The 144,179-nt window shown below is 44.3% G+C and overlaps 1 protein-coding gene across 2 annotated transcripts; it reads left to right on the top strand.

The window, feature by feature from the left end:
• Positions 1-25,436: 25,436 nt before the first annotated feature.
• On the top strand, positions 25,437-135,134 carry MBOAT1 (membrane bound O-acyltransferase domain containing 1). Of its 2 annotated transcripts, XM_032341211.1 has the most exons (13): positions 25,440-25,727; positions 84,645-84,790; positions 85,780-85,857; positions 91,244-91,339; positions 106,242-106,297; positions 108,324-108,378; positions 109,815-109,998; positions 112,502-112,694; positions 118,024-118,127; positions 120,478-120,542; positions 122,773-122,905; positions 124,844-124,995; positions 133,914-135,134. In XM_032341211.1, exons 1-13 carry the CDS (start codon positions 25,632-25,634, stop codon positions 134,038-134,040), a joined length of 1,485 nt encoding a protein of 494 aa, XP_032197102.1. In that variant the 5' UTR covers positions 25,440-25,631; the 3' UTR covers positions 134,041-135,134. The 2 variants fall into 2 exon arrangements, with proteins under 2 accessions (XP_032197103.1, XP_032197102.1); XM_032341212.1 differs by lacking the exons at positions 122,773-122,905; positions 133,914-135,134 and having other exon boundaries at positions 25,437-25,727; positions 124,844-124,932.
• The last annotated feature ends 9,045 nt before the right edge of the window (positions 135,135-144,179 follow it).

The raw sequence follows: 144,179 nt of genomic DNA, 5'->3' as shown, positions 1-144,179 counted from the left end.
AAAAATGACTTCTCTGGAAAGTGTATATATATATATATACATATATATATGTATATATATATGTGTGTGTATATATATATATATATTTAAATTTAAAAGGTAAAATTTATATATATTTTTATATATACATATAAATTTTACCTTTTAAATTTTTAATTTACTTTAATTTACATTTTCATGAAAGTGCATTTAAATGATATATACTTTGATTACAAATTCACTTCATTTTTTTCGTCTTTCCAATCATTCCATCACTAGAACACAAACGATGTGAAAATCTTGATTAGTACAACATACTGATAGGAAGGAAAAAGAAGTTTTCTGAAATAAATAATTTATAGATTCTATGTTTTCATTTTTTTACTCATCCAAGTTTGCCAACCCCTCAGCAAAAATATCCAAGCTTATAAGATAGTTATTAAGCTCTGTTGCCTTTGATAATATTGCTTTCAATATTATGAAATCCAAACCTTTACACACAGGTTTTCTTTTTTTTTTTCTTTTATTATGATGGTGTATTTGGGGGTGTCTTGGGTGACTCAGTGGGTTAAGCCTCTGCCTTTGGCTCAGGTCATGATCTCAGGGTCCTGGGATCGAGTCCCACATCGGGCTCTCTACTCAGCGGGGAGCCTCCTTCCCCCTCTCTCTCTGCCTGTTTCTCTGCCTACCTCTCTCTCTGTCAAAGAAATAAATTAAATATTTTTTAAAAATTACGATGGTGTATTTGTCAAATGAGAAGAATGGGACATTTTATTTCACTGTAAGTGTGATTTATAATCTTAATTATTTAGACATATGGCGTGTGGGTCTCCATTTGCACTGTTGCTCCAGGTTCTGCAAATGGTGGGCATGATCTGGGGCTTTATAACAAACAACTCCAAATACTCTTTTGAGTGCTGCCATCTTTTTTTTTTTTTTTTTTTTAAAGATTTTATTTATTTATTTGTCAGAGAGAGAGCGAGCAGGAGCGAGCACAGGCAGACAGAGTGGAAGGCAGAGTCAGAGGGAGAAGCAGGCTCCCTGCGGAGCAAGGAGCCTGATGCTGGACTCGATCCCAGGACGCTGGGATCATGACCTGAGCCGAAGGCAGCTGCTTAACCAACTGAGCCACCCAGGCGTCCCTTGAGTGCTGCCATCTTAATGATAATACTTCCAAAGGTGACCCCCAAGGACAACGTTCACTTAGAGATACATATCTATTTAAAAATTACTTATTCTTCTTTATCGTAGTACTTCCCTATCACTGGTCGCAGATTTCGGCATGAACTATATACAAATATATATATATATATATATATACATATATATATATATATCCCTAAAAGGTAATGCATAAATTGGACTCCTTGAGTGCTTTACAGATCTCTCTATTTGAAAGACTGCTTGAGATCAATTTTGTATTTTAGAGCAAAGACTCCTGAGCAAAGCAAGTTATCATCTTTTAAATTTACCTATTCTTTGAAATCTATGCTTGGTTGAAACAGTGGTTCAACCCTAACACACATTAGAATCATCTGGAAAGGGTTTAAAAAATCTTGACATCCTGTCCTACCCCAGGAGATTTGTATCTGATTGGTCTGGAATGGGGCCCAGGTCATCAGTATTTTATTAGTGTATTTTTATTTATTTCTTGATTCAAAGTTTTACTTTGAAATAATTGCAAATTTGCCAAAAATTGCAAAAAAAAAAAAAAAAAAAAAAAAGGTACATGGAGGTCCCATGCAGCCTTTGCCCTGTTTCTGCCCATGATAAGCTTGTATAACCGTAGAACATTGTCACTTCCAAGAAAACGACACTCTGCTGAGTTTATTCAGGTTTATTTATTTATTTATTTCAAGATTTTATTCATGAGAGACAGAGAGAGAGGGAGGCAGAGGGAGAAGCAAGTTCCCCACGGCGCAGGGAGCCCAATGCCGGACTCCATCTCAGGACCCTGGGATCATGACCTGAGCTGAAGGCAGACGCTTCACTGACTGAGCCCCCAGGTGCCCCACGTTTATTCAGATTTTTATCAGTTTTACCCATGCTTGCAGGTGTGTGTGTCTAGGCAGTTTCATGACGTGTAGATTATTGTGACTACCACCACACTCAGCGGTGCCCTCCCCACGAGCCTCACCCATGCCCTCTCCGCTCCCCCAACACCTGGCAACCAGCAATCCTTCTCCCTTTCTGTAATTTGGTATTTCGAGACTGTGATATAAGTAGGATCGTGCGGTCTGCAGTATGTAACATTTTGAAATTGGCTTTTTTCACTTAGCCTAATTCCCTTGAGATTCATAGAAATCGTTGCATGTAACAACACTTTCTTCCCCAGTAGATCATGTATGGACGTACCACAGCTTATTTAACCAACCATCCACCGGGGTTGTATTTGGGTTGTTTCCATTTTGCAGCTGTTATGAATAAAGCTGCTGGGAACATTCATGTAATGGGTTTCTGTGTGAACCTTAATTTTCATTTCTATGGCACAAGTGACCAAATGTGGAATTGCTGGGTCATAGGACAAGTGTGTGTCTAATTTTAGAAGAAGCTGTCAAACTATTTTCCAGAGTGGCTATACCTTCCCACCCGCAAATTATGAATAGCCCAGTTTCTCCCCATGCTTGCCAGCATTTGGTGGTGTCACTAATTTTTTTTTTATATTAACCATTCTGATAGGTGTGTAGTGATAATTCCTGGTTTTAATTTGCAATTCCCTAATCGCTGATGATATCGAACATATTTTCATGTGCTTATTCACCGTCTGTATATCCTCTTGGGCGAAATGTCCCTTTGTGACTTTTGCCCATTTTTAAATTGGATTGTTAAATTTAAATTTTAAATTGACCATGAGTTTTTGAGAATTCTTTATGTTTTCTAGGTTTTCTTTATATTTTCTAGGTATTTTCTTCTGTTGGATATACGGTTTGCAGATATTCTCTCTGTGTGTAGCTTGTCTTTTTGTTCTCCTGAGTGTCTTTCGCAGAGGAAAAGTTTTTAATTTTAATGAGACCCAATTTTTCAATTATTCTTTTATGGATCCTGCTTTTGGCATCAAGTCTAGGAACTCTTCACCAAGACCTGGGTCCTAAAGACATTCTTTCTCTCTCTCTTTTTTTTTTTTCTAAAAGATATACAGTTTCATATTTTATATTTACATCTGTGACCCATCTTGAGTCCGTTTCTATATAAGGTATGAGATTAATCTGGGATTTATTTCTTGTCCATGCATGTCCCATTGTTATAGCACCATGTCTTGGAAAGACTATCCTTTCTCAAATGAATTTTTCTTCCATCTTTGTCAAGAATCAGTTGGGCGTATTTATGTGGGTCTCTTTTCTAGGTCCTTTTTTCTGTTCCCTTGGTCTGTGTATCTATCTCTCTGTCATTACCCCTGTCTTGATTACTGTAGCTATATAAACTTTAATATCATGTGGAAGTGATTCCTTCCACTTTATTCTTTTTCAAAATTGCCTTAGTGATTCAAGGTTCTTTGCCTTTTTTTTTTTTAAGATTTTATTTATTTATTTGACAGAAATCACAAGTAGGCAGAGAGGCAGGCAGAGAGAGAGGGGGAAGCAGGCTCCCCGCAGAGCAGAGAGCCCGATGCGGGGCTCCATCCCAGGACCCTGGGATCATGACCTGAGCCGAAGGCAGAGGCTTAAACCACTGAGCCACCCAGGCGCCCCAAGGTTCTTTGACTTTCCATATAAATTTTATCATAAGCGTGTCTGTGTCTTGCTGGGGATCATCTCAGGAAATTTTGATTTAATTGGCCTTCAACAGAGCCTGACCTCAGTAATTTATAAAATCCAACTCCTCCCTCCTCCCCCCACCAGAAAATTCTGATGTACAGCCAAGGTCATGAACTTTGGTTTAAAGCTAGACACAGCTAAACAAGAATTATTTGGGGGGAATGTGGGATCCAAGTGTTGGCTTGACATTTTGAATAAGTGAGATCTTCTAAGAAAAGTGGATCATGAAATGAAATTTAAAGAAGCGAAAGGATGAGAAATGACAGTCTCTTTTTTTTTTTTTTTTTTTAAAGATTTTATTTATTTATTTGACAGAGAGAGATCACAAGTAGATGGAGAGGCAGGCAGGGAGAGAGAGAGGAGGAAGCAGGCTCCCTGCTGAGCAGAGAGCCCGATGCGGGACTCGATCCCAGGACCCTGAGATCATGACCTGAGCCGAAGGCAGCGGCTTAACCCACTGAGCCACCCAGGTGCCCCGAGAAATGACAGTCTCTTAATGGCTGGGGAGTCTCTCTTGAATCCTCTTCCAAGAGGTGGAAGCCTACGTTTGAAACAGTAGTTCAACTTAGCTATTTTTAAAAAAAATATTTATTTATTTTAGAGAGCACGAGAGAGCGAGCAGTGGGGAGATAGAATTTCAGCAGACTCCATGCTGAGCACAGAGCCCAGCGTGGGGCTTGATCTCACCACCCTGAGATCCTGACCTGAGCAGAAACCAAGCGTCAGATGCTTAGCTGACTGACTCACCCAGAGGGGTGGGGGCGGGCTGCTCAACTAGTCCAGAAGCTCCAGAGAATAGAAAGAATCGCTCTCCAGCCACAGGCTTCTCACTGGGCTGGAACACACGAAAGACTTAGGTGCTGTCTTGGCCGCACCTTCAGAGGCAACATTCTCTAGACAGGTGTGGCTCGAGTTAAGAATCTAAAAGCATTTCCTCCTCCAAGAACATAGTGATAAGAAATGTTGAAAGTTTAAAGGATTTTAAAAGGTGGGTTAGCTCAACCAGGTATTTTGAACCTGGGCCACATTCAGAAGCTTATCTGAAATGAAATTACCAGATCTGGTAATGTATTTGTTGCTGTTTTCTTTCCTTTTTTTTTTTTTTAACCTAAAGAGTGCATGGGTGTGTGTGAGTGAGGGGAGGGGTATTGTAGAGGGAGAGGGAGAGAAGCAGCCTGCGGGCTGAGCACAGAGTAGGATGGGGGGCTCGCTCTCACGACCCCAAGACCATGACCTGAGCCGAAATCAAGAGTCAGATGCTTGGCTGAGCCACCGAGATGCCCCACTTCTCTTTCTTCCTTTCTTTCCTTTTTTTTTTTTAACTGAAAAACTTTTTAGCTATATCCAGTGAGCATCAATGTTATTATTTTCCTCACAATTTCCCTGTAATTTAGAGCGGTCGTTAGGGACTAAGTGAATATATGCTCCCTTTAAATGCTATTCATAGTCTATCTAACCCCTGCGATTAATACGTACATAGCTATAGAAATGACACTTATTATTTTTCTTTTTTTTTAAAGATTTTATTTATTTATTTGACAGAGATCACAAGTAGGCAGAGAGGCAGAGAGAGAGGGGGAAGCAGGCTCCCTGCTGAGCAGAGAGCCCGATGCGGGGCTCGATCCCAGGACCCTGGGATCATGACCCGAGCTGAAGGCAGAGGCTTAACCCACTGAGCCACCCAGGTGCTCCAAAATGACAGACTTATCAAAAGAACACCATTTCTGAGCAAATTAGTCCTTTTCCTATCTCCGACAGCGTACCAGGTAGCTGGCATCACCAAAGTATGGGTCTGGAAACAGATAGTTTGGGGAAGCCAGATGTTTGTTTACAACTACGTTTATTTTTCTTGAGGCTGCTTTCTGCGGTGGTCACAGAACTGGGAAGGGGAGGTCTTTTTCTTGACATTTCTTCCCCTTGCTCAGTTCATTACCTTCCCCGCGGGTGGTCTCTCGCACAGGGAAGAAAACTGCCACCTGCCAGCACTGTCCCACCCCTGGAGAACCTTGCTCATTCCCAGTGTCCAACACCAGCCATTCTGAAGGTCTGATGCAAAGACCCCCAAGTCTGCGTTTTGTTTTGTTTTGAAAGAAATGTGATCATTGACAAGGTCTCTGGTGGTGTAGGCCAAAATGTCTGGAAAGCAAAATGTCTTTGAAGTTTTATTTAGAAGTCCTCCTAAGTCACACCACCCTAAGTCACCACACGTTTGCATTTGCTTCTGTTGACTGTGCCTTGTTCCCAAATCTTTCATTAGAGCGACCCACTGCAACAGTGTGTCGCGGGCGTCCTGTGGCTTTGGGCATCTCCGCCGTGTGTTGCAATACGGCCTCTTCGATGGTTGGTGCTCGCTTTCAAGGATGGTGCGGGGAGGCTCTCCCAGCTGTTGGTTCTTTCCAGGGGCCTCTCCCGCGGAACGTTCTCTGTTCTGTCGGCAGCCATAGCAGTTCTCCTCTGGGACTTCTGACTTCGCTGAGAAGGTGACTGACCGCTTCGGGTCCCACGGATGTTCCCCTTTCCTGGTCTTGCCATTCTCCCAATGAATGAGACAGAAGCATTCTGGGGTCCTGCTTCTTGTCGGAAATTGCATGAGGAACCTTCTAGGTTCTGGACAGCCCATGAGGCGTCTTTACTAAGAAATGGTTCTTCCCCTGACCTACCTGTTGCTGCCTCTCTGCTCCTGCCTTAGTCTCTCTCGTCAACCCCCTGCCCTCCTGCCCCTCACTCCTCACTGCCTCCCTTGTCCCACTGTCCCCTTGCCCCTTCCTCAGACAAGCCCCTTCTTCCCCTGCCTTTGGGACAGTCACTGCCCAGGTCCCAGTCAGTTCCATGCCCTCCTCATTTGCATGCAAGGAATTTAGAAAGTGCTTCTGTGAGCAGACCCGTGACAGAACTAAGAATCCGAGGTTTTGCAAGGTGACTGCTGTTTGGGGCTTTGTCCCCCAGAGACCCAAACTGGCTGTTGTACTTGGTGTGAATCAGTCTTACTCCAAGTTCACTGGAAGCTGCTGCCGGGTGGGAACCGTGTCTTCTGTTTTTCTCCCACATTGGCCATCAGCTTCATTGAGAACTGAGAAGGATGGGGACCCCTGGCTGGCTTAGTCGGTGGAGCTCGTGACTCTGGATCTCGAGGTGGTGAGTTCAAGCTCCACATTGTGGGTAGGGTTTACTTAAAAAGAATTGAGGGAGATATCAGAGAGGCAGCAGGAAAACAGATGAGAAAAGAAAGAGCGTGGGATCCGGAGTCTGTGTGGGTAGAATAATGGCCTCCCCAAAGACGGGCCACATCCTAATCCCCAAAGCCTGTGAATTAAGGTTGCAGGTGGAATGAAGCATGTTCATCAGCTGACCCGAGAGTCTATTATCCAGGTGGGCTCAAGAGACTCATGGGGCTCCTTTGAAATACAGAGTCAGAAGAATCCGTGACAAAGTGTTGTGATATGAAAAAGACTTGAGCAGTTATGGCCGGCTTTGAAGACAGTGGGCGCCCACAGACCGTGGCCGATGCGGGCAGCTTCTAGAAGATGGAAGACGCAAGAGGATTTTAAAAAAGTAAAAAAAAAAAAAAAAAAAAGATAAAATAAAAAATGTTTTAAAATTAAATAAATAATTAAAAAATTTTGAAGATAAAAAATTTTAAAAATAAATTTAAAAATTTTAAAAATAAAAAAATAAAAAAATAAAAGGCAAGAGGATAGATTTTTCTAGAGACTCCAGAGAGGAATGCTGCCCCGCTGACACTCTTTTCAGCCTGGTGAAACTCATTTTGCACTTTGGAACACCAGAATTGTAAGATAGAAAGTTTCTACTTTTGCTCCTCCCCTGGTCCTGCTCGCTCTCTTTCTCGCTCGCTCTCTCCTTCTCTTTCTCAAAAAAAAATAAATAAAATCTTTGAAAAACAAATCTGATGTTTAAAGCTGCAAAGCTTAGGGTAATCTGTTACTGCCACAATAGAAAACTATAATAGAGTCTGGCAGTTTCCTCTCTGCTGCCTTTAAGCTTTGTATGAATTTTGGCAGGCTACGTGACCTTCTCATCTTCAGAGCAGGTAGAATGACACACGCTTTGAAGGGCTTCTATCAGGATTCTGGGAGATAACAATATGTGTACCTCTGGCAAAATACCCACACGTAGCTGATGCTTGGTGAATGTTAATTCTCTTTCCTGCAGAAATGATCATTTCTAACTTGAACTAGGGATTTCTTTTTTAAAAATATTTATTTATTTGAGAGAGAAAGAGCATGCAGCGTGAGCAGGGGTGAGGGGCAGAGGGAGAGGGAGAAGGCAAGAAGCAGACTCCCCACTGAGCACGAAGCCAGATACGGGGCTCGAATTCAAGACCCTGAGATCATGACACGAGCCAAAATCAAGAGCTGGAGGCTGAACCAACTGAGCCACCCATGTGCCCTCTAAGGGTTTCTGATAGATCCTTCATTCATAGTGAGTCAGCCTTTTCTTGAATACCCTGAGTGACAGGGAGCTCACTCTGCTATTTTTGTTTTCCACGTGATTGTTGTTGCACTGTTCTCCCCAGGTTCTACATACTAGTTTTATTCTGTCTTTGGAGTTAATGGGAACAAATAGCCATGTGGGCCCTGCTAGACTCTGAAGTGCTTTGTGTAAGTCAGAAAAGAGACTACCTCTTTTCAAGGCCCTTTACTTTCCTCTGTTGGAAAATTATTACAATGTATCGATTTTGTAGCCCTGGAAGCTTTGTTGCCACCTGTCAGAAAAATGTTGCACTAGACATACAGATCCCTGGTGTGTCTGAAGGGAATGGTGCCCCTTAAATGCAGCACTGCATGCTGGGTATCACTGTACATCCCATCGTGGGACCCTTGAGTGACCACTGACTTATACAACGATGCTTTCCATTTAGAGACGCTTCCACAAAAGTGATCTAATTTGCTCTTCACAGTACTCTATGAGGTAGGCAAATAGGATCTTCTTAATTTATTAAGTGGGGAAACAGATTCAAATATTTCACAAATGCCAAAGATCACAGAACAAGGGTTGGGAAACCTTTCTGACCTCCAACTTTCCTCCAATTCCTATTCCTTCAGTTTCATATCGTTTGTGAATGTCCCCATGATTTTGACAAGTGACTGATAAAAATGTTCATAAGGTCAGGCCTGTTGGATGAAGAAGGGGAATCTATTGAGAGATTTTTGGTGCTAGCGGCTTTGTCTGATATAATCCCATTCTCTTGAGAAAAAAAAAATCGTTATAACCATTTTACAGATAAGGACATAGATTGCTTGGCCAGTCACTCAAAGTCCTGAAACCAACCAATAGTGGGTATAGAGGTGGTCTTTGCCTCCAGTTCTGTCTGCATGCAAACGCCTGGGTTTTCCTTCTCTCCCCCATGCTGTATCTCACATGGCAGGCCTCAAATCATTCAGGATTTTGGACTTCCTGTTATTTCTTATAGGTCAATGTCATATGTCGTTTGTGCTTGGTTACTTCCTTCCTTCCCTGAATATCTTTTTTAAAAATCTGAGTTAAACAGAGCCTGCAATTGAAACTCTTTTTTTAACCCCCCCCACGTCCAACCTCTACCCCTTTTGGTGATCATTTGCAATTATGAAATCAGAGTTGCTGACTTGAATACATCCCCAGAGCCTTTTTCCATTTAGAGGAGAACTTGCTGATTAATTGATAGTCGGCACTCAATGAAGATTTTTAGAATTTAATTTAGGGATTGCCAGGGACCCAGCATACTTGATAAACCTTATAGCCACAGGAATTTTAATGTCGTCATTGCTTTCATCGGAGACTACATTTTAAAGTTTCCTTTTCCTCCATTCACTTAACATGTGTATCACGAAATGACGGAAGTTAAGAGGGGCACGGAGCTTTAATGATTACTTCACAACCTTCACTCCTCCATTTTACAATTAGTAAATTAACTCAAAGGGGTTGAGGAAACCAAGCCAGGGCAGCTAGCTGGTGAGGACATCAACATTAGAATGAGAAAAATGGGTTCAATTTAATAGACATAAATATATCTGAAATTTAGAGCTCAAGTGGGCATTTTTTTTTTAAAGATTTTATTTATTTATTTGACAGAGAGAAATCACAAGCAGATGGAGAGGCAGGCAGAGAGAGAGAGGGAGGAGGAAGCAGGCTCCCAGCTGAGCAGAGAGCCCGACGCGGGACTCGATCCCAGGACCCTGAGATCATGACCTGAGCTGAAGGCAGCGGCTCAACCCACTGAGCCACCCAGGCGCCCCTCAAGTGGGCATTTTTAAAAAAGATTTTATTTATTTATTTGTGGGTGAGAGCCAGCATGCACGAGGTGGGGAAGTCAGAGGGAGAAGCAGACTCTCCGCTGAGCGGGGACCCTGATGCGGGACTCCATGCTGGGACTCTAGCATGACCTGAGCAGAAGGCAGTCGCCTAACCACCTGAGCCACCCAGATGCCCCAGGCATTTGTTTTTATTAAAAGTCTGATATCCAAGAGCTCCTGGGTGGCTCAGTCATTCAGTGTCTGCCTTTGGCTCAGGTCATGATCCCAGGATCCTGAGATCGAGCCCAGCATCAGGCTCCCTGCTTGGCAGAAAGCCTGCTTCTGCCTCTCCCATGCCCCCTGCTTGTGTTCCCTCTCTCTCTCTTTCTCTCTCAAATAAATAAATAGAATCCTAAATCAAAAAAAGTCTGATATCCATTGCCTCTTCTTTTGATAAGAGAATACTATTTTTTTTTTTCTTGGAAAGTTACTCTTTCCCAACGTTCTTCCTTTACTTCACCTTCAACTTTCAGTCTGAAGGAGGATGGAGTGAATTCGATCCCAGCTCCGGGATGGGCACGTGGTACAGGCCTGGCCAATCAGAGTGGTGCATTCCTTGACCAAGTGCCCCATCCTGAGGTGGGCCAGTGAGACTCAGTCCTGGGATTCCTGTCCTGTTAAGAGGACAGACACTCTGCCTACTGAGAGGGTAAGACTTTTGGCCTGAATTGCAGGCAGCCATCTTCCCATCTTAAGGGGAGCATTGCGTAAGAATGGGGCCATTCTAGAGAAATACAAAGCCTAGATATGGCAGAAGACAGGTCCTGAAAACATTGAGACCTGAGATCTGGAGGTCTTTGAAGTGTGAATACTCTTAGATTTTTCAGTTATCTGACTAGTTAGTTATGTGACACAGTGAATCTCTGTCCTGTTTTTTGTTTGTTTGTTTCAGTTGGGCAAGAAGACTTGAAATGGGATGTCTGTCACTTGCAACAGAAAGAAACAATGAAAACTTGATCAAAAAGTCAGTTCATAAAGGATTGAGAGACAGGGCCTAGCAGCTATTTGTGTGGAAAAGGATCCTGGTAGAAATTCTGAACTCATATTCAGTTGAAATCTGATTTCCTGAAATAGGTAACATTAGGTCTCTGTTCTATGCTGAGGAACCAAATGAAATAATGTAAATTTACATTTATGGCAGAGATATAATTAACTTCCAGAAAAAGCTGATGATCGTTTCCATCTACACTGCACTGGTCATTTCTCATCTGGAAGGTTATTTTCAGTTTTCTGAAATGGTTTTCACAGAGATGGGGACAAAGAATCATGTCTCAGGAGAGGGGGGGCTAGGATAGGATGAGATCTTAAAATCGCACCATAATTGAAGGAATGGATGTTTAGACAAAAGGGGCACCTGGGTGGCTCTATCAGTTAAGCATCCAAACTCGTGATTTTGGCCCAGGTCATGATCTCAGGGTTGTGAGGTAGAGCCCCAGGTCAGGCTCTGTGCTAAGGGTGGAGCCTGCTTAAGGTTCTCTCTCTTCCTCTGCCGCTCCCCATCTGTCTACCTTTAAAAAAAAAAAAAGAAGTTTAGAGGCACCTGGGTATTAGTCAGTTAAGTGACCAACACGTGGTTTCAGTGCAGGTCGTGATCTCGGGGTCTTGAGATTGAGCCCTGCTCCATTGGGCTCTCGTCTTAGCTTGGAGTCGGCTTGGAACTCTCCCTCTCCTTGTGCCCCTCCCCCCTGCTCGCACGCACAAGCTCTCTCTCTCCCCCTCAAATAAATAAATAAGTCGTTTTCAAAAAGGGAAGTTTAGACAAGAAAGTGAAGACTGGGGGGGGGGGGCGGAATAAAGAGAGATCTTTACACAGATTTTTAACTGCTATCAATTAGAAGAAAATTTATTTTATCATTTTCTTTTCTTTGGCAGAACTAGAAATAGTGGTTAAGAGTTTCAGAAAGGCAGGGGCACCTGGGTGGCTCAGTGGGTTAAGACTCTGCCTTTGGCTCAGGTCATGATCTCAGGGTCCTGGGATCGAGCCCCGCATTGGGCTCTCTGCTCAGCAGGGAGCCTGCTTCCCCATCTCTCTCTGCCTGCCCCTCTGCCTACTTGTGATCTCTGTCTGTCAAATAAATAAATATAATCTTTATTTTAAAAAAGAGTTTCAGAAAGGTAGATTTTAACTCAATATGAGCAAAATTTTTAGACAATATGCTCTTTCTCCCATGTCTATCCATGGGTTACAAATGAGCCCCATACGTTGGTTATTTACTTAGAAAAACCCACTGACATGAAAGTGTTTTCACTGATTAAACAGAGTTTCTCCCCCTCCTCCAGTTAATAACTGAGAGCAGACTGTGTTTGTCTGGACATCCTTATATCTGTATGGTCTGAGACAATGCTGGAGAAGAGTGTTATATATTCAACGAATGTGCGAATGAAAGTGTTGTTGATTTTTTAAAGTTATTTCAAAAACAATGTTCTACTTTTTTTGTCATTGTTGTTAAGATTTTATTTATTTATTTGACACAGAGAGAGAAATCACAAGTAGGCAGAGAGGCAGGCAGAGAGAGAGAGGGAAGCAGGCTCCCTGCGGAGCAGAGAACCTGCCTACTTGTCTGAAGACTTTGTAAATTTATATAATTGACTGAGATTAGCAACATATTAATTTATACTTTTAAGCTACAGTGCTAAGCACATAGCAGGACTTGATCTCTGTCATCCAAGGAGGAATTAAAAGTGGCCTCATTTAGTTTCCATATACTTTATATAAACCACCCCTATGGCCTGTCATACTGTATCATATTGGTGGGTTAGCTTCCCCCCAAAAAGCACTTCTTGGGAAAGGACTCTATCTTAACCAAACTCCAAATGAAAGTACTGGGAGGTTCTAACACACTCAAAAGGATGACAATGAGAAATGGAAATAGAACAATGAGAAAGGAAGAAATAAACTGTAATGTTTAAAAGAAGATGCTATGATTTTCTACATAGAAAACTCAAAAGAGGGCACCTGGGTGGCCCAGTGGGTTAAACCTCTGCCTTTGGCTCAGGTCATGATCTCAGGGTCCTGGAATCGAGCCCCGCATTGGGCTTTCTGCTTGGCAGGGAGCCTGCTTCCTCTTCTCTCTCTCTGCCTGCCTCTCTGCCTACTTGTGACCTCTCTCTGTCAAATAAATAACAAAAAAAAAAAAAAAAAAAGAAAGAAAGAAAGAAAGAAGGAAAACTCAAAAGAAGGTCTATGCAAATACAATAACCATAAAAATTCAAAAGGTTGCCATAGGTAAGATGATAAATCAATTTCAAGAGTACATTGCAGGGGCGCCTGGGTGGCTCAGTGGGTTAAGCCTCTACCTTTGGCTCAGGTCATGGTCTCAGGGTCCTGGGGTCGAGTCCCGCATCGGGCTCTCTGCTGCTCAGTGGGGAGCCTGCTTCCCTTCCTCTCTCTGTCTGACTCTCTGCCTGCTTGTGATCTCTGTCTGTCAAATAAATAAATAAAATCTTAAAAAAAAAAAAAGAGTACATTGCAGCAAACAGGACATGTAAGGTAAAAAAAGAAGAAATTTACAAGTGCAACAGAAAACATATAGAGTTGTTGAATCAACTGTTGTACCCCTGAGGCTAATGTAATATTGCGGATCAACTGTACTCATTAAAAAAAAATAAAATTATAAAACTAAAAAAATAAAATTCAAATAATTGTTCCCTTTGTGCAGCTGTGATGCACTGAGAAGGGGCATCCACTTAAGACACTGACTTTCAAATGTTTTATGCACTTTTTAAAAAAAGAATTTTGGAAAAAACATACATTTGCTCCTATGTTTTAAAGTGAACATCAAAAATATTCCATTCCATTCGAAGTTGAAAAAGTAGAAAAAAATGTAATTTCCAACGTGTTGTAAACATTGACATTTTAAAGTAAAACTGTTATATTTTGCCCTTAAAAGTATTTAATAGACTATAAAACAGTAATAATTTTATACTGTCACCAATCAACCCAACCACTGAAAGCACACACGGACAAGCTCTTAATATGAAAAAATATGTAAATCTTCCTCTTTTCTCTTTGAATCATATTTCTACTCCACTTCCTGCACAAATCTTTGTCCTGATAAATATGTATGCTTGAAAGTCCTCTGCTGATTACCCTTTCAAATTTTCCAAAACAAGATGCATGTAAATGTAATTCTTGACATTCATCTAATTTCCTGACATCATTGAGCTATAACCGAAAAAAAAAAATCCCTTGAGTGTCTGGGTGGCTCAGTGGGTTGAGCGCCTGCCTTCAGCTCAGGTCATGATCCCAGGGTCCTGGGATCGAGTCCCACATCAGGCTCCCAGCTCAGCGGGGAGTCTGCTTCTCCCTCTGCCTGCGGATCCCCCTACTTAAGTTCTCTCTCTCAAATAGATAAATAAAATCTTTAAAAAATAAAGAAATTCTTCTAGATGAAGTTATCTTTTATAAGTATTACTAAATACTTGATCAAACTCAAATATAAATATTGATAAATAATTTAATATAAAAAGTAAAATTTACTAGAAATACATCTCTTTATAAGTGTCATTATCTTATTTCTATGCTTTTAATGAAGAGAAATATTTGTACTAGTAAGAACTGGTAGTACTAGCAGTTAGTTTATTTAAAAAAATTTTTTAATAGAAAATAGAGGTGCCTGGCTGGCTCAGTTGGTGGAACATGTGACTCTTGATCTCAGGATTGTGAGTTCGAGCCCTCTGCTGGGTACAGAGATTGCTTAAAAAAAAAAAAAAGAGATAGGAAATTATAAGCATTTTATAAGGTGAAATAAGAGGGGGAATCTCAGTAATTACAAAAAAATTCATAAATAATTGTTAAAATAGGTTTTAATTATCCCATTGAGTGCCACATATGAAAATGGAATGAAATTACATAGAAGTTTTATCTTTGGGTGTTACCCGAAGTTACCCTGAAAATGTTGGCAGTCCCAGAAAACATCTCCGTTACATTGACAAGAACCAGAATCATTCTGCTTCTTTAGCTGATCAAGATGTTTTTATTTCCAGCAAATGACACACCCTACGAGAGAGTATTGAGACTAGCTGAAAATAAATGCTTATTTTTAAAATTCGGGGCAGGGGTGGGGGGAGCCAAGTTTTGAGTGTTGGATAGTTCTTGTCCGTGCTCTCTTTGTTTTGGGGCCCCCGGGATGTTTCCCCCGTTCTTGGAAAAGGCAGGAAGGAGGGTAAGAGGAGGAGAATGTCCTCGCCGCCGCCCGTCCAACGTTGTCACCGTCGATCTGATTTCAGAACAACTCCACAGGGACCGAAATATTCGATTCTAAATCCCGTGCTTTACTTTTTTTTTTTTTTAATTTTAAGGATTTTATTTATTTAGTTGACAGACAGAGATGACAAATAGGCAGAGAGGCAGAGAGAGAGGGAGAAGCAGGCTCCCTGCTGAGCAGAGAGCCCGATGCGGGACTCGATCCCAGGACCCTGAGATCATGACCTGAGCTGAAGGCAGCGGCTTAACCCACTGAGCCACCCAGGTGCCCCTCCGTGCTTTACTCTTCACAGAAACATATATATTATGGGAAACAAAGAAGGCTCTGTGGGTTTACTGTACCCTTCGTGCTTCAGGAGACCTGGCCATCTGGAGATGGTGGACCGCTGTGAGAATTGCAAGGATGCTCTGGTCGAGTGGAAGGATCACGTGAACTCAAGAGTTCTTAGGTGAATTGGCTTTAGGCCGAGTACGTATGGAATTTGGGCGTCTAGCAGAAGACTTCCTGGTGCTTATGTATTCTAGAAAGTCCTTATGTTCCCCGGGGGTGGGAGGGGGAGTCTGTATTTGAGGAGCAATATTGTTGGTGTTCTTGATGTTCTATTTCTTAAAATGGGTGGAGGGAACATGCCTACCTGTTTTATTATTTTTATTTACATTACCATTACTATTTACCATTGTTATTTAAATTAAATATATAATAACACTTATACATATGATATATCTTCCAAAAAATATAGTTTAGAAAAATCTATGTTGGGAGGGCGCCTGGGTGGCTCCGTGGGTTAAGCCTCTGCCTTCAGCTCAGGTCATGATCCCAGGGTCCTGGGATTGAGTCCCTCATTGGGCTCCTTGCTCCGCAGGGAGGCTGCTTCTCTCTCTGCTTCTGCCTGCCACTCTGCCGGCTTGTGCTCTCTGACACTCTCTCTCTCTCTCTCTCTCTCGCTCTCGCTCTCTGACAAATAAATAAATAAATAAAATCTTTTAAAAAAATTTATGATGGTTGCAGGAAGTTTTATTTCTCTCTTTGATTCTGTTTCTCTCTCTCTCTCTCTCTCTCTCACACACACACACACACACACACACAGAAACACACAAACACACATACACACACGGCGGGGAAACTGCAGCCCAGGAAGATTGGGTTCATAGCGAGAGAGGGAAGCTGAAGGACTCCATGAAAATCTGCTTTTTGCTCCTTTTCCTGCTTCTATTCTTGCTAGACCCTGTACCTCACCCCACTTTACACAAGCCTCAGAATGCATATAGTGTCTGTCTGTCTATAGGGACAAAGAATTAATGAGTTCTTTGAAATCGATAACATCTAAGGAAGGACCAGGTGAGAGTGGCCGGATAAAGCCATCATACGCCTATTCTAGACCAAGTGCGCTGGACACCTGGATACCCGGGCGTTTGTCTTTGTTCTAACCGGTTTCTGGATGCCTTAGGGGACACGTACACCAGACTACTGTCCTCAGTAAAAACTTCCAGACCCCGAACAAAGATGAGGCTCCCTCCTTTCCTTTCTGAGTCTCCCAGACACTCTACCTGCATTCTCTTTATACCTTCAGTAAACTTTTTTTGCCTCCTGCTGCCTCGGATTTGATTTCCATCTTGGTTGAAGTCAAGGATCCTCTGGTTGGTCCTACGGGGGCCCCCTCTGGGTTCTCGGACCTGGCCTGCCTGCGTCTATAGGTGTGTGTTCTGTGAAAGGGATCTGTATGTAAAATGACCTCCAAAGGCCAAAGAAGCTGGAACACTGAAGGGAAAGTTTGATAAGTCTAACTTGATGAGAAATGGTTTATTAGGGGAACTAAGGGACAGAAGTGTGTCTTGCACTGCTGCAGCGGGACTAGATCTTTGCAATCCCACCTCTGGCTAAGACCTGCTTTTATAGTCCTAGAGGCTGGGAACCACTTAGGAGGAGAATGTTTGAGAATAGGTGTGTGTCATTGTCATATCTCCAAGGCAGATCAAGGACGTTATGCCACCAGGGAGTCCTTAAGGATGTCGTTAAACAAAAGGAAAGAATGTGCAGTTGGGGGGGGCTGTGCTCACCAAGGTTTTAGGTTACAGAAAGGCCATCGTAGTAGATTTGTCCAAGATTGTGTTAATCTGGTTCACGCAGTGTGACCAGTGGGAAAATGTAAATATTTCATAGCTGGCAGGAGAATTCATCTCACGGAGAGAACTGTCTTTATGTAGGAAAATAATAAACCCTTTAATGGGATAGATTTTAAAGAACTTGGTAAGCAAATTGATAGTTCAATAGTTTTACATTAAAAATAAAGGAATTTGAATAAACCGTTGCATATATGGTTAAATGATATTCCATATGGGTGTCAAGAGCACTCAGTGGGGAAATGACCATCTCTTCAATGAGTGGTGTTGGGAAAACTGGACATTCACATGCAAAAAAATGAAGGTGGACCCTTATCTTCCATCATATCTAAAAATTAATTCAAAACAAACTGTAGACCCAAATGTAAGACCCAAATCTAAAAACTCCTAAAAGGAAACAGGGGGAAATTTAATGACATTAAACTTGGCAACAGGTGTGCCTGGGTGGCTCAGTCAGGTTAATTGTCTGCCTTCAGCTCATGTCATGATCTCGGGGTCCTCAGATCGAACCCTGCATCAGACTCCTTGCTCAGGGGGGAGCCTGCTTCTCCTCTCCCACCGCTGCTCCCCCCTGCTTGTGCTCTCTTGTTCACTCTGTCTGTCACTCAAATAAATAAATACAAACAAACAAACTTGGCAATGTTTTCTTGAATATAATACCAAAAGCATAACCAACGAAGTAGAGAGAGGTAAGTGGAACTACATCAAGCTTAAAAGCTTTTGTGCATCAAAGGACACACTCAACAGAGTGAAAAAACAACCTGTGGGATGGAAGAAAATAATTGCAAATCAAGTATCTGATAAGGAAGGGATTAATACCCAGAATATATGAAGAACACCCACAATTCCCCAACAACAACAAAAATCAAACAACCTGACTTAAAAATGGTCAGGCGACCTGAATAACCATTTCTCTAAAGAAGACATTCAGATAGTGAATAACTACCTGAAAAGATGCTCAACTTCACTCATTATCAGGGAAATGAAAATCAAAATTACAGTGAGAGGTACCACATTATACTCATCAGGATGACTACTGTTTAAAAGAAATTACAGAAAATAGTAAGTGTCGGCAAGAATGTGTAGAAATTGGAAGTCTCATACACCGTTGGGGGGAATGTAAAATGAAACAGGTACTATGGAACACAAAATTAAACAAAATTAAAAAAAAATAAAAAAATTAATTATCAAACAATTATCAAACAGTTCAGCAATTCCACTTCTGGGTATATATACAAAAGAATTGAAAGCAGGGTCTCAAAGAGTATTTGCATACCCATTTTCATAGTAGCGCAATTCACAATAGCAAAAAGGTAGAAATAAATGTCTATTGATGGATGGAAAGCTAAAATGTATATAAGAGAATATCGTTCAGCCTTTAAAAGGAAGGAGATCTGCTCACAAGCTATTATATGCATGAACCTTGAGGACATTATGCGGTATGAACTAAGCCAGTAACAAGAAGACACACACTGTGTGATTGCATTTACATGGGATATCTATACCTGTCGAATTCACAGAAACAGAATGTAGAATGCGGGTTACCAGGGGCTAGAGAGAGAGAGGAAAAAGGGAGTGATTATTATTATTTTTTAAAAGATTTTATTTATTTGACAGACAGAGATCACAAGTAGGCAGAGAGACAGGCAGAGAGAGAGGAAGGGAAGCAGGCTCCCTGCTGAGCAGAGAGCCCGATGTGGGCCTTGATCCCAGGACCCTGGGATCATGACCTGAGCCAAAGGCAGAGGCTATAACCCACTGAGCCACCCAGGCACCCAAGGGAGTGATTATTTAAAGGGTATAGACACCGCTGCGATCAAATTCCTGCAGTGGCCTCCACTGCAATCAAAGGAACAGGAAGCTCTAAGGTCCCCATAGCATGTCCCCCAGAGCCTTTCTGGCCTGCTTTCTTTCTACCCTCTTTCTTTACAGCCTTCCTGGCCACACTGTCGCTTCTCCAACCTGCCAGGTCTATTCCTGTCTAAGGGTCTTTGCTCTAGAATATTCTTCTTTCTGGATTGTTCTGTGCCCAGAAATCCTTGGCTTCCTTCAAGTCTTCGTTCACATGTGACTTTCTCAATGCAGCCTACCCTGACCGCTCTATTGAGGACGGCGATGTTCATACATTGTTTACCCTGCTGTACTTTTCTTTTATTCTATGTACTCCCCCTCTTCTGGCATACTAATATTATCCTTCTATATTGTTTATGTGTTCCCCTGCTAGCATGTAAGCTCCACAGGGGGAGTGACTTTTGTCTGTTTGTGGCTGATGTGTACTCCAAGCACCTAGAATAGTTCTTTATAAAGTCTCCTTAATAAATAGTTGCTGAATGTTGAGCCAGTCTTCTCAAGTGAAAGTACTATTTCCCCAAATGAATCTGGGGAAAGCTAATTCTGAAGGAGACATCATATACACAAAAAACGTCTTGTGGTATCAACTAAGCTTGATGTCCCTTCCTTGGAGACTGACAATTGATATAAGTAATATTTTTGTGAAAAACGTAAACTTGTTTTACAAGATCCTATGTGAGAATTGACCACTAATGATCGAAAAATGTTTAGAAGAAAATGAAAATTGCAGAAATGGCACATTAGGGATACAGGAAAAGATCCAAGGGAATGAATAGAGGCAAATACCTACTTTAGTTCTATAAATAATAGATTTCACCATCCACTCAGCATTTAGGGCTGGCTGGCCCGATGTGCTGACCAAAGGCTACACAGGCTTGGAAAAATAAGCTGGGTCATGAGGACTTAAATCAGTGGGAAAGAGACAGTCATGAGTCCTGTTGGCTGCATGGATTGCTAGAGAATCATCTCTCCATTCAGTCCAAAATATGGTTGTGCAAAAATAAAAAAATTAAAAAAAAATATGCGTGTGTTTGGCACTATCGCCAGGTCAGGTGCAGAACAGAAAATGGAGAGGAGGGTGAAAAATATAAGCGCTCAGAGAGATCCCACGTGGTCTCCAAGAAGAATGCAAGGGCTGGGCCAAAGGGTTCATGGTGTGGAGTTCTCCGAAGCCTGTGATGAAGGTGGCCTCGGCGGCCACACCCACAGTGAGGCTGGGGGAGGAGCCCGGAGAGTGGGAGCTGAGCCTGTCAGCACACTCAAAGGCTCCAGGGCCATCAGCCTTGCTCTTTTTTTGGTTTTGGTTTTTTTTTTTTTTTTTTTTTTTTTTTTTACACTGCAGCCAACCAGAGAATCCTGGCAGCATAAGCAGAAAGGTTTCTGGCTATCTCTATATTTTCAAGTATTATCTTCAATCACACTTGATTATTCATAGAACTCTTCTTTGGCTAGAGTAAGCATTTGGAACACAGCCAAAGAAGCAGGAAGTAAGGGGGGGGGAAGCCTCTGAGTATCCAAAATAGACAGTATGGAGTTTACTTAAGATTGAAGTACTTCACTTCTTCAAGAACTCCTTGGGCACCACGCCAAAGCCTAGTGAAGGGAATCTATGGGGTTGCCTAGATCCAAAATGGCGGGCAAGGTGGCAGCGAATGAAACATGAGAGCAGAAGAAGAGACTGAGAAACTAGAAAGTAGACACAGAAGCTGAGAAAGTTTACCTCTTTGGGCATAATTTTAGAGCAAGGACAAACTTGATGCAGAAGTGGACTCCAAGATATTGCCGTATTGCTGGACAGGTTCTTAACCACCATCATGTCTGACTCACCGACAGAAATTCAGTTGTGATCACTAACTCCATTTGAATGTGCAGGGACACATTTTGGGAAGCTCTCATTCCCCAAAGACTAAAGTTGAGAATAAAATGTCAGCTTGTAAAGGGGAAGCTTCAGCTAAGGAGAGTTAATTAAATTATTAATTAATCTGTTCCTCTCCTGGTTTTAGGCTCCAGTCCTGACATTCAGAAGTTGTATAAAATCATAGTTATAAATATCATTCTGAATATTTTTAGCTAATGGAGTTTTGTTCGCAGGCTTTCTTTCTGCATTCCATTATCAGTGATTAATTTCTGCTTTGTATTTCGCATAATTTTTTTTTTTTCGGAGGTTGGGATATTATTTTGTTTTGTTTTGTTTTTTGTCTTTGGACATAAAAGCATTTCCTTGATGTATTCATAGGTTAGCACAATGAGATGATGTGTGTTGATTTATCATGGATGACTAAATGGTATAGTATCTTTAGGGAAAAATCCTAATACTTAACAGTAATAGCTAACTTTGGTAGGTGCTTAGTTATATTAATCTCCTCAATTTCTGAACATACACCCATATAAAAACAATGCTTACCTGTGATCTCAACCTTGGAAAATATGTTAGGCAGGTAGGTGGCAAAATACCAAGCATGAACAGTTTGATTTAAAATGTGAAGAAAATGAAACACTGATGGCAAAATCAAAATGCCCTAAGGTTTTGTGGATCATGCTTAAAGAATCTGGTCACAAAGCAAGAGTGATACCCATCGTGGGTCCATGTAGACCATACTTCAGGTTAGCTTTCCAGTGTTAAGTGTGGACTTTAACGTCCTATGCAGGCAACAATTTCTGCTGTTTTCCTGAAGGTGGACTCCTTGTATAATAAAAAGATTCCTGTATAATAAAAACAACAAAGGAATACCCAGGTCTGCATCCTCCTTTCGCTGTTCATTCGCTCTATAAGCTCCCTCCAAATGACCAGAAATTAGTATCATGGATAAAAATGGAGAGGATGATGGTGACATAATAATAAAAATGATAATATTGCCTGCCCTTCCAACTTCACAAGCTTTCTGGGAGGACCAGAAAGGATGATACAAATGAATATGTTTTGTGAACATTATGTGCTGTGATTAAGATGACAATCTTATTTTTACATGGCTTAAATCACTGTCAATGGTGTTCACGTGGTTTGGTCGGTGATTATCTTTGGTTGACTCTCTTCTGAACGGATTATTAGAATTTTATCTTCTCGAGGGGTTAGGTTATACCTCTGTAAACTTTGAGGACTGTTTTAATTCAGTTTTGTTGTTTGTGTATCTTTGGCTGGTTCTGGACCCGCATGTGACAGGTCTTGAATTTTTATCAGCCCATAGTATTACGCTGCCTTCCCTGAAACAGGCCAGAATTTTTTCCGTATCTTTTTGTCTGGCCTTTAATTTTAAACCAGTCATAGGGATGAGCCCTGGATCTTTAGGTGAGTTTACAATCTGAGCATGGCCCTGTAAGGGAGATTAAATGACTGACTTTGATTTCAAGACTCGTTTTACTGCAGACAGAAAACAGGCAAGACAGGGGCACCTGGCTGGCCCAGTCGGTTAAGTGTCTGATTCTTGATCTCAGCTCCCGTTTTGATCTCAGGGTCATAAGTTCAAGTTCTGCACTGGGCTCCACGCTGGGTGTGGGGCTTACTTGAAAAAAAAAAAAAAAACCCACCAAAAAACAAAAAAACAGAAGAACAAAAACCAGGCAACACCCCTATCACCTCATTTTTGAAGAGTAAATTTAATTCCTGTCCACAGGGGTGAGAGGCCCATGTCTCATGTGTGGGCGGGCCTCCTGATAGAGAAATGCTTGGTTTTAAAGGCCGGGAGGCCGCCTAAGGACCTAGCACCGAGGCTCTGGAATCAGACGTAGTTTTGCTTAGCGTCCCTAAACCAACCATGATACTTCCCTTTGTCAACTCCAGTTTTCTCATCTGTACAATAGAGAGTATAGTAACATGGACTATGGAAACAATTTTTTGTAAAGTTACAGCTAATATGTAATAATCACTATGATGAGTCTACAGTTGACAAAGGACGTGAACAGAGATAAACGGGAAGGAAAAGATAGTGACGTGTCTATGGCAGAGCTCTTCTACGTCTTAGAATCAGAGCCCATCCTACAGAAGCCTGTTGAATTGCGCGACAGTAGAACTGTTCCGTGCGCTTGAAACTGTACCATCTGCTAGTTCTTTTAGCATTAATTGTACCACCGTATCAATAGAACAGAACTCGTAAGATTTGAGTTCTGTGACTTTTGTTCTCCAGATCTAAGCATAGTTACCGCATCTTTAAGGGAATATTTTAAACGAGATTCGAGCTTGTTTTGTTGAGCAGAAGAACATCTCTGGAGGGCTCCTCTTCTCTTTTCACATCTTGTCGATGTGTTGGGGGAGTCTGGAGGGCATAGATCTGTTTGTAGAAGATTGCGAGGGATCCAGGACTTTCACCAGGAGTACTTTCCAAACTGGCCTACTTTTCCTTTCTGGGAGTTCCACATCTAAGTGCTGATTTTTTTTTTTTTTTTAATATTTATTTATTTACTTGAGAGAGAGAGAGAGCGAGCGCCTAAGTGTGGAGCGGAGGGGCAGAGGGAGAGGGAGAGAAAGTCGCAAGCGGACTCAGACTGAGTGTAGAGCTGGATGTAAGCCTCTATCTCACCACCTCGAGGTCATGACCTTGAGATCCAGACCTGAGCCGAAACCAAGAGTACCATGCTTAACCAGCTGCACCACCCAGGCGACAGGATTTTTTTTTTTTTTTTTAAACAATGCTTTCAAGCCCCTTCTGCCTTCAGACACCTCACTTCAGCTGTCATCCTGCTCAGGGTAAGAGGAAGGGTGCTTCCGTTCTGGTCGGTTTCCAGAACTGTGTGTCATCTAATGAGCCTGTCTAGCCTCGTTGATTGGCAGTCGTAGGCCTGTGCCAGTGTGAATGTGGGTTTGGTGAGAGTAGAGTAGAGATTGTCATCTGCTGTTGGTGGCCTCCCCATCTCCATGGGGACAGGGAGTGGGGGTAGGGTTTTTTTTTTTTTTTTTTTGCCCTCGGCGTGGGGGGGTGCACATAGGTTAAGAAACTCAGGCCTGGTTAGCTTGTTGGTGATGGACTCCTCGGGAAGGCAAGACTGGGGGTTGAGCTGTGGAGGGGAAGCCCTCACCAGTGTGGCCTGGGAAGCTTGTTGGTGATGGACTCCTCAGGAAGGCAAGACTGGGGGTTGAGCTATGGAGGGGAAGCCGTCACCAGTGTCGGGCAGGTCTGTAGGTGCATCTGAAGCTCAAGGCCACGTGGATAACAATAGAAGGTCTGCCTGAATGTCAGGGCCCAACTGTTTGGATTCTCCTTGGCTCAGCAACAACTCCCACGTAAACTGTTGATGCAAAGCTTCCGGCTTCATTTCCCCAGAAATCCTGGGAGTTCACATCAGCTCCCTTCCCCTTGGTTTTCTACCCATCAGCTCAGAGCCCTGCCGTCCTGAGAACTGTCTTCACCAGCTGGCTCACGGCAGTTCCTGGGAAGAATCTTCAAGACTTTCATGACTCTCGAAACCCATTAATCAACCTAAACAGTTTTCCTAAATGCCAGTGATACATTTGTCTCCGTCTGGGGACAGAGAGGAAGTGTCTCCCTTTTGAGAACCTGTGCACGAAATAATGTATCAGAATGCACAGAATAGAAACACCGTTTCTTACAGAAGTCAAATAATTCTCATTCCAAAGGGACGGGAGGGAATGATCAGACGCGAGCAGTCCTCTGCATTTGCTGGTGTGACCCAGATCAGGGTGCAGGCAACTAGGTCTTGCGCTGAGGAACGTGAAACGAGGGAGTCTGGGTGCCTGGGCGCTGGCTAGCAGCCCGGGGGGCTCCTAGGGCTTCCAGGAGCGGGTGGGTTAACCCTCTGCAGCAAGGACTGCAGGGGAGAAACCTCGCAAGGGAAGCGCAGGAAATGCTAGCGGGCGCGGGGACACGGAAGGGGGGCGCCGAGACTGCAGCCAGACCCAAACAGGGTGGGGCCCCGGGGGGCTCCCTGGGGAAAGGCGCCCGCCCGGGTGACCGGGTGGAGGTGGCCTCGCGGGGCGGGGAGGTAGGCCGGCGAGCTCGGGAGGAAGAAGGGGACCGGCGCCTCCCGCCCCCGGGGCTGCCCGCCAGCAGCCGCAGGGCGAGGCCACGGCGCCCGCTGGCGTCGCTTTCGCTCTCCGGGTCGGCCGGGGTTCGGGCCGGGCTGGGCGGGCCGGGCGGCGCGCGGGGCCGGGCTCCGCTTCCCCAGTTTTCCTCCCTCCCTCCCTCCTCCCGGGGCCGTCCCGGGCGGCCGAGCCAATGAGCGGCGAGAGGAGGAGGGCAGCGGGAAGCCGAGCGCGCGGGGCCGCGGCCCTCCCACCGCGCCCGCGGCCGCCGCGCCAACGCCAAGTTTGCGCCCCGGGAGTTCGCGCGCGTCGCGGCCCCCAGCCTGGTCGCTCGGCCGCGGCGAGGGAGGCGGACGCGCGTGCCTGGGGCAGCCGCCCGCGAGCGCTCGGGCTGGAGGACGGCGAGCGGGGTGGCGCGGGCCGGGGCCGGGGCAGCCGCCTCCCGAAGATGCAGGATGGCAGCGGAGCCGCCGTCCAGCCTCTCCTACCGCACCACGGGCTCCACCTGCCTGCACCCGCTCAGCGAGCTCCTGGGCATCCCGCTGGACCAGGTAACCGCGGGCGGCCTGGCGGGGGCGGGGGTGCAGGGACCCTCCTCCGAGCCACTGCGGGCGTGCGGGCTGGGGGGACATTTTAGCCACAACGCGCCCCCCACCCCAAGCAGACTTTATAGCTACACACACTCGACAGGTGGCCTTTTTCCTGACATGATGTTTTTGTCTTGTAAACGAGGAAAAAAAAAATTGGTATACCCTGCAAGACAGGTTCAAATGAAGTGGTTTTTTTTTTTTTCCCCCCTTTTGAGGTTTTGGGTTGGCTCGTTTCCTGTAACCAAGTTCTAAATGTGATAAATGAATCAAGTGTGTGTGTGTGTGTGTGTGTGTGTGTGTGTGTTTTCCATCAGCGTCGTGGAGTCCTTATTATTTTTAATTTAGATATCTCTACTTAAAAGATAAGCTTGATTAGTCTGTAAGCTCTTGGCCTGTTGGAACAGAGACTCGGGTTTTAGACTTTGGCGGTGAAACTTTTCAGATCTGAGGGTGACAGTTATGTTGTACCATGTGCGGTGTCCGTCGGAAAGGGGAGAGTTGCGCAAGGACAGTGGTTTTCCGAGGGGCTTTCCTTGACTCAGTGGGCTTATCCTTGAGGTCCCAGGCTCCTGGGTGAGTTCGGTTAGTGGGGGAAGAGAAGCACGTGAAGTTGGTTGGACTGTCCAGGAATTGTCTGCTACTATTAGAATAGAAAACGGCGGTAATTCCTGGTAAGAAAGTTGCCTGAGGGTTGAGACTGTCTTACTCATTTTCTTGTCTCTTTAGGTGCTGGAAGCTAGATCTGCTAGGTATTTCATAATGAGTCAGTAAACACACGTTGATTTAAATGGGATGGGGGGTGGGGTGGGCGGGCTGGCCCACTGCCTTCTTACTTGGTTTCATACTGAGTTTTGCTTCGGGTTCCTCCCTTTGCTTTTTAACTAGTGAATTTTTTTTTTTTTTTCTTTCTTTTCCAAATGGGAGTATACCCTCCCGCTGCCCTCTTCACTCAACATTCCTTCTGCAAGGAGGAAGTGAGAGCTGGCTGTTTGCCTTAGTCAGATACTGTTTGCCGAGCCATTCTTCTACCTGGCTCCCTCCAAGGATGCATGGGCAACTCCACCTCTCCCCAGCTATTTGCCTGCCCCTCAGTTGCAAAATCCAGAAAGCTAACAAATTGGGAGAGGTATCAGATGCTAGCTGGTGCTTTTGTAAATTACTCTTCAATTTGTAGTGAGAAAGGGAGAGACCCAGGGACCTGGGGAAAAGCAGAGATACTAGCAAATTCTTTTTCTCTGAAACTACCCTAATTCCCAGCTGAATTCCCTTAAGGGGAGTGTGTTTTGTACTTAACCCCTTCAGCCCCAACCCCACCCCCCATGAGAACTTATTTTAATTGCATTTTCTGTTTTAAGCTGTTTGGCGCTGCTCAAGAGGAATCTAGGGAGGCTTTTTGTCTGGAAAGGAGTAGTTGGGGGACCCCGACAAGCCTAGGAGGTGCTCTTAAGTGCTTTTAAACTGCATCTACCCCCTTCCCAGGTTCCTGGATTTCTGTCAAAGGAACCCTGTTTTTAATTTATAAGAAAAAGAATAAAAGAGCCTTCAGGACGTTTAAGGCTGGGAGAAAGGGATTTCTGGGAGAACCTGAAGGAGAAATGTGGGTGATCCGCAGGAAGGAGCCGGGGCGATCTCTTTGATCTTCCCATGGCCCCAGCAGCCTCCAGCAGGCTCCCATCCGAGAGTCGGTGGAGAGAAGCACGTATAGGGCAATGCCCCAGATCGCTCATTTAAGGCCTGGGGAAAATCCCAAACCATAAATAATGTGGCTTGAGGCTAAATTGTGGTTTGGGAATTTGGAAGCTTGAAGTGTTTTTCTCCCTCACGCTTTCAAGGGCTTTTTAAGGTCTTCGATGTCTTAGACCTGCTCTGCCAGTAAACTTCTTTTGTGTCTGCCTGCTGGTATTAGACGTCTCAGAGCCCCACTGTCCTCAGGGCTAAAATCAGATCTACATAATGGAGGTGGGAAATTTTATGTAGATATAAAATACTCCACATCTGAAAGGTCCTTCATTCAGGCAGGGTCCCAGCGGGCAGCAGAATTTAACTCAATGGGGGCGCCTGGGTGGCTCAGTGGGTTCAGCCGCTGCCTTCGGCTCAGGTCATGATCTCGGGGTCCTGGGATCGAGTCCCACATCGGGCTCTCTGCTCAGCGGGGAGCCTGCTCCCTCTCTCTCTCTCTCTGCCTGCCTCTCCGTCTACTTGTGATTTCTCTCTGTAAAAAAAAAAAAAAAAAAAAAGAGAATTTAACTCAATGGTTTACAATGAAGAAACTTAAATGAGCTACATAGAGGGATATGGGCGGCATTCAGGGGAGGTTCAAGTACCTAAACCTGGAGACAAAGGGGAAAGGGAGGGTGTCCTGTGGCCATCGCCCTAGGAGAGCCTGGTCGAGCCCCAGCTGGGATGCCAGTGGGAAGCAGAGCGAAAACCACAGCCCAACTCTTCATCCCACTGCCCTTACGTTTCTTGCCTGTTACCCACAGTGGTCAGACCCTGCCCAGGGGTGGCTGGCCAGGGGTGCCTGGGTAATGCGGTCTACAGGCGCTCCACCTCTGGCCCAGAACTTGGAATAGAAAGGTAGAGCCAGATCTGGAGGACAGTCCAAGGACAATAGCACAGTCCTTAATAAATGTTTGCTTCTGTCGCATTGAAGAGTGACTTGTTATTGGCCAGCAATATGCTAAAAACGATAAAACACGGACTTCTGGGTACTTAGTAGCTCTTCATATGTCACTGGAAGACACTGAATCTTGTCCCCCCCATCTTAACATTTCATGCTTATACTCGTAATTTCTGAATTGAAGGTGCTATCGAGAATGTCTTTGGCCTCTGGGTGTCTCCAAGTGGGGTAGCTCATTATTTGCAAAAGCTGAAATGTCTGCTGAGCCTTCCACATGACCAAAGAACTCTTTTCTTATTTTTCATTTGCTCCTTCCCTTTGTCTGTTCTGTGAGCTCCTGGGGAAAGCTTATGTGGGATTGTGGGGAAGAGTCTATAGTTTTAGTTTCCAAGGACTTTCCTGGTCTGACATCCTCCTAAAGATGTTACATGTAAAGTCTCCTCTTTAATTAGAAACGAGTAGAACACAGAATCCAGATGCAGAGGGTAGGAAATGAATGATGGCCTAGAAGCCCCCGCTGGTACTGCACAGATGAGTGTGTTGGAAGTTGCATTTCCAAAACCGCCGGTCTCTGTCTGTCTAGCAAGTGTGGCGCTCTGGTAACTGGTAGGAGTATTCAGAGAGAAAGCTTCACTTACCAGGATAAATTAAATAAGAACTTTTTCTTTCCCTTTTAGAGTGACTTGGAGAGCAAAGGATAAGTGTTTTGCCTTATTTTTCAAGTCATCTGCTCGTGCCCTCTCGACTTGGTTGAGGAGCGTGTCGTGATCTGCCTTTCAACTAACCATAGCTTTCAAAATTTGCAAGACTGATTTAGCCCCCGTAATGGATGGATGTTGTTGACCTTGTTGATTTGTGAGGTGTGCGGTCATATCCTAGGAGTTGTGAAAGCTGAGGAAGAAACCGTTTGCTGGCTTAAGGATTTTCCAGTTAAAATGGGAGGGGGGCGGGGAGCTCTGGATGTCAAGGCTGTTTGGACGCACAGGTACCCCAGACTTTTCTGTTCTTGCATGAAGTGTCAATTCAATTCATTGTTGAATTAGGATTCCTTGGGGGGAAAAATAGCCAGGACATAAGAACTCAGAAGATCATTTTGAGATTAAAGGAGCAAAGTTTAGGGACACCTGGGTGGCTCAGTTGGTTAAGCGTCTGCCTTCAGCTCTGGTCGTGATCCCAGGGTCCTGGGATGGAGTCCTGCTTCAGGCTCCTTGCTCAATGGGAGCCTGCTTCTCCCTCTCCCTCTGCTACTCCCCCTGCTCATGCTCTTTCCCCTTCTCTCTCAGATAAATACATAAAATCTTCACCAACCAACCAACAAACAAAAAAAAAACCCAGCAAAGTTTTAGGACAATTAATGTAACGTGTTACAGTTTAAAAGGCTTGGTAACGATGACCTGCTCTAAAGACCTGGCATTTCTTTCCTAATGGTGAGATCAGTAGTGAGTTTTGATGATTCCACTGGGGCCTTTGACCACACGGTTTCTTGCCTGGCCTGGAGCTTTTAGTCACCGGTTGGTTCCTTGTCCATGCTTGGAAAGCCCAAATGTCATGTTTCTTCTCACCTAAATCTTGCCCTAGGTTCAAAGCTCAGCTCACATTCCACACTCATGATTCAGTCAATTAAATATTTATCAAATACTCTTAGTGCCAGGTCCCCGGCCAGGTGGTAGAAATATGAGGATGAAAAAATCCAGGTCTCTGTGCCGGGAAAGCTTCTCTACCTTTGTCTCACCTTGGAGACAAAGGACCTGTGTAAGTCACAAGGGCTTTGTACTCAGGAGCTCCTGCCGGAGGTGACAGAGGTTGGTAGATGGTGCCTGGTGGAACCCAGAAGGGAAAGCCAGCTACAGGACAGGCCGGATTCCTGTCGAATTTACTCTTTACCTCCGACACGCTCCACATTTGACCCTCAGTAAGCATGACCTTCTATTCTGACCCAGCTTGCTGTGTGTATATGCTGAATTTCCAACTCATTTAAAGACTCCTGGAGATAGAAATTTTATCCCTCCTTGTGATCCAAGGAAGTAGTAGGTACTCAATGAATATGTGCCATTGGTAACAGATGTGCCAGTGATAATGATTTGCCTTAGCAAACTTCACGTGGAAGCTCGTTTTTATTTTTATTTTTTTTTAAGATTTTATTTATTTATTTGACAGAGATCACAAGTAGGCAGAGAGGCAGGCAGAGAGAGAGGAGGAAGCAGGCTCCCCGCTGAGCAGAGAGCCTGATGTGGGGCTCGATCTCAGGACCCTGAGACCATGACCCGAGCCGAAAGCAGAGGCTTTAACCCACTGAACCACCCAGGCGCCCTGGAAGCTCGTTTTTAAAGCAGACAGCAGATTGGCCTTTGTAGGGGGAAGGGTCCTTTGCCTACCCCACTCCTCCATGGACGCTGCCTCCAGGTTGTACCCTTGGGTTTCTGACTTGAGCAATCTTCTCCTCACCTTGGGGCTTTCCAATCCATCCCAGCTCAGGATGGGTGTGGACATATGGCAGGCATAGACCGTCAGCCCTGCAGAAAGCTACTTCAGTTTTCTTGGGGGCCTCAGTAGTTCCTGCAAAGTCAGGTCCACTCTCCCCTTAATCTCCCCGTCATTGTCTGATACTGAAAAGGATTGGCTAGCGGGAGAAAAATAATTTGGTGAGACTGCAAACACCTGCAGAGTTTCTGCTGTGTTCCCCAAGGATCACCTGGGTGTGTTGGGTTGTGATGATTCAAACACGAATAAAATGGGGCCCATCCTCAAGAATCTTGTCGGGCGAGGCAGGGACAGATAGGTCAACTGGTGTTACTCACGTGTCGTCCCCAGACCAGCATCAGCCTGGACACTAGGTAGAAGAGAACATTCTCTGCCTAGTGCCCCCCACCTGCGGCTCTGGGGGCAGGCACAGCCCTGGGTGGTTTAGTGAGCGCCCCCCACGTCTGAGAACCACGGCTGCACACAGTTAACTGGGAGACAAGTTATTGGAGTACAGTGGAGGCAGGATGGAGGGAAAGATCTACTCTGCGTTGTTGGTGGGTGCGGGGTGAGGTGTGGTCTTCAGAGAGCCTCTCGCAGGTGAGGAAGGGCACACGTGGGCCTTGCAGGATGGAGAATTCGTCACACACAGTGGCCAGGAAGAATGGCCCTTACAGAGTTGTGGACGAGTAAAACTGTGCTTTGTTCTAGAAACCGCCCACTGAAGCGGGTGGTGGGCTGCTGGGTGCAGACGGCGGGATCTGGGCTGGGGAAGCGGGCAGGGGTCACGTCATGAGGAAGCTAAGGGCTCTGGTGAGGTGTTTGCGTTTATTCTGCCGACCAGGTCTTCTGTAAAGGGCCAGAGGGTAGATATTTTTGGCTTCACAGGCCCTACAGCCTGTCTCGACCTCTCAACTCTGCTGTGGCACGAAAGCAGCCATAGGTAATAAGTGAGTATTGGCCGCACCTGTAGTCTCGTGAAACTTCATTAATGGACTCTTCTGAAATTTGAGTTTCCTGTAATTTCTTTTTTTATGGCTCTAGAAAATTATATATCCTCATTTTTTTTTTTTTTTTAAAGATTTTACCCATCTATTTGACAGTGAGAGAGCAGGAGAGATCCCAGCACAAGCAGGGGGAGCGGCAGGTAGAGAGAGAGGCAGACTCCCCACTGAGCAGGGAGCCTGACGTGGGGCTCTATCCCAGGACCCTGGGATCATGACCTGAGCTGAAGGCAGAGGCTTAACTGACTGAGCCACCCAGGCACCCATTTATGTCTATTAAAAAAAATTGAATTTAAATTCAAATATGCTGACATACATATTATTAGTTTCAGGAGTAAAATTTAGTGGTCCGGCAATTGCATATAATACCACGTTCCCATCACATCGGAGTTTCATATACTCTCTGATGCGTCCGAAAATTTTCTTCTTTTGATTGTTTTCAACCCTTAAAAAATAAAAAAGCTTTTTTTTTTTTTTTTTTTTTTTTTTTTTTGAGCAGGCAGGCCACATGAAAACAGGCAGTGGCCTGGGTCTGGCCCGAGAACTGGATTTCGCAGACCCTCGTTAGAGACTCATTGCCCTTAGAGTTTGGTGCAAGGACTATCATGAGAGTCTATGGCCATGTGTGTTTCTGGGGTCTGGCCCAAGCTGGGGAATGCAAATGTCAGGATAGAGGGGTCCCCCCACCCCATCCCCATCCCCATGATTCTCAGGCCAACGGAAATTTAGGGCCACTGCTACCATCAAAGAGAAGGCACTGAAAGACTTAAGTCGTGAAAGGATTTTCATTCTGTGACGTTTTGTGATGTTTTCATTCTGTGACGTTTTCGAAGGCTACGGGGACGGAGGAGGGGCGGGGGTCTGAGGCTGAGTGAGGGCGCAGGGGGAGGAGAAAGAGCCGCCCCAGGTCAGTTTCATGCATTGCTGAGTGTAACCAACCCCCTGAAAATCACACCTTTAGAGGCAGGAGTCTGTGCCTGTGTGTGATTTTTCTCTTTCAGCAGCTCCTTCTAGGAGCAAAAGTAAAACGGTTGGACGTTTGCAGAGAAGGTTGCTGGAAAGTTAGGAAGGAAAGGTGTTGAAAGATGCTGACAAGCACTTGGAAGGGGCGGGAATGGGAAGGGAAACAGCCTGAGCTTGCAGGGACGCTGGGGAGCGGGTGTCGAGGAAGGGAGGCAGCCGGGGGCTGGCGGAGTGCAAGATACCGAGGGAAGCTTTTCCGGGCAATGATGTAAGTCTGGGTGTGGACGTGGCGGGCGGGGGGGGGGGTGACAGTGGGGACTGGGGGGCTTTGGCAGACTAACTCCCAGAGCAGGTGAACCTGGGAATGGGAGCTGGAGGAAAAGGCTGTGTGGTAGCAAAGCTCTGTAGTTTAATAGACCCTGAGGGCATGACGCCAGGCTGGAGAGGGCGGTGCCTGTTCCCGGGGCTGCAAGCACCTGCTGGTCCCACACCTTCTCTCTGTCTGCGTGACTCTGGGGGGATCACAGGTTTTATTTAAGGGAGGTGGAAGGGAAAAAGTCTAAGGCAGCAAAGCAGAATCTGGAAAAGCGGTGACTGTCTTCTCTGTGCTCCTCCGGGGTCGGGGTCGAAACGGGCAGACACGTGCCTGGAGGCGGCCCATTCTCCACCGAGGCTAGGAGGGAAGGAAGAGAGCTGGGAGGGCACGGAGGGTTTTGGGGTAGAGCAGAGGAGGTCAGAGGGAGGCAGGGAGGTCGGCAGTGGGTTGATGAGTCATGGAGGAGGAGGAAGTTGGGAGCAGCAAGTGGGTGCGAGTTGACATGGGGAGCCGGGGCTGGGCACGAGGGTGGGGATGCCTGGCAGGCTTCTGGGCAGGTCCCGGAGTCCTCAGAAGCCAGCGACGGACCCTGAACACTGCGGTCTTTCCTGGGGCTGCACACTAACGTGGTGGAAAGTTCCTGGGTGGTTCAGGTGCAGGCTGATCTCGGAGCGGGGGGGGGGAGCCTGCTGAGCCTGAGCAGGTCCGAGAAGGTCAAGCCATCAGGTGCGTGGAGGGCCGGGCTCTTGAGCAAACTCCGATTTCCACAGCATTGAGAGGACTCGGCCGCCGGTGGAGTTGGGGGCTGTCCTCAGGCCAGCCCCGAAGGAGAGCGAGCCGTCCATTCTAGGGGACTCAGCGGGAATCCGGGAGTTGGGTGGCCCCACTGGAAAGCGCTGACCAGTGTCACAGTCTGGTTACTCAATCTGACAATAATTAAGGGGAGGACGGAGAGAGTGCAGACGTGACCATTACTTCCTGGCATTTTAAGCAGAGGCCTGGTGGGTCCTGAAGATTTAGCCTTTCTGCTGTGGAACAAGAGGTGGCTCGGCACAGCCTGGCCTCAGTTTACCTTTCTGGCTTATTGACACCAACAGCCTATCCTTGGGATGCTTGTGCTATCAGACATCCAGTCGGCTGCTCTGGGTCCATTATCTCATTTAACTGGTATGACCGCCCTGAAAGCTAGGCCAGATGTTTCCATTTAAGCAATGGGCCTACTGCGCATGAGTCACTGGCCGCAGTCCTGGGCTGGAAAGGGACCCAGGTGGGACTTGAACCCAGGACCGGACCGTCCGACGGCTGTGCTCCGAGGCACTGTGCTGCAGGCCACCCACCGCTTACTTCCCTGTGCTCCCTGCCGTCACGCCAGCGGACTGTTGATTTTGTGCATCTCAAAGGCAGTGTGCCTTTCCCACCTGCCAGCTTCCTGCCCACACCCTCCTTTCTCTGTGCACCGAGCCCTTCCCGGTTCTCATGTCCTAGCTCACCTCCTGCTGCTGCCCGTCACCCTGGTCTTGTCTCTGCCTCTGCTCCAGGGCCAAATGCAGAAAATTCTGTTTTTCTGTCTCTTGCATACCACGTGGTTCTACTTACTTTGATGTGTATTTGTCTTTCTGCCTGCCTGACTCTGGGAGGCTTCCTTAAGTAGCTGCTCATTAAACACCGTGTGCCGAAGCTGGGTTAGAGTGGGGATGCTGAGATTAGTGAGGTCTGTGTCCCCGGCCCAGCCAGGCACGGGGGAAGTGGGGGTTCCTGGGAGCTGCCACTATAGGAGGACAAGGGGAAGGTGCTGGGTTGGGGCTGCGTGGGACGGGCAGAATATTCCAGGAACAGGAAGCCGTTTCACCCAAGGTCCTGAGATTCGGCTGGAGAAAAGATGCACGTTCTTTGTGGCCAGTGACCGAGGATGAACCTTCGTCGTCTTGGTGTGCTTAGTACAGTGCAGAAATTTAATAAATGTTTGTTGAAGTGGAATTTTATTTACATTCTTGCATTGGAATGAAGGAGTAAATTAAGTTAAACTTGGGAGCTAATTCACTTTACCAACCGGTTAGGTCTGTATCTTGTTATTTGGAACGTGCATTTCGGTTGATGGGCCTAATTTCTTTTTTTCTGTTTCTTTTTTAAAGATTTTATTTATTAGAGAGTGAGAGAGAGAGCGAGATCACGTGGAAGGGGCGAGGGAGAGGCAGACTCCCTGCTGTGCAGGGAGCCCAGTGTGGGACCCCATCCCCGGACTCTGGGGCCAAAGGCGGATGCCTAACCGACTGAGCCACTCGGGTGCCCCAATAAGCCTAATTTCTGACACAGAAGTTAAAAGAAGGCCCAGTTGCTGGTAGCTGAGGGTCAGGCTTGGCTTGTTTAAATATAAAATTCTCTGTTCCCGTTTTCATCACCTGGGGTTGATGTGTGCATTCCTTGGAGTTATAAAGGCAGATACTAATGTCAGTTTGGGGCTGGCTTTCTCAGAATCGTGTGAACGACACGGGGAAGTCTCCTTTAGCAGCCTGTGGTCAAGTCCCATGTGCGGAAGAACACCGGAGAGTTTTGCAGCACGGCCTCCGAATTCCATTTATCAAGAAAGATTTCTGAAAAAGATTCTGTCCCAGGAGATACAATCTGGAAACATGTTTTGTAGCAGCGACTTGTAAAAGGAATTCACAATGTGTAATTTAATAACAGTACTTGGTGGTGTGCTTTCCAGAAGCTTTCTATTTTAAGTAAGTCCACCCTTTCAGTAAACAAGATAAAGGCGAAACTTGCTGCATTCTTATTAATGGCAATTTCTAGCAGTTTCGCCCGGGATCGGTGTCATCCCTGGGAACAGTAACTTCATGTCGTTTACACTGGTTAAAAATGTGTTTTGCTGAAAGACCACCATCCCTTTGAGTTAATTATTTTTCTCGAACATTTTATTTATTTATTTGACAGAAAGATCACAAGTAGGCAGAGAGGCAGGCAGAGAGAGAGGAGGAAGCAGGCTCCCCACTGAGCAGAGAGCCCGATGCAGGGCTCAATCCCAGGACCCCGAGATCATGAACTGAGCCGAAGGCAGAGGCTTTAACCCACTGAGCCACACAGGTGCCCCTCTGCCTAAACTTTCTACAGTTGTGAATGGTTAATCTTTTATGCGTTAGTAATATTGATCTGATTCAAAGGAGGGTTTGGAACACCCACGTCAGCATTAAAGCAATTTTAAGGGTTGCTTCAGTTGTTCAGATTTCTGTGCTGATAATGGTGGGGATTTCCCAATCTTCTTATTACAAATATTCCGTTCTCAGGTGTATTAACCAAACGACAGCTCTGAGCTGGGGTTCTAGTGCCATTTGTAAAAGAGCAGATAGGGGTGGGGTGGGGGTACATTTGAACAGTTTTTGCTCAGGTGGTTCTGACTTCTTACTTCAAACAAGGAAGGAAAGTGAGAAAGACTAGGGCTTGTCTCCCCCCAGAGCGCCCCCCCCCCCCCCCCCCGCCGTGCCTCAATCATCATGTGAAACAGTCAGCAGGGGGGTTCAGCAGAAGGTTGCTAAGGCCTAGAGGAAGTCGCTAAATTCAAACGACATTTTGCAACATTCCATGAAGTGGTTTAACTGTGAATGCCACTTTCTCTTATTTTTTTCCCCCCCCTTGGCATTATATTTTACTCTTTGTTTTTATTTAATTTTATTTATTTATTTAAATCTTAAAAATCATTTTGAACTCATTCATATTGTGCTTTTTCTTTTATGTAAGTACGGTTAAAAAATTAGTTTTCTGAGGAGATAGCTTATGTACGTAGCATCAACATCACAGAAAAGAGGATATAATGAGGGGTGCCCCCTCTCCTTTGCAGCTGCCTGGTTCCCCTCCCTGCTGACCACCAGTGGCATCCTTTCAAGGCAGGCTGAGTCCATGTGTACAGGATTTTTTTCTCAGTTTTTCTGATAGTGTACATAGTGTACAGCTCCTTGCTTTTTTTTTTTTTTTTTTTTTTTTAACTTAACAGTGGTCTCTTAGGGAGCGATTCATATCTGTATAGACAGAGCTTTTGTGACATTGGACTTCCTTTCTGCCCTTTACTGAGAGTTCTGTTTCTGTGCTTCCAGGAACAGCCTTGACCCTTAGCCAAGGCTGACAGTATTGGCGGTGGTGGGTGAGGAGGTTGGAGAGGGGTCTTTGCTCTGCTGGCACTGCCTCCTCTGTTTTCATTTCCCTAGGACTGTGGTATTAAATAGAAAAATCAAACTGAGTGAATTTAAAGATCGATTTGGCGGTATTCAGCCTTTCACGAATTGGGCAGTATCTCATCTACAACAGAAAGGAGCTCTGCCAACCTGTGGGAAAGGAAAGATTTTTAAGTGCAGAAAGGGGGAGGGGCAGAAAAAGGATATTAGCAAAGAATGTGTTGTTTCAGGCAAAGTCTTCTTCCTAAGGGCATCGGAAGGGTCTGTAGTGCTGACCAGGTAGTTCCAAGTTGATTGGTTTAAGTTTACATTCCTCGGGAGTTGAAACTGCCCTTAGGTTAGATGTTAAATCTTTGCTGATTGGGGCTTAGCACAGGTGGCTCCAATTTGGGCCTGTTCTCTTTATAACAATGGAGAGCACCTAGGGCCCCTTCCAGTAGCTACACGTGGTGAGGAGAGAGATTGGGGTTTATTTCCAGTTTCCCCTCAGATGGAGAGAAGAACGCTCTGGACTGAGGCATGAGAATATGAAAGATTCCTGCAGTCCTTGAGTCCCAGAGATGAAAATGGCTCTGCTTCTAACCAGCCAGGCATCGGGCGCACTTCTCCAGACCTCTTGGTATGCCCAGCTGCTGGAAACCTGTTTAGCTCCAAAGGTCTGTGATTGCAGAATCTTCAATAGTAGCAAGGAAGGCTTGGATTTACATCACAAAGAAACACTTTTTGAGGGTAAAACCGGCAAACAGAGGCTCTTTACTTTTCGCTTTTTAGTGGATGTACCTTAAAGGATTATACATACATATTTTACTTTCTTTTTTTTTTTTTTTAAGATTTTATTGATTTATTTGAGAGACATAGATCACAAGTAGGCGGAGAGGCAGGCAGAGAGAGGAGGAAGCAGGCTCCCCATGGAGCAGAGAGCCCGACGTGGGGCTTGATCCCAGGACCCTGGGATCATGACCTGAGCTGAAGGCAGAAGCTCTAAACCACTGAGCCACCCAGGCGCCCCATATTTTACTTTCTTATTTCTGCAAATGAATTGTGTGCATTTTGGTGCATGTTGTCCGAAGTGAGTTAATCCTTGGGGTTCTGGAATCATCTCTCTTTTCTCACCTCTGTTGGGGTGGAAGAAATTTTCTCGGCCCTTCACAGACCTTCTAGCTGGACTAAGAATCAGATTGACATGAGACAGGTTAATAGGAGAAAGTCACATTTAATAGTGTATGTACAAGGAATCTGCACAAACATGGAAATTCCAAAGACAGGCCACATGAAACCTCTATGACTTGCTGAGCTAAGGAGAGGGTAGGGTCTGGAGATTCAAAGGGGAAGACCATTAGCAGGAAGGTGAGGAGATGGTGGAAAAACAAAATTTGCCCTGGAATGCAAATGAATTTCTTAGGTAAAGAGGAATCTCTGTTAATAGCTCTTTTCCTGGCACCAGCTGTCCTTTCCAATGTACATTTAGGCAATAGAAGCGGAGGTAAGAGCTTTTCCTACACCTGCTGGGCTTTGATTGCTTTTAACTCGTAATAATTTTCATGCCAAAGTGGCACATCTTGGGGCAGGCTGCCCTTGACCACCACACCCCTTGTTAGAACAAGATCAGAATTTAGGAATGTGTGTGCTTTATTCTAGAAAAGTGATCATGTAAAGGAGAGCCGCTATTTCTTGTCCACTGGAGCTGCTGAGCTGTATGTCTTCCCTTCTCCGTTCTTCTCCAAACAATACATGTTCTCTTGTCTGTAGACAAAAGGGAAGCAAACAAACATTTATATGAAATTATATTCAGAGAGTCATCTTATGCAAATGTGGAGGAAAGGACCAAATGATTTTTAAATTTTTTTAAATGTAAAGTGCCTGTGATGTGGGAAACAAAGGCCCCCCCCCCCCCCAAAAAAAGTTAAATTTCCTTACTGCGTACAACCCATTGACAAGTCCTTGAAACAGAGTGACTTTCCTCTGGGAGCTCAGCTGCCTCGATGTTGACACTTTGCTAAGGGCAAAGGCAATCTTAGCCCACTCCCCCAGGATCCTGTAAGTCTACTTTAACATGTAAAAATTCCTTTGGAAACTTCCTTTATCTCTCTCCACTTCCTCTTTGCACCCCAAGATATCTGTTAGCAATCATCCTGCAAGCATATGGCCCACTGGTATACATCCGAAGGGTCTCATGACTAAGGTTTACTAGATGATAATAAATGACCTTTTCCTAACAATAGCTAGCCCCCTCAAGGTCCTGGGAACCTTGTTTCCAAAATACCTTAGAGGTTTGTGCTGTCCCCAACTCCTTCCCAACTTGAAAGTTATAAAGAGTCACTTGTCACAGCCCCAGTGCAGCTCTTTCTGCCCACGGGTCCTGTCCCCGTGTTTTAATGAAGCCACCTAAAGATGTGTCAAAAATTCTTTCTTGACTCTTTGCTCTGGACATATCACCCGGAGGTGGAGTTTACAAAAGGATATGGTAGTAGACCATCTCACATTTATTTTCATAATCTCCGCCTCACTGAGTTAACACTTACCTCAATTTTATCGTTAGCTTTACTAAGTTGCAAGACTTAAGTTGACTAATGTGGTTTTTATCTTTCTATTGAAGTAGTTGAGTGTCTTTAGACCTACCTTTATCTGATTGCCAGTTCGGTTATCTTAATTTGAAAGAAGGGCAAAATGTGGTTGTAAACTAAAAATAATCATTTCATCAAGATTTAGGGTGGAGCTCAATTTCTTCATACCAATGAATAATGAATTTTGAGTTTGCATCTTAGCTGGGTGGAATTGTAGAGAGAATTTGAAGACAGGTAATGAGCTATAAAACAATTTAGAAATTGAACACTTACAAGTTTTTTTGTATTTTTTTTTAAGATTTTATTTATTTGTTTGGGGGAGAGAAAGGGAGCATGAGTTGGAGGCAGGGAGAGGCAGAGGCAGGCTCTGCACTGAGCAGAGAGCCCGATGTGGGGCTCGATCCCAGGACCCTGAGATCACGACCTGAGCGGAACAAAGGCAGACACCCAACCAACTGAGCCACCCAGATGCACCCTGACTTATGAGTTTTTATGAGAGCTGGAAAACCCTATCTTGTGTACTTGGCAACCTTCAAACATTTATTAGAGTAATGTGTGTCTAGCTGGGGTCCTCTGTTGCAAAGCTTCCAGAAGAATTGGAATGTTAGAGAAGAGTGATGAAAATGGTCATAAGAACAACTTCACTTCACAATTATGTGGAGACTGCTGAATGAAAAGGAAAAAAAGCCACAGAGCGTGGAGGGGCCCTCAGTGAAAACCTTAAAATGCTGGTTAGGCGACCGGAGGTGAGGTACACCCTAACGCAACTCATTTCCCCCAAGAAGGCCTTAAACATGGTTGCCTCGGAGAGCTCCTTTGTTGTGTTATTTTGTAATTAGCCCTCGTAAGCTCTAGTGGAAATAACAAGGGTGTCAGCAGTATTTTAGGAAATGACTTGCACATCTTTTAAAGACTGTCATTTGCTTTGTCATAGATGGAGCACAGTTTTTAACTTTTTGTTTTGGAGTAATTTTTGATTTACAGAAAAATTGTAATGATACCCCAGGGAGTTTTTATTTATGCCTCAGCCAGTTTTCCCTGGGGTCAGCGTCTTACATTACCCTAGTACATCTGTCAAAACTAAAAAAAAATCAACATGGGTATGTAACTATTCAATACATAGAATTTATTAAATTTTCGAATTTCACCAATTTTTCCACTAATGTGCTCTTTTTTTTTTTTTTAAAGATTTTATTTATTTACCTGACAGACAGAGATCACAAGTAGGCAGAGAAGCAGGCAGAGAGAGAGGAAGGGAAGCAGGCCCCCTGCTGAGCAGAGAGCCTGATGTGGGACTCGATCCCAGGACCTTGAGATCATAACCTGAGCCGAAGGCAGCGGCTTAACCCACTGAGCCACCCAGGCGCCCAATGTGCTCTTTTTTATTCCAGGAACTGGTTGGTAACTTGCAGTTCACCCAGTTGAAGTGTACAGTTCAAAAAAATTTTTTTATACAGTCACAGACTTCTGTACCCATTGTCATGGTCTAATTTTGGAATACTTTCGTTCCTCCTGCCTCAAAGAAATCCCCATTTCATTAGCAGTTCCTACTTCTTCCCAAATCCTACCTCTCCTTGTGTCTCTGCACAGCCCTTGGCAACCACAAGAATGTATTCTTTCTCTGTAAATTGACCTATCCTGGCTGTTTCCTATAAATGGAGTCATACAATGTGTGCTTTTTTGTGACTGGTTTGTGTAATTTTCAAGGGTCTTTGGTGAGTTTTGATTGGGTGCAGGCTTTGTTGTATTCTAACTGTGGGGCTATTTTGAGACCCGGATTTAAACTACAATCCTTTTAAGCAAATCTGGGTTTCCTTCTGCCAGGGCACCTGGGAGCACTCCCAATCCAGGCTTACTTAAATTGCTTTCCTGCTTTGGATTTTTTTTTCCCCCTTGGCCGTACAGGGCATGTAAATTTAGGCCTCCAAACTCATTCTCAGGGGAGTCTTTGTACATTCTGTCTCTCCACCGAGAGTTGCAGCCCATATAAACACATCCCACTGTCTTGGCTGTGGGAAGAGCACTTTTCCCTAGTGAGGGGTTGCCTTTCAGGAGTTTAAGAGCAGTCCTGGCTTCGAGACATGTCTTTGCAGCATAGAGTCTCCATTTCTTCCTCCCACCTCTCCTTTCTCAGCCTGCTTTGTCTCTGGTGCCTAAACTCTAGACTCTTGGGAGCACATGCCAGCAAAACATCTGATTTCTGCTTTTTTGCATTTCTGTTTTCTTGCATTTCTGGCTTCTGAGGAATTTTCTGACTTTTCCACCAGTTCAGCTGAGTGTGAAAATGATCAAGCACGTCAACATGAGCTCACATTTAGCTTAATAAATACAGTTGGTTTGCATGTAGGAATATTTTCAGGTGTGTGTGTATTCAAGAGTTAGTGTATACACTTTTTCCTTTCACTGTCAGCTGAAAAGGTCTGTAGGGAGTGACGATCCATTAGTAGTGAGTACACTTGTATGCTGAGCTTGGTCTCTAATACCTTTCTCTAGAACAGAACAAAACAAAACAAAAACAAAGCTCCTAGTGATGAGACTATTTCAGATTGACATAGGAGGGGTCCCTGGGTGGCTCAATCATTAAGCATCTGCCTTCGGCTCAGGTCATGATGCCAAGGTCCTGGGTTTGAGCCCCACATTGGGCTTCCTGCTTGGCGGGAAGCCTGCTTCTTCCTCTCCCACTCCTGCTTGTGTTCCTGCTCTCACTATCTCTCTCTGTCAAATAAATAAATAAATAAATTTTTAAAAATGGACATTTTTTGGAAATGAAAGAGCTTTGAACAACAAAGTAAAGAAGCCTTAGATTATGGAAGTATAAGTTATTGATCTATAATCTATAGATTATAAACCCAAGTATAAAGCAAACATCAGTGAGTTCATGCTGATATAAATAATTGAATAAGTAAATAAATGAGGGAAAATAGACAAATCTTGCAGAAGAATTCCAAATAATCCTCTTCCCTCAAGGAGGGGATAGTATAACTTCCCACTCCCTGGGCGTGGGGCATGCATCGTGACTTCTTTCCGAAGAGGACCGTATGGAAAGGGAAAGTGGGGGAGAGTAGTTGGACAATGCAGGAAGTTAATAAGCCTGACCTTAGCCAGGTGACAAAGGTCAGCATCAACAGTGATAATTATATCTGTAGCGTGTTACCCCCTTAATATGGTGTGGGGAAAGTGAAGCTTCCATCATCTTGCTTTCCAAAACCCGTAACCCTTGTCTAATTATGTCTAATGACCGGAGGAGTACTTCTCAAACCATCAAGGTCATCAAACCCAAGGAAAGTCTGAGAAACTGTCATAACCAAGGGGAGCCCAAGGAGATAGGACAACTAGATGCAGTGTGGGTTCCTGCACGGGATTCTGGGACAGAGAAAGAGCATTACATAAAAATTAAAGAAATCTGAGTAAAGTGTGTTATTTTAGTTTACTAGTCTATTACCGTTGGTTCCTTAACTATGACAAATGTGCCATAAGATGTAAGGTGCCAGTGACGTGGGAAACTGTAGGTATATGGAGTCTGGACTGTCTTCACAATTTTTTTTTGTAAACCTAAAACTTTTCTAGAAAGTAATGTTTATTTAAAAACTGATGCTTTTTATTTTTATTTAATTACTTATTTTTAATTCCAGTGTAGTTAACCTACAGTGTTACCTTAGTTTTGGGTGTATAATATAGGGATTTAGTAATTCTCTGTATTACCGTGTACTCATCACAAGGGCTCTCTTACTCCCCCCTCACCTGTTTCACCCATCTCCCACCCTGATGCTTTTTGTACTTAAGCTAGGATTATCAGTTCTGCTGTAGCTATAAATATGGAACTCCCCGTATTGTCAGAAATGGAAGTTGGGACCAGTATGGCTTTTAGAGAATTTCTTAGTCAGAAACATGAAAAGAAAACATGCTATTACACTGGGATGTGTTCGTGCTTTAGAGTTACTTTTTGCTTTAAGGTTGGATTTCTGAAAATCTTTGTGTGCACCTAAGTCACTTCCAGTAAAGATGTGAAGGACTTTTGGTTCATTCTGAATCCTCAGGCTCCTCGTCAGGTAATTTAAATGAATGAATTGTTGTTCCTTAAGATAAATATTTTTCTCCCCATAGCATCAAACAACAGAACTCCTCCGCCCCCCTCCCTGATCAGAGCTCTCCAAAAGATGGTTCCTCATTAAGTTTTGACCTTGCGGGGTACCTGGGTGACTCAGTGGGTTAAGCCTCTGCCTTCAGCTCAGGTCATGATCCCAGGGTCCTGGGATTGAGCCCCACTTTGGGCTCTCTGCTCAGCAGGGAGCCTGCTTCCTCCTCTCTCTCTGCCTGCCTCTCTGCCTACTTGTGATCTCTCTCTGTCAAAAAAAAAAAAAAAAAAGTCTTAAAAAAAAAAAGTTTTGACCTTGGAAGTGCTATTCTGCTTCTCACTTCTCCATTCAACAGTACAAGAATCTGTGAAAAATCTGCTCGTAAGGACTGACGGAATACTAGCTATGTAGTGTAGACTGAAGTTGGGACCATGTTGTGCAGTTGACATTTGGGTTTCCTCTGAGATCTGTCCCGTGAACAGACCGGGATCTTCGGCAGCAGGAAGATTGGGGAATGGACTGTGGGCAGCTGCGTTCTGGGCTGAGAGCTCATAGTTGTTAGACATGTACTGGGCAAGCCGTCAAGATGTTCTGAGCCTGAATCCTGGTTCATAAAATAAAGCTAATAATGCCTACAGGAGGGGGTTGTTGTGAATATCAGATGAGGTAGGTGACCCCGGGGAAGGTGTTAGCTGACTGTTCGGAGACACAGAAGTGTCCTTTGCTGTCATTTCCCCATCGCCAGCTCTGTCCCACTTTTGAATCTAATGGAGAAGAACGCTCGTGTCACAGTGCCGACCTTCAGGGAGCGGGCGTGGGTGGTGTTCGGCTAATGTCTGATGCATAGGAAGAAAACACTTTGCAGATGCTAGGGGAGGAAGGAATCTGGATTCTTCAAGGCTGAAAAGATGGGACAGACGAAGTAAGTGAGGATACAGGTGACAGGTGGCAGCAAAGCTTTTTTTTTTTTGCCGGGGGTGGGGACCATTGTGAAATGCGTGGGTGGTGATCTAAGCTGATTCATGAATAGGTTTTGTGTACCTAGGAAGTGGGAAAGAAACTTTTTATCTAGTAAACATTGCTTATCAACTGAAAGGCTGGGGTTGTTAGTTTGGGTGTGTTCGTAGCCACCAGAATGGGTTTGCATGTGGGAATATTAGGAAAGTCACCTGTGTTCTAAAGCAGACGCTGAGGCAGTATTTTATTTATCAGACAGGTGGGTATATAAAAGATACAATTTCTTTCTATCTCTTCTGATGAAAAGGAAAATACGGCTTAAGCTCCGAGGAGGTATATGGATCACAGATATCCTGATTCTATCATCTGGCAATATTTCTACTTTCAGCTTCTGGACTTAGTGCTAATCTAGCTATAAATAGAAGTTTTTACAATGAGTGCTACTTACATACTGTGTTAAATAAACTCTCTGCACGAATTCTCTCACGTAAGCCTCACAACACCTCCATGTGGCAAATCATAACCCCCCCCAACCTATCCCCCATGGAAAACTGGGAAAACATATGTGACTTGTGTGAGATCCCATGGCTGGTTAGTGGTACAGCCAGGATTTCGAGCCAGGAATTTTGGGTTCCAATGCTGGGCCCTTATGCACTCTTGTATTTTTTTGTCTAAGGGTGTGACGAGTAGCCTCAAAGCTGGAATGCTTAGGAGAGTATTTGGGAAATCTGGGAATGAACTAGAACACAAAGTTTGCCAAGTGTCCCATTTGGCTTGTGCAACAGGGTGCCGTGATCCGGAGAATAGATTTTGCTCTCTGGTCCATAACAGGAGATACTATGCGAGGACCGGTGATCCCCATCTGCTCTGTGCTTGGGCAGGCACAGCCCCACAACCCCGGGTGTTTCATGCTGGGTGTCAGCTTTTAAGAAGAACGTTGGGAAACTGAGGTATGGCTGACGGAAGGCGAACAGCCTTGTACCTAGTTCACATGGGGATCATTGAAGGAAGAAGGGGCGTGTAACTTAAAGAAAAGGCTTACGTATGATATGATCATGGTTTTCAGATATTTGAAGAATGTAATTATGCTGTGTCCTCAGCAGAATTAAACTCACAGGACACAAACTTTAGGGAGGTGGGTTTCCATTTATCTTAAAGTTCGCTATTACTGAGAGTTGTGTAGATAAAAGAATTGATGACCCTTGGAGCTCATGAGTCCCCCGTCCCTGGAAGTATTCAAGCAGAAGCTGTATGAGGATTATTCCCATCATCAGGAGCTATGCCCTTCCTTTCTGTTGTCCCTACCTGCAGACCCTGAGTCCTATTTCTTACCTGCTGCCACCGTACATTTTTGTATTAATTGACAAAATAAGTCAGTGGTTTAAGGAGCAGCCTTTCTCTGTGGGAATTTAAAGATCACAAGATCCGTAAATGTTAACCAGCAGAATAGTTCGATCAAATCATGGTTTTTTCAAGCTGTGGAACCATAGACAGCTATCAGAGAGAATGAAGGCAGATTTGAAGATGTCCGTCACATTGAACAAAAGGAAGTTGTTGAACAACATGTATATTATGATGTCTTATCTCATTTAAATTGAAAAAAAAAAAAAACAAAAACAAAAACCGAAATGCGCTTTTTCTTTCTCTCTCCAGTTGTGGAATGATAGTTATCAAAGTGTAGCTCATGGTCACAGTGACCTTGACCTTCCAACATTGGGAGGACCAAGGACACTTTGAAATTTTTAGATCTCTATTTAAAACAAAACAAAACAAAACAAAACAAAACATAATATATTGGCAGTTAAAAACCTCGAAAGGAAAGAGTTTTAGGACCTGGAGGAGTGACATAGTTTTGTGAAGTCATAGTGTGCTGTGGTGGTTGCTTTGGGGCTATCCCAGTCACGAAGCCCGTAGGCTTGGGGAGAAAGGTGTTGGGAGAGGAAGAGGGAGTTGTCACTCACTTGGGAGTCCCCGGGATCTTGGCAAATGGGACTGCACTGGGCAGGAATGAGGAAACTGGACAGAGGTTGACTAACAAGGTGAGACAATGTGACTTTTGCTTGAGCCATATTAAGATGAGGGCAGGATTTCAAAAATGAGATGTCCTGAAGGGAAAGTGAGCTGTTAGCGATCAGAGCCAGGAAGATGGAGGTTTGGACATCACCAGCATCTGAGGGCAGACGAGGCCAGGAAAAGACGTAAACTTGGAGGGGAGGGGAGAGCCGAGACCGCAGAGACTTGCCCTGGCCAGTGCTCCCACTGGGCATGCGTGGAGGAGCCGGGAGGGGCAGATTAGGAAAGGGAATTTAGACCAGTAGCTTGGAAATGGGTGAGGATGGAATCGGTGTTGCAGGGCCCTCAGGTGGGAGGAAATGGACATCTGTGTAGACCAGTCATGAGAGCAGTCTGGTGACTTTGGAAGAGACCAGAAAAATGGCAGGAGCGATTAAGGGGAGTTTGCTCATTTCTTTTTTTAAGAGGAGAGTCGTCCACGTTTGAAGACAGCAGCGAGGTTGAGACCTGGGGAGAAGAAGCTGATAGATGTGGGGGGCACCCAGTGGATTAAACGTGAGGCCGTCAGGTCAGCTGAGGACAATGACAGAAGTTCCCTTCTCTACCCAGGACGGGGATGGCAGTGGGCTTGAGTTATTTCAAGGTGGAGACGGGAAGAAGGTGGGGGCTCCTGCTGAATAGCCTTGGATTTTTGCATCTGATTCTTGACTTTGGCTCGGGTCATGATCTCAGGATCCTGGGGTTCAGCCCTGCGTCGGGCTCTGTGCTCAGCAGGGAGCCTGCTTGAGGCTTCTCTCTCTCCCTCTGCCCCTCATGTTCTCTTTCTTTCTCTCTAAAAGAAATACATCTGGAAAAAACAACAACAACAACCCTAATTTATCAGTATTTATTGTTCAGAAAGAGTGAAGTGGACGGGAGCCATCAAAAAGGTGGGATGGGCTCCATGTGTCCAAAAGACTTAGGGCATCCTAAGGGCTAAGGCACTCGAAGGCAGTTCAAACTGTCTGTGTTTTATGGCACTTAATTCCCAAACAGTGGTCACTATCTGTATCACCCAAGTGGCTTTTTTTTTTTTTTTTTAAAGATTTTATTTATTTACTTGAGAGAGAGACAGTGAGAGAGAGCATGAGCGAGGAGAAGGTCAGAGAGAGAAGCAGACTCCCCATGGAGCTGGGAGCCCGATGCGGGACTAGATCCCAGGAATCCAGGATCATGACCTGAGCCGAAGGCAGTCGTCTAACCAACTGAGCCACCCAGGCGTCCCCACCCAAGTGGCTTTTTAAACACAGGGATTTCTCCGATCATTAGGAGTCCCAGTTTCCCAAGAAGTCCCAGTCTTAGCCTACCGTGTCTCGTTCCTCCATGACTCCAAGGAATCTCTGACTGCTCCTCAGTCCCTTTTCTCTGGGTGCTCTTCCGGTTCACAGGGTTGCCTCTAACTCAACGCTTCCTGTGGTTTCCCATTTTACTTTTAAACATGGGGAGAAAACCAGTGTTCTGTTAAACTTTTTCCCTTCTTGACCTGACCAATGGAAATGATTCTTATTCTACTTACTCATATTAATTCCTCCAGGAGCCTCACTCTTAGTGAAGTGAGTCTTTCCTTCCTTTTCTTTGTTGGAGACAGAGATGGCTGAATCTCTTCTGGTTTTGCAAATTAATAAAATTTTTTTTTTTTTATTTTTTAAATGAAAATTTGGAACTATTTTCGCAGGGGAAGAAGAAAGGGTGCTCTGTGGGACCACAGCAGAAACTTGCCCTGGAGAGCACTTGCCCGGAAATGTGTGTGGAAGAGCCATTTAGATACTTGTGCTTGTTATATGTTACATATATTTTGTTATGGAACTTTCCAGACGACCCTAACGATAATCTTATTTCCTTCCTCCTTTGACAGACAAGATCTAGGCTCACTGAGATTACATGACTTGCCCAAGGACACCCAGTGAGCTAGTAGTAGAAAAGATTGTCTCATACTGACGTCCCTGTGCTTTCCAGTATGGCATGCTTATCCCTTCGTTCATGTCTTCAGAATGAATAAATGTGTCCATGGTAAGAAGGCTAGACCTTTGAATGAAATGGTTCTTGCAAATGGAGTTGTGGGCTTTTAAACATTCCAAACAGCTTTGGAATCCTCTTACACCCTGGGGAAGACTTTATGTTAATATCTGAAATGCGCAAATTGTGATGGATGGTCAGAGATGTTTCAGAGGAATAAACAGGTTATTTTTATCCCAAAGATGTTTAAATTTGAAGTAAATATTTCCAAACAACTTGGTACATAGTTTTATGACCCTGTTCACAGGCTGCAGGTTTTGCTTAAAGCTCAATGGCTTCTCCTTGGCTTTCCACGTGTCAGAGTGTGGAACTTGTTCAGTTAACTGGAAATTAATCATTGGGAATAATTCAAGGCTCTGTGGTTTTTCTTCGGAATTTCTGGTTAGTTTATTTACTTTCAGAAGTAGATGGCTTTTTTCTCATGTGGTTTTCTGTTCTTAAGTCCCAGACCCAGTTAGAGTTTAAAACCCTTTATGTTGTCTGAGATGTATCTTTGATAGAATGTTCTTGTTTGTGCTACTTCTTCAACGAAGGATATGGCCCAGGGCACTGCCTCAAGCCATGGCAGTTCAGGCTGGTGTCTTCGGACTCCAGATTCAGAGCAGGAGCCAGCCAGGAAAGAGTTTGTGCAGTAAACTTGTGTCAGACAGCCAAGTTCTTACCCATGTCCTTCCTTCCTTCCTTCTAGCCTCTCTTTCTGCTTCTCACTCCCTCACCATGGGTTTTAGGAAGGGTGATGAAAATCAGGGCACGTGGATTTTTAAGTGCTTAGGACTGGAGAGTGAGGACAATGGGAATGGTATACCAGAAGCACCATTGGAGATGAACTACCTGCTGGTGCAGCCACTATGGAGGACATCATGGATGGTCCCCCCAAAACTAAAAATAGAACTACCCTGTGATCCAGCATCCCTCTTCTGAGTATATACATGGAGGAAATGAAGTCACTATCTTGAAGAGCTGTATTCACGCCACATATTCATTACAGCATTATTCATGATAGCCAAGATGTGGAAACAGCCTAGGTGTCCATTGATGGATAAATGGATAGAGAAAATCTGAGACCTAGATAGATGGATACTAGATAGATAGATAGATAGATAGATAGATATTGGAATATTACTCAGCCAAAAAAGGGAAGGAAATCCTGCCATTTGTGACAACATGGATGAACCGTGAGGACACTGCTAGGTGAGATGAGTCAGACAGAGACAAATACTGCATAGTTTCACTTATGTGTAAATCTAGAAAAGCTAGATGTCTATAATCATGTTGAAAATCTATAGATTCTTGTTCTGGCGGCAGAGGGTGCTGGGGTGAAGAGGGAATGAATGAATGGTATTCCTGCAGATGCCGAAGCATCCAGCAAATTCCAGCCCTCTTACCCCATTTCCTTCCTCCTAATAATTTATTGATCTGAGGCAGTAGAAAAAGGCAGGGAGTCAGACACAGCTGTATTAATTGCGTGGGAGACCTTGGGCAAGTTACTAACCCTCATGTGTTGGGCACTGTCCTAGGTGCTAGGTTTACAAAGATCAGTAAAACTCATTCCTTGCCTATAGGAAACTCAGACTTAGTTGGAATATAGGCACACAAACAAATAATTGCAATTACATGTGGCAATTAAAATATTAGATACATACAGGTAGTGCAGAGGTAACATAGAGACAGACGCCTGCCCATCCTGTGTGTCCAGAGTTGAGGTGGGGAGGGAGAGGGGTAGAGAGTTGGGGGTCAGGTGATGTTTGGGGTACAGGTGTACTTAAAGGCTTGGGAGAGACATGGCTGGATTCTTCTAAGCAGTTCATTTAGTATGGGATGGGTTGAGTAGCTACAGGTACAGATGAATGGCTCATCACAAAATTTGGGGAGTTTTTTTGTTTTTTTGTTGTTGTTGTTTTTGTTTCTCGGTGGAGAGGATTTAGCTCTGCGATGGGAAGTATCTTCCTGTTCACGTCCAAAGTGAAGAACTAGAGGAGAGTGCGTGTCGTCACTGGGCCACACGTCTATGTTTCTGCAAGGCACCCCTGGCTGGAGAGCCTGGTCTTCTCCACGTGCTTATGGTGGCGAGGTAAAGAGATAAAGAGGTAGAGCCACTTTGAAGGACAACCTTCGGCACAATCCATGAACGCTGAACAACGCACATGATTGACACAGCAAAATTCATTTCTCAGTATCTGTTCCCAAACGTGCACAAGCAGGCACAGGAGGAGATGCTCACCAGAGCAAGCGCTAGTGAGAAACTGGGAGCACCCGCGACGTGTCCGTCAGGAGGGGAACTGCAAAATAAACCACGCTCATTCCACATCGTGAACTACGATGCAGCAGGTTAAAAAAAAATAAGGCAGTTGCTGCATGTGGACTCATGGAGTTTTCCACGACGTAGCTCTGAATGGAAAGAAAGCAGGTCATAGAACGATAACTACAAAGGGGTACCTACTTAGGAAAAGGAAACAGAAGCCCGGATCTGTTTAATGTAAAGAAAAGGTCTGGGGAGACAACGCTTCAAACCGATACCTCTGCGAGGATGGGAAACACTGGGGTTGGGTGTTAGAGGAATCAATAGGAGCTGGTCCGTGATGTTAACAAAAAGTATTTTTTTTAAAGATTTTTTTATTTGTTAGAGAGAGAGAGCGAGAGAGAGCGCGCATGAGCAGGGAGAGGTGGAGGGGCAGAGAGTGGGAGGGGCGGGCTGGGGAGGGCCAAGCCGACTCTGCTGAGTGCTAAGCCAGACACGGGGCTTGATCTCATGACCCTGAGATCATGACCTGAGCTGAAACCAACAGTCAGCTGCTTAACCGACGGAGCCACCCAGGCGCCCCACGTTAACACATTTTAAACCAAGGAAAAATTACCGGAGCATTACACGCAAAAATAAACTTCAGGCTATTTTTGGTGCAGTAGATAAACTGTTTCCCAAACCTGCCTGAAGATGGGAATGGCCTGGAATGCTTGTCAGAAAACCCCTGGATTCCCAGCCCTAAGAATCCATATATTTCATAAGCAACCCAGAGGATCCTACCGGCAAAGTTGGGACACTAGAGCCAGCTCTCCTGGATATTACTCTGGAATTTCACTTTTCTGGGTGCTTCTCAGCCTTGTTCGTTTAAATGAAGCAGGAGTCACTGCCCAGTACAGCCCCCTGCTTGCTTTCTTCCCTGGGGGGTCAAGGGGAGTAAGAGAAGACCCAGCATGCCTCGGTCCATCTCCAGATCTAAAATGTAGAAGTAATGGCACCATCTGTGCAAGGTGGAGACCTGGCCCGAATGTGGGGAGTCTTGGAGACACACAGGGAGTAGTGATTCATTTAGGGATCGAGTTAGCCATCAGCCTGGGCTCAGTGACTTCGGGTCCTGCTTTCCAAGGGCAGTTCTCATTCTTGTTTGCTTTCCTGCCTTCGTAGGTCTCCAGTCGTTGGTTGCCAACATCTTCTCTCTACTTCTTATGAAGGACATCACTGTAAACAGTGTCCTGCCCTCCGCCTGTGCCCCCAAGCCCCCTCCCCACCTGCAGGATGACCACGGATGCTTCTGGGGGGTACCTTGCCAGCAGCAGCTGACACTATGGTCACAGCTTTTCAGGGTCTTGTTCTGAGCTTTGCTGATTAGTCTAGAATTTTGATTGATGTTTGGGAACTTACACTTGGTTGGGCTCACGGATGGACACCGACCAAACCAAATGCCTTTTGATCCATTCCCCATGACTAATACAACTGGTTTGCAGGATGGAAATACTGATGTTGGGCAGTCATTCCATTTATATCTCCTACAGGACGCTTTCCCTGCAAATTCCCATAAGGAAAGGGCGTCAGCTGGGGAGGGGGTGCGGCATCATAGTCATGACGACGTGGACCCAGGGGCACCATATGACTGTCCCTGGGTTGGCTGATTGTGGTACCTGTTCACCCATAGGGTGCTTACGTGCTCAACTTGCTTTTCTTTTTCTTTTTTTTTTAAATGGAATCCTTGCAGACCTCCCCTTTCTGTAAATACATTATCTTTTCTAGGTAGATCATAATACCATGGAGCAGATTATGGTTTGCTTTGGTGACATTCCAGCCTCAAGGACAGGGCAACCTGCCAGACACCTTGAGTGGGAGAGTGACAAAGGGGAACAGAGGACAGGGAGTTCTCTGTGGCCGTAGTCCTAGCCTGCCCTCTCTGGACAGGAGCGAGCCCTAAGGCCAGGGGACTTTCAGTATCTGAAGAGCGCTGTATCCCAGATTGTTTGGATAAATGTAATACCAGTCCTTTCCATCGTGTTTTAACAGATTTTCCTCTGTCAGTGATAACTTCTCCATTAAGTTCCAAGGTTAGAATCACTGTTGGGGTATGAGGGTTTCCATTTTCACCCCTACCTGGGTGAATGGAATCAATTCAGAAATACCAGCAGGTCTCCGCTGGGAGGCTGCATATCCTTGGACACTGGGAAGGCTAACAGGAGATGTCCGTGTGCCTCCGGGCCTGGGAGCACCTGCTCATCTGGATTGAACGGGTTTATCCCAGTGGCGGGTGGAGTGGCTTTGTAGGGGGGCTTGCCCAATGGTGGAAAGAGTTGTGGGGAAGACTGAGCAGTCTTTGGCGAGGCATCTCAGGACAGAATCTGGACTCTCAAGGTATGACTCCCTCCCGTAGAGAAAAAAAGAGTCCCCCTAATGTCAGCCATACCCTCCCTTGGGCGGACGGAGTGAGGGGGAGGGGAAAAAGGATAGGGTTTCCGCCCGGTGCTCTAGAAAGAAGTCTTTGATTATATGTGGGCCCAGGAGGAAGGTTTATCGGCTTGTAAAGGTTTGAATAACCTTTGGCTTGAGTAAATACTCAAATTCTCATAGCAGCTCTGGAAGGAGGCCGATAGCTCCCATTTTATGACTGAGCAATTTGAGTCATTGGTTCACGGTCCCCCAGGTCTATGTGGGAGAGCGCGGACTTAAACCCAGATCCTGCCCCCACCCCTTCACCAAAGCCCAGGCCGTGCTGTCAAGCCACGCGGCTTACGAGAAGATACGTGTGCTGCTCTCCGTTCCTTAAATTCACTCTGGGTGAAAAACCACCTCTCCATAATCTGAGGCAGGGATGGGGGACGTATGTGTGCTTTTGCCCAGTAATCGTGCTCTGTGCACACAGTGTCCACTTAGCATGGGCCCTTGGTCACTGTCTGGGTCCCGGGCAGCGGTGAGCCCCCCCGGATGCCCGCAGGGCTCGTGTCTCATGTGTGCGGGGACCTCCGATGCCTCGTGCCCGAGTCGTCTGTGGCTCTTGGCTCACCCCTTTCTCTAGAAAGGGAACCAGAGCACCTGCTGTTTTGTGCGTCTAGTAACGGGAGCCCAGTGCCTGAGCCCGCCCAGGCTCTCTGGGGTGATTGATTTAATTGAATAAAGGTCTTCACCCACTTTTGCATCCGAGAGAGAAGAGGACGAGAGAGAGAAGGCCGGAGGGAGAAAATAGCATCAAGTGGGAGCAGGAAGAAGGGGGGACGCAGAAGGGGGATGACACTAAGGGAGGAAAGAAATGAAATATTAAAGAGGGGACAAGGACGGGAGGTCCCACGGTCGGCATTTGTCTTGGGTCAGGATGTTGCGATTCCTCCTCCCCCTGAGACAGTCTTGGCCCTTTTGGGGGGGCTCAGACTGCCCTTATCTCTGGCAGTCCTTGAAGAGGGGCGTCACCACAGCAGGGACCAGTGTGGCCTCTTTGGTTGTGTCGTATTCCTAATTCATCAGTAGCAGCCACCAAGATGGGAAATGCCCTCAACAGGCAGGTGCTTTGGTGGCAGACAAGCAGGTCAGAGTCCATCACTTGGTCTCTATTTTTAGCCTGCTGTGAGCACTGCCTAAAGCTGACGGATCCAAGGTGATCATTTGCTACTTTATTCTGTTTTAATTATATGTCATGAAACATATAATTAAATTGATTTCTGCTCATTTCCCTTTAATTCTTAAATTTGAAGTTCTGGAGATTTTATTGTTTTTAGTGCACTCATAAGTGGGATTGTTTTTCCTCATTTCACTTTCTGCTGCTTCATTATTAGTGTATAGGAATGCAGCAAATTTCCATACATTGATTTTGGATCCTATGGTTTTACGGAATGCATCGATCAGTTCTAGTTTTTTTTTTTTTTTTTTTTAGTGGAGTCTTTAGGGTTTTCTGTCTAGTATCATGTCATCTGTAAAGAGTGACATTTTACTTCTTCCTTTCCAATTTGGATGTGTTTATTTCTCTTCGTTGTCTGGGGTTGGAAGGACTTCCGGTACTGTGTTGAGTAAAAGAGTAGGGGCACTTGGGTGGCCCAGTAGGTTGAGCGTCATACTCTTGGTTTCTGCTCAGGTCATGATCTCCTGGTTGCGGGATCGAGCCCCACGTTAGGTTCCTCGGTCGGTTCAGTTTGCTTCAGTTCTTTCTCCTTCTTCTTCTGCCCCTCCCCATTCATACGTGCACTCTCTTTCTCTCTCTCTAAAATGAATAAATAAAATCTTAAAAAAAAAAAGTGCTGAGAATGGGCATCCTTGTCTTTCTTGCTTCTCACCTTAGGGGAAGGGGAAAAGCTGTCAGTTTTTCCCCATTGAGGATGATGCTGGCTGTGGGTTTTTCATATGGGGCCTTTATTATGTTGAGGTATGTTCCCTCTAAACCTACTTTGTTGAAGGTTTTTATCATGAATGGATGTTGTACATTGTCAAATGTTGTTTCTGCATCTATTGAAATGAGCATATAGTATAGTTTTTATCCTTTCTCATTGATGTGACATACCATGTAGATTGTTTTGCAAATATTGAAGAATGCTCACTTTCCAGGAATGAATCCCCCTTGATTCTGGTGAATGATATTTTAATGTACTATCAGATTCTGTTTGCTAATATTTTGTTAAAGATTTTTGCATCTATATTCATGAGAGAGACTGGCCTATAGTTCTCTTTTTTGGCAGGGTCTTTATCTGGTTTTGGTATCAGCAAAGGAAACAGTTAACAAAACCATTCCTTGTAGAATGAATTTGGAAGTTTTTCTTCCTCTTCTATTTTTTGGAATAGTTTGAGAAGAATAGGTATTAACTCTTCTTTAATTTAAATCTTTAATTGGTAGAATTTGCCTGTGAAGCCATCTGGTCCTGGACTTTAGTTTGCTGGTAGTTTTTTGATTACTGATTCAATTTTGTTGCTGGTGATTGGTCTGTTCTAGTTTTCTTCCTGCTTTAGTAGGTTCTATGTTTCTAAGAATTTATCTGTTTCTTCTAAGTTGTCCAGTTTGTTGGCATATAGGTTTTCATAATATTCTGTTATAATTGTTTGTATTTCTGTGATGTTGACTGTTATTTCGTCTCTTAAATTAGTGATTTTATTTATGCCCTCTTTCTCTCTCTCTCTCTTTTTAGTGAGTGTAGCTAGAGATTTATCAATTTTTAAAAAAAGATTTTATTTATTTATTTGACAGATATCACAAGTAGGCAGAGAAGCAGGCAGAGAGAAAGGAGGAAGCAGGCTCCCTGCTGAGCAGAGAGCCCGATGCGGGGCTCGATCCCAGGACCCTGAGATCATGACCTGAGCTGAAGGCAGAGGCTTTAACCCACTGAGCCACCCAAGATTTATCAATTTTGTTGATCTATCCAGACGAGCTCCTGGTTTCATTGTTTTGTTTTTGTTTTTTTTTTTTTTAGTTTCTATATAATTTATTTCTGCTCTGATCTTTATTTTTTCCTTACTTTTGCTGAGTTTGGGTTTTGTTTGGTCTTCTTTTTCTAACCCCTTTAGATGTGAGGTTAGGTTGTTTCACTGAGATATTTCTTGCTTCTTCAGTTAGGCACTATTGCTGTAAGCTTCCCTCTTAGAATCACTTTTGCTGCATCCCCAAGATTTCGGACCATTGTGGTTTTTCGTTTTGTTTTGTTTTATTTTTTAAAGACTTTATTTATTAGAGAGAGAGGGAGAGCAAGCACAAGCAGGAAGAGAGGTAGAGGGAGAGGGAGAAGCAGACTCCCTGCTGAGCAGGGAGCTAGGTGTGGGGCTCTCTCCTATTATCCCAGGATCACGACTTGAGCCAAAATATGATGCTTAACCAACTGAGCCATCCAGGCTCCCCTGGACCATTATTGTTTTGATTTTTCCTTTGTATCCATGTACTTTTTAATTTCTTCTTTGATCTCTTGGTTGGCCCATGCATTGTTTAGTAGCTTGTTATTTAACCTCCGTGTACTTGTGGTCTTTCCAGAATTTTTCCTTATGGTTGCTGTCTAGTTAAATAGCATTGTGGTCAGAAAAGATGTATAGGAATAAACCAAAGAGCTGAAAGACTTTTACTCTGAAAACTATAAAACACTAGTGAAAGAAATTTAAGACAGTGCAAAGAAATAGAAAGATATTCCATGCTCATGGGTTAGAAGAATAAATATTGTTAAAATGTCTATGTCTACCCAAAGCAGTCTACACCTTTAATGCAATTCCTATGAAAATATCAACAGCTTTCCTCACAGAACTAGAACAAAGAATCCTAAGATTTGTCTGGAACCACCAAAGACCTTGGATAGCCATAGAAATCTTGAAAAAGAAAAACACGACTGGATGTATCACAATTGTAGATTTTAAGTTCTATTACTAAGTGGCCGTAATTAAAACAGTATGTTACTGTCATAAAAATGGACACATAGGTTAATGGAATAGAAGAAGAAAACCCCACAAATTAACTGACAATTATATGGTCAGTTAATCATTGACAAAGAAGGAATGAGTATTTAAGGGAAAAAGACAGTCTCTTCAACAAATGGTGTTGGGAAAATTGGACAGCCACATGCAAAAGAGTGAACCTGGACCACTCTCTTACACACACAAAAATGAACTCAAAATGATTTAAAGACCTGAATGTGAGACGTGAAACCATAAAAATCCTTGAAGAGAGCACAGGCAGTAAATTCTCTGACATGGGCTCTAGCAACGTTTTTCTAGATATGTCTCCTGAGGCAAAGGAAGTAACAGCAAAAATAAACTATTGGGACTACATCAAGATAAAAAGCTTCTGCCCAGGGAAGGAAAGAGTCAACAAAACTAAAAAGCAATCTATAGAATGGCAGAAGATATTTGCAAATGATGCATCTGATAAAGGGTTAGTTTCCAAAATATATAAAGAACTGATACAGCTCAACACCCAAAACCCAAATGAAACCACTGAAAGATGGATAAAAGACATGAACAGACTTTATCCAAAGAAAACATGCAGATCGCCTATAGACACATGCGAAGATGCTCAACATCCTTGATCGTCAGGGAATGTAAATCAAAACTACAATGAGATCTCCCTTCACACCAGTCAGAAGGGCTAAAATCAAAAACACAAGAAACAGTAAGCATTGATGAGGGTGTGGAGAAAAAGGAACCCTCATGCACTGTTGGTGGGAATGCAAACTGGTACAGCCACGGTGGGAAACAGTATTGGAGCTCCTCCAAAAATTAAAAATAGAACTAGCCTGTGATCCAGTAACCATACTACTGGATATTTACCCCAGAATATAAAACATTAATTCAATGGGATATATTTATTGCAGCATTATTTACAAAAGCAGCCCAAGTGTCCATCGACTGATGAATGGATAAATTGATGAATGGATAAATGTGTGTGTATACACACACATGCACACAGGCTACTAGTGGAGATGACTTACCCACAGTTACTTCAGGTCCAAGTCATGACCTGAGGGTTGCAGTTGGCCCACATGAGCCAATTGCAATGGTTGCCAGAGGGAGGGGGGGATTCAGTGGTTGCCTCTCCCCAGTTCTTTGAGGGAAATAATTATTTGCCTGTGTTTTAACAAAACATGATGGGCGGGGCTTGAACTGAAGACCCTGAGCTGAGATCAAGAGTCAGGTGCTTAACTGACTGAGCCACCTATGGCCCTGTTTTTGTTTTCTGTTTTTTAATATTTTTATTAGTCCAGCTCTTGGCAAGGTCATGTTACAAACTGGACATCCAGTGTATGATTGGTGGGCTGAACTTTGAGGAGGAATGGCTGGTGGGATAGCCTTGCCCCACTCATGATGTTGGAGGCAGTGCCATGTATTTCCGATGCTGTCTGTGTGGTTACCAGTGGCTATGTGAAGTGAATCATTTAATTGCTGGTTGGCCTTAGGCCAGTAGTAGGTAGCCATAGCAAGCTCAGGAGAGAAATCATCTCATTTGGGGTGGCCTAGAAGTGTATTCATTGCATAAGCAAGTTGTGACTGAGTGCACATTATGTACAAATTTTAGGAACTTTCCTGTTTCATTATGTGTAGGTATCCTTCAGCCTCCTCTTCCCCATAGAATTTATATCCCTGGGAACTAGTAGCAATAGGCAGTAACTTCTTCCTTATACAGTGGAATGGTCCAATTCACATGTAAAACAGAAACAGAAAACCACAATAGGAGAAAGGAAGTTGCATCTTGGCTTAGTAGGGTTGCAAGGTGAGTATAGATCTCTTTTTTAACGTTCATGACTTTGCCAGAGGTAAATTATATACTCTATAGGACTAAGAGGTTGCACATAAAACCCACAGGGCATTTCCCTCCATATCGATATAGAATATGTGTAATGCTCAACTGTGACACTTGGTGCCAGCTAATCTGCCCAGTTGTTCCTTCTGCCATCGGGGACTTAGAGAATCTGTTGTCAGAGGAAAGGGACGGAGGCAATGAGGTGGTGGAGGTGGCAGCAGGCAGGCTTGCTGCGCTTTGGCGGGAACAAAACAAAAGTGAGAAAATAAAGTTTTAGCGACAGCAAATATTTTAGGGTAATTAGAAACATTTGCCAAGTTTCGTGGAAAATCTTTGTGCTTCACTTTATTGTACATATATATCTGTATAGTTCGGTGGATTTTTAAAAATAGACCTATTTGTTATTAAAGCATCCCCAAGGCAGGAGTGAACCTTTCTGTTTGCTGCTTAAGATAATGAAGTGGGAGAAAATATTTAAGTTCCTGACGATCAAAGGCAAATGCATTGGCAGAAGGTGACTTTAATTTGTTGAAACTCTGACAGTTAGGGTCTTTATGAGTGTTTTCATCTGGATAGTGACTCTGGGCAGGCAATTCTTGATAGTAGTCTATTGATCGTTAAGAAAGTTTTAGTGTTTCTCATACGTATAAAATAGTTTGGTAAACTGTCCAGTTCAATCCATCTTTAACATTAATACTTGTGGGGCCAGACCTCCTTACTGTCTGGAGTAAAAACTGATAAAAAATGCTCTCATCTCCTTTGGGTCTTATTTTCTGACTGTTTAAACCCTTAACCTTCAGAAAAATGAACTATTTCTGAAGTAAAACTAATTTATAATAATGATAATAATGAGTGATCGGATTTGCCAACACTATTCTAAATATTGATGTTTTACACATATTAATTCACTAAAACCTCACAACCATTCCCAAGTGGAAGGGCTTATGTCTCTGACGTAGACAAAGGCACTGATAAGTAGTAGGTGGATAGAAAATTTGGATCTGAACAGACCTGAGGCTGTGCTTCCAACTACAACTCTGACCATATTAATCGGGACGCTGGGTGGCTCAGTTGGTTGAGCAGCTGCCTTCGGCTCGGGTCATGATCCCGGCGTCCTGGGATCGAGTCCCACATCAGGCTCCTTGCTCCGCAGGGAGCCTGCTTCTCCCTCTGCCTCTGCCTGCCATTCTGTCTGCCTGTGCTCACTCTCTCTCCCTCTTCACTCTGATAAATAAATAAAATCTTTAAAAAAAAAAAAACAAAAAAAAAACAAAATAAAACAAAAGCACATACCCTCACAGTCAAGGTTGTTACCTCTTGCAACAGCCCTTACGATGCTATTTCCCTCCTCAATAAGTGTTGCAATTATATATATGTTTTTCGACAGGTAATATTTTTTTCTTGAATTTCTCTTGAAGGGGAACATTAAAATGTCACTTAAGAGCCAACGCTTAAATTTCTCCCCTTAAGAGGAAGCAGTGACTGTGGTGAACATAGTTTCTTGCCTTGGGCCTTTCTTGCTATATTATTTTTGTGAAGTTTTTTCCGATGAAATAAACACAACACCAGGCGAAGTGGGTATAAGGCAAGGTTTATTAAAGGTTCTCTCCGGTGACGTTTCAGGGCCCAGGTGAAGGGGAGCTGAGAAAGTTGCGCCAGGAGGAGGTGGGCACCCTCCGACGAGGTTCCGCAACTCTGGAAAGCAGAGTGGCAGAAGTCGCGCCCAAGGCAGGGAGGAGGGGGCTTTTAAGGGGTCTTGGGGAAAGCTCAGGGGTCTTTTGGCAAGTTTCCCTTATTCGGATATCCCGCCTGCTCATCGGGGTCCCATTGGTCCACAGGAGCCCGGGGCGGGGGGTCTCAGATTCCTGCTTGGGCCTTTGTTCTTTTGTCCGAGCTCAGGTCTTGTGGCGGGAACTTTTCGCCATCTTTAGTAGCCCTTCCTGCCAGCCCAACAATTTTTATTAATTGAAGAAAAATTTGTTGTGGGCTCTGAAAGGAGACCAGCTGTTAGGGGGAGGGAATGGTGTTTCCATCCTTTTCTCTCTCCTCCTTGCCTACAGAAGCCTTCATTTTGCATTTCAGAACTTCACAGACTATGGCTTTGCTGGAACTTTCTTTCATGACTGTCGTAGTCAGATGTCCAGTTTGAATTAATTTGCCTCTCATGGATGTCAGCCCCTCTGTTCTGCCATATGCCCATCGTGTCAGATGTGAAAATGGGAATTAAAGGCATTTTGGAAACTAACATTTTGTTTTGAAAATTCCTTTCTGTCCTTGGTTACATGATACTGTTTTTAGTCCGTGTGGGTCCCGTTGAGTGAAACTGTGTGCAGGTCCTCTTGATTTCCTCAAGCTACTCACAAGAAGCTGCTTGTTGCTTCTTGGGCCCTGATGCACCCTGCCAGCTTGCACACGGCAGTGTGATGGTGCTGTGTGTGACTCTGGCAAGGGCCACCTGGAGCTTCTCTAGGTTGGTGGCCTGGGTACCTGGGCACCCGCTACTACTTCCTCCCCCACTTCTCCCTTGGGTGTTGTAGTTTTTTTCCAGCCACAGCCAGCAGCTTTGCACTGTATCAACAATGCAACCCCATCACCTGCAAGAGGCGTTCCCCCAACGTCTGTGCACGTCGCACCCCTATGCACATGCTCCTTGCATCGTGGTGGCTCTGGAGTGCGCCACAAGACTTGCAGTTAGCAATTGCATCACAGATTTGTTTAGTTGGCGCGCTACTATTTTGTCAGCTTGCTTCAAACCCTGTCATTTATGTAAAACATAAAAGCCTTTGCAGAAGACTTGACAGTTATTATTAGTCCTGCTTTTCATTCGAGTTCCTAGAGGCTCCAGTACGTGATTGGCTGAAAATTACTGGGCCAGCCAGGCAGCCTCTGGAGCTTGGCCCATGGGATGAAGAAGGCAGCAGCTTCACCTTGGCCTGGTCCACACTGTGTTTGCTCAGGACTGTCCCCTTGGGCGTTGAGAAGAGGTGGGTGGGATGGTGAGAGCGCCAGGTTATAGCTGGCTTTGCTTTTCAGCTCTAGGGAAAAAGAGAAACCAAGCAGTCTTCTCATCATTAAAGTCTGAGTATAATTCTCATCATTAAAGTCTGAGTATAATATCCAAATAGCATGTGACCTACAGATGGGAGAGGAATTAGTTGGGGTCATTCTTTGGGAGCCACTGAGTGAGGCCCCTTCTAGCTATCTGTGTACTCCCCCCGTTTCTCCCCAGATCTGTCTCAGTGTTCTTCTTTATGTCTTCTGTGGCTGCTTTACCATTAGATTGGGATTGCGTTAATTACATCTAAATAGTTGTGCATTCATTCATTCCACAGAGATTAAATACTTACTGTGTGCCAGGCACAGTACCAGATGCAGGGATCCAAAGAGAAACAAGCCTATAGGTTTCTGTCCATGAGACCCTCACATTCTGTTGGAAAAACAATTGGATTTTGTCAAGAATCGTAATTATTTGTGCTGTCAGTTCTGATATCTGAGTGCTGTCAGTCAGATATCTGATATCTGACCACACCACTCTAGCGGTGTGGTAAGAAGTGACTGTTACCATATCTTTTTTTGTCTTTTCCCTTCTTATTTGCCCTCCCCCAACATTTTTGTCTTTTTATCATTTCTCTGTATTTTAAACCCAAGATTCCTGAATATTTACCAGCACTGCCTAGCTCTGCATGTAGTACTCAGACTTAAACAGTTGTGTGGTTTTTGGTCTGTCTCTTCCTAAGTCGAACGGAATTTTAAATCACCTTTGTGCCCTCCTATTTGTGAACAGCAAAATGGATTTCGACTCTATTTCAGGTATTTTCCAGAATGAGTCATTAATCATTTCTGATGACGTTTCCATTAAGTTGTGGTGTTTTTTTTTTGGTTTTGGTTTGGTTTTTCTTAGAGTGAGAGAGAGAGAGTGCAAGAGAGCGTGCACCCCAGTGTGGGGTTGGGGATGGGGTGGGGGAGGGGCAGAGGGAGAAGGAGTCAGAATCTTAAGCAGACTCCATGCCCATCCCAGGGCTCCATCTCAGGACCCTGAAGTCATGGCCTGAGCTGAAATCAGAAGCTGGTCACGTAACTGAGCCACCCCCGCACCCCAAGTCTTGTGTCTTTTAAAAACCTGTTTTAACCTCTGAGTATTTTTTTTTTTTTTTTGGAATTTTAAGATTTAACTCTTAGATTAACTTTCCGAAGTATTTTTCTTCTGTGGGAGTGAAGGTCTAGAAAATACCAGTTTCTATGATTCAGAGACCGCAAAGTTCCAATTTTGTGTGACATGAGATAAGAACGGGCCTTCAGAGTCCCTCTGAGGAAGCTAAACCATCTTCATATATTTGTGACTGTTTTGCCTTTTTCCCCTCTATGTTTTTATGTATCTTTTCATGTTGAAATGTTTATTTAATACACTAACTGATTATATATATAATATAATGTAATTATATATAAATGTAATTTATATAAATATATAAAATATATATAAATAATATATAATATACAGATCTCTCTGCCTATATAGGTTATATATGCATATGCATATTTTACACTTAGGTGTTTACAGGACTTTTGTCGTTCTCCTTGGACTTTTCTTGGAACAGAAACTTAGGCACACAGGGCACTTGCTAACAAAGATTTGGAAAGGCATAAAGGCGGACTTCACCTTCTGTTGGGTTATTAACAGCAGAAGTTGAGAAAGCAAGGCGGTAGACCCTTTGATTTTGGTAGGTAGTGTAGCCATCGTTAGGAATCAGCTTTTCACAGCAGTTGATACCATAGCGTATTCCCTTCTCTGTTGTTTTCCTTCTGTTAAAGAAGGTAAAAGAGTTTCCTGCTGTCAGTGAGGCTGCTAGGAAACTTAACTTGTTTCCCGTTGTAGTTGGGGGTGGAGGTTAGATGGGAGAGAACATCGGGTTTGGATTGTATTAAATACGTCTAAATGGTCATACATGAGATAGTTAATTTGATTGATTGATTATTCATTTACTTATTTATTTGTAGAGAGTGCACACATGCTCTGGGCAGGGGGGAGAGAGAGAGTCTTAAGCTGGGGTACTCCACCCCCCCGTCCCGAGCCAGATGTGGTGCGAGAACTCACAACCCTGAGATCGTGAGCCACCCAGGGGCCCCTGTTTGTTTGATAATTTAAAGAAGTGACACCCAGAAGTCAAAAAGCACTTGTTAAAGTCATCCATGGCTCCAGAACAATCCGTTCTTGATCTCAAAATGCTTCTAGTAGGGGCACCTGGGTGGCTCAGTGGGTTAAGCCTCTGCCTTCAGCTCAGGTTGTGATCCCAGGGTCCTGGGATGGAGCCCCACATTGGGCTCTCTGCTCAGCAGGGAGCCTGCTTCCCTTCCTCTCTCTCTCTGCCTGCCTCTGCCTACTTGTGATCTCTGTCTGTCAAATAAATAAATAAATAGATAAAAATATCTCTGGGGCGCCTGGGTGGCTCAGTGGGTTGGGGCCTCTGCCTTCGGCTCAGGTCATGATCCCAGCGTCCTGGGATCGAGCCCCACATGGGGCTCTCTGTTCGGCGGGGAGCCTGCTTCTTCCTCTCTCTCTCTCTGCCTGCCTCTCTGCCTACTTGTGATCTCTGTCTGTCAAATAAATAAATAAACAAAATCTTTAAAAAAAAAATCTTTAAAAAAATGCTTCTAGTAAACATTTTCTGAATGTCTAGCAGGGGTCCGACACTGTGTTCGTTACAGAATCAAGGATAAGCATAGTCTTCAGAGCCTTCTTCTGTCTTCTCTGCCCTGCCTTTCATTATCTACCTTTTCTTATCCTCCTTACATGCGACCACTCACCCCCTTGCTCTGGAGTCTACCATTCATTCATTCTTTCCTTCATTCATTGCACTCTGGAGAACTTACTATATAGCAGGCACTGTATATACATTGATCAAAAGGATAGATGTGGCCTCTGCCTTCTTGAAGCTGTTCGTCCAGGTAGTGAGATCATTAGAACAGAGCATAAGAAGTGATGTGATTGTGGAAGCTGAAGGTGTAGTGGGAGCAGCAGGAGGGAAGGCTCCCTGGAGGAGGTGACCTCTAAGCTAAGATCAGAAGGACTGAGGAGAGGGGGTGGGAGAGTGGGGCAGAATCAGAGGCAGGGAGATTAGTAAATGGCTGTTGAAGTTGTCCAGGTGAAATCAATGGTAGGTAGGTGTGGAGAAGGGAGCAAATGGATTTAAGATCGATTTAGGAGGTAAAATTGATAGAGGCAGGGAAAACGGAAGTTCAGTTCTCTGGTTTCTGGCCTGAACAGTTGGGTGGTTGAAAGGTCCCACCCTTGGAGCAGAGACCTAGCAAGAGGAATCGATGAAGGGGAAAGATGGTGAGCTCTGTTAGGAACATACTGAAAATTTAGGCATCTGTGGTTTATACAAGCAGGGATTCCGGAAGGCATGGGATATATGTATGGGAATTCGAGGGGGACATCTGGGCTGGAGAAAAAGATTTGGAAGTCACGAGCTGGTATTTGAGGCACGGGAGTAAGAGAGGTCCCTTGGGATATACTGGGGTATGAGAAGAGTGGACTGGAATGGCCTCCAGAAGGGCACCGTTCCAGCAGGAATGGGTAACAGGGGAGCAGTTCTCAAAAGGACAGAGGTAAGGAGTGATCAGAAAGGCAAAGACCCCCAAGAGAATGTGGTGTCAGGGAGTCAGGAAGAAAGAGCGTGGAGTAACGCAGTGTCAAATGTGTTCCCGGCCGGCAAAGCCTGGAGATGGTGGTGACCTGGCAGAGCCGTTGTGGAGTGTTAGGGATGTGCCGTGGTTTATGGCATGAAGGGGAGCTTATGGAATGGAGTAGGATTTTAGGGATCCTTTGGAATTCAATTTTTAGAATAAAATCCCACTCCCCTCCCTTTTCTCCCATGACTGCATAGATAGAAGCATGCATAGGCGCGCAAGAAAAGTATGCTTACCGCTTGAAAAAAAATTAACCTTTAGTTGGCAATTTATTTCCTACCTTTGAAAACTGTTTAGTTTGTTGTTGAGTCGGCTAAGGTGTTTTTGTTTTTTGTTTTTTTTTTTTAAAACAAGATGCAGTGTCTTTGACTCTTGGCCCACATTGCAGTTTGCCATTCGTTACAGACACATATTCTAGAGAAGGTGATTACATAATAGGAGCTGAAAATAACTTCATTCCTGGGGACCAGGCGAAATCACAGATTTTCCTTTTATAACGGTCCCCCATGATACAAGGGTCACCAGTGATAATGTGATGTCTGTGTTTTATCCCATCTGGCCCCCCAAGGCCTGTGTTTTATAAAAGCTAAATGGCAGTGTGTTTTATTTTCAGTATAAACTAAATTAAAATTAATTCTGCTGTGAGACTTTGGAGAATTTCATAACACGCTCAGATAATTGGTCGCCCCCTAGGGAACTGCATGAGAAAATATAGTCCTTGTTCTGCATTTTCCGTTGTCCCCAGAGAACTCACTCAGAGTAGCATCTTCAGTAGCAAGTAGTGTTATGGGTGACAGGAAAGTGTATATTTCAACAGAGGGCATCTACTTAAGTAAAAAGCTTAAGTTTTTACTTAAGTCCATCAGGAAAGAAGTTGTTGAAGATTTTTTTTTCGTTTAGGAGGCAACATAGGTTGTTGGGAAGCGAGGCGAGTTGTGAGTTGCGTTTCTTCCCTCTTGTTAAATAACCTTATTTAACCTCTCCACACTACCCACTGGGAAAACACTGATGCTATTTGTACTCACTGCCTCCTTAGTGATGTGAAATAACCAAATGCAGTGTGTGTGTGTGTGTGTGTGTGTGTGTATGAGGACGCGTGTGTATATATTACTTTTTTGTAAGAAAGATGAAAGAGGACACTGTGGTGTCATATAATTATTTCATGCTCCATGCTAGTTGGACTTTTGTTTCTTTCTTTCTTTTTTCTTTTTTTAAGATTTCATTTATTCATTTGACAGAGAGATCACAGGTAGGCAGAGAGAGAGAAGGGGAAGCAGGCTCCCTGCTGAGCAGAGAGCCCGATGTGGGGCTCGATCCCAGGACCCTGGGATCATGACCTGAGCCGAAGGCAGAGGCTTTAACCCACTGAGCTACCCAGGTGCCCCTGGACTTTTGTTTCTTGATTAACTCCATTTCTAATGTGTAAACCTTAAAATGTTCAGATAAATAAGGAGATTTGAAAAAAAAATGTTAGGAAAAAAATGAATGTGGCCTTCTTAAGGCACGTTCACAAACTCACCTCTCATTTGGGAAAGAAGATGGATTAATGGTGTTTTTCATCTGGGACAGGTCTTTGACCGCACGGGAACACAGTATGCATTTGGCGGGCCATCAGTGCTTTTTTGTGGTGGGGGGTGTTTCATCATTTATATGCTTTCTGTTGAAGGATGTGTAGAGACTGGCCAACTGTAATTAATACTTGAGCTTTTCTCCTTGCTACTGTGTTGGGAAAACAGCTTGATGAGGGGAAAAAAAGAGAGATAATATCTAGCACGCCCTGAACAGGCAGTGTGCTAATCACACGACATGTAATAACTCATTTAATTCGATGAGGGTAGACATGTTATCATGCCCACATTATGGGAGAATTTGAGACACACGTTAAATAACTTGGCCAAGGTTGTCCAGCCAGAGGCTGAGTTCGGGTGGAATCTGCCTTCAGTAGGTTGTCTTCACAGCCTGTGTTCTTCACTGTTTACTAGCTCTCATCACTATTGACTGAATCTCTGTGCTTATGTCATCTACATAACTCTCTTGTTTTAGAGTAAATACGTAAAAATGTTAATGGAGTGGCCAATAGGGTCATTGGCCACAGGTCAACAATAAATGAAAAGGTGCTCAACTAGCAGTCAGGAAAATATCAGTGGAATTACTACAATACCAGTGTTTTACCATCTCACTGAAAAAATTAAACAGATTCACAGCATCCAGTCTGGCAAGGCATATGTGATGGTGGGAGTAAAGCATTGCTTCAACTGTGAGAGAAAGTATCTGGTCATATTTATTCTCATTTTATTTTTTTTTAGATTTTTTTTTTTAATTTGTTTATTTGACAGACAGAGATCACAAGTAGGCAGAGAGGCAGGCAGCGAGAGAGAGAGAGAAGGAAGCAGGCGCCCTGCTGAGCAGAGAGCCTGATGTGGGACTCGATCCCAGGACCCTGAGATCATGACCTGAGCTGAAGGCAGCGGCTTAACCCACTGAGCCACCCAGGCTCCCTTTATTCTCATTTTAATATAGCATTCGACTAAACTCCTAGGACTTTATTTTACAGATGTAAGATCTCCGGTATGTAATGATATATGTGTATGAGGATTGTTTTTATAGTGCTATTTGTAATGGCCAAAACCCCCCTGGAAACCACTCAGGAGTTGGAAGTGGCTTGAGTAAAGCATGTCACATACATAATATTGAAATTTTGGAAAGCTGACAAGATCCTTTTCTACCTTCCTGGATGTGGACCAACTTGAAAATAAGACCCAAGAGACAGACAGACAGGAAGATCAAAATATTGCCTTTATTAATGATAAACCTCATTGATCACACAGGTTGGTTCCTTATCTGTTTACCCCTGAATGAGACTGACGTGCCCACCTGGCCACTGGTATCTGGGCAACCACACAGGACCCCCTGGGAAGGACAAAGCAGGGAGCATAGAACCAAGAAGCCCCTTTCTAAATGCAGGCCTGCCCCCAATGAGAGAAGTCTCAGAAGGTCTGAACTAGGCACGCTCAGTGTCCCCTCTCAAATTCACCAGTTGGCTCAGTCATTCCTCCTTCCCGGGGGAGGAGGGACTGAGGGGGTCAGGATGGAGACCTGTCGTATCTTTCCTTCCAGGGAATAGAGTGGAAATTACCTTATTTCTGTGGAGATCATTCTACGAAAAATAGAAAACATTCCCCGCTCCAACACATATTGTGGGATATCATGCGGTTTTAAAAAAAGTGCGTATCATCTCAGTATGAATAGACGAGGAAAGATGTCTGATATTTTGTTAAGTGAACCATTGAACTACAGGATGATTTTTTTTTTTTTTTTACCATGATTACATTAAAGGAGAAACCAATGTATATGGGTATGTTTTTATAAACATAGGGAAAAAGTATTATAAAATTGACTGCAGTTTGCAAAGAAGTATGATGGGTGGTACGTGTAGAAGGTTGGGGGTCCAGGAACCATGAGCTTTCTTTACTGTATATCTCTATCTTTCAGTTGTTAAAATGAATATTTATTCATTTTTTTATAAGAACAGAAAATGAGGTAGAAAAGAACCACCATGGCATCTTCGGTGGGCTCCGTTTATGTGTAGTTTTGCTGATGCCTGGACCTGATGTTCCCTTACATACTTCATTTAGTCCTCACAATACAGGACAATAGTCTGATTAGTTTGGGTGGCTGTTGTCTGTTCTGTATGAATCAGCTGGTTTTCCTCTTTGTTTTGAAACCTTCTACGAAGAGTGAGGTGTACAGTGAGCTGGACCTTTTTAGTAGGTCTTCTGCCAGTCGAGAAAGCTCTTCTGTGATGGCGTGGGGAGTGTGGAAACCAAAATGTAGCCAGAGTTAGTCAGCCAGCAGGTAGGTCAACAAAGCATTAAAAAAGACGTCTTTGGTCCCATTGGACATGGAGTTCTGAATCCATTTATAAGGTGGAAGCAGCTCCGTATGTAGAGTTAGGAACCTCCAGCCAGAGTTCCCCTAAGTCTGCTCCCTGTAAGCCAGTTTCCTTACCTACAAAACAAGGGTCTTACACCAGATAATTGCTAGTAGTCCAAGATTCTCTTGTCTGATTTAAAATCTTTAATTACTCTGAAATAGACTTATTAAACTGCTTGTTACGGCCTAGTGAGCTGAAGGTAGAAGCTGAAGCTGTGGTTCTCAGCCTGGACCACACATTAGAATCATCCGGGTACCTGGAGGGGGGGAACAAAAGAGGACTGGCCTTCCCCCCAGCCCCCATCCGTCTAAATTCAGAGTGAGGCCCTGGATTCAGTCCTCTTTGTTTTTTGTTGTATAAATAGAATCTCTGGTTGATTCCATCGATTGGTGTTGACAGTCGTTGCCTTAGGTCTTCTGCAGAAGTTGACTAGTGGGCAAAAGAGCATCAGGTAGTCTATGTAGCAGCTCAGTAGCTGACTTCACAGTTTGTAGCTAACCTAGTACACAAAGTACTTCCACCACTTGTTTAGTGCCTGTTACATCTCGGGAAGTGCGTGTTGTCATTATCCCATAGAACCTTGTAAGTGGTAAGAGACTCTTAGCGGAGGTTACTTTTCACTATGGAACCCAATTAACAGAAGGCAACTGCAGGCCCAGCTGGGCGGATTTAGGTCTTGTGAAAAATTACACAGACACACACACACGCACAAATCAACACCCCACCACACACCTGCTTCTGGTGGTGAGCTCTGTCTATGTATAAAACTCGACATACCCAGACCCTGATTAAGATTATAAAGCCATAATCAAATCAGTAATCAAAAACATCCCCATAGGGGTGCCTGGGTGGCTCAGTCAGTTAAGTGTCTAACTGTTGGTTTCAGTTCAGGTCATGATCTCATGGGTCGTGAGATGGAGCCCTCCGTACACAGCGGGGAGTCTGCTTGAAGATTTTCTCCCTCTGCCCCTCCTCTGTCTCTCCCTTTCAAATAAAATCTCTCTCTCTCTTTTTTTTTTTTTAGATTTTATTTATTTATTTGACAGACAGAGATCACAAGTGGGCAGAGAGGCAGGCAGAGAGGGAGGGGGAAGCAGGCTCCCTGTTGAGTAGAGAACCCCATGTGAGACTTGATCCCAGGACCCTGAGATCACGACCTGAGCTGAAGGCTGAGGCTTTAACCCACTGAGCCACCCAGGCACCCCTCAAATAAATAAATCTTAAAAAAAATAAAAAACCAAAAACCTCCCCACAAACAAAAATTTTAGACCACATGGTTTCACTGGTGAATTCTACTGAACATTAAAAAGGAGGATTAATAAAAATGCTTCTTATAAACTCTTTCAAAAAACAGGAGAGGAGAGAACACTTCCAAACACATGTTACGCGGCCAGCATTACCCTGAAACCAAAACCAGACAAGGACACAAGAAAAGAAAGTTATACGCCAATATCCCTGGTGAACAGAGATGCAGAAATCTTCAACAAATATTGACAAACCAAATTCAACAAAATGACAAAAGTCAAACATCACAATCAAGTGGGATTCATCCCAGGGATGAAGGGATGGTTTAGTATCTGCAAGCCAATCAACATGATTCCTTAACAAACTGAAGGATAAAATTTATGATGAACATCCATTTGTGATAAAATTGACAAAGTGGGCATAGAGGGGACATTTCTCACAATAATAAAGGTGACATATAACAAAACCACAACTAATATCATATTCAGTGGTTTCTTCTTAAATCCGGAATGAGGCAAGGGAGCTTGTTCTCGTTATTTTTACTCAACATAGTACTGGAAGCCAGAGCAATTAGACAAGAAAAAAAAATAATGGCATCAGAATTAGAAAGAAAGTAAACTGTCTCAATTGCAAATGACATGATGACATGAAAATCCTGCAGACCGCACCAAAAAACTGTTAGAACTGGTAAACGAATTCAGTAAGTTGCAAGATATGAAATCAATGTATAGAAATCTCTTCTATTACTATACGCTAATAATGCCTATCAGAAAGGTAAATTAATTCACTTGCAATTACATAAAAAAGAATAAAATACTTCAGGATAAATTTAACCAAAAAAAGGTAAAAGACCTGTACATTAAAAACTATAAGACATTGATGAAAAATTGAAGAGGACCGAAATAATTGGAAAGATATTCCATGCTCATGGATTAGAAGAATGAATATTGTTAAAATGTCCATCCTTCCCAAAGCAGACTACAGATTAATGCAATCCCTATTAAAAATCCAATGGCATTTTCCACAGCAAGCACAAGCAATCTTAAACTTTGTATGGATCTTTTCTTATTAAGATATAATTGACATATACTAGTTTCAGGTGTATTAGAAAGATTTGCTATCTGTATAAATATATATATATTTTTAAGTTTTCATTCATTTACTTAAATAATCTCTATATCCAACATGGGGATTGACCTGATACTAGTATGTTATATGTCAATTATGCCCTAATAAGAAAAGATAAAGTTGCCCCAGATGTTGTGATTCCTAGGGCAGTGGTGCTTCCTTCGGCCCTGTGTGTCCCTTCCTCCTGCTGGCGGAAGTGTAAGACTCCTGCTCATTCTGAGACGGTCCTCTCTGATCTCCTGCATTCCATTTTACTTCCACCCTGCGTCCAAGGCTGGTAAAGAATTGCAATGAGGTGCACCAGACCCGAGGCAGGACACCTCAGTTCTTGTCCCAGCTCTGTCACTCGCTGGCTGTGTGACCTGGGCCAAGTCAGGGACAACCTCTGGGCTCCGTGTCCCTCACCTGGAAAATGAGATGTTGGAATTACAGGGGAAGGTTTAAATAAGCAAATCACCCAGTGGTGGCTAAGCAGAGGGACTCAGGAAACCCGATTCCCTGAGTTTAAATTCTAGTGTTGTTATCTACTAGGTATGTGATGTTTGGGAAAATGTCTTAACTTCTCGGTAACTTAATTTACTCTTTTATAAGATGAATGCCCCAGAGAGCCTCAAGGTGGTAGTGAATGTTGAAGGAGTCACACAGAAGGACTTAAAGCAGTGCCTGCGATCTAGTACTCACCAGGCTGCTGGTTATTATGCCTGTCTTGCTGCTGTTGTCCCTTTCCACTGGCTGTCCATGGAATTCATTCTAGTGGGGAGTTCACCTCTCCAGAGGGTATGGGTGGGTGTTCTTGGACAGGGTTTTCAAGACTCTTCAAATGGTCCCGATTCCTCTTCAGTCTTCACTGCCTCCTTGACCCAGGATTAAAAGGACGATATGATTTATGGGGTGGGAGGCAATCTGGAGGCAGATTCTTAAAAATCATGTCACCCCCATATTTGAAGGTTTGACTCTGCTGTGGCTAAGCAGACAGTGGAAACATGTTTTGCCCTTGTATCCACCGGAGTTCATTTTTAGAGTTTTAATTCTAAATCATAACTAACACATGACATGATATTTTCAGAATAGGGTAAACCACAAGTCTTCCTGTGCAATCTAAATGAACCCAGTACACAGGATGGTTTTTTTTTCCCCCCTTCTGTGAATTAAGAGAGGGATTATCTCATTCCGGAGGGACTGGATGACGCACTCTGAGCTGGGGGAAGGAGGCTTCTGCTGTGAGTAGACAAACTCTGGGGAGAAAGTCTGTGTAAGCCTCAGAGAGCAGTTGTTGGAAAAGGCTCTGAGCCCGGCAGCCGGAGTCAGGTCCCCGCTCCTCACCCTGCAAGGCTGAGATCTCAAGAGGCAATCACGGGCGACCCGGGGCTGCTTTGGGCTTGAAGTGGTTTGGGGCCCTTCATTCTGTGTCTGAGATTCCTCATTTGGACATTAAAGCTTGCAGAGAAGATTAACTGAGGTAATGGGTGTGAACCACGTAGAGTAACAGCCAACAGTAGCTGAACTCAGAAAATGCACGGGCTCAGTGAATGCCTGGTATTACTTAAGACTTGGGTGTTTGAAACAAAGCCTAAGGAATGATGAACTTTCTCACCATGGTAGGCCAATGAGCTTTTCTCTCTCTCTTTTTTTTTTTTTTTCAAAGATTTTATGTATTTATTTGAGAGAGAGCCAGAGAGCCTTGAGAGCATGAGCAGAGCGGGGGAGAAAATAGAGGGGTGGTAGGAATGGGGTGTGGGGGGGGGGTGGTACTCGACCTCAGGACCTTGGGATCATGACCTGAGCCGAAGGCAGCCTCTTGTTTTTTTATTACGTAATATTTTATCTTTTTTTAAAAAACTTTTTATTTATTTAAATTAGCCAACATACGGTAGAGCATCATTAGTTTCTGATGTAGTGGTCCGTGATTCTTCAGTTGTGTATAACACCCAGTGCTCATCCCATCACGTGCCCTGCTTCATGCCCATCCCCCAGTTACCCATCCCCCCACCCCCCTCCCCTTCTGCAGCCCTCAGCTTCTTTCCCAGAGTCACGAGTCTCTCATGGTTTATCTCGCTCTCTGATTTCTTCCCATCCAGATTCCCTCCCCCGAAGGGAGACCCTTAACCGACCGAGCCACCCAGGTGCCCCTGCCAGTGAGCGTTGGACACACAGCTGTGGGGGTGGGGGGGGAGGCAGGACCAGCAGCTGGAAAGCCCCTCTGCTGTGTGCTGGTCTGAAAGACCCCCCACCAGGGAGCAGGAGGCTCCCACTCCTGCTAAGTCACAGCTTCCTCACAGCCTTGCCTTTGGGGCTCGTGCACTTGCCACACACGGGAGCAAGGAAAATGAAGTCTGTTTCGTCCAGGTGTTTGAGTTGAGGATTTTTTTTTTTAAAGATTTTATTTATTTATTTGAGAGAGAGACAGTGAGAGAGAACATGAGCGAGGAGAAAGTCAGAGAGAGAAGCCGACTCCCCGTGGAGCTGGGAGCCCGATGCGGGACTCGATCCCGGGACTCCGGGATCATGACCCGAGCCGAAGACCGTCGTTCAACCAACTGAGCCACCCAGGCGTCCCAAAGTTGAGGATTTTTATAGAGCGGTGTGATGGGTTGAGTTGGGGTCCCCCACCAAACCCGAATGTTGAAGTCCTAACACTAGTGCCTCAGAGTGGGGCTTTAAAGAGACAATTAAGTTACAGTGAGGTGGTTTGTTGGGTCCTAATCCAAGGACTAACAGCCTTATAAAAAGGAGGAAATTTGAACACAGACATGACCAAGAGGAGAGCCTGGGAAGACACAAGGAGAAGGTCTCTAAGACAGGGAGAGAAGCCCCAGCAGAAATCAAGCCTGCTGACAACTTGAATTCAGCCCTGTAGCTTCCAGAACTGGGAGACAATAATTTTTATTTATTTATTTTTTTAAAGATTTGTTTATTTTAGAGAGAGAGAAAGAGCATGTGCAGTGGGGGTGGAGGGGCAGGGGGAGAGAGAGAATCTCAAGCAGACTCCATGCTGAGCTCCAAGCCCGACGCGGGGCTCGATCTTAAGACCCTGAGATCATGACCTGAGCCGAAACCACAAGTCGGTCGCTCAGTCGACTGAGCCACCCCCTCCCCCACCCCGGTGCCCCAACAATAACGCTCTTTTGTTTAAGTCTTCTGGTTCGTGGTACTTGGAGATGAGGGGAAGAGGTACAGGGTACCGAGTGAGAGCTAAGGTCAGGTTTTCAGCCCCGGCGCTCCACTTGCGAGCTTTGTGAATTCGGCTGCTGGACATCATCGGGTTCGTGTTCACTCTCCTCGTGTATAAAGTGGGAGTAAGCTACTTCAGAAAGTTGTTACAAAGGTTCAGTTGAATTGCTTATAGATTTAGCTTTGTGCCTGACACGTGGTGAGCATTCAGTGGCATTTATTGTTACAGTGGGATGAACTGTCCATTAGAAGCCTGTTTGGTTAGGGACGCCTGTGTGTGGCTCAGTTAAGCGCCTGCCTTCAGCTCAGGTCATGATCCTGGGGTCCCGGGATCGAGCCCCATGTGCATGCTTCTCTCTCGCTATCTCTGTCACTATCTGTCTCTCTCTCAAATAAATAAATAAAATCTTGAAAAAGGAAAAATAAAACCCGTTTGGTTATAGATTACGTGCATTGATTATCAATTTTAAATAATATTTGCTGATCTACAAGTTTCAAAAAAAAAAAATCAGCTCATTACACATTTAAAAGCATTTCTTGCTCCTGTTCCAAACTGCTTGGAAATGAAAGCACAACAAGGCTCTCTTTGAAAACGCAAAGTAGCTGAAGAGTATGGTACAAACACTTTTTGTTCCGAGGTACAGAGGGCAGTAGCATTTCGTGCAGTCTTCCCCAGCCACGCTGACTTGTAGGAGGCCGTGCAAAAGAGTACTGTTTGTGGAGAAGGAATGGCTTGCCTTTAAATAAGGAATTGTTTAATTAGATCGGTTTTGTCTGGGAGCATATAAGGCAGTGTTGCTGAGAGAAACATTCCAGGCCTGGACGGTCGCCTGCACCTCATTGGTGAGCCACGGTCATAGAGGAAATAATCTTGGACTGTTAATATTTGCTGTTTGTTAAAAATAGACGGCTCGCCTGTGTTCATTAGGACGAAGGCAACGTTTTTGGCTCCTGGCAAAGTTCGTTTCTTGGAAGACTATGAAGGCCACGGAACAGAAACCCCCCCAAATAACGCCTTTCTCGCAGCACAGGACCCCAGGAGGATGTAAGATGTACCTTGGAAAATTGCAGCCGGGTTTGCTTGCCCTTTGGGGAAATATGGAGTCAAACCCTTGGGTGTGTGTTTGATTTTCTTGCAGTGACTTTGAAAGCTTGCAAGAGCCGTGGAAATAGAGCTTTGGTTGAACCCGAGGCTTGTCAGGCTCGCGTGTGGGGAGAGTCCGATCGAAACAGCTGTGCTCTACAGTTTCCTTATGCATGAGGACCCACACAATGCTTTAATTGTGCAGAGCATCTTGTCGAATATCACAAATGAAAGTGCAGCTTTCTTTTCTGCTCCAGAGGGGGTGCGTCAGCACAAAAGTAAAGACATCCCACATGTTCCTTTTAAATGTGAAGGGTTTATCCAAGAGCAACGTGGTACATATTTTTCTTCCCTTGGGCCGTCCACACCGTAACCCTTGACCTTATGCCGCCTCTAAAACGTGTTTTTTGTTTGTTTGTTTTAAGAGGAAGCTTGTGACAGGTTCATTTCTCTTTATTTATGCCTACTTCCTCCCCACACCTCATTGTAGTAGGTGCCAGTGAATGTAAATTTGAAGCTGGAGTAGGTAGGATTAAATGCAGATTTCTCAGAGTTTCTTAGATTGCCTTGATTGTGTGTGTGTGTGTGTGTGTGAGAGAGAGAGAGAGAGAGAGAGAAATTCCACACAGAATTTACAACTATACATTGTGAAAAAGAAATCTTACAAAAAATTGGCTTGGATTCCTGTCACCCTGCAAGACAGCCAGGTTCCATTTTGTGGGTTACGTTTGCCTTTTTCCTAATGCCACTACTGGTTTTTTTTGTTGTTATTGTTTTTTATTTTTTCAAGATTTTTATTTATTTATTTGACAGACGGAGATCACAAGTAGGCAGAGAGAAAGGAGGAAGCAGGCTACCTGCTGAGCAGAGAGCCCGATGCTGGGCTCGATCCCAGGACCCTGGGATCATGACCTGAGCCGAAGGCAGAGACTTTAACCCACTGAGACACCCAGGTGCTCCCACTATTGTTTTTTTAATCCAGTTGTAAGCAGACACAAAATTTTAGAGTCTGTGTTTTTTAATTAGTTATAACAAATGCTTTTCATTTTATGATAGGCACTTTATAATGCCTGTTCTTAATACTGTTATACTGTACGGGTTTACCATTACTATCCTTCTCGTCCTGTGTTTGAAAGGTAGATCTTCCTTCATTTTGTCTTATAAATGATGCCTTCACATCTTCTTAGCATTTTGCTTTTTGTCACCCAATGAGTGATTTGCAGGAACTGGTTGGAAGTATAGTCTTAGAGCAAATACTACCACAGTACTTTCCTAAGGGATTATAATGCAAGGCGCATCCTTGAGTCGTTGCCTGTGTTAACCAACGTCTTTACTAATTGTTGAACTTTTAGGTCCCTTCTTCTCGCTACTAGAAATAATACCAGGGTAAATGTTTTTTATGTAAAATTTTGTGTGCGTTTCTAATTAGGATGATGACAATGGGTTGAAAATTTGCAACCATGGATTAGAGATTCAAAAAAGGATCGCTTTTGAACTCCTCCTTGCTAAACTTCATTTAGCTTTCAGTCTAAATTCCCTTTCAAGGCAGCTCCCTTCCTGTGAAAGGCTGATTATGCCAAAGGTTTGTCTGCCTCTCCTGCTAGGAATAAGCTAAGCCCGGAGGGGGTCTATAGACCTTTGTAGCCGCAGTGAGGGCCTCGGGTCGCTGTGTGATTGGCACTTTGCTCACCTCTGCTGGAGTGGACTCTCTCCTTTTGGTTTTGGGTGTTGACCTCTGGGGGCTGCTCTGTCTGCTCTACTCTGCCTCCTGTGGGCAGGTTCATAGTCATGTTCTCTTAGTGTACCTGCCAGAACTTCTCGGGCCTGCCTGCTCTCTGAGGCCTCTTTGCTGTCCTCAGAGCCCAGGAGAGGGGCTGGAGTGATACCTGTGGTCCGTATGGTTCATCACCCTCTGCGCCTGCTGGAAGCCGCGCTGGCCAGCTCCCAGGGCTGCATTCGGAGAAGGCGGGCGACCGGTCTCCTACGGAGACACCCGCGTCATTCCCCCAGCCTCCTTCCTACGTGGGTGGAGGCCACTTTGCCGTTCTCAGATTTATCTCTGCTGTAGGCTTATGAAACCCTACTCCGGAGCCGGAAAACCCAGACAGTGACTCATTGTCATAAGCTTCATTGCCTCTCCCTGCGGAAGAAGGGACCCATGGAGGACGCTGGCGGCTGCCGGGATGCTGGGTGGGAAAGGGAATTGTTACAAGAGCCGCAGGGAGGACACTGAGGAAGCCTGTCCGTAGTAGCTCAACAGAACTTACTGTGTATTGGGTTATTCGATGTGTAGTTTGTACGTTAGCGTAGTGGGTATACGATAGTATTAGTAGCAGGTGTTGTCCTTGCCAAGCACTGTTTCAAGTGATGTTACATAATCTTCAGTTCCAACAGCCCTGTGAAGTGGTACCACGGTTATCACCCCCGTAACCTGAACTAAGAGTCAAAATGCAGCAAGTTCCTGTAGCTCGTCCCCCAGTAGATGGTGGATCCTGGCCTTGTAGCCCAGTACTCGGCTCTAGGTCGACCCTTGAAACCACGGGGTCTGTTGCAGCTTGTGGGAGAGGCGGTCACATACTTCATGTGATGATGATGATGATGATGATTTTTTATTTAAATCCAATTAACCAATATGTAGTACATCGTTAGTATCCGATGCGTTGTTCAATAATTCATCAGTGGCCTATAACCACCAGTGCTCATCTTCATGGGATGATTATTGAAGGTAGAACTTTTTCTTTTGTAATTCTTGTAATTTGACACTCTTCTTATGGGACTTTGATCGTTTCCTAAAAGGTTTTTCTCATTTGTTTTTTTTTACTAGGCAGGAAGACCCAATCCCTTTATTGTTTTGGTTTATACAAACCAAAGATAGGTTTATCTCACTAACTTAGGTGTTTCTCCAATTTGGATAAAGAGACCTTCCTAGTTTCAAGGGCTGGGAGTCACCGGAGTTTAATATCTGTGTCATCTCAAGCCAGTGATTTGGTTTCCAGAGTTGTGTAATTTTTAAAACCTGCTGATTCTGGAAAGGCTCAAACATACACAAAAGTGGAGAGATGAGTAGGATGAACGTTCATGTGCTCAGCTCTCGGTTTGCAGCTCGTTGCCGATCGTGTACCAGGAACCGTGATTTGTTACCTCGGGATCTCCTGACATGTTGGGCCAGAAAATTCTTGGTTGTGGAGGGCTGTCCTGTCCCTGTTAGGATGTTTAGTGGTATTCCTAGCTTCTCCCCACTAGAGGCTAGGAGCTTTCCCCTGCTACTTCTTCTGATGATGACAGCCAAAAATATCACCTGGGGGCAAGGTATCCCTCCTTGAGAGCCACTGCTTTATGCTCTCTCCAGTCTCTCCATCCTTTCAAGATTATTTGGAAGCAGATCCTATGGATCAAAGCAAATCTACTGTGACTGATCGCTCTGGAAAACAATGCCACTGTTGGCCGCAGAGATGGTCATGGTCATACCAGCTACTAGAGTTGATAGGAAGTTAGCAAATGCAAAGCAATTGGAGTCATGCTTCATTCTGTACTTTTTTTCTCATTGTGGTAAAATGGGAAAAATAAAAAATGTCCCATTTTCACCATTTTTAAGCACACAGTACCGTTCTGTGGCAGTAAGGACATCCCCATTGTCAGGCAACCATCACCAACACCCACCTCCAGAATTCCGTTAACCTTGCAAAACTGAAACTCTGTATCCATCAGATAATAATCCCATTCCCTCCACCCCTCAGTCTGTCTACCGTGAATCACCGTTCTACTCTCTGTCTCTATGAATTTAACTACTGTATTCTAGGTACCTCGTTTAGGGGGAATCATACAATGTCTGTCCTTTTGTGACTGACTTATTCGCTTAGCATCAAGTCCTCAAAGTTCAACCGTGTCATAGCCTATGTCAGAATTTCCCCCATTTTAAGGTGGTATAATACTCCCATGGTGTCCACAGACCACATTTTGTTGATCCGTTCATCCACTGAGAGACACTTGGGTTGATGCCACCTTTTGATTATTGTGAACAGCGCTGCTACACACATGGATGAAGAAATATTCATTCAAGACCCAGTTTTCAGTTCTTTTGGGTAAATACCCAGAAGTGGGATTGCCGGGCCCTGTGTCACTGTATTCTTCATGTTCTGAAGAACCGCCATATTGTTTTCCACAGGGGCTGCACCACCCTGCCCTCCTACCAGCAGCGCACAGGGCTCTAGTTTCTCCTCATCCTTGCCAACACTTACTATTTTGCTTTTTTAAAGAAGAGCCATTCCCATGGGTGCGAAGCGGTATCTAACTGTGGCTCAGTGTGTGCCTTTTAAGATGTACGTCTGGGAGTTGAAAAGCAATTCTGTTAGAATCCTCCTGTAGGGGACGCCTGGGTGGCTCAGTTGGTTGAGCAGCTGCCTTCGGCTTGTGTCGTGATCCTGGCATCCTGGGATCGAGTCCCACATCGGGCTCCTTGCTTGGCAGGGAGCCTGCTTCTCCCTCTGCCTCTGCCTGCCATTCTGTCTGCCTGTGCCTGCTCTCTCTCCCTCTCTCTCTCTCTGACAAATAAATAAAATCTTAAAAAAAAAAGGAAGCCTCCTGTAGGGGCGCCTGGGTGGCTCAGTGGGTTAAGCCTCTGCCTTCGGCTCAGGTCATGATCCCAGGGGCCTGGGATCGAGCCCCGCATCCGGCTCTCTGCTCAGCGTGGAGCCTGCTTCCCTCTCTCTCTCTGCCTGCCTCTCTGCCTACTTGTGATCTCTCTCTGTAAAATAAATAAATAAAATCTTTAAAAAAAAAGCCTCCTGTAGAGCCAAGGGGCTCTACTGTGTTTCCACCTTTGCCTTGGAACGGTTTGCCGGGGAACATTCAGAAAGCCATCCGGGACTCGCTTCCAGGAAGAGGACGGAGGAGTGGATTGTGTCTGTGTGTAGCAGGAAGCTTCCAGTCCTGAACAAAGTCTGGCATTTAGGCATTAACTGCGAACAGTTAAGGGAAAGGATTCAGGTTAGGTTAGAATGAGAGTCCATTAGAGCCAGAAGAGACGTTAGAGACCAGGTCTCCTGAATCAAAGATTTCCTACTTACCACACATCCCCCCGCCCCAATTTTTTTTTGAAACCCAGAGCATGTAAGTCTTCTTTTCTTGACTTGCTGGTCGTGACAATGTCTTGCCCACTGTCTCCTGTATCTGGCATATAGCGTCAACCAGTAAATGTTTGCACAATCAATGAATTACCTAATGTCGCCCAGCTGACACCTGAGGGTCAGAACTAGGGCGTTCAGAGTATGGTGGCAAAAAGATGGCAGATTGCGTCAGTGACCCCGTGAGCGTTTCTTCCTCTTTATTGATCCCTGGGGTGACAAGATCAGATGGCATGTTTGCACCCTGAGCCTTATTCTTCCTTGGGGGGTGCAAGGATCCACCTCTTTGAAGACCAGTCCAGCTGACGAGACTGGCAGGAAGCGGTGGAACTCTGGACCAGCTGAGGGACAGCCACCAGGCTTAAATCTGTTCCTTCTCACCTCTGCCTCACGCCTTCAGGCTCCAACCTTCCCGTCCTGTATTTTTCTTCTTTCTGAGAAAGCCTAGTTTCTCCTGGGTGTCTTTGGAGGCCTCTCTCTTTATTGTGCTAAAGCAGGTGTTCTCTGTCTTGCCTGCCTATGAGAACCACCTGATGCCTTGGAAATTCTGACGCCATGCCAGTTACGTCAGAAGGGTTGGGACCACTTTGTACCTATTGAAACAGTTTTTTTCCTGATTGTCAGCCAGAGCCTCCTCCCTCCTTAATCATGAGACTTCTTGTTATTTACTTTGGATCTAAAGGGGGCAGAGTGTAAGAGAATAATAATAATATAACAAGTTCACATCATGTTAATGTTACTTTCCAGTGACTGGAGGTTAGTGTGCTCCTTTCTCAGGGTATAAGCTCCTGGAGGCAGGAGCCGGGCCTCCCTTCTCCTCCATGCCAGTGCTTCTCAAAGTGACTGTGCATCACCATCCCTTCGGGGACCGTTAAAGCACACAGTGCCGGACCCACCTTGGGAACGCCTAATTTAGTAGGTCTCAGGTGGGGCACGAGAATTTGCATTTCTGATGGTTTTCCAGGTGATGCCCGTGCTGCTGGTCAGGGAACCCACTTGAGAACCACGGCTCTGCCGTTTGAGTCATTCCTCACGCGCAGGGGTGCTCAGTAATTACGGGCCAGGCCAGAGGAATGGAACGGATTTCCCCTTGGGTGCTCTCCTCAGTGACTGTGTTCTCTGTGGCCGAGAGAAGGAAAGAGTGTGTGATTGAACACCTACAGACGATCGTAACTTTGACTTTCTCCTTGCCAATTCCTTTACATTTTGAACCTTGCTAAGATGGTTTTTTCCCTCTCTATTGTGTATGAGAAGGAGAGCTGAGATAGCATATTTAGGCTACATAAGAAGGTATGACCTTGTGGGGGGTAGGTTGGGGGATGGCATAACTGGGTGATGGACATTAAGGAGGGCTCGTGATGTGATGAGCACTGGGTGTTACATGCAACTGCTCAATTATGGGACTCTACATCTGAAACTAATGATATGTTGGCTAATTGGATTTAGATTAAAAAAAAAAGGTATGATCACATCATATAGGCTAGGTTACAGTTCACCTCCTCTCTGTCATTCAGGGTAGAAAGTGATGGTGGGCAGTAGTGGGATCAAGTTTTTGGAGAGACCGGTGAACACAATTGATCTAATGGGGCGGGGGGCGATCTCAGCGCAGTCAATTTTTAAAAACGAAACAAAAGAGGCACCTGAGTGACTCAGTCGATTAAGCAGCCAATTCTTGATTTCGGCTCAGGTCTTGAACTCAGGGTCGTGAGTTTGGGCCCCAAGTTGGGCTCCATGCTGGGCATGGAACCTACTCAATGATAATAATAGTAATAATAAAAATCAATAAAAAATGAAACAAAAGAATTCTCCAAAAGTATTTCTGTGAATCATCAGGGGTCCAAAGTAGTCTTGGTTTTTACTGGGAAAACAGAATAAGCTCAGATTGAGTAGAGGTCACTGCCTCTAGCTCTACCTCAGAGGCGACCCTAATGAATGTCACTAACAGCTACTATTTTCCGTCGTGCAAAAACCTGCGGAGGCTGAATTTGAGGCTCTATTCAGATTTTTATATCCTCCATCCCCTTTCCCTTAAGTGTCTTTTAAAAGCGAAGCTTTCACTCCGAAAGCTCTGGGGGGTTGGAACCGCTGTTCCCGGTGTCGTTAATGGTTCCATCACGTGGTCTGTTTTGGTTTTGGGTTAAATCAGCTGATCTTTCTGATGGGCATCAGGGAATGCTTTCATAGTTTCTTTCAGGTCCAGTGTTTTTGAGAGAGAGACCAATGAGATTTTTCCCAGGAAGTTGGTCGCCTGTTTTGCATAATTGGACAGGGTTGGCATTTGGAAGTCGAAGGCGGGACTGTTCTGTGTGGATTTTTCATGCCATTTAGCTTGGGCAGTGCTCTTGTTAATTTGGCGTTAATTAAAATGAGAAAAATTAGAGTCAAAACAGCGGATGATGACTTTGGAGAGAAGCATTTAGTTTCCTAGGTAGTCAGTGAAGGAAGCTTCATGGATTTGATTCATTTTCGACTCTCCAGGAACCAGTGCTTTATCTTAGGATGGCGCTGGGGGTGGGCATGGGGTTGCGGGGGAGAGAGACCCAGCAAGCTGACCCCACAGTCCCTGAGGCCGTTGTACATTAAAAAGCCCTCTGTGTGTGGGTGGACAAGCCACCTGGGCTAGCCTTAAAAGACTGGAAATGAAACTCAGTTTCCTCGCTTCTTCCGCCAGCGGAGGGCATGTGGAATTTTCAGTCTCCCCAGCCGTTTCCAAACGAACACTCTCTGCCGAGGAAACAATCCAAGTCCGAGTGCTCAGAGGCATCTTGGTGTGGAACTCTGGAAAGAGTAGAGAGGATACCCGCACAGGTAAAAGGGTAAAGATCTGAGTCTCTTTCTCTCTCTCTTGACCCCGCGTGCAGGTGAATTTCGTGGCGTGCCAGCTCTTTGCTCTGTTTGCTGCGTTCTGGTTCCGCATCTACCTGAGTCCTGGTAAAACCAGTTCCGATGTCCGGCACGCGTTTGTCACCGTTTTTGGCATCTATTTTGTCATCTTTTGTTTTGGCTGGTGAGTATGAGCTTAGAAATTGTAATCTTTATCATTTGGGTGTTTTGTGGCAATGTTCTTGGCATTTGCCAGGCACCGAGGAAAGAAATGTATTTACTCCTATTGTAGGATAATGGGGATGTCTCAGGAATGCCCATGTACTCTAAGAACCTAGAACCAATAAACTACCCATTAAAAGTCAGTTCTGTGAACTTTTCTACAAGTTATGCTTCGACTCACCTCCCCATGGGTCATGTAAATAGAATAGGATATGGTTTCATTTTCCAGCTGAGGAACCCTTCCTACCTGTTGTAGATATTGATGTTTTTCTTGCATTACTGCTGGAGGTAATTGGTGTCGCTCCTGTGCTTGGAGTAGGACAATAGTTCTAGGGCTGGTTTGAGGAAACACGAGACATTCCTTAACAGAGAGAGAGTCTGTAGATTTCACGCTACTAAGTAAGCCAGTCAGTGACCCTGTGAGTGACTCTTCTCCATGGGATGGGGGGGGGGAATGTTGTAGGAACAGACCTTTCTAGAAGTGCAACTTAAGGACATTTGTGAGTTTATTCAGGTTACAAGACTGCTGCTTTTCCTCCTCCAATAAAAATGTGAGAAAGTATGAGGAGTATTTTGAAGCAGCAAACAGGTGACAGTCTTGGTGTCTGGAAAAGGTCAGTTTGGGTTCTGGTGCTTTAAAATTAAAAAAAAAAAAAAAAAGATGTTCTAAAGAAAGAAAGAATACTTCTGGACTCCCGGTTGTACATGTACAAAGGTGTAAGCATTCCATTTATGGATTGCTGACCTCACCAGCACTGCCGTTGGCAGCCTGTGTCATGGCTTCCTCCTGCCATTTCAAGATTACACAGAGCAAAAATACTTGATTTATTTTCTCTTACGTAAATGCAGTTAATGGCTCGTGGGCTTTTTGGGGGGGCGGGGTATGGGCGTGCAGTAGGTCTGTTAATTTGGAATATATTCAGTGCCCCTCCTCTCTGTGATGTCTTATAGGTACTCTGTTCACCTTTTTGTGCTGGTGTTGATGTGCTACGGAATCATGGTCACCGCAAACGTATCCAGTATTCACAGGTAAGGTTCTGGGAGCGAACCAGACCACGTGAGGGTTTTTTGTGACCTCTGAGATGTGTTTCAGGGTAAAGGGGTACCTTCCCCGTTTTGCCCACCACAAGTTGCATATCCTAAGTTCTCTGGGGTATCAGAAGGAGAGGTGGGGGGTCCCTAAATGCTGGGAGTATTCAGAGGACACTTTGCAAACATTTCAGAGTAGAAGCCGCTCTGTGGTAGTCTGCAGACTGGAGACAGTCCCAATGGTCCCTACACTGGGGTACTGCTCCGCAGTCGAGAAGAGGGAATGATTGATGATGGTGACATGGAGTAAATATGCGGAATGAAGGGTGCCGCAGAAATTCTGGTCTTGAAAATGCAAACTAATTTGTAGTGGCAGAGATCAGATCGGAGGTTAGCTGGGCTGGGCTGGTCCATGGAGATGAGGAAGGATCGGCTCAGAGAGGCAGGAAGAGTGTGTGTGGGGGCGACAGATATATCTGTTACCTGGAATGTGGCTGTGGTTTTCTAGGTGTGTGCCTACGTCGAAACTTTGTGTACTTAAAATATGCACCATAAAATGTTAAAAGGGGAAGAAGTATTCGTACTATGATATTTTGATTTAAAAGCTACAGAGATAACTTAATTCTGCCTTGAAGGCAACAGTGTTTGGATCATCGATTTGGACACCTGTGTATCTGTTTAGCCTTGTCTGTGTTCCCCAGGGCATGTGTGAAACCTCAGTATTAATTCTGCCTTTCAGTGGTGCTGGAACGTAAGCTCTATGAAAACAGAGTTCGCTGTTGTGTCCTCAGAGTCTAGGACAATACTGGGCACAAGTAAGGGCTCAATAAATATTTATGGAAGGAGTGACCAAACACCTTTGGAGAGACATTTGCCCTGCGATGACTTCTTTTTTGATGGCGTTTCTGAAAAAGCAGATGCCTTCTTTGAACTTCAGTAGGGTCTTTGATTAATAAGATAGTTAGCACAATAGTTTTCCTTCTGAAAATCATTGAAATTTAACTTTTCCGTGGATAGTCTTGTAAATTACTTGCAACAAATGTCTGGTTTTCAAGGGAAAATATTTTTGCACCATTCTGAATTTTATTTTCACCCAACTCTGCGTCCAGATGAGCTCTGAACAATTGAATTGTAATCCTCTCTCTCCCAAATGCCTTCCTTGAAAGGGATTGGGTCACCCCTTCAGAAGGGAAATAGGAAATCCATATTTCCAAGAACCGTTATTGGGAATGCCTCATATTATAGCAAAATGCTGTTTTTAGTGTTGGGGGCGGCAGTGAAAATGTGTGGCTTTTCCCAAACCTGAGTTTTGAAGCAGTGCGACAATTAATAAAAATATTGTTACATCTCTATAGCACATTTTTAATGACCTTACAAATTGTGGCTTGTCATCTCTCACCACACTTGTGTGATGCCGATGGGTGTGGACCATTTTTCAGAGGGTCAGGAGACCTCCACGCACACTCATTCCACGCTGGGCCCAGTGTTCATCTCTGGCCAGGAACGGAACACTCCAGCCTTGGCCAAGCTGAGTGGTTTCCAGACAGGCTATGACTGATGCCCCATCATAATATTGTGGTAGCAGAGGGCTGTGTCATAAGACCAGAAAGGACGCCAGAACAAGTTCTTCCCCTCTTTCTTCGCTGGTGTGGTTGCCAAGATTGCAGAGGTAGGGAGTGGCTCATAGTTCCGGACGGAGGGAAGTGGCTTCCTACTGATGCAGGGAAAGAACATTAGACTGGAAATCTGGCACTTTCTAGCAGCGGGAGTTCAAATAGTTCACACAGCTTCTTTGTACATCAGATTTCCCACCTCTTAAAGGTGGGGTTTAAGTTTCCTTTGGGATCAGGATTTCATGATTCTTTGTGAATTGTGTTCTTCCCCTGGCTGAACCGGTCACAAGAGTTGTGTCCTTTGGCTGGGAAGCAGAGGGGAAGGTCAGTCTCTGCTGCCAAGGGGAGTTAACCCATGTCTGGACACATGGTTGTCTTTGTCTAGAGAATTCTTGGCGCACCGGCTCTGTTTCCTTCCCAAGCCGCTATATTGGACAGAAATCACAGGTGTTCATTTATTCCATCTAAACCAACTGGAACAGAATATAGTTTGTACCTCCTCAGACGGACAGCTTCTTGTCAGAATGTGCGACACAGTGACCAGTTGTTGGGGGGGGGTGGGTATCTGCTTGGTGTCAAGTGCTAAGCCAAGCTCTTTTATTTTTAATTATTTTTTAAAGATTTTATTTATTTATTTGACAGACAGAGATCACAGGCAGGAAGATAGGCATGGGGGGAAGCAGACTCCCTGCCGAGCAGAGAGCCCCATGCAGGGCTCCATCCCAGGACCCTGGGATCATGACCTGAGCCAAAGGCAGAGGTTTTAATGCAGTGAGCCACCCAGGTGCCCCAGCCAAGCTCTTTTAAATAGTTTTCATTGTTTTTTAATATATAAAGTCTTATTTAATGTATCAGTATCATTATTGCAAAGATATTCTTTCTAGGACACTTCCGTGGGATTTAGATCTTTTTCTCCGCAGCCAAGGGGAGGAAATTGAAAGCTCAGAGTAGAGAGGCATACAGATCCATGAGTTTGTACCGACTGAATACATCATGTTACCACCACCTGGGGCAGGAGGGGAATAGGATTCCCTCTACCCCAGGCTCTGCCACAGCTCTCCTTCCTAAAAGAACTGCTCTCTGGACTTCTCGCACGAGTTTTGCCATTGCTGGGATTTGAAGTCCTGTTGGTCTCTCTCCAGAATACATGCTCTCTCTACCCCTCCTGGATTCCTTAGATTTTTTTCAGGTTTGTCTAGAGCATGAGTACAGTGCCCTGTTGTAGTGGGGCACAATACTTGGCACCATCTTTGATAAATAGCTCTTATGATAACAAATGAGTTGAACTGGGTTTTCTCTCTGAGTGGAGGGGCTGGGGAATGTAAGGGTCTAGTGCCTATTGAGAAGAAAGAGGATGCAGGCAACAGTTGCTTTCAAAAGGGCCCTGGGAGAATTTGTCTCTTGAATTCACTTTGTGCTTTTGCCTTGACCCTCGCGAACTGGCCAGAGAAAGAAGCAGAGGTGAGACGCAGAAAGGTCTCCCCAGCTCCATCCTTCCGCTCAGCCCTTCAGAGAGTTGCTTTCTCTTCTTCACTCGCTTTGTTCACCGTCTTCCTGTTTGGAAAGCCTTAAAGATGAACCCGAGTCTGGGAAGGTCTTTTTTTGGGGTCGTAACATCTTTGTAAATACCGGTAAAGAGAACGTGAAGACAGGTAGTGCTTTGGTGTTTACAGAACTCCTGCCACTCACTGTCTGGATCTTCCTTGCTACCACGTGGGTTTTTATCATTCCTCCTTCATGAGTCCCTGGGTTGCGCCAGTCTTCATGAGTTATTTTAATGTGCATTTGGGCAGTTCGGCATAATTTAATTTGAGAATCTCCATCTTCCCTCTGTTATGACCCATGTTTAAATGCTACTCCTTCTGCATGTGTGTGTTGCTGAGGGGCTCCTGAGCCATTTGAAATGTTGAATGTACTCCTTTCAGTTCATTTCAACTAACCGTCCATGAAGCCCGTCTGTGGTCAAGGGTAGGGATGCTCAAGGTCACAGTGCGTGTGTGGAACAGACACATACATATAATTTCAGCATTATAATTGTGTATGTTGGCACGCAGCCCTAGAGAAATCCTGAGAATGGAGAAATGAATGGTGCTGGAGGTGGGCTGGGGAGCCAGGGGACTGACTGGTTGCTGAGACCTACCTGGTAACTAGGTAATAAGGCAGTTCAGAGGTAGAGTAGAGACGAAGGGGGTTGCAGGCAGGGGAAGCGGCATGTGGAAGACATTTAGCCTGAGAAGGAGGCTCTCAGGGTGGAGACGGAGCAGCTGGTGTCATTTGAACGTAAGGGGGACACGGAGCGTGGCTGAAGAGGAGTCCAGAAGGGAAAGGTGGAGCTCAGTGCGCGAAGCACGTCACATGTCGTGTTCAGGAGTTTGGATGTGACTGGACCATGGGACCCGCTGGAGGCTTTTACGACTGATAGCACTCATTTAGTTGTTGGTTCTTGTAGCACGCAGCTGTCTGCTCTTGAGAGTGAGACACTCAAGACGTTCTTGCCTTCATGGGGCTCTTGGTCTCGTTGGGGAGACAATGGTTAGTTCGGTTATCACCGTTAGGAAGAAAACCACAGACCCACAATGGAGTCGCTTGGGCCACCTCCCCCAACCGAGGCTTAATACCCTAACCTCGCTGCAGTTTTCAACCTCCCCCAGAAATAGGGGTCTTCCCTGGTCAGCCAGGAAGTTTTCTGGTCCGCACCAAGGAAGATCTGTCACGTGGCCCTCTCCATCCCCCAAAGGGAAGATGCAGGGTAAGATGCTTCTCTCTGAGAGAAAGTGACCTTGCCTGAAACAGTCCCTTCTTCTCTTTCCCTGGTCACTCCTTTAGTCCACCCTTCTGCCTGCGCAAACCTTCCATTTTGTACCGCTCCGTGGAGCTCCCCTCGTCTTGCTGGATGGCGTGCTGCTTCCAGATCCTCAAATCACAACTCAGGGGTAGAGCATTTGACTGCAGATCCACAAGTCACTTAATGAAGACAGTTCCGTCTTCAGAACTCACTCATTTCAATTTTTGTCCTTTCACGTCACCTAGATATAATGGCAAATTGGTGAGTGCTCTGAATGGCATGTGTGTGCGTGTACGTGTGTGTATGGGTATGTGTGCGCGCGTGTGTGTGTTTTGCCAGTTCATCCCGTGTGGTCAGGGCCGGTGTCCATAGGAAGCCATGGAATCATCCAGAGTATGTGGTCCCCGCAGCCTCAGGCGTGGGCTGGGAGCGTCCCGAGCAGAGCACTGGGAACGCTCTCACCCAAGGAGGAAGTAGAGTGAGTGAAGCTGAGCAGGAGCCGTGGACGGATGGACCAGAGCAGTGGGCCGCGAACTCAGAGCCTGGCAGCCAGGAGAACAAAGCGTCTGAGGAAGGGACTGGTGGGCAGCGCCATGCTGGGCTGTATTTTACAGAGATCCGGTGTGAGGATGGTGGTGTGTGGATTGGAGAATCGGAGTGCAGCCCTCACAGGGCCGTGGTTCCCAGCTCCGGCCGCCCAGTGTAGTCACATCCGCCGGGCGCGGTTCAGCCCCCCATATCGGGAGGCTGCGGTCCAGGTGCCTGCGGTGGCACAGCTCCCTGGGTGACTCCATCGTGCTGTCCCCGTGACAAAAGATGAAGAGCTCCCGGCAGTGCGTGGGAAAGTGAGAGCAGTGCACGGACTGGGCCGCAGACGAGCCGGGAGGACTTTGGGGTGGCTTGCGTGTGGGGAGCGAGGGGGAGGACGAGGAGGAGATGGACAGTGTCACCGTCCTGCCTAATCATCAGACCCTCTTTCTGGTTTCAGATACTCCTTTTTCGTCGCCATGGCCTACCTGACGCTGTGCCACGTCAGCCGCATCTATATCTTCCACTATGGAATCCTCACTACGGATTTCTCCGGGTGAGTATTTTCATCTGGGTGGGTGGGGGGGGGCGCCTGGACTTTGGCCTTCGACTCGGTCTCTTGGGGTCTGTGAGGCTCAAGCGGTTAGATTGACCGGTCGGTTGGGAAGATCGTGCTCTGATGAGGTTGGGTTGGAAGGTCTGATGAGCTCTGCCGTGTTCTAAGGCAGGGGCGGCAAAGTGGGGCCCGTGGGCTCTACCTGTCCTGTCGCCTCACCTGTTTTTGTAGCTACGTTGGAGCACAGCTGGGTACTGACCCACTTACGTGTCGTCTCGGGCTGCTCTTACGCTGCACTGGTGGTAGGGTTGTGTGGTTGTGACGCATGACCCACACAGCCCAAAACCTTTACTATCTTGCTCTTTACAGAAATAGCTTCCTGGCCCCTAGTCTGAGGCTCTTAGCACAGGGTTGGTGTTTATTGCATGCTGATTTTAAATCATAGCGAGATTCTTCCATACGCGCTGAGAAGCAGACCCCTTTGGGCAGCCCCTGGCTGCCCTGGCCCCTCCCCAGATTCCCCTGACTTCCAGCAACTAGAAGGTAATATGCAGCACAGCAGGGGTCTCCGTACTCGTTGTAAAAATTTTGTCTGTCACCATGACCTTAAGCTAGGGGGCCACCCCTCTCCTGATGGTCACCTGGTGAAGACTGTGGGCAGAGTCTTGTGTATGCTGTCGATGTTGGTTTGGGAAGAGCGTTTTATGAATCTTGAGGAATGGACTGTAAGGCAGAGTGAGTCGTCGTAACTCATTATAGTAGCCGTGTTACTTCCCTAGGAGCTCGGGTCTGTTTTCTGCAGGAGTCTGAGGTCAGGGGGAGAGCCCGCCTTCTCCCCTCAGGTTGACTTGCCCTTGAGTCCATGAGTTATTGGAGAACAGGTAATGAAATAAAGCGGTTGCAACTCGTGGCTCATTTCTGTGAATTTCGCCAGTTGTGTAACTCAAGGGTCCCACCAAGAAGAGGCTTTGGAAGGCAGAGGTGTTGCTTTGAGGCACAAGGACTTTCTTGTCCCCACGTCTCTGTGTCTGTGGTTTGCCTCTTCTTACATCGGTTCTCCCTGACTCACTCAGGCTCTTGGATTTTACGTTTCTCTTTGACTTGTCTCCTTCCGGCATGCCCCTCCCCGCAGGCCGTGCAGCACCGTTGTTCAGGTACTGAAACTGATTCGCAAACGTCTTACTTTCTAATGAAGTGGGTGGGAAAATACGGGAGCAACAATCATTTTAAAAATCATGTTAAAAATCATTTTTAAACAGCGATCCTAACTCTCCCTGGTGTTTAATCAACAAACTTCATTTTTTGGTTTCACCCCCAAGCTGAACTCCCCTGCCCCCCCCCCCGCCCCCACACATACACTTAGAGGAGCTCCTGGCCCTAATTTTTATTTTATTTTTATCATTTTTTTAAATTTATATATATTATTAGCCCCAGGGGTACAGGTCTGTGAACTGCCAGGTTTACACACTTCACAGCACTCACCAACGCACATACCCTCCCCAATGTCCATAAGCCCCACCCTCTCCCTACACCCCCCACCCCTCGGCAACCCTCAGTTTGTTTTGTGAGATTAAGAGCTTTTGAGTCCCCAGGATGCTAGGCACAGTGCCAGGTGTGGGGTAGGAGGAAGGGTGTTTTAGGCAGAGGGAACAGCTTTACAAGAGCACGGAACTGTGACAGGGACCCGTGGTTGGCCCAGAAAGCCGCCTCCTTCTCCCTTTGCAGCGCAGGCCTCCGGACTTTCTTTTACCCTCTCGGACCACGTTAGAGGAACGGAGTCCGGAGGCGGCTTACGGAAGAGAGAGGCTGTCACTCAGCAGGTCCGTGATCCAAGGAAAGGCTTTGGTGCCGAATCAAGAGGTTCATTCATGTATCACTCCGCAGTGGCTAACTGAGATCCCCGAACCCTCCAGGCCGGGTTCCAGGACGCAGGGGCGAGCAAAGCCCGTGGAATGCCTGTCAAGTTACCAACTGCAAGTCCGCAGGGGACGTTCCCCTGTGCCCGCATCACTGTGTGCTGGGTTGATTCATGTCTTCCTGAACTCAACCTCAGAACCTGTTCTTCTTTGGACAGAGCGTGTTTGTAGGTGTAACTCGCTAAGATGAGGACAAGCTAGATGAGGGCGGGCTCTCCCTTCATTACGGAGGGGGGCGTCCTCCTAAGGAGGCCCAGGGAGACACAGATGCGGGGGACCTATAGAGGGAAGAAGGCCGTGTGAAGACGTAGGCCCAGGGAAGGGTGATGTAGCCACAGGCCGGAGGGCTCCAGGGATGGCCAGAAGCCACCAGAAGCTAGAGGAGAGCACGGAACAGGTTCTGCCACAGCCTCTAGAAGGAACCAGCTCTGCCAATGCCTTGCTTCTGGAAAACCGTGAGATGATGTTTCTGGTTTTAAGCCACCTGATTTGTGGGACTCAGCTGTGGCCGCTGTAGGAGAGCAGTACCGTGTTTTATGAACGCACGCCTTTTGATGGGCTAACAGCTGCCCCCCGCTCTGACCCTGCAGAGGGAAAGGCCTCCAGTGTCCCTAGTTCTCCCCCTTCTTCTCACACCTCCTCTTCCATCAGTTCTGTCCGTAACACCATAAACTCTTGAATGATCATTGATTCATTTTTAGTATAGCCAGAACTGGCGGAATTTACCAGTAGGAAAAAAAAAAAAAGGACATTTGTGGAAGACAGCAGCGTGCTTATGAAATGTGGTAGATCTGGGGACTTGGACGGCAGGGGACAGTGGAATCTGTCACTGTCAGCCTGACTTCCAACAGCGGGGTCCAACGCATTTCCTCAAGTGATTCCTGTGCTTGGGCATTTTTAAGATCTCCTTGTATTAAGAAGGCTCTAGCATTACACACAAAGCTATAGAAAGCTTGGGGATGTCTGGGGGGTTCAGTCCGTTTAGCATTTGACTCCTGATCTTAGCTCAGGTCACGATTTCAGGGTCCTGAGATGGAGTCCTACATGGGGGGCTCCAAGCTCAGCTCAAAGTCTACTGGAGATTCTTTCTCCTTCTCACTCTGCCCTTCCTCCCACCCCATGCTTTCTCTGCCTAAATAAATACAATCTTAAAAAACCCCAAAACAAACCACATAGAATGTTTGAACTGGAAAAGACACTGTGGGAAAAGATACAAAGAAGCTGTGTCTATTACCTGTAGGTTTTAGTTCTTAGTGCCCCGGCTGTTTGGTTCTTGGGTGTGTTTTCTTCTTCTTCTTCTTCTTTTTTAAAATTATAGAACATTCTTTTTTTTTTTAAGATCTTATTTATTTATCTGACAGAGATCCCAAGTAGGCAGAGAGGCAGGCAGAGAGGAAGGGAAGCAGGCTCCCTGCTGAGCAGAGAGCCCGATATGGGGCTCGATCCCAGGACCTTGGGGTCATGACCTGAGCCGAAGGCAGAGGCTCTAACCCACTGAGCCACCCAGGCACTCCTATAGAACATTGTTAAGCCGCATTATTCTCTCCCGCCCACCACAAATGCACAAATGTCTCATGTCGTAAATCCACCTTCTTGGAGAAACAAATGGAGAGGTAAATAACCAACCCGAGACTTAAAAGATGTTTTAAATCTCAAGCGGTCAGTTAGAGGTTCCTGACCAATGTCTGTTTTAAGGATGAGCCTGCAAACAGCCAGCAGTTCCCCTTCAGAATGGAATTCGTATTCACAGTGACATTTATTTCAGTTTTAAAGCCTTATCTTGGGGAGGAATAAAGTAGTGTTCTGCAGCCGAATATTCTGGTGTCTTAGAGCAGCCTGACGAGAGAGCTGTTCTCTCTGGAGCACGCATCCAAGTCCCGATGCTTTGCATCCTTTATGTAATGTCTTTAGAATAAGAGCCCAGACAGGAATTGAATGGGACGAGATGAGGTCGGCGTTTGTGTCCAACAACATATATATGTCTTTAATTTGGGGGAACCCGTAAACTGGTGCTTTAGATTATTCTGGGCCTTGAAATTTTATTTATCATTCTGAAAGTCATCAAGTTTCCTTGGGCTGGACTGGCATTAAGAGTGAGGATAGCACAGAAGATACAGTTTTATTATCGACGCTAATGCAGTTTCCATCAAGACATGCAGCGGGGGATGTCCTTTGTGGTTTCTCTGTGAGTGCGAGCTATTAAAAATACCAGAACATTTACTGTTCTCCTGGGGCAGGCTCAACACTTGCTTGTGATAAAGCTGGTACTCGAGTCCTTCTAAGTTTGTGATGATCAGGAACAAGTTCTTTTTTGCTCACAGAAAAGTACAAATTGAGCTTTCTGAGGAAGCAGCAGGAAGAATCTTTATTTCCTTGTTGCTGGCTGGGCCAGATTCAGGCAGATCATTGTTCTCCTACCACATTCGCAACTGGGGTTGCCTCTGTGTTTTCAAAAACAGTCTGAAACGAGCGCTGGTATAAATTGGTACTACCCTTCTGGAAGGCAACTTTGCCATAAAATTTCAAGCCGGAATTTTTTCTTTTAAAAAGTCATATTCTAGGGGCAGCTGGGTGGCTCAGTCCGCTAAGTACCTGACTCTTGATCTCGACTCAGATGGCGATCTCAGGGTCGTGGGATCGAGCCCTGCTTGGGGTTCTGCGCTCAGAGGGATTCTGCTTGCGATCCTCTGCCCCTCCCCCGACTGGTCCTTGTGCTTGCTCACTCTCTCTCTCAAATAAATAAATAAAAATCTTTAAAAAGTCATATTCTATCCCTAGGAATTTTCCTAGGGATTGAATTATCTTCAGGAAATCAAATTTATTCGTAAGTGTGTTCTGCTATTGTCAATAGTAGTGAAAAACTGGGAGTATCCTAAATAGTCCAAAAGAGGTGAATGATCAAATTATGGTACGAAATTGATGTCTTCAGAGGATGTTTAGTGACATGGAAAAATGCTTACAGTAAAATGGAAAATCAAAACTGCAGAGCTAATACATGACTTAAGACCCACCCCCCCCTTTTTTTAATGAACATGGAATGCATAGGAGAGGCTGGAAAGGGCTATTCAAAATGCTAAGACAGTGTGGTTCTGTTGGGGGGTTTTATTGGTGATTTTAATAATTGCTTTTTTCATATGATTATAATAAGAAATCCTAAGTATTAATGAAATATATTTGCAAGTGTATTACCAGTGTGTATTATGGTGAACTATGGCCTCTAGGAGTGGAACAATAGCCCTCTGTGTTCCCTGTTACCTTATTGGAGCATCATAGAAATATCTCTTGCCTGTGCCCCTTGCTGGTGGGACGTGATCATTTGCCTATTTGTCCATGGAAACGTGTTTTCTTCTTTTGGTTTATGACATCTTGACCCTTCCCTCTGACCAACCCAGTAGGTGTGAATAATTGGGTTCTGTCATAGGGGCAGAGAAGTGATTCTTTGCAGGAAGATTTCAGGATTTGCTTATTTCATGCTTATTATTCAGGCTTCCGCTGGCTTTTTGATAACTAGCACCGTCACTTGGAATTTAATTCCAAGGACATGAGTTTGAGTTCTACCAAGTATATTATTTGATGGGTTGGTTTTGTGATTTTGTTGTTATTCTTTGGCTATTTGAAGTCTTTTGTGGTTATGCACAAATTATAGGATTATTTGTCCTAGTTTCGTGAAAACTATTGGTGTTTTGATGGGGAGTGCATTAGACCTGTACATTACATTGGATAGTGTAGACATTTTAACAATATTCTTCCAATCCATGAGCATGGAATATTTTTCCATTTGTGTCATTTTCAATTTCTTTCATCAGTGATTTTTGGTTTACAGACTGTACCTCTTTTATCTCCTTGGTTAGGTTTCTTCCTAGGTATTTTATTCTTTTTGGTGCAGTTGTAAATGGGATTATTTTCTTAATTTCTCTTTTTGCTACTTACTTATAAGTGTATAGAAATGCAATGGATTTCTGGGCATTGATTTTGTATCCTGTGATCTTACTGAATCCCCTTATCAGTTCAAGAGGTTTTCTATATGTGGCATCGTGTCATATGCAAATGTGAAAGTTTTGCTTCTTCATTACCAATTTAAATGACCTTTATTCCTTTTTCTTGTCTGATTTCTGTGGCTAGGACCTTTAGTAATATGTTGGATAAAAAGGAGAGTGTACATCTTTGTCTTGTTCCCCATCTCAGGGGGAGAGCTCTCAGTTTTCACCATGGAGTATGATATTTGCTGTGGGTTTGTTTTTTTTTTTTTTTTTAAATATACAGCCTTTATTATGTTAAGGTATATTCCCTCTTAGCCTACTCTGTTGAGAGTTTTTATCATGAATGGATACAATATCCATGTTTTTTCTGCATCTTGAAATGATCCATGGTTTTTATCCTTTCTCTTATTGATGTGAGGTATCACATCGATGGGTTGGTGAATATTCCAAAAAACGCCATTTGATTGAATCGCCATTTCATTGTGTTGAATGATTTTTTAAAATGTATTGTTGGATTTGGTTTGCTAATATTTTGTGGAGGATTCTTGGGTCTGTGTTCATCAGATATTGGCTGCAATTCTCTTTTTTTTTGTTGGTAGTTTCTTTTGTTCTGCTTTGTAATGGTTTTATCTGATTTAGGTATCAGGGTAATGCAGGTCTCATAGAATAAATTTGGAAGTTTTCCTTCCTCTTTTTTTTCTTTTCTTTTTTTTTTTTTTTTTGGTGGGAGTATTATTTAAGAAGACTAGGTATTGAGGCTTTTTTAAGTGTTTAGTAGAATTCACCCGTGAAGTTGTCTGATCCTGGACCCTAAATTCAATTTCATTTACTGGTCATTGGTCTGTTCAAATTTTCTCTTTCTTCCTGATTCACTTTTGGGAGGTTATATACTTCCAGGATTTTATCCATTTTTTCCAAGTTGTCCATTTTGTTGACATATAATTTTCCTAATATTCTCTTATAGTCCTTTGTATTTCTGTGGTTTTTGTTGTTCTTTCTCCTCTTTCATTTCTAACTTTTATTTGAGTTCTCTCTCTTGCTTCCTTTTTTTTTTTTCCTAAGGAGTCTGGCTAAAGGTTTGTCAATTGTGTCGATCTTATCTGGGAAATTCATCATCTCTCCTTCTATTCTGAATGATAGCCTTGCTGGACAGAGTATTTTTGGCTGCAGATTTTTTCCTTTCAGCACTGGAAAATATCATACTTTTCCCATTCGGCCTCCAAAAATTCTGCTGAAATATCAGCTGAGAGCCTTATGAGTTTCCTTCGTATGTAATCAGTTTCTTTTCTCTTGCTGTTTAAAAATTTTTCTCTTTATCACTACATTTTTCCATTTTCATTTCTTGTGTCTTGGTGTGGACTTCCTTGGGTCATTTTTTGGGGGGAAAGGATGCTCTCTGTGTCTCCTGGATTTGGATTTCTGTCTCCTTTCCCTGACTAGGGAAGTTTTCACCTGTTATTTCTTGAAATAAATTTTGCCCCCATTTCTCTTTCTTCTTCTGGGACCCAATGCATATGTTGTTACATTTTATGGTGTCACTGATGAGTTCCCTTAAAATCTCTAATTTTTTATTATTCTTTTTTCTTTCTTTGTTCAGCTTGACTGCTTTCCATTACCCTCTCCTACCAGTTGCTGATCCGTTCTTGTGCTTTCTCTAGTCTACCATTTATTCCCTCCTGTATGTTTTAAATTTTAGTTATTGAGTTCTTTATCTCTGACTGGTTCGTTCATTCTTATGTTTTTATCTCTTTCTTGAACGTCTCACTGAGATACTCCAGTTGAGTACATTTATGACCATTACTTTAAATGATCTTTCAGGCATATTCCTTATCTCTCTATCATTTAGGTCTCTTGCTCTCATTTTGTCTCGTTCTTTCATTTGGGACATAGTCTTTTGTCTCCTCATTTTGTCCAAATCTGTGTGTCTGTTTCTCTGTGTTAGGAAAGTCAGCTCTGTCTTCTACTCCTGACAGTACTGGCCTTACGAAGAAGAGGTCCTGTGGTGCCCTGCAGAGCAATGTCCCTTGTTCACCAGGACCTGATGCTTCATGGTGGTTTCCTATGTGTTGAGTGTGCCCTACCATTGTGGCTGAGCTGCATGTGCCTTCAGTTCAGTTGTCTGCAATGGCTCTCAATGCCTATTGTGGGCAGGATTTGAGTCTTCTGTTGCTAATGGGCCAGTTGGGCTGCCTTGGGCTTGAGCTGGCTCAGACTAGCTATTTTCCAGAGCTGTGGTCACATTGAACTGAAGGGTACTCTTCCTGTTTGTTTGCTGATGGGCTCTAGTTGGTGGGTGGGGCCGTCAGTCAGACCAGATGCCTGCCCCAGTCCACTGTGGGGTCACAGTCTAACTGCTGTGTGTGGTTATTGTTCCCTCTCCCCAAGGCAGGAGTCACTTGGAGTGGTGTTGGTCCCTGTTGAAGCTGCTTGCACAATGCCAGCTTGTGGTGCTTTCTGAATGGACTCCTGCCAAGGGCAGATCAGATGGGGCAGGAGAGTGGGTGTTGTGTGGTGTTAGCAAGCTCGTTGGAGAGAGTTTTTGCTGGTTTCTGTGGGTGTCCTATTTAGGCATTGGTGTGGGGGAGAGAAGGGGCGCTTTTTGTTTTTGGAGAAGATTCCTAAAGCTTCCCTGGCCCTCAAGCATGCATTCTGAGCTTTGCAAATAAAGCTTCTATATACCGCAGTATCTTCCAGGTATTTTTTCAAACTGCTGCTTCTCTCAGCAGGGCTGTTTGCTGTGCTGTCTCTTTAGGGTTCAGGACTCCGTTTCCTATCACCCTCCAGCCATCTGAGAGCTGAGCCTGCTGATTTTCAAGGTTCTAGATGTTAAGCCCTGCTGGTCATAAGAACTGGCAAAGTTAAGTCCCTGTGGTTTTCAAAGCCAAATGGTGATGGGGATTCATTTTCCCAGTGTGGGTCCCCAGTACGTGGGGTGTCTGGTATGGGGTCTGCTCCTGTCCATGCTTGCAGTGTCCCTCCCTCCTACAACCAGTTTGGTTCCCAACCATGTCTCCACCTTTCCTACTCTTTTCAGTGTGGCCTCTTCTCTGTGTTTAGTGGAAGAGTCTGTTCTGCCAGTTTTCAGGTCATTTTTTTGAGTCATTTACATGGAAGTGGCTATTTTATAGCTGTATCTATGGGACATGGTGAGCTTGAGATCCTCCTACTATCCTATCTTCCTCAGAAGTCGATCTGATTATCTTTTTCTTTTTTTCCCCCTTAACCATGGAACCATTTTGTAAGACAAGAGAAATGGCCCCACCTCAACCAGGCTGGACTCAAACCTTGATGTCAGACTGATCAGATGGTTCCCATGGATTCAAGTGCAGCCCCTACTACTACTAGTGAGTGTGTACAAATCCATGGACAAGACATGCTTCCCAGAGGGTGCAAAATCTGAGTATTAAGGCCTCATTGTTCGGAGGAAGTTCTTTGGCTACACCAAGGAGCCTTTTTGTGTCCCTCCCGTAGTATATGCTCGTGTGTGCTGGGTTTTGCAGCTTTGCAAAAGTTAGCTTGAATTCTAATCATAAACCGTCAAACACGTCTCGGATTATTTTAGGTTTTGACCGAAATACAACATGGATGGTATTTGAGTTTCATCTTTTAAGTCAGTAGCTTTTTGGATTTGACTCTCAAGTCTCATAACTTGGGCGTTCTAAATTTGGCATCTGATCTACTCATAAGTGTAAGTAAATTGATCAATGAAAAATGTGGCGAGAGGAAGTCTTCTGAGCAGGAGCATATGGCACTTCTTACTCCCGCAGAAAAGTGAGTAGGTCGGAGGATGCTAACTCCATCTCCTCTTGGTGAACAGGTTCTAGTTCCAGTTTGCAGGTTTTAGATCTGCTTTTTCACTGGTTATTAGTGTGTTGTGTTTAATAAACCCATGATCACACATGTGAGTTGTTTCTTAAGTTGCTTGAAACTGCTTAAGATGTTTAAAACAGAAGCAATATACTGTTGAAAGTCGTCTAGATGACCAGGAATTCTATTTGGTCCACAGCTTCTTTTTCTCTCCAGAAGGGACATTCCCCCAAACCCCCAAAATAATGACAATACAAGATTTTACCTAGACCCAATAGTGCAGACTTCATATTGAATAATAATCATTATAATTATTTTCTAAAAGATTTTATTTATTTATTTGACAGACAGAAATCACAGGTAGGCAGAGAGAGGAGGAAGCAGGCTCCCTGCTGAGCAGAGAGCCCGAGGCCGGGCTCGATCTCAGGACTCTGGGATCATGACCCGAGCCAAAGGCAGAGGCTTTAACCCACTGAGCTACCCAGGTGCTCCATAAATAATTATTTGTTGACCATGATCTAGAAATTCCATATTATGTGTTGTAGTCGTCCAGGTTCTCTGAGGAGCAGATGCTAAGATGGCAGCAGGAGTAAGAGATTTGTCATGTGAAATGCCTGTGAGGGGAGCTGGAGAGGCCGGAACAGGCAGCAGATTAAAATGCATATCTGACCCACGAGATGAGAGTAGGAGGGAGGGAAGGAAGGAAGGCACTGCAGGTTTAAAACAAGTTCAGCGAGTTCAGTGCTGGCACGCGCTGCCATTGGCTGGTGCAGCTCGAGGGGGTGTGGCCCCAGCATGAAGTTGGAGATCGAATCCGCAGGAGCTAATCGTTGATGCCCCCGCCCCCAGAACCCATAGATTCCAGTGACTTCTGCTCAAGGCGGTTGCATATATGAGACCACTTGATGCATTTTTGAACATAAGCCTTAGTATGAAATACACGAAATGTAATGCCAGATAGAGGAAAACAAACGTTATATTTTTATAAAGACAGAAACGTACGCTAATTCTGTAACATTTTCTTTTTTTGATGTATCTATTTTTTTAGACCCTTTAAAAAACCTGAAGTTATGAATTAAATGGAAAGCAGGAACTTAACTTGGTTTGCACATTGCATAGTCACCAGGATGTGGGCCTCAAATTTGTAAAAATGTTGTACTGGACTTTGTGTAAGGGAAGCTGGGGGCCTTAGGTCCTATTACTGATTTCTAGGACCTTTGATCTTGCAGGGAAAAATAAAAAAAGCTAAAAAAGGCTTTGGAAAGAAACACTGTGTTTTGAAAGTCATGTTTGGAAACTACTTTGAATGTGACACTTAGAGTGAACCCTTTTCAAAAAAACAAAACAAAACAACAACAACAAAAATAGCTCTTGGCATCTGTTGTACGTTCTGAGTCAAAGTCTTGTTGGGACATCGGGAAGGTGAAATGCAAAATTGTATTGGTCTCTAAGTCCACGTTGTTGTAGAAAGCTTCCCTGTAGCTCTTATTCTAAGACCCAAACCTCAGTGCTCTGGAGGAACAGTTATGTTTTTCAGTCTATAGGAGCACAGTCACAATCAGTGTGAGCAATGAGCTTGTCTGCCTGTGCTCGAATGAGCTGGATGGCGCCCGATTTTGCCACACCAGTCCTGGTAGAGCATGGCGGTCCTTCCCGTCTGTCTGCAGTCAGACTCCCTTTCTCTTCTGCTAGCATCCTGTGGGATATTAGGAACCTTGTTTGAAAAAGTGGCCATTGGGCTTTTGCCAATAAGATACAAAGTTGGTTGGGGTGCCTGGGTGGCTCAGTGGGTTAAGCCGCTGCCTTCAGCTCGGGTCATGATCTCAGGGTCCTGGAATCGAGCCCCGCATCAGGCTCTCTGCTCAGCAGGGAGCCTGCTTCTCTTCCTCTCTCTCTGCCTGCCTCTCCGACTACTTGTGATTTCTGTCTGTCAAATAAATAAATAAAATCTTTAAAAAAAAAAAAGATACAAAGTTGGGCATGAGTGTTTAGATTTCAAAAGGTATTTGTTGGTATTTTAAAATAGTTTATTCGTTTATATTGATAGTTTAAACATGTTACATGATTATTTTATTATTTTTTAAGATTTTATTTATTTGAAAGAGAGAGAATGTGCATGAGCCAGGGGAGGGGCAGTTAGGGAGGGAGAGAATCGCAAGTAGACTCTACACTTAGTGTGGAGCTCTTGCTGGGCTCGATCTCACGACCCTGAGATCATAAGCTGAGCTGAAACCAAGAGTGGGACGCTTGACCGACTGAGCCACCCAGGTGCCCCACATGCATGTTATTTTATAGAGATGGAAAATGGGAACTAGATGGGGAAGAATTAAGGAGGAAAAAGGACTCACAGGCAAGAGGTAGAGTGCAGTTGTCACATATCCGACTTGGCCTAAGATGGTCTGTGCCCCATCCCATGCTCCCACACACTTGGCCTGAGCTCACGGAGAGTGTGGCATCCCAGGATCATCCCAGGAATGCTATTCTCACCATCTACATAAATGAGCCATCAGCCCAGAGGGGTCAGAGACAGCAAATTCAATAGGAAGCCTCAACAGTGTGTATCAGAAAACCAGGCTAGACTAAGAAGGATTGAAGGACGTTACGGTTGAGCAGTGGGGTTTGGTCTTGTCTGGTTGGGCAAGAATGGAACTATTAACGGTACTAAATAGAGGTGGATGATTAAAAACAGATGCTGTTTATAAAAACTGCAGCTTTGTTGAGATATGATTCACTTATCCTGCAGTTCACCTATCTGGAGAAGGCAACGCGGTGGTTTTGAGCATATTTGCAGAGTGGATTTACAGGTGCAACCATTAGCGTAATTAATACAATATTTTCATCACCCCCCAGAGAAACCCGTGTGCATTAACCACCAGGCCTCATTTCCTCCCAATTCCTCCAGCCTCAGGCAGCCAGTCACCTGTTCCTTTCTCCATGGATGTATCTATTCTGCTATTTCATATAATGGAATCCTACAACATAGGACTTTTATGTCTGTCTTCTTTCACGTAGGCTGATGGTTTCTAGGTCCATCCAAATGATAGCACCGGTCGGTACTTGACTGTGTTTATTGCTGAATAATGTTCTATTTATAGACCTACCACATTTCATTTATCCGTTCATCGGTTGGTGGGCATTGGGGTTATTTCCTTTTTGGCTGTTAGGAATAATGTTGCTCTGAAGAGGTGTGTACAAGTTTTTGTGTAGATAGATTTTTATTTCTCATGAGTATATATCTAGGAGTGGAATTGCTTGCTTATACAGGTTTGCTTATACAAGCACTTTGTGCTTAAGCTTTTAAGGCCAGACTGGGACGCCTAGGTGGCTCAGTTGTTAGGTGTCTGCCTTTGGCTTGGGTCATGATCCCAGGGTCTTGGGATCAAGTCCCGCATCAGGCTCCTTGCTCAGAGGGAAGCCTGCTTCTCCCTCTCCCACTCCCCCTGCTTGTGCTCTCTCTCTCGCTGTGTCTCTCTCTCGGGAAAATAAATAAAATCTTTTAAAAAAAGAAAAAGAAACTGTCAGAGTTTCTGAAGTGGCTGGACCTTTTAATGTTCCCATCAGCAAAGTCTGAGGGTTCCAGTTCCCCACCTCCTGACCAGCACTTGTTACCCTTGGGATTCTGGTCGTCCTTGTGCTTGTGAAATGGCTTATGATATGGTTTCCATTTTTCTGATGACTGATTATTGTTGAGCATCTTTTCATCTGCTAATTTACCATTTGTATATCTTTTTTTCAGAGAAATGTCCATCCCTTTGGCCATTTTAAAATTGAGTTATTGTCTTATTCTTAGTGAATTGTAAGAGTTCTTTATCTATTCTAGTACCGAGTCCCGTATCGGACGTATGAGTTGCACATATAGTCACACATTCTATGAAGTGTCTTTTCACTTTCTTGATGGTGTGTGTCATTTGAAGCACAGAATTAAGTTTTAATGATATTCATTCAATCTACATTTTTCTTTTGTTACCTGTACTTTTGGTGTTACATTTAAGAAACCATTAACACCAGGGCACCTGGGTGGCTCAGTGGGTTAAGCCTCTGCCTTCAGCTCAGGTCATGATCTCAGGGTCCTGGGATCGAGTCCCGCATCGGGCTCTCTGCTCAGCGGGGAGCCTGCTTCCCCCCCCCGCCTGTCTCTCTGCCTGCTTGTGATCTCTCTCTGTCAAATAAATAAATAAAATCTTTAAAAAAGAAACCATTACACATCTAAGTTTGTGATTTATGCCTGTGTTTTCTTCTACGAGTTTTATAGTTTTAGCTCTTACACTTAGATCTTTGGTACGTTTTAAAATAATTTTTTCATTCTTTTTATGTAGCTATCTAGTTATGCCATCACTATGGGCTTCTGGATGGCTCAGTGGGTTATGCGCCTTCCTTCAGCTAAGGTCATGATCACAAGGTCCTGGGATCGAATCCCACCTTGGGCTCCTTGCTCAGTGGGGAGCCTGCTTCTCCCTCTCCTCCCTGCTTCTGCTCTCTCTCACTATCTCTGCCTCTGTATCTCCAGTAACTACATAAAAATATTTATTTTTAAAAAAGCTATTCTTGCCTCTGTTGAATTGCCGTTCTTATTGGCATGGGTGCCACTTCTTAGTTTTTATTTGATTTCTTTTTTCAAATGAGAATCAGTCTTATTTTTTGTCGCTAAACAGTTTATGGACAGGTGACCGCATTTTACAGAAGTATCTTACCCTGTGTGCTTGGAAGAATTGCCTTCAACAGAGTAACACAGGTTAGAACATATGAGGGTGAAAAAGCCAGAATATGGACCTCATCCAGGTGGAGCCAGGGTGCCGAATGAGGTACCCTCCAGACGGGGGCTGCTCATACTTTAATGCGCGTCTGAGTTTCCCTGGAGGTCTTGTTAAAATGCAGGTCCTCGTTTTTCTGGTTCTGGAATGGAGCGTCTGCACTTTTAATGAGCCCCAGAAGATGCTCACGGTGCTGGTCCTGGAACTTACACATGGAGTGACTGTGCAACAGGGGCTCTCTGGTGTCCTCTCATTCAGTGTTGTTATATCTACTTATCTAAAATGATTTGGAAGGGAATTTTAAATTCCATTTTTTGTTTTTTGGGTCTTTTTTTTTTGCACGTTATTGAAGAGCCTTCGAGATGAACAACTACCACGCAGAGAAATAGAATAAATGTTTCTTCTAGTGGTCCTTCTGCTAATCCATTTTCTTCTGTCTTCCTTTTAGGCCTCTGATGATTGTCACGCAGAAGATCACGACCTTGGCATTCCAAGTTCATGATGGTGAGAAAAACAACTCTCCTTTTGGTTCCAAGAGTGAGCCCAACATTCAGTCTTCGTTTAGACTATACCCCGTAGTCCAGAATTAAGCCAAAGGCTGGCAGATCTTCTATAACTTGTCAAAAATTTGCAAGCTTCTCTAATCATGCTCTTTACTTTCCCATCTATTAGTTCTGTAATCTAAATTGGCTGAAGTATTTACACCGAGAACAGTTGGTTTTCTGTTTACCTTTATAATGTTTTAAATTTATGGCGCTCTCTGCCCTTCGTTTCCAAATCCCTGGGGAAGAAACGGCATCGTTTTTCTTTGGTTTAATCCGAGAAGCTCACAAGATAATAAAGGATAGTATTGGCTGGTTAACTTTTTTTTCTTTTTTAATGCTAGTTTTGTTTAGTGTTTTTGTTTTGTTTGGCTTGGAAAATTATCTGATGAGGTTAGCCTGACCCTTCTGCTCGGGAGAAGGAAGAATCTTCTGTTCGTATAAAACTGAACATATCCTTCCTCCTGCCCTTTCTGAAAATGACCAGAAAGTGTGAATTACACGATGAAAACAGGGAAGGACAGCACGTTCAGCCGGGTTGGAGGATTTCAATGTGGGCGTAAGAGGTGTCACATACAATTAGTAGGAGGGTATCTACGGATTTGTACCACTCCGGTAAATGCTTTCAGACCGCTGAAGCTCCTTTACGTGTGAACAGGTTGAGAAGATTTATAATCTCTCTTAGCTAGTCTCATTTTTCTTTAAAGCTGATTTAATTTCATTTTGACCTCGGATGTTCCCCGTTCATACTTGGCGATTTTGTTGTTCTGTAGAGAACTGGGTAAGTTTATACCAAGGACAGAGTCTTTCTAGGGTGACTGACTGTCCTGTTTTGTCTAGAACTGAGCAGTTTCCCAGGGCATAAGACTTTCAGAGCCCAAACTGGGAACGCCCAAGGCAAACCGGGACGTGCTACTAAATGTTTTTGTACCTAAAAGTCTAGTTGGTAGTGGTGATAGACTCACATTAGCACATAAACCAGTAGCTAAAATCAATTTAAGTTCTAGATTTGCTAGAGATGTATTGTTGACATCTTAGAAAGTAAGTGTGATTTTTTTTTTTAAAACACTGCCTTTTTTTTTTGAAATAGGCTTTTTGCCTGAATTTACTTTTTAAAGCATTCTCAGTTTACCCGATTTTCTGAAAAAACCCTTATGTGCAGCAAGATGTTTATTTGCTATTTCTTTTTTTCTTGTGAGTAGTAGGAACAAGCAAATTCCAGAAACCCAGTCTTCCTGTATGCATATTTCTGAAATGCCTTTATGATTGGCGACCATCTTCGGTCTTAGCTGGATGTACAGCTTTGTAGTCCAGTGTTCATAGCTTATTAGATGACACTTCAGTTTCTGCAATTGTAAGTTAACATATAAATTTTATGAGAAGCGCAAAGGTGATTTGGGTTTGTTTGTTTTTTCCTGGCATGGACGAATTTTAAAAGAAGAAGAATCACCTCATAAGTCTTGGACTTTCCCTGTATTCAAGATGACATTTCCTGTTTTTTTAGAAGAGGAAAGTCCCCTGTTCCTTTCCCCATTCCAAACCCATGCTTTCAGCTGGTAGCAGGTGTCTGCTGCTGGCGTAATCAGGGAGGTCTTTGAGCTGGTGCAGGCTGCAAAGTCATGTCTCTCTCTCTCTCTCTCTCTTTCTCTCTCTCTCTCTTTCTCTTTCCCTCTCCTGTAGCATAATGCACTTTGGTAAGGAGCAGAGGAGATGCGGGGAGTTCTCTGGGATCTATGTCCTACCGTGCAGTTTAAATAGGAGTAAGCCCTGCTTTCACCCCTCTTCACGAGAACCTGCAGACTTTCCCCCTCACACGTGCGCTTGTGGCTAACTACTCCAGAGCATTAGGGAAAAAAAAAAAATGATATTATGATTCATGAAATAAATGAAATGTGACATAAATCACTTTTTTTCCAAATGGCTTATATAAGCCTCTTCTGGAATTTTCTACTTCAAACATCGTATTGCTACATTTTTCTTTTTTATAGGATTAGGTCGAAGAGCTGAAGACCTTTCTGCTGAGCAACATCGACTTGCTGTAAAGTAAGTGTAACAGTATGTTCTCGAGCCCTTTGTATGTCAGCGTCTAGAAACCCTCCTCATTTTTTAATGTGGACTAACTCTGCTATATGGATGTATTATTGCTTGTTAATGAAGCTGTTGATGGATACTTGGGTTATCTGCCAATCTATGGCTTTTCAAACCCTGTTCCCAAGTCATTTTAAATAGGTTTGTGTATAGTGGTGGGATAGAGTTCCAGAAGCAGGATGCTGGGGCAGAGAGTAGACAGGTCTGTAATTTTGTTAGTTTTGCAAGATTCATCTTCACTGCTGTTGTTAAGTCTATTACAGAGTTATTTTTATTGGGCATGTGTCTGAGGGTCCTCAAGAAACAATTATCTGTGCACATCAGTATGATTAAATGCCGCTGTGAAAGCAGCTAGGAAGTAGGGCTGGAGTAGGAGACAGGAGGCAGGAAGCAGGAAGCAGGCTGAAGGCAGACTGTGGCTGGTGTGGATGTTGGAGAGGAAGGGAGGCTCTAAGGGAGGAGGGATAGCATTGATAGGGAATGGAAATGGCTCGTGAGGTAGCACATCGGGGAAGGACAGGCAGCCACGGTGGAGGGTTCCTATCAGAGAATTCCAGGAGGTAGTCAGGGGTGAGGAAGAGAGGGTCCTGAGTGGTACAGAGATTGAGTGCCTCGTTTTCACGTTAAGGGATTGAGACTCGGAAGCCATGGAGACTCAAAGCAAGAGACAAATGAATCAGATTCTTTGCTCAGTGTTTTGGGGGAGTAAATGTAGGGCACAATTCCAGTGACTGGTTAGCAATGGCATTTGGGGGAAACTTGCCCCACAATACTATCCTGCCCCTTTAAATGCGATTAAAACACCAGCTAGAGCTGGTCTCTGTAGAATTTTTTCCTGCTACTACTTGTGCCTTGTGTGGTTGGCGACCTCGTGCCTGGATGCCGGAGCAGACACGAGACTGCTCTAGTGGTAGTTTTGTGTGTCCTCTTCAAATGGAAACGGGTTCCACCCATGGTTTGCTTTTGTGTTTATTTTGGCAGTTGGGAGGGAGTTTTCCCGTTTCACAGCATCTGGATCAGCTCACATTAGGTCAGGTTCCCACCCTGCCTCATGTTTATTACCTTCATTCTCTCCTGCTGACAGTTAGGGCTGCTGAGAACCAGCACTTCCCAGCCTCAGAATGACCCTGGACCTCGCCCTCCGTGTCTATAGCCGCCGTCGGCCAGCAGAGGGCGCCACGGAGCCCCACGCCTTCTCTGAGCCACCCACCAGCTCCTTTCTGCAAGGTCTCTAGCTTAGGGGGATTTTTAGAGAACCCGGACAAAGAAAGACCACGTGTTGTTTCATCATCTCCGAAGAACATGCCTGTGTTTAGGACTGGCTTTCCTGTGGATCTTAAAGACTGAAGGCTTTTCAACTTTTTTTTTTTTTTTTAACTTTATTTTCACAGAGTAAAACCCTCTTTCTTGGAATATTTAAGCTACCTTCTCAACTTCATGAGTGTCATAGCTGGCCCTTGCAACAATTTCAAGGACTATATAGACTTTATTGAAGGGAGACACATACACACGAAGTTGCTGGAGGTGAACTGGAAGCAGAGAGGTTTCCACAGCCTGCCTGAGCCTTCTCCCACTGTAAGTGGCTACTGCTAATTATTTACCCAGAGCTCCGGAAAAACAGAGCTCTGTTGCCAGTGCTGACTCTCACTAGTAATTGTTCTAATTACAAACAGTTTACCAGAAAGCTTGGCCAGGAACTCCCCCACCCCACCTTTGCCTCACAGCCGAGCTCATGGGCTGGAAATATTAAAGCAATCTATCCACTAGGTCAGCTAGCCAATATTTAATGCTTACAGTGTGCTCAGCACTGGGCTAGTTAACACATTTGGATTTATGAGGGTTTTTTTGGTCTTTATGAATAGAAATTCATATCCAGCCAAAGGAGAATGTCATCAAAGGGGGATGGGGAGGGAGTGGCAACCAGAATAAATGGGATTTTTTTTTTTTTAATTGCAGAGCTTGCTTCTTATGTGGGAAACCAGTTTTATGTTGGCATGCTCTTAAAGACTGGTTTTACTGACTTCGAGAGTTTAAGATGGTTTTTGGAAATTTTTAAAATTTTAACCTGAATTTTATTGATTTCAAATTAGTTAACATAAGGATAATGTGCTGAACGTCACAAATACGCTAAATTTATTCAGATCCAATATCCCATATTTAAGGGAAGTTTGTGATTAGTTGAAGGAAGAGGGAAAATTGGAAAAAGGAGAGTCAGGATAATTGAGTTAAAGTTAAATATTTTGTAACTGTTAACATCTAGGCAAAATTACTCTTTGAAAATTTAAGTGACTTACTAAGTGTGAATTTTCAGATAGTTTTGACACGGTCGGGTCTCCCGCAGTGTATAGGTTGTCAACGGTCTCAGCTCTTTCTGTGTTACTGAAACAGTGTGGGAGTGAGGTCGCCATGGCCATGGGGCATCGAAGTACTCACAGGTGTTTCTTGGCAGAATCTACCATGGTAGTGCTCTCATGTTGCTGAGTGTGTGATCACGGAGTCTTAATATCACTCCCCGGGGAGATGCTTGGCATTTTCTTGCACAGAGAGAGGGACGTGGTCAGGTGTTATTTTAGGTAAAGACACATTAGTGGGAGGTGCCTGGCGCTCCCAGGTGGTACCTCCCCAGCGTGTTGTCAGCCATCGCGGCCAACCAAGCACGGTGAGCACTCGACTGAGAGCCCGATGCGGTTCTTGTTCTGTTCTTGCAAATACTCATTCACCTGAACCTCACGCTGCTCTCAGGAGGTGCTATTGCTATCCCCGTATTACAAGAAAATGTGCCTTAAAAAAAAAAAAAAAAAGATTTATTTATCTGAGAGAGTAAAGGAGAGACTGCAAACATGATGGGGGGGAGGGGCAGAGGGGGAGGGAGAGAATCTTAAGCCAACTTGGCACTAGGCGCAGAGCCTGACCCTCGGCTTGATCTCATGAGATCACGACCTGACCCAACATCAAGGGTTGGGTGCTTAACTGACTGAGCCACTAGGCGTCCCAGAAAGTGACCTGTTTTTATAAAGTTGGGAACTATAGTTCTATTGTTGTTAAATGACATTCCCTGAAATGTTGGGGAAACTGGGCAAAATCACTTGGTCCAGAGGCATTTTTTTTTTTAAAGATTTTATTTATTTATTTGACAGACAGAGATCACAAGAAGGCAGAGAGGCAGGCAGAGAGAGAGGAGGAAGCAGGCTCCTTGTGGAGCAGAGAGCCCGACGTGGGGCTCGATCCCAGGACTCTGGGATCATGACCTGAGCTGAAGGCAGAGGCTTTAACCCACTGAGCCACCCAGGCGCCCCGGTCCAGAGGCATTTAAAATGCTAGCACATCTTAATGCCAGAGCAGACTACATGTAAACTATCCTGGAAGGCTTTTTGAAGCTTTCCATCTCCTGCTCATGTCCCGGCTCAGGCATTTCAGAACTTGCACAGACTCCTTCCTAGCTAAGCCGCTGTCTCCCTGTGGTGATTCAGACCCATGTCCTTGACTCTGCTGGTGACAGAAGTGGAAGTCAAATGGTTATTTCTTTCCGATGGAAGATTGCCACCCTGTAATGCTCTCTCTCTTATGTTTTGGGTAATTAAACTACCTTCCTTTTTGGGCCGCCCGGGTGGCTCAATCCGTTAAGCATCTGCCTCCAGCTTAGCTCATGATCCCAGGGTCCTGGGATCGAGCCCCATGTTGGGCTCCCTGCTGAATTGGGGAGTCTGTTTCTCCCTCTCCCTCTGCCCCTCACCCTCCTACCACTCATGCTGTCTCTCAAATAAATAAATGAAATCTTAAAAAAAAAAAACCACCAAAAACAAACTACCTTCCTCTTGTTGGTAGAATGTGCTGGTAATAGTTTCCTTCAATTTTAGATACATTCAGACCTCAAGTGTCAGAGGTATAAACTTCATTTGCATTTAGCTCCTGTGCTCAGGATCCAGTCTGTGTCCTAAGAATGCCTGTTGCCGCTCCTCGTAAGGAATATTACCAAGGCAGCTATTGGAGCAGCTTGTCCCTAATGTGCCCTTGCTGCAAGTGTTTTCCTCATACCGGAGTCTTGCCTGGTTACACGGATTTTTTCCCACATTTTCAGAGAGCTGTGATACGCAAGTTGTGCATGACCTTCGTGTCTCTCCTCCTGTTTTTGACGCTCACGAAGTCCTTCCCCATCACCTGCCTGACCGATGACTGGTTTGTTCATAAAGCAAACTTTCTGACTCGACTGTGCTACTTATATATTGTCATGCAAGCTTCGAAGCCCAAGTATTACTTTGCCTGGACATTAGGTACGTCTGCTGGAACCACCCCGAGTGAATAAGGGAAAAGGGAGACTCCTGGGACGGCCTTCCCAGAACAGCATTTTGGATCATCTCATCAAAAAAAGTTCAGTGCATGGTGGAGGCCGCTCAGCCAGTATCGTTTTATACTTCCCACCAAAGCACTCCTGTGTCCCGCGATCCATAAACTCAATGACCCGAGATAAGAGCAGAGCCATCCTGGCGGTCACTTCGACTCTGTTCTTAGCAGATGTCCAAACTTGGAAGCGCCCCCCACCAGTCAAAGCTTCCCAGTCGTACAGTGGAAAGTTAGAAGGGAAGATTCCAGAATGATCCGGCCATCTTGTCATTTTTCTGGGTTGTGCATAATAGAGGGGACATGCTTTCAACGTACTAACACACGTGCTGACTTAGGTCACATTTTCTTTTGAAGAAATTGGTGGTTAAAAAAAAAAATTGTTGGTTCAGCTTTATGCCTTAGAAACTGACTTTAGGTGACTTCTTTTTTTTTTTTTTCTAAGATAGAAAGTTCGACTTTGATTTGCTTTTCTCTCTTTCCTTACAAACAATTTTAAACTGGAAAAGTTGAAAGCTTTGCTGGAGTGAGCAGTAAGTCCCCTTATTTACTTGCCGGGAACGGTGAGGGGTTGTGATAAGGCACGGCAGTTCGGGAATGGAAATTTACGTTCTTAGCCAAAGCTGACCTGGGGCTTGATGTCAGGGAGCCCTGATTTGGTTTATTAAGTCAAACAGATGATTAAATTCCGTGCCTAGTGCTCAGCCCATGCTCCCTGAGTGAAGGCGTAGCGCTTAATTGAGTTCCTTTTCTCTCATTTTCATGCTCCAAGTTTTTATCCCCAAATTAAAGCTGGTAGCTACCAAATTTTTAATTTTTTATTGCGATACGATAGAACACAGAATTTATTTTAATCCTCTCTAGTCTACGACTTGGCAGCATGAAGTTCATTCACAGTGTTGTGTGACCATCCGCACTGTCCATCTCCAGAACGAAATTTCCCATCCCCCCCAATAGGAGCTATACCTATTTAAAAAAAAAAAAAAAAAACTCCTCATTCCTTTCTCTCACCAAGTCCTGGTCTAAATGATTTTTAAAGGTCGAAATGTTCAGGGAGAAGTTCAGTCCAATGCAGTGTTTTGGGGACACTTGGCCAGAAAGATGGAACTGAGGGTTTTAAAACATCTGCAGCGGGGGAAGTTTTGTTTGTTTGTCCCCTTTGGTTCAGTTCAGAGGGTTTTTTGTCACGTACCGGGTTCTGTGGCGGGGGAATGTGAAGTTAAGCCCTCTTGTCTGCCATCAGATTGTTAAAACAGTCTGCGGGCCCAGAGACCGGCGCACTGACCGGGCGGTAACGTGAGGAGCTGTCCCCAGGCCAGCAGTCGGGGGCGGGGGGGGGGGTATGATGAATATAGACTGGTTGGAATAAGGCTTCATATTCCTCTTGGTGCACCTGCTTTATGACTTAAGAATGGTACTTTCTTCTGTTGGTAAGCACGATCCTTACTATGGTTGGAACCCTGCTTGGAGCACGAGGCTTAGTTTCCTGCGTGAAATACTTAATATTTCCACTTTGCTCTAACCTGAGTGTGTGTGGTTGTGAATGAGAGAGAGAGAGAGAGGAAGAGATAACAGCTCACTCTCCTTGCTACCTCCTGCGTCTTCACTCACCCTTCCTGTTCTCTCCCCCTCCCTATCTTTCCCATTCCCATATTCTGTATCCTAGGGCTTCAGGGCTGGCTTCTGGACTAAATCAGCTCCTGCTTTAGGAGGAAGGCAAGGCCCTGGGTGGCTTCCTAGGGAAAGTCTAACGCGAGGTGGGTTGTGCCGGTGGGGATGGGGAGGAGGAGGGGGAGGGGGTTCTAGGCAACAGGGGGCATCTGGCATTGTTCTGGCTTTTTGGGAGTGCCCCAGATTCTGGGAGAATCCTTTTCTGTGGGGAGCTTTCTCCGTGGGCTTGGCTCTTTTCCATACCCCCTTCCCTTTAACTTTTTTTTGGGGGGGGGTAAGCCTCAAGAGAAATACTTCATGAATTTGTGTGGCCTCAGTTCGAACTTTGTTATGGTTTAGCTTGCATGGGCTGGTCTGAAATTAACCTTTGTATTATTTATGAATAAGGAAGCAATGACTAGCCTAACAGGGACTATTTAAACCGCTTAAGCGAATAATTGTTTTATCCAGCTCCTTAAAACATCATTTGCATATAATTGATGTACTCATTATACGTGATTATGAATTTAATCCTTAAAGCTGGCCCCTTCTTGAATCTCGGCTGAGCTGCACCGTGTTAGGCTCGTTCTCATTACTGTTTATATTGAAATAATGAAGGCAATTTTCTTTGGGCTTAGTGTACAATTCTGGTTGTTTTTCCCTAATTAGTACTAATTAGTGAGACTCCACTTCAGCCCAGGCTGTGTTCCAAGGAAGGATCGCAACCTCCACAATACGGGCGTCCAAGTTAATTTATCTGTAATAATACAGTAGACGATACAAGTAAAGCCAGTTTGGGGCTGGTGAACTCAGAACCTCGAACTGCTCAGAGACGAGAACCATGTTTTGGATAAATGGTGGTGGAGGGCACGATTCCCAGTAAACACATTTCCTAGCCCTTCGGGGGGGCGGGATCAGAATCCTTTCTAGCATTTGGAGCCTGGCACTGTTTACCACCTGAGTGATCTGAATGGTGGCCTCACTGAGTCTTGGCAAGATGGGTCGGTGGGGAGCAGCAGTGAACATTTCTGGAGGGCTGACTTGGGCTCTGCACTCCGAGTCCCCTTCATTACTTCTTTAAGACAGGTACCACTCTAATATCCATTTTCTTCCCAAGGGAATGGGCTTCTAGAGGACAGATGGCTCTCTTGAGGCCAAATGTTCGCTCTGTAAAGACACAGAAGCCAGGGGTTCTGCCCCTAGAGCCCACCTCTCAGCCAGCATCTTCTCACCCCTGGGAGCTTTTGTAAAGTCCTCGGAAAGGTCGTAGGCCCCCAAAAGAGAGGTGGTGGTTCCAGGTGTTGGGCGAGGCCAGAGGCAGGAGGAGGACTTGAAGGGCTGCTGGTCCCGTACCGTCCGCCAGCCCTGGTTTTCGGCTCCAGCACAGACCCCAAAGGGGCTCCTCTTCTCTTGGTTCAGCTCATCTTGTCACTCACCATTTCTAACCACACATTTAAAAGTTCGTTCCTCAACGGGCACAGCCCTGCTTCGTTGTTCTTTTCTTTTTCCACTGGGTTCCATCCAGGCGGCTTGGGCGAACGACTTAGCGGCTCTCAGGACTTCTCATTCCTTCCTTCTGAAGGGAACCCGCTGGTCTCCAAGCCAAGCACCAGATAAGCAGTGTGCGGTCACCGACTGTGCCAAAATAAAGGAGACAAGCATAGAACACGTCGTTTTTCTTTAGAATGACCCTTCAGAAGTCACTCTGGAGCTGGACTTGAACTTCATTGGGAAAGAATGAATAGAGCCTCAAGAAAGAGTTCTCCGAGATCTCCCCAGATCTAAGACCTTACAGTGCTGTGACTTAGCTTACTTATTTTTTATTTTAATTCCAGTGTAGTTAGCATAGAGTGTTATTCGTTCAGGTATGCCATATAGTAATCCAACACTTCCGTGTGTCACCTGGCACTCATGATGACCAGGGCATGCCTTAGTGCCCATCCCCCGTTTCTCCCATCCCCCACCCCATCTGCCTTCTGGGAACCATCCGTTTGTTCTCTGTAGTTCAGAGTTTGTTTCTTGGTTTGTCTCTCTTTTCCTATGTTTGTCTTGTTTCTTGAATTCCACATAGGATTAAGATCAATGGTATTTGTCTTTCTGATTTATTTCACTTAGGATTATAATCCTCAAGACCCATCCATGTTATTGCAAGTGGCAAGATTTCATTGTTCTTATGGCTGAGTAATATTCCTGTGTGTGTGTGTGTGTGTGTGTGTGTGTACGTACACACACATACATACACATCTTCTTCCCCTCTTCCATCAATGGACACTTGGGCTGATTCCATAGTTAGGCTATTGTAAATAATGCTGCTATAAACATAGGGATGCATGTAGCTCTTAGTATTTTTGTATTTTGGGGGCAAATACCCAATAGTTTGATTACTGGATCGTAGAGTAGCTCTATTTTTATTTTTTGAGGAACCTCCATACTGTTTTCCACGGTAACTGCACCAGTTTGTATTCCCACCCACAGTTCGAGAAGCTTCCTTTTTCTCCGCACCCTTGCCAACACTTGTTGCTGCTTGTATTTTTTTAGCCATTCTGACAGGTGTGAGGTGACATTTCATTGTTGTTTTGACTTGCAGTTTCCTGACGCTGAGTGATGTTGAGCATCTTTTCATGTGTCTGTTTGCCATCTGGATGTCCTTTTTGGAGAAAAGTTTGCTCACATCTTCTGCCCATTTTTTAATTAGATTACTTGGTTTTCGGGGGTGTTGAAGTTGATTTTTTAAATAAAATATTGTAACAATTAACGAACTAAGTGAAAAGAGACAATTAGCCTTTTGGTCTTCATAATGAAAGTATGTTGATTTCATCAGATCTCTATTTGATTACAACATTGCATAATTAAGGAATTAGAAACATTATACTCATGGCAGGGGACATTTTCTTATAGTTCTGTGAAGTGGAATAAAGATGGAAACAGGAGCTTTCTCAAACTGAGTGTGGGTAGAATGCTTTGGTAATTGGGTCCATGTGTGGTCTCCATGGTGGCTGGCCCCGAATTCACATCTCTAGCTCTGCTCTTTGTCTTGTGCTCTAAGCTTTCCTAACTGTATCTTGGCAGCCCCGGCTAATACCTACTGGCATGTCATGCTTAATACGTCCAGAGCAAGCTCCAGTTTCACTTTCAGAGCTGGTTCTCCTCTTGACTTAATGCTGTGCCATTCATTTCATGCCATCTTTAATGACAGCTCTTGGACCTGTCCAAGTCCCCTCAGTTCCCTGTTTCTTCTGGCCTCTGCTTCTGAGCTTAGACATCTCCCCTTACATCAAGTGGGTCACTAACTCCTGTTGCTTTGTTCTGATTCATTTTTCTTTTATTTTCATTTTGCGTTGTAGGAGGCTCTCTTGCCTTCTTACTAAGCAGGCGCACACTAAATGCTAGTGAATGAATACAAATGAATGAATAAAAATTAAGGCCACCAAAGAGCGCAAAAGGTTTCTGGGATTTATAATGGTACCAGTCTTTTCAATTGTTTTGGTTTCTTTTCCAAGGAGAAACTACTGCCTATTTCTCAATCTGAAAGCTAGACAAACATTTAATATCTCTTAAAGCAGCAATGTGACTTTTGTTCCATATCTTAATGTGTTGTTTTAAAAACCATAGCTGATGCGGTGAATAACGCAGCTGGCTTTGGGTTTCGCGGAGTGGATAAGGATGGCACTTTCTGTTGGGATCTGCTTTCTAACCTAAACATCTGGAAAATCGAGGTGAGTCTATTACACTTTTGAATTAAGCTCCCACGGTGAATAAAGCAAATAAAGCAAATGGTTTGCTTTCAGTGGTATCCCTGGGAGCTCTTCCTCAGAGTGTCCAAGGGAAAACGCTCAGGGCATCCCAGGTCCAGCAGGCTCCCGGACGTTCTGCGTCTTAGAATTTTTTCCTGTCTTTGTACAGATACCCACTTTCTTGACAGTTGTAAAGGTTCAAAGCATGACATGCAGAAACCTGTAGAAGAGCCAGGAAAATCTTCCTGTTGTTTACATTCCTGTACTCTCAACTAGAAACTACACATGTCATTTTCTCTCGTTTCACGGACCACTTTCTTGCGTCAAGAGTACAGACGGGAAGCGCCTGTATTTAGATTTTGAATATTGCAAACATTCTCCGTGGTCCCTTTTAAAACATTTCTAATCCAGCTGCTTTTAAGAAGAACGGCCATGGCACGTAGCTTTTAGGCCACTAGAATCCGTGTGGTTTTGGTCTTTCGTTGGCTTTGTTCTTGGACCACACCTCTGAAGATGAGGACATCTTCAGAGGTGGGCTTTTGGGGCACATCATTCTTGGTTTTCCTGGCATTGTGAGCAGAGTGGAAGGCTCCGTCTTCGACCCTTTCCTCCTCGCTGTGGGGTGGGAGTAGGTTGAGGACAAGGTTCTCAACTTACAGAAGGACTGATTCTCTAGCCAGGTGACTCAGACGTGCTGTTGGTTGTGGGTTTCCCCCCAGCACAGGGCAGGCGGGCGCCCCTGGAGAGTGAGCAGGAGGGGAGTGTGCCGTTAGAGCAAGAAACCAGGAATGTGAAGACCGGCCACCTGCTCCCGTTAGACGGACGCTGGGCCAGCAGGAGACACGGCGGATGGTCTCCCCCTTCTTGACGCCTGAGCTGTCTCTTCATCTTCACTGGCTTAAACCAAGTTGCAGCCTCCAGAACCATTTCCCATTTTTGGAAAAGCAGTGTAGATAATCTGCAAGGTTCTCCTCTCTATACAGATGACGATCCGAGGCAGTCCAAATGTGTTAGGACTTTGCTCCCTCTTCCCACTAAAACTTTCTCTTCCTCTAAAGTCTTGGATCGCTGCTGGCTGCCTCGGAGCGCTGTGGACACTTGTACTTTCCAGAGGCTCCCTTTTGCCTTTGGCTGCCCACCAGGACACCAAGACACAGTCCTTTCACCGTGGGATGGGGTCTGGGCAAAGGGCTAAGCTATGAAGTTATATCTTTATTATTGAAGAAAACTAGATGGGGAGTTTGCATATTCGGTAAAGTTCACAGCAAAGAGCTAAGGAAAACCAAGGAATCTGATTTAGCTAAGGTACATTGAAGCTGTGCATATAACATTAGCCAGCAAAGATATAAATAATTTTGAAATAAAAAGTCATAATACAATATGTAGCCTCTATCTGTCAGCTCCATCCATCCATCCATCCATCCATCCATCCGTCCGTCCGTCCATCCGTCCATCCGTCATCTCTCTCCTCCTCCCAAACATACTGTGTTAGGCCAGTCAGTGCGTGGGCTAGGATTTTCTTATGGTTGAAATAGAAAAAAGTGGCACTTCCACCTTTATTAGGAATTCCGGTTCTTGAATGTCTGCTTTATGCTTTCTAATACCAGCCTTTGATAAGACCTTTTTTAAAGAAAAAATTTAATTAACATTTATTTAATGAGAAAACCCACTTGATGGCTTATTTTAGAATCTCTCTTCTTTGGTACCTGAATCACTGCCAGTTGGGTGATGTTTGCTTTCTTTTTTTTTTGTACTGAGACCCCTTCATGCATGAAATCGCACGCTATTCTAATATTCTAAATATTGGAATTCTAATTGTTGTATTCTAAATACAACTGGAAACATTTGAACCTGAGTGGCTATTTGTAGAAGAAGTTCACAAGACAGACCTAGTTTATAGACGGCTACACAGCGAATGATGACAATTTTAGGCTGTCTCCGGAAAGGCCCTAAATTGACATGATTAAACTTTTCCTGCGGCAAAGCCTCTTTGAGACTGTTTAGTTTTAAAACTCAGATGACTTTAAAAAAAAAAAATTTTTTTTTTAACCAGAACGGAAGAACAACCTACAGGACATTCCTGCAGTCTTCCTATAACTTGAAAATAAATTTTGAGGGAAATGAAGACTTTGCAAGCCAAGTTCTGGTGCAAAGTCAATCCTACAAATACCGGAAAATTTTACTGCGTAGGATGGAACCGCTGATTTACTCTTGACGGAGGAGTCTCCGTTGAAATAGCACATCTCTGGCTGCCAGGGAAATTCTGGGGATGACTTTCCATTACTTGGGGTATTTTTAAAGCTAATGATAGGTGTTATTTTCTTCTTTCTAGACTGCCACAAGTTTCAAAATGTACTTAGAAAACTGGAATATTCAGACAGCGACTTGGCTAAAGCGGTAAGGAAAATACAAATGACCTCATCCCTCATGGCACTGGGATAGGTTTAGATGGAAGTCACCAGATGACCGGCTGCTCTGCCAGCCATGATGCGGTCACCGGACACTTTTGTTTTGTATGAACGTCTATGCCCTGGAAGTGGAGAAGTAGGAAAGGAGTGATGTGAGGAGGTCACAGTGCAGTGTATTTATTTTATCGGATCGCTTCCTAGTGCTGTTCCTGGGTATCAGCCGCTCACTTCCTATTCATAGCAATCCCACGGGAGGTTGATAGTTAGCCCCATTTTACAGATGAGGAAGAGGAAACACAGAGAGGTTAGATCACTTGCCCAGAGTCACACAGCCGATGAGGACTAGAGAAGAGCCCCAACAGACCGTTTCCAGGGCTGGGCTCTTAAACCTCTGTGTTGTGCCCCCTCTTACCTAGAGGAGGGTGCATTGCTCAGACATTAAACAGGGTCAATGTCAGCATCAAATCACTGATGATCTCCATTTACACCTAGCATTAAAGGCTTTGTGGTATCCCAGATAGTTATGCTTTTTCACTTTGTGTTTTTTGTTCGTGTTTTTGTCCTTTTGTTTCTCTACACATTCCAAAATTGGAAACCTCACTTAGTATAGAACTAGTAATATGCTATCCTCGAAGCAACAAACTCTAGCTCCTGTGTATTCCTATCTTATGCGTGCAGGGGGAGTATGAAACTTTCAGGCTGGAGATCCTCTTTTTGATCCATAGCGTTTTTCACAGGTCACAACACGTGGGGGTAAGAGACAAGGTATAGTAACAACTCCAAAGTGAGCTTATGCACTGTAATCTGAAAGTTGATCTGAACATGCGATCTTGGAAAATTTGCACCTATTATTGCTATCAATTTTGTCAATAGTTTATTTTTAAAGCTTTTATTTGACAGCAAAAGAGCACAAGCAGGAGGAGTAACAGAGAAGGAGAGGGAGAGAAGCAGGTTCCCTGCTGAGCAGGGAGCCCAGTGCAGGACTTGATCCCAGGACCCTGGGATCATGACCTGAGCTGGAGGCAGATGTTTTACTGACCGAGCTACTCAGGAGCCCAGTATTTTAACAATAATTTTAGCATAAAACTCTATTTCTGTATATTGGGTAATCCCAGTGTACCAAGAATCCCACCATCTCCATTAGGAGTTTATGTGCTAAGATGACTGAACATACATGAGCACATAATAAATGAAAAAAATATTAAAAAATCATTTTAGAAAAGGAAATATCTTATTTGTACTAACAATAAAGAGTGTAAGAAACCAATACCTGGGCAAACTACCCCATTTTAACGGAACATTGCAAGGGGCATCCCAGTCCTGTGTTTCTCCCCCCAGATGCATTCTTTGTATGAAAAGGGAGCCATAATCTCGAATCTGGGTTCAGATTGGTTACTTTTGACAACCCATACAGAGCAGCATTGGTGTTTACTATTTGAATTCCTATTTTATTTTGTATTTGGGTCCTCTTGTTTACTAAACCACATAATGCCATTGGCGATTTGTAGATTGAATTTGTTTTAATAAACAACCAAGGGTCAAAGATCTTCAGGTTATCTGCAGACAACTTCCAAACCCTCACAATATCACTTTTTAAAGCACATTCATGGATTGAAATCCCATGGACACTGTAAGATCTGAAAAGTCATGTAGTTGACACACTGATTTAGTGCTAGAGTCATCGCCAAGAGAGAGGAAAAGGTTTGCTGTGGTGGCTAGTTCGGTGGCAAAGGGGCCAGGTTGGAAAGATGAATTAATTTTGATTAGATGAGCATATCTGCTTCTAAAAATGCTATCTGGATAAAAATTTTTAGTGCCAGTGGCACTTAACCATAAGTATTCCAGATAGATTAGGGTATTTGGTGGAATAAGCTTCTATAAGGCATAGAGTGACCACTTGGACCTTTATTAGATATAATTAGATTTAAATAATTAAATATTAGATAGATTTATATAATTAAATTATTAGATATAATATGATGGTGTCTAGATCATTTAGTTCCACACACATCAAAGGTTGAAACTTCATATTCTTTTCCCCAAATGATTGGACTGTGAATGGCCTGTTTGGTAGCATTCAGGACATGGAGTTCAGGCTGCAGGGATTGTATTGAAAGTCCCTGATAGGGAATTGATCAAATGGTTTTTGGATGGCCTGAAGACGCAACGTAGGTAGACGCTTCTGGTCTGAGCTGTAACTCGTGCCTTCTTCTCCATAGAGTGTGCTATGAACGGGTTCCTTGGTACCCCACGGTGCTAACCTTCATCTTGTCTGCCCTGTGGCATGGTGTCTATCCTGGATACTATTTTACCTTCTTAACTGGAATCCTCGTCACAGTAGCAGCTAGAACGGTAAGCTTCTTTTGGTTGTAGGAGCTTTTCCTTAATCATCTATTCACCCTTAGAGAAATACTTTGATATATAGGCATTGTGGGCCATAAAATGAACTATCTACATGTTATTTATAGATGGTGTTTGCAAAGCAAAAGGAATTTTAGGAGTAATGAATGTATAATACCTTAAAAAGATGAAAACTTTTTAAAAAAGAGAGCATGTGAGCGCGTGAGTGGGGGTGGGGGGTAGAGGGAGAAGGACAAGCAGACTCTGTGCTAAGCATAGAGCCCAAAGTGGGGCTTGATCCCACAACCCTGAGATCATGACCTGAGCCGAAACCAAGAGTTGGATGTTCAGCTGACTGAACCACTTAGTAATTGGGGTTCTATAGGCTTCATTTTGATTATAGTCCTCTTAATTTCTTAGTTCATTAGCCTAAGTTTAGAAATAATTCACAGTCTGTGCAGATGGTAAACTTGTAACCATTGGAACTGTGTTGTCAGAGATTGCTCTAACTTTTCATGCTCTCAGGCCTGATCCAGTAAATTTGTGTAAAATTCTTTGTGGATTTTATAAATTTGGTTCTCTAGGTTTTTGGGGTAGCCTTCAGTTTGTCCTAGAGTGTTCCTATCATCTGCTGGGTATAGAGCAGGACGATAAAGACATAAAAGATATGCCTACCCTTAAAGAATGAGATGAGCTTGTATGTAAGAAATTGCAACTCCACATGCTCTGACTGTCAGATAGGGTTTTGTATTTGATTTAGTCGCAATTTGAAAATGATCGTGGCTTTCCTTATTCAGATGCCAGGAATTTTTAATGACATTTGTCAAACTCTATTTTGGGTGTGAATTTAGGAGCACCAACAGAGCTATTCACTCATTCTTTAATTCATATATTCTATGAATATTTCCAGAGCCTGCCTATGTGCCAGTTTAGGTTCTAGGCACTGGGATACCCCAGTGAACAAGAGTCCCTTCCCTGCGGAATTCCCATTTTAGTTAGGTGAACATTTGCCGGGATATATGTGTGAACAAGAATGATAATTGATTACAACTTATGCTGATCAGTGTACTTTTTGAATAAAGTATGTATTGTACATGGGAAACAGAACACATTTTCTCTTCTGCCATTCATCTGCCTAGATTATAAAAGTAAAAAACAGATGGCCGGGACACACTAAAACAAGGAAGAGAATTTTATTAATATATCCAGAGTATTATTCCTGAAGATGTCTTTAGCTCTGTGATCTCAGCTGGTATAAAAGCATTGATTTATATTAAGCCTTTCTTTTGGATGGCCTGGAAATATTTTTTCAAATGAGTTAGGTAGAGGGTGGAGAGGACTGATAGAACAGGCTTCCCAGGAGAATGAACTCAATAATGAAATGTCTTATGGGCTTTCTGATACACTCATGCATTCCCACTGGAGGGAGCTCTGGCTCTCTCTTGAACTTGGGGCCAAGAAGGAGTTTTTAACCTACCTCAGAGCGTGCCATTGTTTTAGCTGTGCCTTTGATTCTTGGATCTGGGAATTAGGTTTCTTTCTGGAGGCCCATCTAGTCCCATATGTCAAAAGACCTACAAATTAGTTATGGGAAAATGAAATTTTCCATAATTAAAATTGTATCAGATTAATGTTTGCTAACATGGAATAAGATTTTTGATGCATTACTAAATGAAAAAAAAAAAAGCTAGAAAATCCATGCCATCAGTGAAAATACAAATATGGGAATGTATGAGTAGAAAAAGGCTTGGGAGGTTATGTGCCAAGTTTATAAGCAGTGCTTTTTATCTGAGGAGAGGTCCAAAAAATAATTTTTTTGGCTTAGTTCTTTGTTCTTTTGATATAAATATTTTTATAATAATAATAAAAAGCATAATGGTACTTTGGATCGCCTGTATTCCTGAAGTATACGGCCTACATGCACATGGTTTTGCCTTCCTTGGCTTGCAGGTGAGGAACAACTTCCGCCATTACTTCCGTTCCTCAAAAGCCCTCCAGGTTGCATATGATGTGGTCACCTGGGCGGTCACTCAGCTGGCTGTCTCTTACACCGTCGCACCCTTCGTCATGTTGGCCGTGGAGCCAACCATCAGCTTATACAAGTGAGTCTCCATTGTTCTCAGGGGCTGATTCCTACCCTGGTCTGTTCTGTGTTTGACTTGGGGGTTGGTGAACTGGATCACTCTGTATTAAGAGCTTCTAAATACAGCTTCGACGTGAAAATGTCCATAGACAGCTTCGAGAGGAGTTGCTTATCTGAGGGATCCCAGCAGACACACAGCAGTACCTCTGAGCGAAGCTGGTGGTGGGCAACCCTTTGGATATTCCTGACATAATGAAGGGACGCTAGGACCGTGAATTTTGAAGGGCTACATCTGGATTATAAACTCAAGAGGGTGAATGTGCTGCCCTTGCTTCTTCTTCCTGGGGTCAGGCTATGTTGGAGTCTCAGGGGGCATCCTGAGAGCAGGACAGAGGCAGGTAGCAGCTGGTGTTCACATGAGGAATTTATGGTGTGAGCTGTTGGGGGTGGAGGGGAAGAGATAGACCAGACCCGAGATGCCAGGCCTTTATAGTCAACCCCCAGGGGGCCTGAGGAACTCTAAACCTATTCTCTCGCTTACTTGTGCTATTTCACTCAGGTTGAATGAGTGTGTTTCTACTCTTGCCAAGTGGTTGTGTGACCTGAGGCAAGTGATGACGCTCTTACCTGGCTTTTCTCACCTACAAGTGAGGTTAAGAGTAGACTCATTCACAAAGTGCCCTTTTAGGATTGAAATGAGGGGAACGTGCAAAGGGCTCAGCCTAGCCCCTGGCATACAGTCTGTACTCGGTTGGCTCGGACTTGTATTGCACTGACTGAGAGCTTGTCCCGGCTTTTGTAGGTTATTCTGAAGTCCTTGCTCTGCTTTAAAACCGAACAACGCAAACAGGCCCTACCCCTCAGTGGGGGTTTCCTCGTAGTTGTCCCACGGGTCAGAAACGATCAGAGCGGCTTTTCCTACTCAATACACAGATAGCAAGGTCAGGAGAGATTGTTTTTCCCACCCAGGTTATAGGAAAAGAAGGTGGAGGGAAGTATGTATTTCTAGGGAAGTCTGTTTCTGTACCACCACGTAGCTCGTAGGAGTTATGTGAGTATGACCTGGAAGCTGAGCTGGTTTATGCACAGATGTTTCTAGACGGGGGATGCCAGAATAGCCGGAAGAATTCTAGTCGCCAGCAACAGGAGCTCAGAGTGTAGCTGCTACAGAGGGAGGAGCACGAACCCTTTCAGCTCTGGAGTAAGAACATTGAAATTGAGCTCCCTCTTCAGAGAGAAATCCCCCTCTAAGTACCCCCCATTTCACTGAGCTCCCTCTTCTGAAAGATTTCCCCCTGTCACTATCTGAGAGATATCTCGCCTCTCCATACCCTCTTTTCATGGAGCTCCCTCTTCTGCTGGTATCCCCCATCGGTACCTCCCTTCACTGAGCTCCCTCTTCTGAGAGATATGATCCATATAACTATCGGAGAGATATCCTATCTGAACCCCCCCATTCACTGAGCTCCCTTTCCTGATATCCCCCTGTAAGTACCTCCCTTCACTGAGCTCCCTCTTCTGAGGGATATCCCCCCCTCTCCATACCCTCCCTTCACTATATCAGATATTTCTTGTATATAAGAATTTATAATTTATATGTAAGAATTTCTTATATATAAGAACTATAGACTTTACTATACAGATATATCCTCCCTTGTCACTCCTCAACCTTAACTGAGCTCCTCCTTCCTAACCTCTGTTCTCTGACCTCCCTCTTCTAGAGATATCCCCACTGTCAGTACCCCTCTTCTGAGAGATTTTCCTTTTGTCACTACCTTCCCCTTCACTGAGCTCCCTAAGAGATAGCCCCACTCTCCCTACCCTTCCTTCACTGAGCTGCTTCTTCTGAGAGATATGTCCCCTGTCACTACTCCCCTGTCACTAAGCACCATCTTCTGAGAGATCGCCCTCTGTCAATACCTCCCGCTTCACTGAGCTCCCTCTTCAGAGATAACCCCCCAGTATTTCCCTTCACTGAGCGTCCTCTACTGAGTGATTTCCCCTTTGTCACTACACTCCCTTTCACTGGGCTCCCTCTTCTGAGAGAGCTCCCCCTTCACTGAGCTCCCTCTAAGAGAGATATCCCCCATCTAAATACCCACCTTCACTGCACTCCCTCTTCTGAAAGTTATCCCCCATCACTACCCCGCCTTCACTGAGCTCCCTCTTCTGAGAGATATCCTCCCTGACAGTAACCTCCTTCATGGAGCTCCCTCTTCTGAAATACACTCCCCCGTCAGTACCCCCTCTTTACGGAGCTCCCTCTTCTGAGTGATTTCCCCTTGGTCACGACGCCCCCTTCACTGAGCTGCCTCTTCTGAGTGATATTCCCCCCGCCCCCGCTCCATACCCGCTTCATACCCTCCCTTCACTATATCAGATATTTCTTATATATTTATTATTTATATAAATAAGAATTTCTTATATATATAAGAATTATGGACTTCTCTATACAGATATATCAGATACCCCCCCATACCCTCCTTTTCACTACTCAATCTTAACCGAGCTCCCTCTTCTGAAGGATATCCCACTATAACTACCCCCGCTTCACTGAGCTCCCTCTTCTGAGAGATACCCCCTCTCAGTACTTGCCCTTCATTAAACTACCTCTTCTGAGATACTTCCCAGTCAGTAACCCCCTTCACTGCCTTTCCTGAAAGATACCGCCCTTGTGAGTATCCCTTCGTGGAGTTCCCTCTTCTGAAGAGACATCCCCCCGTCACTATCTGAGAGATGTGCCACATATCCTTACCCTCCCTTCACTGAGCTCCCACTTCTGAGAGATAGCCCCCCTCTCCCTACCCTCCCTTCACTGAGCCCCTTCTTCTGAGCGATATGCCCCCTGTCAGTACCCCTATTTCACTGAGGTCCCTCTTCTGAGATACCCCCCCATCAGTACCCTCACTTCACTAAGCTCCGTCTTCTGAGAGATCCTCCCTGTCAGTACTCTCCCTTACCAGAGCTCCCTCTTCTGAGATACCTCCGTCAGTACCCCCACTTCACTGAGCTCCCTCTTCCTAGAGATATCCCTCCGTCACTGTCTGAGAGATATCACCCCTCAGTACCCTCCCTTCACAGAGCTCCTTCTTTTGATATCCCCCAGTCAGTACCCCTTCACTGAGCTCCCTCTTCTGAGAGATATTCCTCTGTCACTACCTCCCCTGCACCGAGCTCCGTCTTCTGAGAGATATCCCCCCTCTCCCTACCTTCCCTTCACTGATCTCCCTCTTCTGAAAGATATCCCCCCTGTCACTAACCACCCCCCCCACCACTGAGCTCCCTCCTCTGAGAGGTATCGCCCCGGTCAGTATCCCTGCTTCACTGAGCTCCCTCTTCTGAGAGATACCCCCCATCTACTAACCCCCTTTCCCTGAGCTTCCTCTCCTGAGATACCACCCCCTGTCAGTAACCCCCTTCACTGAGCTCTCTTTCCTGACAGGTATCCCCCTGTGAGTACCCTCTCTTCACTGATCTCCCTCTTCTGAGAGATATACCCTCTCTTCCTACCCTCTTTTCACTGAGCTGCTGCTTCTGAGAGATAACCCCCTGTGACTTCCCCCTTCATTAAACTCCTTCTTCTGAAGATAACCCCGGGTTAGTCCTCTTCTGAGAGATAGGTATCTTCTGAGAGCTGTCCCTCAGGGTAGTACCCCTCTGAGATACACCTATCTTCTGAGAGATATCCCCCTGTTACTAGCCCCCTTCACTGAGCTTCCTCTTCTGAGAGAGATCCCTCCTCTCCATACCTTCCCTTCACTGTTTCAGATACTTTTTTTTTTTTAAGATTTTATTTATTTATTTGACAGATAAGAAATCACAAGTAGGCAGGGAGGCAGGCAGAGAGAGAGAGAGGAGGAAGCAGGCTCCCTGCGGAGCAGAGAGCCCAATGTGGGGCTCGATCCACACATTATTATAAGTTATAATTTTTATGTATAAGACATCATAGACTTCACTATACAGATATATCACATATCCCCCCTCTCCAGACCCTCCCTGTCACTACTCAGCCTTCACTGAGCCTCCCTTTTGAGGGACATCCTATCACTACCTCTCCTTCACTGGACTCCCTCTACTGAGAAATATCCATCTTGTACCCCCCTTCAATCAGCTTCCTCATTTGAGAGGTAACCCCATGGTTACTGCTCCCCCACATCCCCGTAGTTACCCCCGTAACTACCTTACTTTCACTGAGCTCCCTCTTTTGAGAGATATCTTCCCTGTTAGATACACACTCACTATGTTCCTTCTTCTGAGAGCTCACTCCCCCTCTCCGTAACCCCCCCCCCCCCACGGAGCTCCCTGTTGGAGATATTCCCTCTCTGAGTAACCCCTTTCGCTGAGTTCCCTCTTCTGAGAGATATTGTCCTGTCACTGTACCCCCTTCACTAAACTCCCTCTTCTGAGTGATACCCCCCATCAGTACCCCCTTCACTGAGCTCCCTTTCCTGAGAGAGATCCCCCTGTCAGTACCCTCCCTTTACTGAGTTCCCTCTTTGAGAGCTATCCTCCCTGTTCATAACCCCTCTTCACTGAGCTCCTTCTTCTGAAAGACATCCCCCCTGTTTCTACCTTCCCTTCACTGAGCGCCTTCTTCTGGGAGATATCTTCCTGCACTACCCCGCACCCCCCTTTCACCGAGTCCCTCTTGGGAGATATCCTCCCTGTCAGTACACACGCTCGATATGTTCCTTCTTCTGAGAGCGCTCCCCCCTCTCCATAACCCCCCTCACTAAGCGCCCTATTGGAGATATTCCCTCTCTGAGTAACCCCTTCCGCTGAGCTCCCTCTTCTGAGAGATATCCCCGCTCTCCCTGCCCTCCCTTCACTAAACTCCTTCTGAGAAATAGCCCCCTCTCAGTACCCTCCCTTCACTGAGCTCCCTCTTCTGAGAGGTATCTTCCCTGTCAGTACCCAAATTCACTGTGCTCCTCCTTCTGAGAGCTACTCCCCTCTACGTAACCCTCGTCACTGTGCTCCCTCTCAGAGATATTCCCCCTCTGACTAACCCTCTTGACTGAGCTCCCTCTTCTGAGACATAACCCCTCATCACTATCCCTCTTCACTGAGCTCTCTCTCCTGAGAGCTATCCCCCCCCATCAGTACCCTCCCTTTATTGAGCTCCCTCTTTGAGAGATATCCCCTTATTCATAACCCCCCCTCACTGAGCTCCCCTGTCAGTACCCCGTTCCACTGAGCTCCCTCATTTGAGAGGTGGTCCCTGCCCCGCGCCCCCCCCCCCGCACCTGCTCTGCCCTGGCTCTCAGCTGGTTTGCCCCCTCCATGCTCACCCTGAGGGCAGGCCCCCTCACACACAGCTCCATCTTCTTACCCGCTGCATCTGTGACCTCCGGCCAATATTTGCCCATTCCGGTCTACATTTTCACACGGAGCTGGTTTTGTTAGCGCTCTTGCTCTTGCTAGCAAGTCGTACCTCGCTATGCCCCAGTATTCTCAGTGCGTGATACTGCCGAGTGGGTGATTTTTTTGTTGTTTTTCATGTGGTAGCAGAAATGACCAAATTCAACTCAACACCATTTCATACCTTATGTTTGCTGGGCACCGTTCTAGAAGCTGGCGAGAATGTGGTGAGAACAAAAGAGACATCAGTCCTGGTCCCACGGAGAGGCTAGTATGATGGAGGAGACCGGCATTAACGGACCGATTTATAACTACTCACTGAAATCGTTTTCTGAGTGAATGGTACAAAGATCAGACTCCGACTGGCCATCCAGGGCAGCCTTGGGGTGAAAGTGGCCTTTGGGCTAAGACCTGGGCTACAGAGGAGGCGTGAAAATGGACATAGTGTGTGTGAGGATGGGAGGGTGGGGGGGGGGCGAGCCGGAGCACTCCGCACTGTGCTCCAGATCAGGGAAGCATAGACAGGCCCCTTGTGCTAGAGGAGGTCTGGCACTGAAGCCCCAAGTGCCATGAGTGTTGGCAGAGGGTAGACTCTGTGGTAACTAGCAGTGAGCTGGGCGAGAGAGAAGCAGGGGTCAGGATCCCTGTTTATCTTTGCAGGAAGTGGAAACTCAGAGTGGGTAATTGAAGAAAACTCACACAGTTGGACTGGAGTTTCAGACCCAAAGTTCCTTTACAGCAAGAACAGTAGAAAGAATGTTTCTTCGGGAGAAGCTGCTTGGGAAGAATGTTACTGGTGGACCATCAGGCTAAATAGGGATTTGTGTGAGAGAACATGCATGTAACGGACGACAGCGTGCTGGTTCCTACACTCGCGGGCTCAATGGGAAGAATCAGATCCAATCCAGATCACCCAAGCAGATTTCCGTTTCTCTTCACACGCAGTCATTCCCTATCCAGACCAGCTCTGTCCCCTAGAAGTGTCTGCCATGACAGAAATGCCATCTGACGTATTAGCCATGAGCACATGTGGCTAGTGTGACTGAGGAACTGAATTTTCAGTTTTATCTTCTCTTAATTAATTTGAATTTTAAGTCACATGTTGCCAGAGGCGATCCTAGATGGCTTCTCAAAAGGGAGCCTGCTTCTCCCTCTCCTGCTCTTCCTGCTTGTGCTCTTTCACTCTCTCTTAAATAAATAAGTAAAATCTTTATTTAAAAAAAAAGTGTTTTCAGCATCTCTTAAGACAATCACTGAATCTGATGGAAGAAATGAAAATGGAATCGTCTTTTAGTGGAGGTGGGTCTGGTTACATTCCAGATCTATTCCCCACTGGGGGCTAATTGTGTCACCGGCAGTGAATGACAGGTGTATGCAAATTGGCTGCTCAGTCTGTCCTTCGCTGCTTAACATTTCAATTTCAGACATGCTTTATTTTTAAACGTAGTCAGTTTTCAATCTATCAGGACTTCATAACTTTAAATTCCTCCCTAATCTTCTTTCTTCTAAGCTGTAAATGAGTCCCAAGTGAGCACTTCAATGTGTTATGAAAGAACCTGTCTTCACTCAGAATGCTAGGACTAAGTACAGACTGAGTGAATTCAACAACAATTTCTCACCATTGTGGAGTCTGGGAAGTCCAAGATCAAGGCGCCCCAGATTCAGTTTCTGGTGGAAGCTCTCTTCTGGGCTTAAGAAAGGCTACCTTCTCTCTGTGCCCTGACTTGGCAGAGAGAGATGAGAGATAGAAACACACAGGGACAGCTTCTGCTCTGGTTTCTATTTTCTTAAAGGCACTAATCCCATCATGGGGGCCTCACCCCAACCAAATTACCTCTCCAAGCTCTACTTCTCCAAATACCATATTTAGTCCATAGCAGAACGTTGCTATGAACTCATTTTGAAAAGCAAAACTACATACGTTAAGTATATGACCCTTAAATTCACGTGCAAGGATGTTAGAATTTGTATAGCTATTTTTGCAGATAACAAAGTCCTCGAGTGTGGGAATTGTGCCTTGTTCATCTGTGCATCTGGAGTACCTAGATCAGCCCTAGCGTGCTCCATACATCTTGTTTTTCCATAATAAAAAGATAAAATAGGTCTTAAAATTTTAGAAAAATATGGTGGGTCAGAATAGGTTTCTAAACTTTGCCAGAGGTTTGAAATATTTTTCCCTTGACTCCTAAAATATGTGGCTTTAACATAATTGTTCCAATGTAGCTCTGGTCACATAGGAGAGATTATGGCAAAATGCAAGAGCAAAGTATACAGATGTGCAGGCTGAAATTTATGCCTGTTGCGAACCCTAGTTTACACCTGTTGAGCCAGTGTGTCTGTCTGTAGAACTCTTTCATTCTCTGTGTTTTGGTTTAGACAATAAAAGAGTTGCTCACTTACCTGGGGCTGGTTCGATTCTGGGAGCCCCTCATGCCCACTTTTACTTTCCATGGTTTCAGTCATGGTCATGTGCTCTCCAGAGACCAGTGATCCTCCTTCTGATATATTTGGTCAGAAGGTCAGGCATAGCCCCACGCTGCTAATTTAAATCATCTCCTGTCATCACAAGAAGGGTGAGTATAGTACCACTATACTGGATTTTGAGAGAGAAGAGACCACATTTTCATAGTATGAAACCTGTCCTCCAGCTCAGTGGGGGGAAAGTATACCCTTACCTCGTATACTTGTCTTGTTTCCCATCCCCCTGAAGGAAGAGATGGGGGCTTTTTGCCTTTTAGTAGATCCTCGTTTAATGCTTTGTACATCCAAAGCAGTAAATGCTTATTGAGAGAATGAGTGAAGATGTGTTCCCTTCTGTTAGAAGTCTTGACTATTCTGTAGACATTTTGGAGGAAGTTTAGGGGATAAGTAAATTATCGGATTCCAATGTGTCTGACCTTATGATCACAGAAGCTAAGGAATGATACATGAATCCATTGTGGGTCTTTTCCCCTCCTTTTAACATTACTTTTTCCTTGCTCTTCAAACAGCATTGGAGAAAGCCTAAGTCAGCCTTTCCAAAAGGATCTAGAACAATTGTACAAATGCAAGCTGTTTCTAATCAATTACATTTACAGATACGCCCAGTATGGTCTACTCTGTGCTCAGTGTGCTGAACACATTTACGCAATAAAAGTCCCACAGACTCAAAAGCAACACTTGTTTCTTATTAGTTTGGATGAAAGCGATTTTCAGAGTTATGGAGTAAGCTTTGAAAATCTGGATTCTTCTGGCTTCTAACACACACAAGAAGAACCCCTTATGCTTGAGTACATCAGCTAAAGTGTAGGCTGTGTTTGTGTCTAGGGAACAGAATATAGGGTTTGCATTTTCCTGTATCCTCATATATTTTGAGTATTAAGGGGATTCTGACTGTCTGTTGTGGGATTAATGTTCTTTGCTGTACCCAGTCCTGTGGCTTTGGCCCGTCTGTGGCCTGCTCACCTGCTGGAGGTTTCCGCGGTGTGGACTGAAGCCGATCTCTTGCTGGACTGCAGATGGTGTGATCACACGCATGCGACATTTCCCGTTTGTATCCTTGTGTGCAATTTAATTTTTGTGTATGTTTTATTCTAGGTCCATGTATTTTTATTTACACATCATAAGTCTCCTGATAATACTCTTTCTGCCAATCAAACCACATGCTCATATCCAGAGGCAGCCTCAGACTCTGAACTCCATTAATAAGAAAAAAAAAGACTGATCCCTCCAAGGAAGCCGAGCAAGTAAAACTGCAAAATGTCACAAAGAGAAGATCAAAGACTCAAGGGTTCGCCAGGCACTTGGAAGTGATGTTTACATGCATTTTTTTTTTTAAGTGCAGGGAGTATTTTATAAAGCCTTTTATATGATTAAGTCAGCCATGTCCAGTTGATTTAATATTTCCGAGGACATTTGAGTGGTGTGGAGACTGTGCCGGCTTTGTAGACAGAGACTGGCCATTCTGGGCTGCTGGGTCTTTGCTTTTCTGGCATGATCTCCCATCCCTGGAACCCAGACATCTGCTCCAGAAGGCAGAAGGTAGTTGCCAACAGAGCTTGTCTTCCAGAACATACCCCAGCCAGACACAGTTGTTCCTCGGGAAGCTGCAGACCCTTTGAGCACAGCGACTACGCACAAGACCGTGGAAGAGAGGATCCTGCAAGGAGGAGCCAGGAGGACTTGCTGTGAACACTTCAATGGACTGAAAGGCATGCCCTGAAGTAGGCTGCATTTTTTTTTCCTCGCAGGGACAGAATGCTTCCCTTTTTTCTTTGAACTGAGCCAAGATTGGAAATCAGAAAGTCTCCTGTGCGTGTACCCCAGGAGTCTAGGAAGGGCTACTGTTTTCCATTTCACATGCGCCCTCTGTCTTGCCCAGGGATGGCCTTGAGAAACACCCAAATGTTTGCACCACCAAAGGCAGCAAAATGTCTTTTAAATAAGTAATTTTTTAAAAAAAAGGTAATTTAAAATTATATAGAAGCTTGGTAAGAAGCAACAGACATTTTTCTCTTTGCTCCCCTCATTTCATAGAGGTGTGAATGATCATGGCTGTGATGACACGTGGGCTGGTTTTCACTTTTCTGATTTTGCAGCTGATGAAATCGGACTGTTTTAGTTGAATCTGAAGATCATTTTTAACTTTGTTATGAATGTGCTGTGGTTCCTTTCAGGGACTTCTCTTGGGTAGTAATTCTATGTGGGAGAAAGAAACATGGTATCAAGTGTGCAAAACAATAATGGTGATGCTGATAATTACATGTTGCAATGGTGTGCCCTCAAATAAATGCCTCAGGAGAGGAGAACCTGTTCAAATCAGATGGTCAAAAATGGGATGCATACTGAATGAATACTGTGTTTCTATATAAAGGAAATGTTTCTGAACAGAAAGCTTATTTTTTTGTTTCTGGGAGTGGAGACCACACATTCTGAAGCATGTGTGTATATTTGTGTGTTTCAACAAATATGCACAAACTTAAGGTTTTTACTTGTTCAAATTTGAGCACTTATAACATGTTCATTTTGTCCTCCATGTCAGGTACTTGGACGGTTTGGGTTTTTGGTTTGATGTCCTGTCTTCATTCCCAACTTTGCAGGTAGGCTTAAACCCCCTTTTACAGATGAGGAAATGGAGAATCAGAGGGACATTTGCTTACTGTCCCCACAGTCACAAAGTTAGTGATGAAACAGAGATTAAAATCCAGGCAGTCCCCAGAGAGCTGCTGGCAGTTGGCATTTCCAAGAAGTATCCTTCTGCTTCTCTTAGGACAATGACACGTGAAGTGATGGCTTGTCCCTTGGAGAGGTTGTAAGGTGCTCGGAGAGAATACTAGAACCTGAACTCTAGGCCTCATATAAGATAATGGATAAAGACAGCACCTTTTGGCCTGTGTTTGAGGCTTACCCCAATTTACCCAGGTAACCTTGAGGCAATCCTACCTCTTGGTCCACGAAGGATGTTATGGGGGAGGGGATGTAGATGCTTAAAATCTGTCTGGATCCTTTTCCAACAGGAACATTTTGAGGCTCAAGACCCAGTAAAATGCACACTATTAAAAATGGTATATAGCACCACAGGCACAAAGTGTATTGTTACAGTGAAATCTTTGAATTTGCAATATGGTTTATATTCAGGTTTCACTGTATTTAAACATTTTCATTTCTAAGAGAAAAATTTTGTTAGCAAGAGGAGGTGATCTCTAGGGTAACCAATCATCCTGTCATGCTAGTGACTCTGCTGACCCTTCAGTCCTGGGCACACATGGACCATTGGTTCCTCTAGTGTCTGCTAAGATTACTTATTTATTACTGAATGGAATCAAAGTCAAGCCTTTGGAATCTGGGCTTATAGGTGTTATATGTCAGACAGTGCTGGGCCCTTAGGCACATTTTTCTTATTGAGGGGCTTTATTCAGTGCAGGCCTGTTTCCTTTTACACACATCACTTTCTTGTGCTTTGCAGATACTGCATTTTTTAGGAATTGAGGATTCATGGCAACCAGATGTCAAACTAGTCTATTGGTACCATTTTCCCAACACCACTGCTTATGTCTGTCACATTGTTGGTAATTCTCACAATTTTTCAGACTTTTTAATTATTTTATATTTGTTCTAGTGATCTGTGATGTTACTGTTACAACTGTTTTAGGATGCCATGAAGCACACCCAACTAAGACAAGGAGCTTACCTGAAAAATGTGTGTGTTCTGACTGCTCCACCAACCAACTGTTCTCCATCTCTCTCTCCCCATCCTCAGGCTGGGGTCCCTGTTCCCTGAGACACAACAACACTGAAACTAGGCCCATTAATAACCCAACAAGGGCCTCTACGGGTTCAAGTGAAAGGAATAATCACACATCTATCACTAAGTAAAAGCAAGAAATAATTAAGCTCAGTGAGGAAAGCATGCTGAAAGCTGAGATAGGCTGGAAGGTAGGCTTCTTGCACCAAATAGCCAGCTGGTGAATGCAAAGGACAAGTTCTTGAAGGAAATGAAAAGCTCTATTCTCGTGAACATATGGGTGATTAAAAAGCAAAAGTCTTATTGCTGATATGGAGAGTTTTAGTGGTCTGGAAAAATGAAACCAGCCCTAACTTTCCCTTAAGCCAAAGCCTAATCCAGAGTAAGGTCCTAACTCTGCAATCCTGTGAAGGCTGAGAGAAGTGAGGAAGCTGCAGAAGGAAAGTTTGAAGCCAACAGAGGTGGGCTCATGAGGGTTAAGGAAAGAAGCCTCCTCCATAAAAGAAAAGTGAAGCAGCAGATGCTGATAGAGAAGTTGCAGGAAGTTCTCCAGAAGATTGAGCTGAGAGAGTTAATGAACCTGAGAGAGTTAAGGAAGCTCCACTCAACAACTGATTTTCAATGTAGATGAACAGCCTTCAGTTGGAAGAAGATGCCGTCTAGGACTTTCACAGCTACAGAGAAGTCAGTTCTTGACTTCAAAGTTTCAAAGCACAGGCTGAAACTCTTGTTAGGGCCTAATACAACTGCTGACTAAGTTGAATCCAATGCCTATTCACCTTCCTGGAAATCCGTGGGCCCTTAAGAATGATGTTAAATCTACTTTGCCTGTGCTGCATAAATGGAACAATGAAGCCTGGATGATAGCACATGTTTACAACATGGTGTCCTGAATATTTGATGCCCACTGTTGAGACCAATACTCAGGAAAAAAGATTCTTCAAAACATTACTGCTCATTGACAATGTACCCGGTCACTCAAGAGGTGGACAATGAAATGAATGTTGTCTTCAGGCCTGCTGACAAAGCATCCATTCTGCAGCCTATGGCTCGGGGCTAGGGGAGGGGTGAGGGTCATTTATTTTAAGTCTTATTAAGTAATAACATTTCATAATGTGTAGCTATTGTAGCTAGTGCTTCTTGTGATGGATCTGGGCAAAGTCAATTGAAAACATCTGGAGTTCTGGTTCAAGATGGTGACATAGGGAGACCCTAAGTCTACTTCCTCTCTGGATACACCAGACTTACACCTCTTGATAGAGCAATTCCTCCTGAAGAACTGAGGGGTGACTGAACAACTTCTGTACAGCAAAAGATAAGACCACATAGATGGTGTTGGCAAAAGAGGTGGAGACATGATAATGAAGGAAATCCTCTTTCCTTAATGTTCCTTAATGAAACTTCAGAGGGGAAGAATGGTATTGAGGGACCTTAAGCAGATTCATTTGCCATGGGTGAGGAAAAAAGCTATGGTTTAAAAGACCACATAGAATATAAAGGAACTGGCCCTAGAACATGCCGAATGACTGAGGAGTTGCTGCGACTTTCTCAAGGTTGCACTGGCTGGTGAGTACCATGGTCTGCATTCTCCTTCCTTCTTGACAGCACAGATGGGAACAGGGTTCTGGCATGATAGTTGGCCTGCCACTTCAGGAAGGCCTGGGCCCTGAGTCCATACCAGCCCCAGATTCTCTGGGGTGCAGGTAAAAAGCCACAGCTTGAAGGATCCATTGGAATGTAAAGGAGCTAACCTTAGAATACTGCCAAATGGTAGGGGAGCTGATGGAACTCTGTAGGTCACAGAGGCTGATGAGCACCATGGTTAATGTTCCTTTGCCACCATGATAGCATTAGTAGGATTAGGGTTCTGGGCACCCTCTGGAGGCTGTTGCCTCAGTGAGCCCCAGGCACCTAGCCCACACCAGCTTCAGCTATCCCACTAAGATGGGCCCAGCATGGCACATACCATGATACCCCTGGTTGGCACTCACTATAGAGAGCCAGCCTTCTCACCAAGGTGGTGCAGGCACAAAGCACCCCAGAATAATCCAGGCCTATCTGAAAGAAAAACCCTACAACCAAGAATACTCTACCTGGCAAGGTTATCCTTCAGAATTGAAGGAGAGAGAGAATTTCTGACACAAAAATTAAAAACGTTCATTACCACTAAACTGGCCTACAAGAAATGTTAAAGGTACTTCTTTGAATGGAAAGTAAAAGGTAATAATTAGAAGAAAATTATAAATAAAAAGATGTAAAGTGGGACAACATATGTATAGGATATAGAAAGGGGAATAAAAAAGTTCTTTTCGATGGTGTTCAAACTTAAGTGACTATCAACTTAATATAGACAGGTGTGTGTGTGTGTGTGTGTGTGTGTGTGTGTGTGTGTATGTTACATGTGGACCACATGCTAACCACAAACCAAAACCTATAATATACATGCAAAAAAAATAGAGAAGTAAGAGTGTAACACTACAGAAAGTCATCGATCATAAGAAAAGAGAGCGGGAGAGACACATAGCAAGACTACCGAAGAGGGAAAAAAAGTGACCAGGAAACAGTGAATAAAATGGCAGTAAGTACATACCCATCAATAATTACTTTAAATGTAAATGGTGGAAATATGAGAGATGTTCTTCAGCAGAAGAATGGATAAAGAAGATGTGGTTCATATATACAAGGGAATATTACCAACCTTGAGAATTTTACATCGACATGGATGGAACTGGAGGGGATTACGCTGAGTGAAGTAAGTCAATCTGAGAAAGACAATTACCATAGGGTATCACTCATATGTGGAACACAAGGAATAGCATGGAGGACCAAGGGGAAGAAAGGGAAAACTGAATGGGAAGAAATCAGGGAGATAAACCATGAGAGACTCTGGTCTCCAGGAAACAAACTGAAGGTTACAGAAGGGAGAGGGGTAGGGAGAAATGGTAACTGGGTGATGGGTATTAAGGAGGGCATGTGTTGTGATGAGCACTGGGTGTTAAAAAAATTAATAAAAAATAAAGGTCCAAAGGGAAAAAAATGTAAATGTTCCACTTAATAAACATAGGGTAGTTGAATGGATTAAAAAAGAAAGACCCATCCATATGCTGCCTACAAGAGACTCATTTCAGATAAAGACACATACAGACTGAAAGTAAAGGACTGAAAAAAAAATTCAAAATGCAAATGGGAGCAAAAAAAAAAAACCAATGTAGCAATTTTTATATCAGAAAAAATGGACTATAAAACAAAGACTATAATGAGGGACCATGAAGGACATTACAGAATGATAAAGGGATCAATCCAAAAAGAGGATATAACAATTGTGAATATCTATGCACCCAACATTGGAGCACCTAAATACGTAAAGCAAATATTAATAGACATAAAGGGAGAAACTGACAGTAAGATATTTTAACACTGCATTTACATCAATGGATAGATCACCCAAGCAGAAAATCAAAAGGAAACGGTATCTTTGAATGAAACATTAGACCACATGGACTTAACAGAACACGTACAGAACATTCCATATAAAACCAACAGAATACATGTTCAAGTTCATATGCAATATTCTCTAGGACAGATCACATGTTGGGCCACAAAACAAGGCTTAATAAATTTGAAAAGGTTGAAATCATAATCATTTTTTATGACCATAATGGGTTTGAAACTAGAAATCAATCATGAAAAAAATGAAAAAATACAAACATGTGGAATCTAAACAACATGCTATTAAATGACCAATGGGTCAGTGAAGAAATCAAAGAGAAATTTAAAAAAAGATACATGGAGACAAATGAAAACACAATCGCCAAAATCTTTGGCACACAACAAAAGCAGTTTTAAAAGGGAAATTTAGGAGCACCTGCGTGGCTCAGTTGGTTGAACATCCAGCTCTTGATTTTAGCTCAGGTCATGACCTCAGGGTCCTGGGATTGAGCCCCAAGTCGGCTCCATGCTCATGGGGAGTCTACTTTAGGATCCTCTCTTTGCCCCTCCCCTGGCTCTTTCTATCTCTAAAATAAATAAGTCTTTAAAAAAAGAACAGAAATTTGTAGTAATACAGGCCTACCTCAAGAAACAAGAAAAATGTCAAATAATCTAACCTTACACCTAACGAGACTAGAAAACAAACCCAAAGTTTAGTAGAAAGAAGAAAATAAAAATCAGGGCAGAAATAAAGATCTTTAAATAACCACAAAAGATCAGTGAAACCAAGATCTGGTTCTTTAAAAGGGTAAAATCGATAAAACTTGAGCTAGATTCATCAAGAAAACAAAAGTGGGAAAAGAACCCAAATAAAACTTGAAACAAAAGAGAAGTAACTTATGATATGACAGAAATACAAAGAATTTTAAGAAACTACTAGGAAAAATAATAAGCCAACAAACTGAACAACCTAGAAGAAATAGTTAAATTTCTAGAAACAATCTTCCAAAACTGAATCAGAAAGAAATAGAAAATTAAAACAGACCAATTAATAGTAACAAAATTGAATCTGCAACTGAAAAACTCCTAACAAACAGAAGTTCAGGACCAGGTGGTGTCACAGGAATTCTACCAAATATTTAAAGAAGTTAAATTGTTACTATTCTCAAAATATTCAAAAAAGAAGAAGCAGCAGCAGCAGCAGCAAGACAGCTTCTGAATGTACTCTGTGAGGCCAGCATCACCCTGACAATCAAAACTAGATAAAAACACAATTAAAAAAAAAGAGAACTATAGGCCAATGTCCCTTATGAAAATATGAGCAAAAATTCTCAACAAAATACTAGTAAATCACATTCAACAATATATTAAAAGAATTATTCACCACTTACCAAGTGCAATTATTGAATCATCCTTGCATCCTAAGAATAAAGCCTTGGGATGCAAAGATGATTCAATAATTGCAAAAAAAAAAGAAAAAAGAAAAAGTGATGCACAACATTAATAAAATGATGGATTAAAAATAATATGATCATCTCAATAGAGAAAGCATTTAACAAAATAAAACATCCATTCATGATAAAAACTCTTAATGAATTGGGTTTAGAGGGAACATACCTCAATATATTAAAGGCCGTATATGAAAGCCCACAGCTAACATACTGGTGAAAACGTCTTTTATTTAAGATCAGGAATAAGGGGGGGTGCCTGGGTGGCTCAGTGGGTTAAAGCCGCTGTCTTCAGCTCAGGTCGTGATCCCAGGGTCCTGGGATCGAGCCCCGCATCGGGCTCTCTGCTCAGAGGGAGCCCGTTTCCCTCTCTCTCTTTCTGCCTGCCTCTCTGCCTACTGGTGATCTCTGTCTGTCAAATAAAAATTAAAAAAAAAAGATCAGGAATAAGGCAAAGAAACCTACTTTCACTACTTTCATTCAGCATAGTACTGGATGTCCAAGCTACAGAAATCAGAGGTGAAAAAGAAAGAAAATACATCCAAATTAGTAAGAAAAAAAATTAAATTGCCACTATTTGCAGATGACATGATACTATACAGAGAAAACCCTAAAGACTCCACCTGAAAATTATCAGAATAAATGAATTCAATAATGTTGCAGTATACAAAATTAATATAAAGAAATCTGTTGCATTTTGTTACACCAATAATGAACTAGCAGAAAGAGAAATTAAGAAAACAACTCCATTTACAATTGTACCAAAAAGAATAAAATACCTAGGAAGAAATTTAACCAAGGTGGTGAATGACCTATATTCTGAAAATATAAAACATTGATGAAAGAAATTAAAGATGAGCAAGCAAATAAAAAGATATATCATGTTCATGGATTGGGAGAATATTCAGAAGTCTATACTATCTGAAGTAATCTACAGATCCAATGTAATCTCTTATCAAAATATCAATAGCATTTCTCACAGAACTAGAAAAAAATACTAAAATTAGTAGAGATCCACACTGTCCTAAATGTACATTAATTAAGCAGTTTTGTGTCAATGAACTTCTGGTTTAAAAGAAATACATTTTGGGGACGCCTGGGTGGCTCAGTTGGTTAAGCAGCTGCCTTCGGCTCAGGTCATGATCCCAGCGTCCTGGGATCGAGTCCCACATCGGGCTCCTTGCTCAGCAGGGAGCCTGCTTCTCCCTCTGCCTCTGCCTGCCATTCTGTCTGCCTGTGCTTGCTCTCTCCCCCCTCTCTCTCTGATAAATAAATAAAATCTTAAAAAAAAAAAGAAATACATTTTGTTTTGAGTTTATTTTTGTGTGTGGTTTAAGAAAATGGTCCAGTTTCATTCTTTTGCATGTTGCTGTTCTATTTTTCCAGTGACATTTCTGGAGGAGACTGTCTTTTCCATTGCATACTCTTGCCTCCTTAGTCAAAGATTAATTGGCCATATAATTATGGGGTTATTTCTGAGCTTTCTATACTGTTCCACTGATCTATGTGTCTCTTTTTGTGCCAGTACCATACTGTTTCAATTATTATAGCCTTGTGATATAACTTGAAATCTGGAATTGTGATACTTCCCACTTTGTTTTTGTAAGACCAAAACCCACAAAAATCCTAGAAGAAAACAGACAGCAATTTCTCTGACATTGGCTGTAACAACATCTTTCTAGATATGTCTCCTGGGCAAGAGAAAGAAAAGGAAAAATAATCCATTGGGACAGCATCAAAATAAAAATCTTCTGCACAGTAAAGACAACAATCAACAAAACCGAAAGACAACTTACTGATGGAAGATGTTGGCAAATGACATAGCCAATAAAGGGTTAAAATCCAAAATATATAAAGAACTGATACAACTCAATACCCCCAAAATAATCCAACTTAAAAAAATGGGCAAAAGACAAGAACAAACATTTGTCCAAGGAAGATATACACATGGCCAACAGACACATGAAAAGATGCTCAGTATCCCTTAATATCAGGGAAATGCAAACGAAAACTCCAAGATATTACTTCATACCTGTCAGAGTGGCTAAAATAAAAAAAATACGAAACAAGAGTTGACAACGATGTGGAGGAAAAAGGACCCTCCTGCACTGGTGGTAGGAATGAAAACTGGTGCAGCCACTGTGAAAACTGTATGGAGGTTCCTTGAAAAATTAAAAATAGAAATACCTTACCATCCAGCAATCACACTAGTGGGTATTCACCCAAAGAATATATGAACACTAATTCAAAGAGATACATGCACTCCAATGTCTACAGAAGCATTATTTACAATAGCCAAATTACAGAAGCAGCCCAAATGTCCATCGATTGCGTGGATAAAGATGTGGTGTATATGTATACAATGATACTTGAAACAACGTGAATGGAGCTAGAGGGTGTAATGCTAAGTGAAATAAATCAGAGAAAGACAAATATCATATGATTTCATTCATTATGTGGAACTAAGAAACAAACCAAATGAACAAAGGAAAGAGACAAACCAAAAAAGAGACTCTTGACTGTAGAGAACAAAGAGATGGTTCCCAGAGGGGAGGTAGGTAGGGGGATGGGCGAAACAAGCAGAGGGAATGAAGAGTACACTTATGTTAATGAGCACTAATATAAGGAATTATTGAATCACTGTATTGTACACCTGAAGCTTATATAACACTGTATATGTTAACTACACTGGAATTGAACATAAAATAGATTTCATAGTTTGTTTTCGAAAAAGCCAAATCT

The sequence above is a fragment of the Mustela erminea genome, chromosome 4 (genome assembly GCF_009829155.1).
Source record: "Mustela erminea isolate mMusErm1 chromosome 4, mMusErm1.Pri, whole genome shotgun sequence".
Lineage (NCBI taxonomy): Eukaryota > Metazoa > Chordata > Mammalia > Carnivora > Mustelidae > Mustela > Mustela erminea.
Note: the sequence above shows the minus strand (reverse complement) of the source record. Positions and strands in the feature narration are given on the sequence as shown.

Excerpts from the sequence above, each read along its gene's own strand:
- MBOAT1 (XM_032341211.1), top strand. The coding sequence starts at position 25,632 with ATGGCAGCGGAGCCGCCGTCCAGCCTCTCCTACCGCACCACGGGCTCC. Across the intron at positions 108,379-109,814 it reads CAACATCGACTTGCTGTAAA|AGTAAAACCCTCTTTCTTGG; the intron begins GTAAGTGTAACA and ends TTATTTTCACAG. Across the intron at positions 120,543-122,772 it reads ACAGCGACTTGGCTAAAGCG|AGTGTGCTATGAACGGGTTC; the intron begins GTAAGGAAAATA and ends TCTTCTCCATAG.